The sequence below is a fragment of the Equus caballus genome, chromosome 5 (genome assembly GCF_041296265.1).
Source record: "Equus caballus isolate H_3958 breed thoroughbred chromosome 5, TB-T2T, whole genome shotgun sequence".
In the NCBI taxonomy this organism is placed as follows: Eukaryota; Metazoa; Chordata; class Mammalia; order Perissodactyla; family Equidae; genus Equus; species Equus caballus.
Genome location: NC_091688.1, coordinates 55,730,942 through 55,875,120, shown reverse-complemented (window position 1 = coordinate 55,875,120; position 144,179 = coordinate 55,730,942). Strand labels below are relative to the sequence as shown.

General features: G+C 42.0%; 1 protein-coding gene across 6 annotated transcripts; it reads right to left on the bottom strand.

The window, feature by feature from the left end:
* Positions 1 to 37,998: 37,998 nt before the first annotated feature.
* Positions 37,999 to 142,195, bottom strand: TBX15 (T-box transcription factor 15). Of its 6 annotated transcripts, none has more exons than XM_070268459.1 (9): positions 141,483 to 142,024; positions 84,827 to 85,040; positions 80,072 to 80,173; positions 78,221 to 78,392; positions 76,996 to 77,163; positions 66,867 to 66,931; positions 50,364 to 50,461; positions 41,604 to 41,628; positions 37,999 to 40,461 (listed from the first exon to the last, which is right to left on the bottom strand). In XM_070268459.1, the coding sequence occupies exons 1-9, from the start codon at positions 141,685 to 141,687 to the stop codon at positions 40,308 to 40,310; spliced, it is 1,203 nt and encodes a 400-aa protein (XP_070124560.1). In that variant the 5' UTR covers positions 141,688 to 142,024; the 3' UTR covers positions 37,999 to 40,307. The 6 variants fall into 6 exon arrangements, with proteins under 6 accessions (XP_070124560.1, XP_070124559.1, XP_001500963.1 ...); XM_070268458.1 differs by lacking the exons at positions 41,604 to 41,628; positions 141,483 to 142,024 and adding exons at positions 87,849 to 87,952; positions 96,631 to 96,853; XM_001500913.5 differs by lacking the exon at positions 41,604 to 41,628 and having other exon boundaries at positions 141,483 to 142,195.
* Between the last annotated feature and the right edge of the window lie 1,984 nt (positions 142,196 to 144,179).

Below are 144,179 nucleotides of genomic sequence, written 5' to 3'. Positions count from 1 at the left end.
GCCTCAGGCGGGAAAGAGGTAAAGCTAGAGGGAATAAATAAATATGTCATTCTCCAGGCTAGATTTTATGATTATGGATTCATTACTCCCAAGAAATGATGCAAGCTGAAACAATAAATAGCTAGAAAAATAAATGAGAGAGACTCATGGAAGATGGACCTATCTTAGAGTACATTAAAGGAAATTAGACCATTTGAGATGTAGTGGCAACAGTCAACAAGCATTTACTAAAGGCCCTCTGTGCCAGAATTGTGCTAAATGTGGATGGAGAAGGAAAGAAGTAAGCACAAGGGCCTACACCTGAAGGATCTTACAAAACAGGAGAGGTGAGGTGTACCCACAAATGGCTACAGGACAAATTAGAATCTGATCAGCAACAATGAAGTGCTACCAAAAATAAAAGGAGAGAGGGCTGTGGATCCCATTTGGAGGCTTCGAGGAAGAGGTAGCATTTGAGATGCACATTGAGGAAGGGGTGGATTTTGAGGCTTGGAAGTTAGTTAGAGGCAGGGCCAGTGAAAGAGGATGTAGGCCCCAGGGGAAGAGATTGAACTGAGGTTGATAATCAGTCTAATGGGGTCCAGCCTCTTTTCTACTGCTAGGCCCAACAATTCCTCCTCACCCACCCTACTTAGCAGGAGCAAGGGAGGGAAAGTAGTCGAAAAGTTAAGGCAAAGATTAAAAATGGTAAATGACAAGAAGGTTATGTATCTATCAAGTAATAGGGGAAGGGAGATTAAAGAAGATGACGTCTAAAATCTCCACCAGCTCCAAAAGTGCCTTAATTTATTTTTTATCTAACTTTTGCCTGAAAGGAGTTAACACCCTGCCCAACCCACCCCCCACCAACATGCTCACACAGTAAACTCGCATTTCTGAGGGGCTTAGTATGTGGTCCCAAAAATAGGAAGAAAATAAGTAACTAGCAAACTAGAGAAGGATAACCAACATTGTCAAGAGTATGGGACAGGATCAGGGGCTAAATGAGGACTGAACATTAAACAGATAAGTAGGCAAGTAAATATATACTTACAATCTATGACACATACTCCACAGAACAAGATGATGGTGCGGTGAGAGAGAGTGACTGACAGGTGACATGAGAAAGGCTGATAAGGGTTTCCAACCCTCTTCATGGGAAAGATCTAAATTTACCTCAAATGCCACATTTAGCTTCTCAAACAATTTCCCAGCACTGTCTCCGAACTCATTTTCTGTCTCTTACCATCTGAACACCACCTTCATATATATCACCTCTTTAAAGAATGTATAGAAGAATATATAGAATAATATATAGAAACACAGAAGAATAGTTTTAAAAACTATTGTTGTAAAACCTGAAACCAAGTTTTAAGCACAGGTGGTCATGCATCATCTAAGTATCCTCCCTTTAAATCCCTGAGGTGAAATCTGCATATGGGTCAAAACATTTTCCCCCAAAGTACCCAAGGAGATGAACTTTCCCAAGAACTCTCCCAAGGTGCACCATGTTTTTCATTCCAGGGAGAAGGCTGCTTATGAAAGAGTCCATGTTTGACCTGTTGGTAAAAGATGAATTTGTTTAGCAGTTATGTATGACACTCTGTCAATTCTTTTGGCATTGAGTAAGAAGGGCATAAAATCTTCTTGTATTTCCTTATGAAGCGACTGAGTTATTACCCATCAAATTCTTTCTCTGAAAATATGGGCAGCAAGTACTGAGTATCAGGATGAAGCAGCAGAGTTCAGGTCTAGTACAAAGAATTACCCATCTGCCGTGAAAGAATCAGCAATTCAAATGTAGAAGGAACTATGGGAAAGCCTGCAGTTAAAACAGGAAAGGTTTGACCACACCTTTCATATAGGTACACACCAAGAAACTGTATTTTATTCCTTGGTGGAAGGAGAAAAGAGGGTCCTTAAAGAGTAATTTCTTCAGATCTGCAATTTTCCTTTGCCCAGGCAGGCTCACCAACACAGTGGGTTGCCTAAGCATAGTATTAACCACTGGTGTCTTTCAGAATTAGAATTTAAACCTGTTCTTATTCTAAGGTAATTTCTGCTAGCATCTCAGGAACACAGAAGAGAATAGTAATCCTTCCTTCTGCTGGGCCTCTTGCTATAATACAGGTAGAGTGACTAACTGTCCTGGTCCTGGGACTGAGCCAGTTTTAGCACTTCAAATCCACATCCCACGAAACCCCTCAGTCCCAGACGCGAGGTTGATCACCCTGTCAGAGCACACCAAGTCAAGTCTGAGCCACCACTGAGCAGGGTTACCAGGATGGGGAGTGGTGTGGAATGGTAACTGGAACAACACACTAGACTGACTTCACCTCATTCATCATTTTGTAGGGGCCCAGGTCTTGACTGAAGAAAAGCTTTACCCATTTTTTATTTGGGACTTAAAGAGTATGAAAGTTATAAAATGTGAACAATATCCAAAATTTTCCTTTATCCTGGATTAATTAGGATACTCCTGGCCAGAAAATCTAAAATGAAGGCCTCATTCTTCGTTTTAGTTGTTTCAAATGGAAAACAATTAGCCTATGTCGTAAAATACTGGGGCTATTGAAAATGTCTTAGAGAAATCTTGTCTTTATGTTTCATGAGTAGCAGCAAGTAAAAATGCAATTCTTCAACTCTAAGGTGTACTTTGAATAAATGGAGAAATGTCAAAAGATAATCCAAACTGAATGCAGAAAGAAAAATTACCAATTCCTATTGAACTTCTATCTTACATTCAAGCAGAATGGCCTGAAAACTGGGAAGAATAGAGCAAGTGCCACTAAGAAGAAATTTATTCTCAGAAGGAGAGAAGACAATAAAAGATAACTCACATCACTCATTCCCAAATGTTGCTCCGTAGATTGGTGGGCTACATCAGAATCACTTGGAAAACTCGTTAAAGATACAAATATTTCCAGTCCCAATTAAAATAGACGCTGATTTAGTTCTGGATGGACCAGGCAATCTTACTTTAACAAGCTCTCTAGGTGACTCTGATGAGCAGCTAGTTTTGGAAACATTGACTTAGAAATTAAACTGGTTTAAATTGGCAAGTTCACAGGATTATTCCACAAACCTCTCATCAAGAGACAATAGAACTTGATGGTTAAGAGATAGGGTTCTCCCAAAACCACAGTGAGATACCACTTCATGCCTGTTAGAATGGCCATTATGAAAAAGACAAGAGATAGCAAATGCTGGCAAGGATGTGGAGAAAAGGGAACCCGGTGCACTGTTGGTGGGATTGTAAACTGTACAGCCACCATGGAAAACAGTATGGAGAATCCTGAAAAAATTAAAAGTAGACCTACCATATGATCTAGAAATTACACTTCTGGGAATATATCCTAAAGGAACAAAACACTAACTCGAAAAGATATCTGCACCCCTATGTTCCAAGATACGGAAACAACCTAAGCATCCATCGACAGATGAATGGTTAGAGAAGTTGTGGTATATATACATATATGTGTGTGTGTGTGTGTGTGTGTGTGTGTGTAATATTATTCAGCCATAAACAATGAGGAAATCCTACCATTCACAATATTATGGATGAACCTTGAGGGCATTATGTTAAGGAAAATAAGTCAGACAGAGAAAGACAAATACTATGTGATCTCACTTATATGTGGAATCTTAAAAAAAAAAAAAAAAGCACTTATAGAAAAAAGAGATCAGATTTGTGGTTACCAGAGGCAGGGGCTGAGGGGAAGGGGATTTGGAGGAAGGTGATCAAAAGGTGCCAACTTCCAGCAATAAGATAAATAAGAACTAGGGATGGAATGTGCATGATGCCTATAGCTAACGCTGCTGTATGGCATATATGAAAGTTGTTAAGAGAGTAGATCCTTCGTGTTCTCATCACAAGAAAAAAAACCATTTTCTTTTTTGCTTTTTTTAAAATTGTATCTATATGAGTTGATAGATGCTAACTAAATTTATTGTGGTAATCATTCCACAATATTTGCAGGTCAAACCATCATGCTGTACACCTTAAACTTAAACAGTGATGGGTGTCAATTATATCTCAATAAAACTCGGGGCAAAGAAGAGATTGGATTCTCTCAAGATATAACAGCTTTTAACATCCAGGATGTAATCCTGCCTCTGTAACTTGTTGGCTACATGAACTTGGAAAAGTAAATAAATTTTTCTGTTCTTCAGTTTCTCCATGTAAAATGGGGTTAATAATAGTAACCTGTTCTGAGGTTTAAATAAATAAATGCATGTCACTGTCTTAGAAAAGTGAATGCTACATAGTAAGTGCTCGGTACACGTGAGTAGTTCTTAATGCTGAAAGAACAGGTAGATGAGAGCCCAGGATTGCCATCAGTGATTTTATATGCACTCACAGTTTAAGAAAGATAGCAGAAGACTAAAGATGACTATACTAACCTTCAAAAAGAGCAAAACAATGCTTTCCAGAAACTTAAATGATTTCTAACAAAGCTCTAGGGCAGATGTGTGCACTAGATTGTTATGAGTACTCAAGGAAAAAAAATCACTAGAAGCCAGCTAGTATGTTCACTCACAACACGTAATGCATAAACTTCAATTCAAACATTTCAGTTGTCATGAACAGCTCTTCTTTTATTTCTATTTCAGGAAGGCTTTTCTAATGTCTGTATGGACATAATGAGTTGGAGCTCAGGAAAGAGGTATCTCAAGACAAACATGTTCAGAAGAGAATTCTTAATTCTCCCCTCTACCATCTAACTTAACTCTACCTCACTTCTCCCTCTCAGAAATGGTACCACCATCTGTGCAGAAACCTGGGAATCATCTTCATCTTTAATCCCCACACAGACACACATGCAGTTTATCAAATAAGTCCCATAAATTCGACCTCCAAAATGTATCTTGAACCTGTCCACCTGTCTTTATGCCCACTGCTACCACCATGGTGCATCTCACCATCCTCTCTCACCTAGCAGCTCACAACAGCCCCTAACTGGCCTGGTCCCAACAAGGCATTCTACATGCAGCCAGAATGGGCTTTTAAAAATGTATTCCATGTCACTCCCCTGCTTAACACTTTTCAGTGCCTTCCCATTGTACTTAGAATACTAAGTCTAAACTCCTTACCACGGTCTACGAGGCCCTGATATTCTGTCCCATCCCACCCTTGTCCCCAGTTATTTCTCTCACAGAGTTTCCTTTCACTCCCCCTTCCTCATACACACTGACCTTCTTTCAGCTCCTCAGCACGTAAAACTCATTCCAGAGCCTTTGGGCTTGCTCTTCCCTCAGTCTTCATGCTCTTCCTCATCTTTTCACCTGGCTGATCTCTTCTCATTCTTTGGGTCTCAGTTTAAGTGTCTCTTCACAGAGAAGCCTTCTCTGACCATCCTGAACACATCTAAAATGTGACCCTCCCATTATTCTACATAACTGCACCCTAGTGATTAGCTGCACATTGCCTATTGCAACTTGTAGTTACCTTTACCTTATTTGCTTGATTATCTTCTCAAGAAGACTGCAGGCAGCATGAGAGCAGAGACCATGTCTGTTTTACTAAGCCATACTTCCCCAGCACTGTATCTGGCTTATAGTAGATACTCAGATATATTTGATGAATAAGTACTTTAATGAAAGAGGTAAATTTATAGCCAAGTAAATAGCCATACCCAAAGACTTGACTAGTGGATATGCTTTTATTTTATAATGATGTAATAAATGTGGCAAGGGTTGCTATATAATAAAAATATTTTATCCTCATAGTACAATTTCAGGAAGCATTAGGGGCAGCAGATAATGAGATGTCCCTGAAATCTTGCCATAGTTGCCTTTTACTTATCCTGAAGCCAACCCTGTGAGTATTACTTAATTTGAATCTTCTTCCCACTCTGACCTTGCACAGTGCTTGGCCAGATCCACAAATGGGGTTAACAAAATTGGCTACTAGTGAAATGGATTGAAGTGAATAAAACAGCCACAGAGCAGAATGCCAATTAATGCAACCAACACTTAACAATCTGTGGCATCAGTGTAGGGAGTGTTGGGAGTGGGTGAGATTGAGGTGGGTCGCTCACCTGAATAAAATCCACGTATGCTAGGGATCCAGTACCTTGCCTCTAAGTTACTCCTCCCAACAAAACCTACAGAAGAGTTGTTGACTAGGAGCCAGATGGGTTGATGGGAGTTCCACACCCACTCACTCCTTCTCAAGCCCAGGTCTCTGGCTGAGGTGCTAATGAGCAGTAAAAAGGCCAGAAGGTGATGAGGAGGAGGGGGAAGAGAGCCTGGATTATCCATGACCTGTATAATCAGTTCCTGAAGATTTGGCTTAACTAGATTTGCAGAATCCCCTCTCCACTCAAGAGCATGTGAGAAATTCAGAGGAGATAGTAAAGTACCAGGAGCTGAGACATTGCCTCATTAAGAGCATGCAAACATTGACACAACTTCCATAAAAACTGCTTTGTAGGAGACCAAAGATGGATATTGACCGTCAATGGGAGCTCTCTAGCCATGGAATTTTTTATAGCTCATTCAGTCACAAAAGTTATTATGACATATTTGGGCAAAGGTTTCTGCAAGCGATTTCCCTTGACCACTTCCATGGCTTACGATTTTATTGTCTTCCTCTTCGGAGAAGTATTTTGGCAAAGTACAACACACAAAGTGGTAAAATCAGGTCTCCAAAGGGGACAAAAGCATTAGTTTGTAGAATTTTGCAGGTTTTCATGGTATATATACAGGATTTCAAAGTACCAGTATAATGTCACTGAAGGCAGAGCTGGGAAGAGGTGTGCAGAATCAATTGTCATGAACTGGCACCATCATACCACTGATACACACATGGGATTTAGGAGTCAAACAGAGTAAGCCTGAATGCCAGGTCTGCCCCTTACTAGCTGTGTGACCTTGGACAAGTTACTTAACCTCTCTGAGCCTCATATTCTTAATATTTTAAACAAGGAAAATGCAAATAAAACACTTATTAGTTAAAAATGTAGGTTTAAAGAAAATGGTGTTAAGCATATAATACACACATTAAATGGTAGAAGATGGTAGTATTACTGATGACGATTTGCTTCAGCTAAAAGATCCATATTATTGTAGAGAACCAATGAGTAGCCAAGAGTTCCTGTATTGGAAATACTCACATAAACTCCAACAAACTTAGCTGTTTAGGCACAAGTGTCACTAGACTGCAAGCATCTCTCTTGAGAAGGAATTGAAGAAAGAAGGAAAACTGTAACTCTTTACTGGAGATATAGCTTCAGTTTTTATGGAAAGAGTTTATTCATGTTTTAAATATATAGTTATTTTCATTTTTTAACTAAAGCTATGGAGAGAACATTTCAAAAGCAGCACTTTCATAGTAATAGAAATAAGAATTGAACTTAAAGATTGCCTGAAAGTTGAAAATTATATACAACTCATTTACTATGATCCTCTAATATGGGCCCAGATAAAATTCCTAGGGAAATCTTACTGGAGACGGTGGACTTGGACAGTGGGATACAGCAAAGATGTACGTTCAATAGAATACCTGGAGTAAATTTTTACTGATGAAGGGCATACATTCTAATGGAAATTATTTTTAAAAAATTAAAATAAAAGAGTAATGATCACAAAACAAAATGAAAACAAAATTCAGATTGAAAACTATGCATGGTAGAAAAAGTGTCAAAGTAGTGTTGAGTGAAATACGTTAACCTTCATAAAATCGCTGTTGACAGATATCCAGGTTTATGCAACAATAACTCACCAAGTTTGGAAAATGACTGTAGTGTTTAGGAATCAGGATGGTGAATTTTGGTGACTGAACAATGTGATTAGAACAGGTTTACATTTCCCTATTTCATTGGTCCAGGGATCTATGACAGACATTTCACAGTGGGGCAATCGGATCACCTACTCTCTTGTTTGTGAATCACTAACCTGGAGCCAGAAGTCGACTTCGTGTGTGATGAGTACCATGTGCACCCTCCATGGTGTCCTGGGATGGATCTGAATGCCACCACCACCTACCCCTTTCATAAAGTCCTGAGTTGCAGCTCCTCCGTTTGGATCAGGGCTGGAGGCAGTACCACCACTATGGCATTTGAACATTTTTTGGCTCACTTGCATTTTGGGAATAGTGACATCATTGTCCAAGACTCAGGTGGCTGTGCAGTCCCCAACACCTTGACCAGAAACTTGGACAGGAGGCTACAGCAGTAGAAACTCTTCGGACTTGGTCTGGTAAAGTACTTCAAAGCAGGGGTTCAATCACAAGGGAGGCTACAGGGAGGGATGGAAACGGACTCAGCCTGATCCAGGGTGCTGAAATGTGTCTACAGGTGTATGCTGGTGGGGCCACTTTAAGAAAAGCAAAGATATGGAAATCTAAATTGATTTAAAAGATAAATTATTATTATCCAATTAATCTTGTCACAAATGGAATCTTTCTCTATAAAACTATTCAGAATAGGATTTTTTATATATCCTATTCTCCATTACTGTTAAAATATGCTTGATTCACAAAGCTGCATCTTTCCACCTTTCATTTAACATACCTTTCGCATAAAATACAGAGTAGCTATATTTAAATGATTTTAAATAAATGAAATATGAGTTTGGTTAACATTCCATTTGGATAATATTTTGATTGAGGGGCTCAACAGTTTTTATAAATATGAAGGTCAGTTCTAGTTCAAATTCATTCATTGAGAGTGTTTTTTTATGTTACATTATTATAGAACATACACATATTTAAATTTTGAATGATAAGATTCACTAATACTTGAGATGTACACTTTAAATCTTCCCTCTCTCTAGTTAGAAGTCCATCAATGGCCACCTTATTCACTATTAAATAAGATGATTTCAAGACAGAGGACCCTGAAATATATCTGAAATGCTCATGATCTTTGGGAGGTGTTTAGGTCTGTGTTACTTTTATATCAAGTGTAAGGCTTGCCTTCAAGAGTTATTGTGTGTTAAAATCTGTTAAAAGACCCTGTGTGAACAGATAGCATAGCATATATGGGGAGAAACGTGATTTTTACTTTATTATAAATCTATTCTTCCTCATTCCATTATTCAAAAAATATTTATTGAGTCATTACTCTGAGCCAGGCACTTGTGTCTCAGGCTTTATTACAAATGTTTTCATATTCATTACCTGAAATGGTCCAGAGAATTATCCTGTGGTGTAGACAAAACAATTATTGTTGTTGTTGTTATATTATTATCATTATTATTATTTCTGTCATAATCCTAAGAACTGAGGGTCAGAGGGTTCAAAATGCCGTTCTCAATCTTGCATAGCTGAGAAGCAGTGCAGGCAACTAGGCAGAGGCTAAAAACACAGTCTGGAGTTCTACTGATTGGGATCAAATACTACCTCTCTGTAACCTTAGGCAAGTGATAATGTCTCTGTGCCTTGGTTTCCTCATTGCTAAATGGAGAAAATAATATTTCCTACTTCAGAAGGTGGTTAGTGAAAATTAAATCAAATATTGCAAATTAGACACTTAGAACAGTTCCTGGCAGCTGGTAAGGGCTTAATGAGCGTTTGCCATTATCATCAAACTCAGCCTTATGATGCCGACACCTCTATCTGCTGCCTCTGTCCTAACTACTGCCTGATTCTACTTGCTCAGGGTTTTTACTCTCTCAGATCAGAAGCATTTATATTTCAAACTCTCAGATTCCCCTGGAAATTCTAACTACGCTAATTAAAATCATTATGACAAAAGCCTTAGACTGATGACCATGAACCCATAGAGTCTAACAAGTTTTTCACTTTCCAAAGGAAAAAAAAGTTATATTTCCCAGGTCCATCTATCTTCCCTCATGGAATTTAAACTACCTGGGATTCTGGCAAGAGTGACATTCTTTTCACTGAAGCACTAATTCTTTTCTTTATATAGTAGAGGTAATTTGCCTCCAAGAACTGATGCATGCTTTAATACCCATAAAGACAAGGATCCCTTGAGAACTGAAAAATAATAGTAAAATTTAGTTTAGTTTGGTTGAAGAGAACTTCTGTGATTTCTTTTCACCTGTTAGCCAGCAGTCAGTGAGTCAGTACACATTTCCTGAGCGCTTATCTTATGCTGAGCCCTGCGACAAATACTGGAGATTCAAAGATAAGTAAGATGTGGTTCCTGACATCATGGCCACAGGGAAATTGGAGAGGCAGCTGCCCTTTAAATGGGTATCCACATATTCCTATGAGTTACTTTGTTTGAAGAAATCCGATTTGGAAGGAGCATTTGAAAATTGCATGCTGAGCTCACTTCCTCTGGTGCTTTAAGCAGGTTGAAGGTGCCAAGAAACTGATCAGTCTCATAGGTGCAATGACCTCTGTGGCAAACACAGAAAGTATTGGATCCATTCTGCCTATAAAGTCACAGAACTGGGGGGAAACCCTGCAGCCTTGTGTCCAAAGTGGGGAGATGCTTTAGTCAGGTGGGGAACCCCTTGAGGTTGGCAGAATGTCCTGCAGTAGGGTTCTCAGGCCCAAGATTCATGTGCTCTTGGCAAAATAGCAACTTCCTGCTTCAAAGTAAATAGGCTTAAAAGGCTTATGGATATGGTTCTGAAAGATGCTTGGCTATCCAAAAGTTCTTACAAAATGACATTTCGATAAGTTAAGTGTGAAAGAATCAGAAACAGATGGATTAAGTTTCCCACAGACTGTCCATGGCTTAACAATTAACCACAAAAAAAAAATGGAAAAAAAGTTTTAAAAAGAGAAGAAGGGAAACCATGTCTGACGATTGTCCAAGTCAGAACACTTGAAGAAAGATTTGGGGTGTTCTGCCAAACACCTAGTTCTGTCAGATCCTTTATTTTCGACCACACCACAACTATGGAGCCTTACATGAAGTTAAGCTTGTATGCTGCTGCTACAGCCTCTCCCAAATATGAACAATGAAAAATGCAGTCAGATGCCCCTGAGTTGTGTAGATTCATTTCCCAGTGTGCTGTTTCCACGAGATTCAAGCCCCCATGCCTTTGCTCATGCTAGCCTCTGTGCCCAGGAGGCCCTTCACTGCTGAATTAAATCCCTCATGTCTCTCAAGGCCCACCTCCAATGCCAACTTCTTGGAGACATTTTCTTTGACCCTCTTTCAACCAAGTCTCCCACATAGCTTGATAACTGCATTTCCTGTTGAGTGACTCCAGACAGCTGACACCAAAGAGAAATCCAAGTCATCCACAAACCAAAGAAAGAGCAAAGGCCAGTGAGCACCTCTGAGAACTAAGTCTGCACTCCAGTACTACCCCACTGCACAACTCCAGGGAGCACTGTTAACATTGTCTTTCATGAAAATGGCACCCGCTATAGCAAAATACAATGGGCATGATGCCTCCTGGGCAAAAAACGTTATCTCCACTATACTCATTCTTGTCCCTACCTCCTCACACTTAGCCATGTGTATTGATGGCCATGTTACTCAGGACACAGCAGGGACAGGAGCACACACTGCAGTTTGAAATAGAGAGAAAAGCAAGGCCTAGTAGTTTCCATGGGAAAAACCAAGATGTAGAATGGTCTCCACATTGGTCCAGTTTTAATGTAGGAGAATATTTCCCAAAATATGTTATGTGAGATGTTTAAGGTGTTATACAAACTAACATTCTCTGGTCAAATTAATTTGAGATTTTCTCGATGTCTTGGAGCATGTAACATGCTGTTTTGCATTGTGAATTTCCAAAATAGGAGGAGAGAGAGAATTGGGTATAGTGTTTCCCAAACTCATTTCATCAAGGAACCCATTTTTGTAAAGCATCATTGTGGTTTTCTGAGAAACACATAAAACAAGAAGATACGATTTCCTGCCTTTTCACAGTATCTCACCTCACTGACTCACTTCATCCCTATAATATTTACTCTGTACCAATTGTCTTTAATGTGAGGCCCATGAATGGATTACAGGAGATTTGTGAATGCACTGAAATTGCACGCAAAATTGTATTCATTTATGCATTCTTAGGAGAGGGATCCTTAGATTTGGGGCAGAGTTTAAGATTCCAAAGTAAGGCAAATTCTCTACCAAGCTCCTCTTCAATACCTTGGAACAATGCAATAGGGGTAGGTGTTCCTTTTACGCCCAGGTAAAGGAGGGTGCAGAAACAAATTCAAGAACATAAATGTGTATCTTAATATTATCATCCCTTGATCTGTAACAAGGTGAGTGATGTTCCTAATTTAGCCCAGAGTCCTTTTCTAGGAAGGATGTGGAGTTTCCACTTTGAAAGGCCTGGTTTGGCATTTAACCTCATGATAAGAATTCTGGTTTCCAAGGCCCTCATCTCACCCTCTTCTATTACACCGACAGGCTGGCTGGCAAGGGCATGGATGGCAAATCCATTGGAGGGGCCCCAGATGCCTTCAGGCATCACAGAAATGGGCCTCATTGTACAGGAAAAAGATCCAAGAAAAAACGAGGGAGTTCAAAAGATCAAGATGCATTTTCATTGATCTTGGACTTGTAAGAGCCACACCATCAATCACAGTCGTTTAAAAATTCCTATTAATGGCTCAGAGTGCTGGGGCTCCCATATGGTTTGTCTTTGTAACATTTGGTTTGGGCATCTCTTTGGAATCAATGTGAGAATCTGTCAGTGTCAGATTCAGACCTGTGCCTGCTGCCTTGCTCCCGGGCAGCAGTGTGAGGGAGGGAAGGAAGAACACGTGCTTAAATACGTGCTTCAGGACGATGGGTATTCGGGGCTCTGGGAAGGAGCCAGAAGATTGAGAATCCCTTGAACCTGGGAGAAAGCAGGAAGCTGAAGCGAGATTCAGCCAGGCCAAGGAGAAGGTCCTAGGACATGTCCTGGAACAATAGTGAGGAAGCAGCATGTCTGGAAAGGAATTCTGCCTTGTCCCATCTATCCCAGATGTGCTAGTAGTATGAGGAGCAGGGCTGGACCTGATGCTCCCTGGTAGAAAAGCAGTGGGTATTTGAGGGGCTTTGTGTTTAGGACAAATCAATAGGAACTGAGAAGGGACCAGAAGGCACAGAGCAAAGGGTGAAGGCCTTCCTTCTTGCTCCCTCCCTGCATTCACTGAAGCAGTACAGTGAACACCAACCTGACCCGGGGAGAGAAAAGCCAAGCACTGTGCTATCCAAAATGGAAGCCACTCATTATGCGTGACAGTTGGACTTGAAATGGCTGGTCTGAATTTGAGATGTGATGAACATGTAAAATAAACATCAAATTCAAAGACTTGATAGGAAACAAGATTGTAAAATATACCATTATGTGATTTTATTATTTTATTCTTATTCTTTATTATTTATATTTAAAATATAACTATATGTTAAATTTTTTCATTTTTTTACCTTATTTTTTAACAGCTTTATTGAGGTATCGTTGATAGAATAAAAATGCACATATTTAATGTATACAATTTGATGAGTTTGGACATATGCATATACTCATGAACCCATCACCATAATCAAGGTAATAAACATTTATGACCTCCAAAAGTTTCTTCATGCCTTGTTGTTTTGCTGTTCGTTTTCTTTGTGGTAAGAACACTTAACATGAGATCTACCCTCTTATCAGAAGTTTTAAGTGCACAATACAGTATTGTTAACTATAAGCACAGTGTTGCACAGCAGATCTCTACAACATAATCTTTTTGCATAACTGAAACTTTAGTTAAATAAAATAGATTATTGAAACTAATTTTTCCTTTTAATTTTTGTATGCAGCTACTAAAATATTCAAAATTACATATATGAGTCACTTTATATTTCTATTGGACAATGCTGTTCCAGAGCGTAACTATATTAGTTTCCTAGGGCTGCTGTTTGTGGTAACAAAGTACCACAAACTTTTTTAAGGTGGCTTAAAACAACAGAAACTTATTTTCTCACAGTGCTGGAGGCCAGAGGTGTAAGGTCAAGGTGTCAGCAAGGGTCGTTCCTTCTGGAGGACTCTGAGGGAGAGTCTGTTCCATGCCTCTCTCCTAGCTTTCAGTGGTTGTCGGTAATCTTGGCATTTCTTGATTTGTAGATGCGTTGCTCCAATCTCTGCCTCCACTGTCAAATGGCTTCTTTCTGGTGTGTCTTTTCTCTTCTTCTTATAAGGACACCAGTCATATTGGATTTAGGACCCACCATAGTCCAGTATAACCTCATCTTAACTAATTACATCGGCAAAGACTATTTCCAAACAAGTTCACATTCTAAGGTTCCAAGAAGGACATGAATTTGGGGGGACACTATTCAATCCAGTATATTGGCAAACTTGTCCTTTTAAGGAAACAGGAGTTCGCGCCTCCCCTCCATGGAGAACACACATTTCCTCATCATCAAGTGGTGAGTTATGCCTGCCATGTCCCCTTGCAAACTGACCACACATACCCTGAACCCTGAAAGAACTGCTGTCTGGTGAGGTGTTTGCTAAGATAAAACACACTCAGGACTGGAAATTAGGAGACTTGGGTGCCAACCATGGCTCTATCATCAACCACCACAGTGGCCATCAGCAGAAGAGCTAAACCACTCTGAGCCTCAGTTTCCCTATTTCTGCAATGGAAATACAAGCCCCTACACTTCCAAATTCACAAGATAGCTGTGAAGATCACATTAGATAGTTGTGAAAGTGCTTTTAAAAGTACTATTCTATATGCTAATGTAAACCTTTGTTACATGCCGCCCACACTGATCTTTCCTCTATAGCTTTGTGAGAAACAGGAGAATCACCCTGAATGCTGGAGGATCTGAGCTCTCTCAGCCTCCATCCAGCACAGTTGGAGATGGACTCCTACAAAATCCTCCCTGCTGAGCTCCCTGCTCCCAGAATTGTCTGTTTTAATCCAGTCTTCCCACTGCAGCCAGAAGGTTATTCATAAAGTTTTTAATCTAATCATGTCACTTACTCCCTGCTTAAAAGCTTTTACAAAAAAAAATATGTATTTAAATAATAAGTTAATGAATGACACAGAGCTTGCCTACTTCCGATCCAGGGAGAAAGGGAGGTTGGGATGGTATTCTGCTAGTCTTCCTCTGTTTGAGGACCTAGGATTGGAGTCAGGCAAAATAAACAGATCTTGGTTAACGAAAGATTTGAAAAATTGTCTGATGTAGGGAGGAAGAAATGGGCACTATGGCTACATGGAATACATGCAGCCATTCGAAGGAAACCCAAGACATCTAAGCCAACTGTCAACCAGGCCCAATCAGCTGGGCAAAGAGCAGCAACTTCGGCAAGAACAGGTTCCAATGACCCATCAGAGAAAGGAGGCCCAGAGGAAGCCTGAATTAGAAACACTTGCCGTTTCTCATTAGACCTAAGAAAGTTATTTATTTTGTTTTTCCCAGACTGTTTTATTTGGCAGATCCTGGGTGAAATGGCATCCTCTTTTCCCTGGGTCCTTGAAGCTGCTTGTTTGTTTTTGCAATTGGCTGTTTTACAAGCAGGGGTCACGGGCACTCACGTGGAGACCTGATGCCACTGGCGAGCACATTAATCCACTGAAATACTGGGCTTGGGTAGGGTCAGCTGAGTGGGAGGAAGGCCTGGCCCAAGGATGGAAATGCATTTCCCACCTACTTTACTGATGGCTACTGTTTGCAGCTCTGCCAAGGAGCCTTCCAAAGTCCTCTTCCCTCACTGTGCACTGGGAATCTCTAAGTCAACTGTGAATTTGTTATTGATGCCTCTTGCCTCCTCAGCAAAAGTCTGTGTCACTACCCCCTCCTCCCTAAAAATCTCAGTGCTGCAAAGCCATCCCATCAGCCTGTTTGGGGAGAAGCTAAGCCTATGCCTTCTATGGAGGGTGACCACATGTCTCCAGTTTACCTGGGACAGTCCTAGTTCATACTCGTGCAGATATAATAGTGCCCCCTTTTCTCTTGAAATTATCCTGGCTTGGATAATAAGGTATAAGGACACTCTATTACCAAACTATGTTTTCTAAAGAGGATTCTTTTGGATGATTGTACCAGAAGATGCTCAGGGCAATAAGTTTCCTCAGGCGATAAGTCTGGAAAACACCACCCATCTTGTTTTAGAGACTCACAGTTTATGTTAGAAATTAAGGGCTCCGGGAAGTCCCTGAGCAAGGATGTCTGTTTAACTTTGTTTAACCCAATGTTCCCAATATTGGTTAAACCACAGCCCTAACTTTTAATAAACACCTATTAATAGTTTATTGGAAAATGTGTCTCTGAAATGTTAGAGACTCAGTGTGCTGCCCTTCTCAGGTACCAAAGAGATATCTCAGATTTCAAACGAGATATCAAAGAGATCCCTCAGGGAGAGGCACATGATCAACTGAAGGATAGATGGTGCCCTTTGCAAATTATCCACGTTGGTCATAACCATATTTTTTGAACTACAAATCAGAAAATGTGGTCTGACATATAGTCTAAAAAATGACACAGGAGACTTGAAATCAAGACAGATCTAAACAAATTTTGAGTCTTCTATACACAGTCCTGCCTCCATGCTCCCTCATGGTCAGCCACGGGACAGATTTTCAGCCCCTCACCAGAAGTGTGTGTGACTGATGCCACCAATAGTGTTCCAGCTTATCTCGGAAATTCTCCCAGGAAAATATTGAGGTACTGTTGCTCCCTCCCATGTCTTACCTGCTATACTGGACAGAAATCAGCCTCGAAAAGGCCAAGTACTCAGCCACAAAGGGAGCTCACACATCCTTGCAGAGGCCTCCCTCCATAGGGTCACAGAAATCTCCTTTCTGGTTCATGGGGTAAAGAAATAAATGATAATGGCTAGATCTCTCCCACCCACCCTCTAATTGTTGCCGTGGAAACAAAACACTGACTGTTGTACTTTTGACAAGTCTGGGTGTCTGAAGGAGCTAAAACTTTATCCCCTTGTGTAGTGCCCAGCACATAGGAGACGTCTGCAAACATTACAGGCTGAAGACACTTACAGCATGGAGAACTGGCCACCCATGTTTTCTTAGTGATAAGTTTAGGACTTTTTTCTTCTTTTTTTCAGTCATATCTTTTATTTCTCCACTCAAACAATTTATGCTAATAAAATGTTTCTATCTTTGAATTTTTTTTCCCATTTGTGAAAGCCTTGGTCACAGTCTTAGAGATTATCTTTAATGTTCCTCTGAAATCTTAAACGATACTTAGGTGATGTGCCAGCATTGGCCTTTTATAAAATGACTTCCCATGACCCTCAGCAGAGAGTTAGATAGACTGGACTCTGAACATTTCCGGGTATAAGTGGTGGAGAATATAAGAACTGTAAACCAAAGGTGGGCCTCTGGCGATCCATAATCTATTATAACCTGTGGAATTATTGATCACGATTCATCTTATCCTGCATTTCAAGACATAGATCCCCTTTGATCTTTTGGGGAGATTTTTCCTCTCACCCAAACTGGACACTAAGTCACATACTACCCAGGAGAACTTTATAGAGCTGGACACTCTTTGCCCTATCTAGCTGTGTGAATGCATCCTGGCTGCCTGAATATCGAAGACTGAACTGGAAAAATGAACCCTGTTATCGGTACAACTCATTCCTATAGCAATTTCTAGAAAGAACATTATATGTAGCTGAATGGTTGAAAAATAAGGCCTGAACGACTTTTTTTAAAGAGACAAAGATGTTTCTCTGTGAAAGGAAAAGGCTAAGGATGATCTACAGTTTATGTGGAAATGATGTCTACATTTCCACTGAAGCCAGAATAAGAGTAAGTGGGACTAGAAAATGATTTGGTTCTGTGGAAGGATACTGAGGGAGACACTCTGGATACTGGATCATTCATTCATTCACTTCTTGTTCATCATGCACTTAATGAAAATTGACTGTGGTTTGGACACTGCAGTCCTCAAGCTTATGGAGACCAGAAAGAACAGTTCATTAGCTATTCACGGACTAGTTGGGACGAAAACACACAAATGAATAATGACAATATGTGAGTTAGTACTAAGAGAGGGGAATGAGAGCCCAGAGGATAGAACAAGCAATTGACATTTCTGAGCAACATCTTAAAAAAATAAGAATTCTTCACATGGACAAAGTAGACAGGGGCATTCCAGAATAATTAAGTGATCTCCACAGAGTAAACATGTGTAAAACAGAATGGCATTAGTTAGCACAAAGAACAAATATGGAAGAGGTGAGAGAGAAGCCTAGTGCTAGATTGCCCAAAGGCACAGGGGTGGATACCTGAGGTCCCCACTGTTCAGTGACTCTAAGATTCATGGCTATTTTCCTCCAGGCTGTCACCAGCTTTTATGCCATGAAATGATAGAGTAGCTCTTATTAACCATGTCAAAAGCTCAAAGTGGAAGGTTAAACCCAAGCAGGAATGAGGACAATGCTGATGGATTTCCCTGCCCAGTTTAAGAGGATCCGTATGCTCACTGGAAACTAACTGCACCACGGGCCAGAATAATGTGCATGTGTGCCTCGTACTGCCTTACAAAGAGACTCATGCAGGTTTTCCCAGACAAATGGATATTTGACCCAACCAAAGATGCCCCCAGTCACAGGAGAAATCATACTGGTGTTTTACCTGCCTTAAAATGTCATAAAACATACTATATCCAGGGACCCTTCATGCTTGAATCTAAAGCCTCCACAGAACCATGGTGCCACCCATCTGAAATGTGGGTGTGAGTTTCTACTAGGTCAAAATTAGGATTTGCCCCATACTTGAAGGAAGCAGCACTGCTCTCCAGAGAGCAGGCTTCCCCCAAAACTGAGCCCAGAACTAATTTAGCAGGCATGGCTTTATGAACATAACTCAATGGGGAAGGCAGCAGGGTCTGTGCTTTTCCATGAGTGAAGGCTTGGAGCAGAGGCCCCAGAATGTCTTCAGAAGAAGCCTAGGCATCCAACACCAGAAACACTGGAGATGGTAAGGAATCTCTATAGGCACATCCTACCCTCTGACCCATGCTTTCTCATAAACATTCAATCCCTTTGGTTCAGAAGTCTCTGCTTTTGTTTGAAATGTATGGTGACTACTAAAGATAGCCAGAGATTACTTCTGTGGTATTGAGAGTCCCAAGAAGCTAGGACTTTCTTTTCTACATTACCTCTCTGAACAATTAACTTTTTGATTTATTGTTCTATAAAATTTCCTACAAGCTCAATTTGATTGCCCCTATATTGACAGTTCTGCTGTTACCAGGGCTGGCTTCATGGATCCCACACTCAGATGGGCTCACATTTGGTTCAATGCTCTGCTATGCCATCTTGAAATTCTCAATAGATTTCGAACAAGGAGACACACATTTTCATTTTGCCCTGGGCCCTGCATATTATGTAGTGGTCCTGGCTGCAACCAACAGAAATAATTATCTCTGGCTTTGGAGTAACATCTTTTTACATTTTCAAGGTGCTTTCACATCTGTTTTCTCATTTGAGCCTCACAATTAAGCAGCTAGAAAAGGAAAGAAAGTAGTAGAAAAGATATAACCTTAAAGTCAGAGAGAACTGGGTTCAAAGCTATGCTCTGCAGTAATCTTGGGTTAGTGATTTAATTTCTCTGATCCTCAGCTTTCTCTTCCGTACAATAGCAGTACTACCTGCCACATTAAAGTTGATGTGATAATTATGTAAAGTAATGTGTGTGACAGTGCCTGGCACATGGTAGACACTGAATAAGTCTTTCCCTTTTTCTCTTCTAGCTCTTCTCTCTGTTCTCCAACTCTCCCAATTTGCAAAATATAAAAATTGAAACTGAGAAGTTCAAATGTTCTGCCAAGTATGTTATTCTGGGTCCTCTGAAAAGCAGAAGTCAGGCTGGGATTAAATGTGCAACGATTTTATTAGGGGAAATGCCTGTGTGAGTGAAATGGGAAGGGATCCAGAAAAAAGATGCAAGAGCCGTCAGACCAGGAAGTCCTCAGACCAGGAAGCAAGTCTGACTCTGAATGAAAGGGAGAGCGAGAAAAAGTTGGGTGGAAGTATCCTAGACTCTTGTGCCATCTGAGGAAGATTCAGTAAGGCAATTGTGGCACCCTTCAGGCAACCAGAATCAGCTGCCAGCCACATCCCACATCTTTCAGGAATGATCTGCCTTTGTACCCTAGCCGTGCTCAGTCATTAGCTGGAGCAGCTAACGGGAGGCATGGCCTCAGTGCAAATGAAGCTGTGGATTTCAGGGCAAAGCATTTAGGCCCTTGGCCCATTATTCTTTCTGTATTTGGAAGGCTGTGAGGTACATTTTCATGGCGACCACATCAACTTTAAATTGAGTTCATGCCGAAGTCATAGCCACCCTTGATTCTTACCTGCAAGGATTCAGTTAGCCCAGTATCTTCCTGGAATGGGAAGGAAGTTGTTCCTGAGGCACTGTTTTCTCAAACAGCAGGACAGCTTTTTGTTGGAATTGACAGTTCTGCCTGGCCCCGGACACAGAGGGTCTATCTGCTGAAGATGCCTTTGTTCTGTCTCCCTGAGAAAGTGAAACCTCTCTACAGAATGCTTCTCTCACTGCTCAACTCAACTCTGGGTTTTTAGAGCCCAGGAGAGGAAAACCATTCAGTCGTGGAGACATAACTCCTTTCATACATTAAGGATCATTCAGGGAAATTGTTAAAAAGTTAAGTATCTTTTGGCTGTAATGGCCCATGAAATAATTTTTAAAGAACAGAAAGAAAGTAGGAGATGGGAGTGAGGGAGGAGGAAAACAACATCAGGAAAGCAACTTCTTATTTACAGAGAATGTTCACGTGTATTACAAGTTGACCCATTACTCTGAGAAGTGGGTGAACATAGGTTGTATGATTTTATTACTCCCATTTTAAAGATGTGGAAATTGAGGTTCAGCAAGGTTAAAACACTTGCCCAGATTTCCATAGCTCATCAAAGGCAGATGTGGAACCCCAGCCCGTGCCTTCTGCCCTCCTCCAGTAAGACTGGGTCTACACAAAGCCAATAAAGTCCTTCAAATGAATCATAGAAAATGTTAGTCATTTCAGCAAATCATTATTCTGGCAGTTCAATGCCCTTCCCCAGCTCCAGACACTTCCTTTTAAGCTTTCTTAGGGCTCTAGGGTCCAGAATATATAATCACTGCCACTCATTCATGGGAGGGAGAAAGGAAGAGCACAAAAAAAGCACAAACAATTAATTGAGAGTAAGCAGCTGGTGGGCACAGGAGAAGAGGGAGGAAAGAGAGAATAAAAGATCTAGTCCTAGTTAGGCATGAATCCAAGTAAAGGAATGTCTTCAAAGTAAATTCAGTTTTACTTTGTTGTTTTCACCTAAGTGAGGTTTTAGTAGAAATTCTTCAAAGATTTGCCTTAAGGAACAAAAATTATTTATAATATATGTTTCTCATTCACGCAAATGTCCCTAATTCAGAGTTTTTAATGCATAGAACGGGGCCTGAAACTTAGTTTGCATTTCTAGTACATATTAAGAAAGATAGTCTAAACCAATTATTGGGGGAAAAAACAAGAATATGGGGGAATTTGCTATTAACCCATGTGAATGAAAAATAAAACCTATTTGCCCACTTAGAAGTATTGATTTATTTGCCAAAAAAGGAATACACCAATAATGTAGGCTTATTCACTAAAAACAGATATTTAAATGAGGTAAGATTTAATCAGGTTGGAAATAATAGAATAAAACCAAATTTCTTTTTTAAAATATTATTTTATTCATTCTTAATACCTAATTTAGACCAGCTTTCTTATACCCTACTTCCTCTTTACCACCACCCCCACTGTTTCACACATACACACCATGCTCAGTTAGTCTGAATTAAAGAAATTTTACTGTGTTTGCATGGTAAATTTGTAGAAGCCTGTTTCTGTCCGTGATACCAAGTGAGAAAGTGGAAGCCCATGACAAAAATTTAAAATAGGCATAGTGCCTTTTTTCCCCCCACAATATCGTAGAACCAAAGCTTCTCCCTAATGTGGGAGTCCCTTTAACAATGTCTTTCAAAGACACTCCTTCTGCCTCCATAGGAGCTTCCCAGGGACAAGGAGCTCTTAGTGATGCCAGGAATCACGGCTTTGTAGAATGACTCCAACTTCTAGAAAATCATTTCTTTTACTTCAAGTTCAAATCAACTCTTCGAGTATTTGAAGCTGTTTATCCTGGCACCTTGTCTTCTCCTTTCCAAGTCGTGTACATAAACAATTCTGTCAAACTCACATGACGTCTATAAAGAGGTTTGAAACATGTAACTTGTAATTATTCTTCTTTAAGTATAATACACAGGTGTGAGCTGTGCCACCACTGAATCTGTCTTTCCCTTCTTTAAAATGGGGTTAATAGTCATATCTATCTCATAGGTGTGTGTTGACTATTAAAAGAAATAATCCCAACTGTTACTGCTTACCAGAAGCTGTGTTCTGTTCACCCTCTTGGGCACGCAACTGGAGTACATGTTCCAGTCTCCCTTGCAGTTAGGGGAGGCCAGGCAATGGAAGGTGGGCAGAAGTGATACATACCACTTTCACATCTATTCTCTTCCCTCCCCAAATTTTCCTGTGTGTGTCTTCCTTCTCTTTTTCTGTCTGCCTGCTGAATGGAGATAATTCCAAGGACCTAGAGGAGGGCGGAGCCACATGATAGAAAGAGCTTGAGTCTCTGCAGGACTGTATCCCCTCACCCCCATCTCTCTCCTGACCCTCACTGGTGTGTAATGTAGGCAAGAATGAAATTTTATTATATTAAGTCGCTGATATTTTGGAGTTTTTTTCAGCCATTAACCTATACGGCTTTGTATGTTAGGCCAATTCATTCGTGTAAAAACACAGTGTCAGGTATAGAGAAAGGGCTCTATAAACATTAGCTCCCACTCCTACTACTGCAGTCACTCCTACAGCAGACACATACATTGACTGGAGTCAATGTATTACCTACTCAATCTAGTCACTTCAGCCTGAAATTGAACCTACTGTTTTAGGAGTCACAACATACTTTGGCTTATATTGAAATCCCAGTCAACAACTCCGAAAAGAAAAACAGGTCTTTTTCACACGTGCTTCTTTCAACATAGTTCTCTCCCTTTCAAGAACTAAAAATTTTGGAGAAAGACTAAAAAAATTAACAGTAAGAGTAAATATGCACCGCTGATACGTTTGCTGATTTTCATTATTGGCTCATTTTGAAGACTGGCAATGCATTTTTGAATCTTGATTCTCTCATTCAGTGTATTTTCTTCCCTCAGTTTTTCTGTGAGCTACAAATTTTTCTGACTGTAATCTATTTGTATCCAAATATCTCCTGAGGATGTTGATGAGGATAAGGTCAAGTAGAGAACCCTGTGCCATAGTCCTGGGGCCTTCCTCCAGGACTGAGTGTGGTCTACTCATTAACAGCATTTGAGTTCTACAGGCTTGGACTGTGTGGTCATCCAATCCAAGTCTTACCATCTTGTCCTCAAAATATCTTGATAGCTGTCAGATGTCACATTGATAGCGGGATGAGCTGGAGTGTTCTGCTAACCAGTTCATTTAGTAGTTTTGACAAAAAGTTAAAGTGGAATTTGCTTAGAATAACTTTTTTCTTAACAATCCTTGGCTGACTTCCACTAATCATTGCTTTCTTCTCTAAATGTTCTCAAACCATCTGCTTATTAATATATTCCAGAACTTTGCCAAGGTTTGACACCAAGGCTATAGTATTTAAATCTCTTCCTTCCAACTCCTCTCTCAAAATAATGACATCTGCCCGTCTCCAATTTTTCTAGGAACTCTCTCAATATCCTTGACTTCTTAACCATTACCAATGATAGTTTCCGCATCTCATCTATAAATTCTTCTGGTATCCAGGGTGTGATTCATCAGATCTACAGAATGAACTTAACTGACGTCTGAAGCCCCACTCTCTTAGTCACAGAAAGCACTTACAGCTACAAAATACTGTAACCATGACAACAAATAATCCCAGAGACAGGTCAGGAAACTTTATCTTATTTATGGAGCACCTCCAGGCTGGGAAACCTGCGTGTCCACTCGGCTATGTGCTGAGGGTCTGCTACATGCCAGGCATTTAACACACATACCTCATTTAATCCTAGCCACAAAAACTGAGGTTCAAAGAAGAAAGTTGACCAAGGTTACATAACTAGAGCCAGGCTGAGTAGGAGTCAAACCCAAGTCTTTCCAACTCCAAAACCTAGGTTCTGCCCACTGAACCATATCTACCTTGTTACTAGGACTCTCATTTTGTCTTCTCACTTATCGTGGCCTTCGATTCCCTTTTAATTATATCTGTTCTACACTTTACAATATTAAGAGACTTCTCCTTGGTGAAGAAAATGGGAACTTGTCAGAAACTGAGCTGCTTTGCTCCCTCTCATGTCTGTCATACCTTTTAAGCATTCACCAAATGACAGAGCATGTTCTAGCAAAAAGAGCGTTATCAGTTTTTCGCAAGCTTCAACTTATCTTATACGTTTATGTCAAGATACGTGAGTATGTGAGTATATGATATATGAGTAGATATATGAGTATGTGAGCTGAATAGTTTTAGGAAAATAATCTGGAAAGATACATACCAAATAATTAACAATATTATGCCACGAGAAATATCTTATTTTTATTGAATATTCTTTGGCATTTTGTTTTGTGGCAACAAGCAAAAAATGATATTCAACTTCACCCCCAATCTCTCACCTAAAATCCCCTTGATCGTGTTGGTGAGCCTTGGTTCCTCTGGGTCCTCAAGATGTGCATTCTGCTCTTTATCAGAATTCCATATGTCTTGTATCAACACTGTTATTTGAATCCCATCTTCCTAAACATCAGAGCTTTTCTCATGCCTTTCTTTCTGTGCAGTCCTCATTTTCAACTGGAAGATTCTTCTCAGTGCCCTTCCCACCCTCTCAGACCCATTCTGTACCTTTGTGGACTTATAAGCTAAAGACAGCAGTCAACTATCATTTGATATCAGCTCATGAACACTCCAAGTATCCCTTTACCTAGAGGCATTTTCATCTTTGGAAGGGATTGATGAAGTGAGGTATTATGATTCCAGGCACAACTTCTGGAGAGAGACTGCCTGGGTCCAAGTATTGACTTTACCACCTACAACCTCTGTGATCTTGAACAATTTACTTAACCTCTCTGGGCTTCAGTTTATTTACCTGTAGGATGGGGATCATAATTCTGCTAGGATAAATGTTGACTATTGCTTATCATCAAATGAATCTTACTGTTGGCATTTTTGCCCTCTGGGTAAATGAAAGAGGAAATATTTGAGTTGGGAGCCCTGAAGGTTGCCATTTAAGTTCATACTGTGTGAGTGGTTACCTCTTCTGCTTAGCAATAAGCAGCAACAGAATTTCTGAGTTGTAAATGTCATCACGTGCAACTCAGAGGCCAGAAGTTCCAGACTCAAATGCCAGAGAAGCAGACCAGATGAAGAAACTGGAGGGCTTGTGACCCTTCTGAAGAGGCTCATGACCTTACCCAGCACCCACCTGAAAGTGTGGCCTCAATGTTATCAAATCTTCCTTTGCTTTTTCCCCAAGAGATACCAGACTTTTATGTAAAATCATTCAGGTTTTAAATGTTGGCAAATTATTTTTTAAATATTTAGCATTTTACATGTTTACCAACAACATACCAGCAGTTTGCAACCTCTGGCCTAAAGCCTGAAGTTTGAAGCCCCACTCTCCTATTCGCAGAAAGGACTTGAAGCTGCCACATGCTGTAACCATGGCTACAAATAATCCCAGGGATAGGTCAGGAAATGTTATCTTATTTATGGAGCACCTCCAGGATGGGAAACCTGCGTGTCCACTCAGCTATGTGCTAGAGTCACCCTTGTTTTGCCACAGATATTACTTTACCACTAAACTGCTCTTCTTGGATCCCCCAGAATCTCCAGGTCAAATTCCTGGCCCATCCCAAAATTCCAGGCACTCACCGGTGATCTTATTTATGGTCTCAATTACTAATGGTGCTGAGATTAAGAACCTGGTGAAACAGATGCCAAGCAAGCTGTTGCTAAAATTGTCTATGTATGGTTAGTGGCAGGGAGAACCCTGCGCCTGCCCTGCGCATCTGTGGAAGTGAGGGGAGGTTAACGGAGCCAGCAGCCAATGTGTTCACAGTCAGGTCTACTGAAGCCCACAGGATGACCCATTTCGGGAAACTGGGGCTGGCAGCAGCTGTTGAGTAAGCCTTGATCATTTGAGGATTATGAGAGAGCTGAAGAAGCCTTGATAAGTTGCTAAGAGCCAAGTCTATCTTTGGAATACTACATGATTTTCCAGCACACACAACCCTTAAAGGCTAGAGCTAGGGTTAGATAACATTTAATGCCTGCAAGTGGCCAAACTATATATTTTAAAGCTCTATTTTGGCATTGTTTGTATTGGCAAAATAAATATATAAATAAATAAAATAGAAACAACCTAGATGTTTATCTGTAGAGAACTGGATAAAAGTCATAGTGCATCTGTACTAGGAAACAGTTACAACCAACTATGGGATAAATGAAATTAATTTTTAAAGCTATTTATAGAATTATACGTATGGTATTATCACTTTTTGGTTAAAAAAATAAAGAAAAGGAAATAAAGAAGAAAATAAAAACCTATGTGAATGTATATGTAAGTGTGAGCAGATATATATTTGTGAGCTGACTAGTTTTAGGAAAATAATCTGGAAAGATACATACCAAATAATTAACAGTATTATGCCAGGAGAAATATCTTATTTTTATTGAATATTCTTTGGCATTTTGTTTTGTGGCAACAAGCAAAAATAATATTATAAATTTAAAAAGTGAATAAAGAAAATATTTAATCCTTATCATATCAAGACAACTCATAATTAATTAGCACCTAGTGTGGCTTCAATATATACCATCAAGTATACATATACCAATATAGCATCAAGAATATAAAAGAAAAACTTCTTTTATCTTTGAGTATTATAATCAACTAGAAGAACCTATATATATGTATGGTTTATAAATACTACTCAAACTCAAGTAATTGAGTCCTTCCTCTTTCATAAGTGAAAGAGAGCTATCACTATTCCTATTCCACAGATGGTGGAAACTGAGGTTCAGAGTAGGTGAATGCCAGCATGTGAAGGAACTGGGTTCTGTCCTAAATCCGGGATCCTCACTACCGAATGCTTAAAGGTAAGTGTTTTCTTTGGGGTTTCATATTTCTTAAGTGTCATGGCAGTGAAGAAGAAAGGATATTTTAACAAAACCTAATTAAGAAGCACTTAGGAGTGCTTGGGCAGAGATGAGATACCCAAGTTTTCAAGTCTGACTTTTGACACAAGTGAGATTTGTAAGCTTATTGCTGATCTTTCTTTTCATTTATTTCTTTAAATAGAATCTATCATAAAGATTGACCAAAAATCATGGACAAGACCCAGCTATCTTTCATAGAGCTTCAGAGATGGCAGAGACCTTAGAAATCACCCCTTTTGACATCTCTATTTTAAAGACAGGAAGCTGAGGCCCAGAAAGGTCTGAAGACTGTCATATAGCTGACCAGTGGCAGGGCTGGGACTTGAATATGCTACCCTTTCAGCCCATCCATGCCATGATCATCCTCATGAATGACCCAGTGAGACACCAAACTAGCATTCCTAGGTGCTCCCATTTACCAGGCAGGTACTCCTAGCAATTGCAATCTGACCTAGGCCAAATTTTCACTGGTTCGAGGTTCCCCAGATCAGCTTTAATGGAGCAGGCAGTCATGCTATTCTAATCATGTCTTTTTGAAACAGCTTTTGCTAACATGTTCTTTTCTGTCAAGAAGACAGATAGGCAAACACCAGCACAACTAGCATTTATCAAGGGCTTATTATACAGCCCTCACTGAGAGTAGGGCTTTTGATTACACTATCTTTCAACAATCTAGGAGGTAGATTATGATCTCTATTTTACAGCTAATACATGATAAAATCAAAGGCTCAAATCCAGGCCTTTTTAGATATGTCTAGAGCATGTTTCCAGCACACTGCCTTCCATAGTGTAGCAGAAAAAGCACTGGATATGGCCCAAAGACTGTAGCTTCTTAAGAAGCAAAACATGCTAGTAAAATCTCTGCTTCCAGGGGGTAGTCAATGGAAATAAAATGAGTGCATTTCATTCTGTCATCTCTTGACCTATAAAAGTGAGTTGGAAGACTGGACTCCTAGAAAGTTGCTGCCTCCGGGCTCTATGAGAGTCTCTGCTCATTTCTCATTGTTCCAGATTTCCGGATCTTGTCTTCAGGCCAGCTTTCTGTTCTCTAATCACAGCAGCACTCCATTCTGTTCTTGGACAGTCTGTGAAATCTGCGCTCCCTTGGAACAGATGATAGGTGTCAGGCTTAAAAATCCTATAAACCTCACCCTCTGAGTTTCTTGAGATGAGCCTTCAGCAATGCTGAAGCTAAAATTAGATGCTTTTCATTTAAGTTTAAGGGTTGCTGTACCATCCTCCCACCTCCTTCTTAATGTCTAATAGTTCTGATCAGGTCTACAGCTTAATGCAGTGGGAGAAAAAGAATGGTTTTGTGTGCAGCAGCAGGTCCCGTTGGAGCTTGTGTTCCGCAGTACAACTCTTTGCAAAGCAGCATTTTCCCTGAGATAATGAGCTGGAATGAATATATCTCCTACTACTGGTTCTTCTTTAACTATTTTTCTAAACAGAAAGGACTATGTCATTGGAAGTCTAAAATGCACCTAAAAAAATATTCTTCAGTAAAGCCCAATAGAATCAAGGTGTGACATCTCCAAGACCGGCCAAGTCACAAAAGAGCTAGTCAAGCAGGAGGCCAAGTTAAATAACTCATAACTTTGGATCTCTGGGTCTTGCTAGAACTCTTGAGTGTGGGCTTGTGCAATGCCTGAACAGGCAAGACAGCCCGTGTTGAATCTTGCTTGACTTGGCCCTTGTATGGGTAACTCTTCTGTGATTTGGCTTTCCCTACACATCTCACACCTTCCCACAAGTGACCTTTTCACTCTGTGCTTGGCTTTTCTGTGGTGGGTTAACTGTCTGCACACATTTGCGTCATCAGGTTCCCGGTGTGAAGATGATGGGGCTGTACATAGTATTGCTCTCCAGATATGCAAGAGGGGTTAAAGTTCTGCTTGGGTTCCTGAAATCCTTTCTGGGGTGAAAAGGATATAGCAAGATGATGTATGCCCTACATATCTCCATGAAGCTGCTTCTTGTAGCTCCTTGAGCTGGCCAGTACTTTTTTATCAAGCTGAGCTACCTCGTATCTAATGGTGCCTAGTCCCTTGGACTCTAAATCTTATATCAAGTGTTGTTAATTTATAACATTCCAGAGTCATTTCCACTGATAGGAAATTTCCCAGAATTCCACAGCCATACTGTATCGTGTGTCAGTAGGCTTCTTCATTTCCTTGGAGCATTACTATAGACCACCCTGATTCTAATCACTGGTCCTCAGCTTATCCTATGTCTGTGTTAGGCAGTCTTGCTTTGAACCATCCACCATCACCTCCAGGAAGTCTTCTTTGAACTCTGGATTGACCCAACTGCTTCTCTTCTATGTTCCCATGGCATCCACATTTTTCTCTTTCATAGTACTTCCTCACTACAATAACTGTTTTTGTTTATGGTCTGTCTCTACACTAGATTGTGAGCTCCTAAATTGTATGGACTAGCTCTTATTTACCTATATATTACCAACACTTAGCAAGCACTATGTCCTGCACAAAATAGATTTTCAGTATATGTTGATGAACTATTGTTGAAGGTTTAGTTGTGTGAGTTTGGGTGAATATTATTTCCAGGCCTGAGAATTAATTCTATTCCAGAAACTCTTTTTGTTGCCAGTATTACTTTGCCATGAAATATTCAGTATGGGTTCTGTTGACACTCAAATAGAAGGACACACATCCAGCTGAAGTTGTCACCACAGAAAGACTAATTAATTAACACTCAAAGGGCAACTTTATTTACCAGGTCTTGTGGAGGGCCATGTTGAGGGGGATGACTAACTTCCCCCATGCTTTCACCTTGTAAGAGACTTTAGTAGAGAATTTAGCAGCCACTTTGGATTGGCCTTTAGCTTGGTCTGTGGCTCAATATCCTCTGGTGGTATCTTGCTTAAATCCTCCCAAAAGGCTCTGTGGGACTTCACAGACATCACAAACCAAACTGTCTGATAGGACATATGGACCCTTCTCCCTCTGTGTCAACTTTCCATCTGTACCCCCACCACACAAGCATCCTCCTGCCTTAGATAGAGTGGGGGCCCATAGATATTCCTTGCCAACCTTCAGTTTGCTTGAGCATAGCTCTGTTCAGCTACATAATAGAGGATGTCCCTGAGTGATTAACTCTCGAGGAGTTGCATCCTGGTGGCTGAGTGAAAAAACGAATCTTTCCAATTCTGAGTCCTCTGGCTTTTGCCCTGATTGTTTTACTAGGGCCTCAATCTTCTCTAATTCTGAACAGTTAGGGAAGCCCTTCCCTGGCTGCGTTTCAGGAGAATGAGCCCATATTAGGGTGAGACTTGGAGAGCTTTAATAAGAAGATGTTTGTAAGCCCATATTGCAAAGAAATGAAACAGCATTTAGGAAAAAGGCTCTATTGATGAAGCATGAAACCCTCCTCAGATCATCAGACTCTGGAAATGGAAAATGGAACCTGTGGCAGTTTGCCTACATGTTTCTGGGAACCATTTCTGGATGAAGGGATTGCTAAACTAATTCTCCTCTGAAAAGAGAATTAATTGCTGAAGGGACCCAAGATGGTTGTTGGCTTACTGTACTGAGTGCCTCACTCTGTGAGCTTCCTCCTCTGAGGAACATCACCAGCAACAATCTGAGGTCAAAAGTCCGGCCTCTGTCACAGAATTAGACAAAGCCTAGTTCCAGAAACCCAGTTTGGAAGCCATGTAGAAAGATTTTACTGGGTCTTCGGGGCTTGCACCGAACGTTACATGACAAGGCTTTCCCTGCTTCTACTTCGGGGTAGGAAGTGTCATCCGAAGACATGCAAAAACTACAGGCTGAATAGAATATGATCCTGACTCTAGAGATGGCTTCCATATCCATGTCTCTGTTGTGTGAGTCTCAGCCTATCGATAGAGAGCTATCTGCTAGGAATGGCTGGGGCAGTCACCTGGGTCCCTACTACTTGTGGCAGCCCCTACAGACATCTCCCTTCCCAGAGCCAATGTTGTGGCTGTACTGGACCTTGTGGTTCTCACTATGATTGCAAGATGCACCACAGTGCCAGCCATCAGGGAACTTTGAAAAAACAATGGTTTATCACAAGTCCTAGAGGGTACGTGGCATGCCCAGGGCCACACAACGAGATCATGGGTAGAGAGAGAGCATGGACCTGAAGTTCTGCCTAGGGGTTCACAGATTCAGTCTTTCAGGCAAATTGTAAAAAGTAAGAGCGGGAATTAAAGTGCGAGAAGAGAAAATCAAGTCACTCAAGTCGCAGTTATCTAGGCTACCCAGGCTTTCTAAAGGGGAACTTCCTGCATGGGGTGCCTTTCTCTAGTTGTGTACCTGGCAATGTGTTTATTCTACATGAATGTCTTTGAAATGGATGCTTTGGCAAGCAAATGCTTAATGTCAGGCACTTATAATCACAAAGCTAACTATCAGGCACTTATACTACAGTGTCATACTTGGGATCTTTCTGGCTGAAACACAAGAAGAGGCATTCCTTCTCTGCTATAAGCTTTCTTAGGGCAAGGAACATGACTGACTTACAGCATTCTCAGTGTTTTGTCCACGTAAGTAAATATAAAAACAAGCAAAAGACTGCTCCAATTAGCTGACTTATAATATATTAAATAATAGTGCAAGCTCTGAATGGGACTTCCTGGGTGTGGCCTTGGGCAAGATTCTTAACCATTATGTATTTTTTCTCTTACCTATTATATGGATATAATAATATCTGTCTCATAAGATTGTTGAGAATTATAAGATGACATATGTAAAGCACTCAGCTGGCATGTAATAAGCACTTGATAAATGTTTCTTCTTTTATAGTTATTACCACTTGAGAAAAGCTCATTCTTCATTTTATAAATCCTCAAGTTGTTTTAGAAGAATGAGAAGGAACTCCTACTGAAAGATATCTCACTGATGGACTGAACTCTAATAGGGTAAAGCCAACTCCTCCAGGTTATTTTACAGAACATTTAAGAAGCCGAGACTAGAAGCTAGCCTTATCCTTACCTGCTGGGTTTATAGGAAAAGCAGATCTTAGAAAGTAATAAGTCCAGATCAGCTTAGGGACTTGCAGAGACTCCCTAATGCCTAAGAAATCTGTTTCCTTTTCTTCTTAGGCACTCAACTAGACTATATTTCCCGGCTTCTCCTACAGTTATATGTGGCCATTGGAGTTCCAACCATAAACTGGGAGGAAGTCATGTAACCAATTCTAGGCCTGGCTTATAAATATTTCCCATGTTCGAGTTTCCATTCTTCCTCCATCGACTATCTGAATGGAGAGGTACCAAGCTATGTGTTGAATATAGTGGAGCCTGAAAAGAGCCTGGTTCTCCAAATCACTGCTTGGAGAAGAGCCACCTAACCAGGAAGCCCATGTTGAATTGTGAGATGGGTGAGAAATAAACATTAATAGGTTAATATTTGGGGGTTCATCTGTTACATCATCTAGAGACAGCTTAGGAGGGACTTTACTTGCCCATGGGTGGAGGAAGGATGTGCAGTATGGCAAGATGGAGAGAATTCCGAGAATCCTCTTCATGGAGTCCAGGAACTTCTAGTAAGAGAACAGCTGGAGGGTTGACTTCATGGTCCTTGGGTAGCCCCTTTGTCCACTTTGGCTTCACTGGATGAAAACACTAAAAAGGACTCAAACCTCTTCAGTTTTCTGTGCCTCTGCAGCGCCTGCAATAAAGTCTAATAAAAGCAGAAAGTGTGAGTAGGAAGCATCTGAAGTGGGAAATGCCATTAGGCTGGCCCATAAAGATGAGTGCTATGAGCAATAAAATGAGCTCAGAAGGAAAACATGATGAATGTTTTCTCGGCCTTAAGAAGCAAGGTCCCCTTTCACCATCCCACGTGGCACTGCATGCCTGGCTGGAGAAAGCAAGGAGCTCTGCGCAGAGCTTGACTCAGGGAGTGTGGCAGCTGAGCCTCTCCCTAGGGGCCCTGGCCAAGGGTGAGCAGGGAGGTGGGAGTGTTGGGAGGATGTAGCTTGACTCCACCATCACCTCCCAACACTGGCTGGTCCTTTCCAGAGTGAAGGTTCCCACTGAGACACTGGAAGGAATCCTGAATTGCCCGAGTTACAGAGCTAAGACATCTCACATTGAAAAAGGAAATCCAGAGTCATGGTACCAGGAACAGCAGGGAGAACATCTGATTTAAGAGGTTTGAGATTTGACTTGAGTGTGAGCATACTCTTCCTCAACCCCATCGCCATAACTCACTGTCCTATATAGAGAATACTTGTCTTTACTGTGCTGCTTCCAACCCTTACACTGAGACACCCTTCTTCCTCCTCAGTTTATGCAGGTTCCATGAGTTCTTCAAAGGACAATTCAAGCTCAACCTTCTTCATGAGCACTTCTCTCTTTATTATAGTGCCTATAAATCTCATTTTGGAGGAAAAACATGGTAGTGGAAAGGCCTGGGTTGAAGCCCTGTCTTGGTTACTTACAAGCTCTCTAATTTTATGCACATTACTAACCTCTGTGAGTTTCAGTTTTCCTATCTATAAAATAGGGATTGAAATACAAATCCTATAGGGTAGTTGCAAGGATTATAGGATAACCTTGCATAATGTGTAACATGTAATAAACACTCAATAAAAATTTGTTTCCTTCTAAAATTCTGCAGTATATATGGTCTTTACCACCAATTTAATACTTTTATTGTTCACGGTCTCATATGCATATATCTTGACTCCTCGACTAGGCTGAGATCTTCTTGAGGGTAGAAATTTTCTATATCTCCATATTACATAAAATAGTTCTGAGAAAATTTTAGAATACCAAGCCATATTTAGTATTTTTCTTATTAGTTATTGTTCATTATTAATCTGATTGCTAATAATTACTTGGCTGTTGGTCATTAGTTTTAACCTTTTAACAAAGGTGGATAGAAGGGATGGCTCTCATCCTCTTCCAAGGAAGTCATGAAAATAGGACTTTGTTGGGGCCATGTACAGGGTAGATTCAGATTTGAGGAATCCCCAAAAGCCCTCAGTCCCAGAAAGCCAGCAGCAAGGCTTCAGCAAGTAAGTATCAATGGTACAAAGCCCTGAGAAAGACAAAAGTACCTGGCCTTAGCAGATGCAACACTAGCAGAGGGCATCTTCCAGTGAGGATATTGCTGCCCTCAGCATAAGTTGGAGTGAGCAAATTCTAAGACAATACCTGCATTTGTACTAGCTCAAATGTCACCTCCTTAGAGCAGCCATCTTAGAAAACCCTATCTAAATGAGCCTTCATCCTCAGTCCCAAATCACTGTCTATTATTCTATTATTTTTAATTTCCTCAAAATTATTTTTGCCATCTGAAATTACATTGTTCATTTATTTGCTAGTGTATTCCATATGAGTCTCTCAGCAGACCATGAGCTCTTCGAAGGAATGTGTTTAATTGTTCATTTCTGTGTCCTCATGCCAAGGGCAGTGCTTCACACACAGTAGGCATTAAATAAATATTTATTGAATTGAACCAGATGAATGAATGAGGCTGGTCACACGCATGGCCCTCTCTGGAAATCGGATCTCCAATTGACAATCATAAGCAGAAAAGCTTTGTGAAAACTTATCTTTGTGGCTGAGCTTCCTTAGAAGGACAACTGTCCTTTAGCTTATTGAGTTGATACAGCAAATTGATACAACAGAGCTTCTCTGAAATCCTCAGAGTACTAAGCAATGAATCAAGCATGTTTGGCATCAGCCCAACAACTCTGCCCTTCCATCTCAGCCCTCAACACTCTCATTAATGATAAAGTATTTCAGAGAAGAGGATATTTGTGTGGAGGCTGCAAGAAGTTTCTGAAGGTCTCCAGTTTTATTAAATTACTAGGTTTGAAATGAGATACTATCCAGATTTTCCCTCCAAACCTTATTTATTTTATTGACTTTTAAAATGTTGTTTCATTCTTAAGCTGTCATTCTTTACTTCTATAAAAATTCCAAGCATCCTTCAAAGCTCAGGCAAGTTCTATCTCCCCAATGAAAACAATCCCAAACCTCACCTTCTTACACTGAGCATCTTCTCTGAAGTTTCAGAGCCTTTTATATCATTTGCCTCACATGTGCATGACTGTCTCAGAAGTGAACCCTTTCAAGAAAGAAACTATGACATGTATTTTTTAAACTCTCAATTATGTGTAATGGATGCTGGTAAGTTAGTATCTAAATTTACATTTAACTGTCACAGAATACTATATGAAGAAAAATAAATCTTTTTAAATTTGGGTCCCATTAATTTGGAGTGAATAATAATTCAGCCATGCAGCCATTTGCACTATCCTTGAAAGATGGGTTTGGTCAACAAGTTCAACAATACGAAAGATTGTGTATTGAGATTCTATAATAAGTAAGAACTTTCCTAGGCATTGAGGATGCGAATGTCACCCATACATATCCCTGGCACACTGACATGTATTCTTTTTTTTTTTTTTTTGAGGAAGATTAGCCCTAACATCTACTGCCATTCCTCCTCTTTTTGCTGGGGAAGATTGGCCCTGAGCTAACATCTGTGCCCATCTTCCTCTATTTTACATGTGGGATGCCTGTCACAGCATGGCTTGATAAGCAGTGCTTAGGTCCATGCCCGGGATCTGAACCCCAGGCCACCGAAGCAGAGCAAGTGGACTTAACCACTACACCACCAGCCTGGCCCCACGGACATGTATTCTTAATAAAGAAATTTAGCTTTGGGCCACAACCGACATGTTCATTTGAGATGTTTTTCAGCTATCCTTCAAAGAACCCATAACTGTAAACTGCCCTAAACCAGTTCTAGCCCGACCACAGGAGCAGGGCCTGTGCAGAAGGACCTGGAGTCACCCTAGAGTCACCCTTGCCTCGTGAGCATCTTAAGGTCCCTACAGTGGGGTGTGTGTTGGGGGATGTACCTTGTTAGGTACATTTGGTGCCATGCACAAAGGAGTCTGGAAGACTGAACATGCACCAAGTGTTCCTGGAAGTCTCCATCCCTTTCCCCGGAGCCCTGAGGATGCCACTACCCCCTCGCCCTTTAAAAGTTCCCCTTTTCCCAGTCTTTGGGGAGAAGGTGTCTTTAGAGCACGAGCTCTCCATTCTCCATTTCTTGATCAATGAATAAAATTTCTGCTCTGCTGTTCTGAACCCAGTCTCGTTCTATTGGCACAAGCGACTCTGGGCTAAAGGACCCACCTGCAGGTCACCGGTCCCTTAGGGCTCAGTAACACAAAGAGGAACAAGACAGCCTTTCCTCAAGAAACATGAGCAAAGGTGGAGCATCTTTCTAACAGCCCTTTGCGTGTAATCAATGTGCCAATTACAGTGAATTTTCACCATTTCATTAAAGAGAATTGGGTAGAACATATTCTTGACAACTCTTTATCCAGTTCATGTTAAAGTAAATATTATTACTTTCTCAGTTACAGATAGAAACATATGCTATAATTCAGATGTAACTGATTTGGATTGTTCTAATTAACCCAAATTACAGAAATTTTCTGTACTTGGTAGTCAAATGATTGAAATTATTCTTCCTGTTAAATGAAAATATGGATATTTCTATGTCAAGTTTGCTACTACTAATATCATAATTATCTATTACCTAAAACCTCAAACACTGTTAGACCAGTGAACAATATTTTGTATGTGGCTAAATCAGAAAGAAATAACCATAAGCTTCACATGTAGTTATTTTCAATCTACCATTATGAAGCCAAGGGTTGAATGCAAGATTTCCAAATAGGTGTCTTTTTAAAGGCTTGAGCCATGCCACACCCAGAGAGCCCACAATTCATGGAGGTACTCATCAGCTATTGTCCCAGCTATTTTGGCAATGGTTTGATGGTTAATGGAACTAACTGGCATGCCACTATTTGAAGTTATTCATAAAACCAAAGCAATAATTAATTAAGGTTTTGTCTCCCCCATACCACACTCCATTTCCAGTAAGTTTGGTGATCAGCAACCTGAGCCCCCCAAATCCAGCCCTGCTGAAATGGGTCAGTGGGCTCCCAGTGTGCTGGTCCACTGGGAAACAGTCCGGGGTAGGGGTAAGAGCAGGAGATTTCAAGTCTTAGCCCTGCTGCTTTCCAGCCACCTTCAAGTACAGGTAGGTCACAACCTTTCTAATACTAGTCTCCCCTTTACAAAACAATGCTTCCTGCCCTGTCCACCTCTCATGATTATCATGAGGCTCAAATGAGAGAATACATGAAAGTGTTTATAAATAGAATAGCCCTGGAAACTTTATTAGACTCTTAGAAGTCACCGTTTGGTGCATGACAACTGAAAATTACTCCTCCCATGCTGTGGTGGTGCATTCCAGATGGAAGGTATATTATTTACAATTAAACATACCAAGTAAGTCCAGCCTCAGAGGCACTCCAGCCTCAACCCTTTAGGATTTATCTTCTTTCCTGATTGTCCAAGGGCCTCATGGGACTGCTGGGACTCCAGCAGAACAACATAGTGCTAAGTGCACAGACCCTAAGGTCAAATTGCCAGCTCAGTCACTTGCTACCTGAGGGCCTTTGTCAAGTACTTAACCTTTTAAAGTGCGTTTCTAGATCTATGAATTGATGGTAAAAATAATATCTATCTCACTGAATTATGGAAGGACCAGATGAGATGTTCACATAAAATACATGGTCTAGTGTCTGGCAAACGTCAACAGGAGGATTGCTATTAGACTCACACAGGTTTCTGCAGCCGATACGAAAGTGAACATCCCACTAGAGTCAGATCTGGTTGCAAGTCCTAGTTTCCTCTCTGATGGGCTGTATGATCCTGGACAATTCACTTAATCTCTGGAGCTCAGTTACTAATCATAAAATGAGGATGGTAATATTTTCTGCATGGGTTTTATATAAAGATGTGAAGTAGTGTAGATGAGAGTGCTATGCTCATTGTAAAGCATAATGCATATGCGTAGGCTGCTATTTACTTTTTCCATTTGAACAAACACGCAGAAAACAATTGCAAAGATTTTATTTAGCGGCTTTCTGTGCTTGGCACTTAGAAACAGAGTTCCGTGCATAAGGGCAAATTTTTATACACCTTTTCTTCATACATATTTTACATACCCTTTTTATTGCCCCCTTTTTAATATTCATAATATTGGATTCCCCACTAGGCACATAAATACATTTATCTACAACACCTCAAAACCAAAAATCTTAATAATATCTGTATTATTTTACTTGGTATTATTTGCATTTCCACACCACTTAAAAAGTTTAGCTTGCACCAAACTTCACTTGTTTTCTTATCGTTAAAGGATTTCAAGGGGAAGATGAAGGAAAAAACCCAAAACTTCAAAATGCAATGAACTATTTGATAAAAATGGAGCTCTAAGGGCAGGTGGAAGGCTGTAGAAGGCCCATCTGCAATTCCCTGGGACATGATGGGATTTCCCTGCCACAGGGGCTAGGGGACAGGCAATCCAAATGGGTGTCTGGATCTGGCATGCGGAAGGCCAGGCCTCTATTTGTCACCTCTGCTCTTGCTATCTTCTGTTGGGATTATAAAACTCTTCCTTTCTCACACTCCTTCTATTTCCCTTCCCCTGCCAGGCTGCATGCGTGGGAATTGGCACTTCCTATGTGGTGCACCCCTCTTCTGGATCACAATGGTCAGAGCTGTGGGATCAAGATCCATTCCACGCTCCAGTCACTCTAACCAGTGCCCTGACCATGTGCAGTGTCCCAGAGAGGTTTACTCCTCAATAACGCCATGATTCTTTCTATAACCTGTAGGGTGAAGGAGGAGAAACAAACCAAAAACAAATTTCCGTGGTGAATTAAAACTCTCATCATTGCTCACACTTCCTCTCTCAGTCTTGCTCTCCATCTCTCTCTTGCTCTCTATTCTTTCTGCTTCTCTCTTGTTCAGCTGCTCTTTCTCTTTTCACAGGCACCACTGGGAACATCAATGATAGCACACCGAGTGAAGAGAGCCAAAGTTCAAAAGCGATCTTTTTCAGGAAGCCAAGTCCTGTTGTAGTGCTGATGTCTTTCCACCTTCATTGATGGGAAAGGGTTTCAGGATACACAGTTCATTCCAGAAACAGGGTAAGCTGCAGGGGATGAAGGTTGGCAGCCACTGCTGGCCCAGTCCGTCTAGTGTTGTACATAGACAAATTCTTGGTGAAAGCACCCATTCTGGGCCTCCCTCCACAGAGTTCACCCAGTTCCAAGTCAGTGTGCATGTATGTTTGTGTATGTATGAGTTTGTGTATGAATATATATGTGTGTGTATCATGCATGCACATGTGTATGTATAGGTAGGTCTGTATTTGTGTGTGGGCAAATTTCATGGCTGCTACACACTAGCATCTCCCTTAACTTTATTATAAAATGGTTATTCAGTTTCTTCAAAGTCCACTCTGGAGTAGACAATGCTTTGTAAAACTAAGTTTTGGGAAGGCAGGAGAATGGCCACTGAGTCAGAGACGATCCCACCGCAAGTATCCTTCAGTGTCTTAAATGTCTCTTGTTGATCTTGGGTATGTGCTTTCCTCCTCCAGAAAAGAAAATAAAAATAATACACAGTTCCTGTTTTTCAAAGGTGTTGGGCTCCCAAAAGGAGGATCTGCCCATGGAGATTCTGGGGCCTTGGCTGCTGTCCACTCCGTGGCATCTGGACTGGCCATTAAACCATGTGTACTGACATCTGAGAGGAGGAGCCTGGGACCGCCCCATACTGCCGGCCATCACAAGTGTTAGTCGCCTGCTGATTATTGGGTGAAGGGCTAATCATGTGCATGCTGTGCTCCATCCCCGTAGGCAGGTACTGCCTCTCTCCAAAGGCCCCATTGGAAGGAGAAGAACAGAGTAAAGTGCTTTGAGAGGTGCTCAGTTTTTCTGGGCTTGCAGCTAGCCTAGGGGAAGTGGGGAAATTGTATCCATACAGATTGTAAGGGTTGTGGAGAGAGAAGGCATTGTAGGAGCTCTGTTGCATGTGGCTGCCCCCGAACATGTGTGGTGATGAGGAGCTGGAGGCTGCATTGCCTGCCTGCATGACATACTGAAACTGGGAGGTGGGGAAGGACCCCAGCTGACCACCGTAGGCTTCCATCTTGCTATTGCTAGGCAATGAGGGAGGAGTTGGGATTCCTGAGATCAGGGATGGAGTCCTCTGAGGCATGAAGGTTTCAGAGGGCTGAGTGGCTGAAGTAGCGCCACTCTGGAGCCTGTTGTAGCCACTGTCACTCAGCCCTGGGTAGCTCTGCAAGGCAGCCATGTTGCTTCGGGCACAGGGTGGATAATCAGAGAGGTTTAGATTACACAGCTGACTCTCTCGACAGCCCACGTTGAAAGTGTTGGGGGCCAGATGAAATGTTGGAGGAGAACAGGATGGAGATAAAAGATGAGACGAAGCTGAAGGGGATGGTGTCCCAGTGCTGGAGGTGGTTGGGGAAGTGCCTGTGCTGCCCCCTGAAAAATAAAACATGAACACCATTGAGACAGAAGCCTTTTAAGATGAGTCCATCTAGGCCAGATGCAAGCCATGCAGGAGGTACCCTGGAACGTCCAAGATGGGCTGATGTTTACAGAACCATTGCTTTCTCTTAACTCAGCAGACTTACACTAAGTGATTCTATCTGTGCACATGCACAGAGGCGCACACACACACACACACACACATATACACTCCAAAGGAGAGGACAGAGAGGGTGGCAAAAAAGAACACTAAACTCTTTTGTTTCTCTCTGTAAAAGCCTTAATAAGTCTTTTTAAAAATAAATAAATAAACCTTCTAATATTCACTTTCTCGCCCTCAAATTCACTTTCTAGTAAGACCTCTGGTAATCAGCATTAAAATCCACTTGTGGGGCTGGCCCGGTGGCGCAATGGTTAAGTGTGCACGTTCCACTGTGGTGACCTGGATTTGCCAGTTCGGATCCTGGATGCAGACATGGCACCGCTTGGCAAGCCATGCTGTGGTAGGCATCCGACATATAAAGTAGAGGAAGATGGGCACGGATGTTGGCTCAGGGCCAGTCTTCCTCAGCAAAAAGTGGAGGATTGGCAGCAGATGTTAGCTCAGGGCTAATCTTCCTCAAAAAAAAAAAAAAATCCACTTGCTCAATTTTTCTTCTCAGTGGAAATACATTAAAGATGTATTTTAACCTGGACTGTTGCTTACTTCGCCATATTTAGTCTTCCAGCCAAAAATATAGGATAAGAATCTCAGGGCCTTAATCTCAGAGGAAACGGGGTACGGGGGCAGGGTGCCAAGTCAAAGCTGAGGTCTGAGAGGGCTGAGCAGTGGGAACTGGGGTGTGGGACTGAAGTTCTTTTATATGAAAGACATTATAAGCATAATTATAAGAGCTAGTTTAACATAAAACAATGCTAACCCAAACCTAAATCATTGTGATCCAGAGAGAGGTTCTGCTAATCTCCATTTATGAGAACCTGACCAGTCTCAGGCTGGAACAAAGCCTGTAAAGTCGTCTGGATTTTGGATATTTATGAGGACAAGAGGCCAAACAGGTCATAAAGTCAGGAAATCTGCATTCTACTCACAACTCTGCCTCACTAACCCCCCATCTGACCTTGAGCACATCACTTACCCTCTCTGGGTTTCAGTTTCCTTATCTGGAAGATGAGAAATTGAGTTAAATCAGTGGTTCTCAAGCTAGGAGAAGCTGTGAGCTAAAAACTGTTAAAGTTCCAGGATCCCACGTCAGACCAGCTAAATGAGAATTTCTGAGCCTGGTACCTCCGTATCCATACTGTTTCCAAAGCTCCCCAAACGATTCTCAACACAGCCAGGGTTGAGAACCAAGGATACAACCTAAATTCCTTATTTGAAAGTACCCAGCACAGTGATTCTTAAACTTGAGTGTGCATGAGAATCAGCCGGAGGGCTCATTAACACAGTGTGCTGACTCCACTCCCAGTTTCTGATTCTATAAGGTCTGGGACAGGGCCTGGGAATTTGCATTTCCAATAAGTTCTCAGGTGACACTGATACAGCTGGTCCAGGGCCCACACTTTGGGTTAGAGGACCTGCAGGTCCCTTTCATCTCCTAAAGTCCCTGAAGCTGGATTTGAAACAGTTGCTCTTATGACATATGGATATTGCAAGTGGATTGGTGGTTGATGCACCAACAGATGAAGGGCCAGTTCAACCCAACCTACTGCAAATGTATTCTCCGTTTAAGAAGGCCAAAAATGACCTTTCCCAGCCTCCCCTTTGCCAGGGCGAGGAAGCAGCAGTGCAGCATCCGCTTCCTGTCTACACCACTGGAAGGTAAAGACAGTGGTGAGTGCTGGGGCTGCTGAACCTTTCATTTGAATTCCAGAATGAATGGCTAATTTGTTGTCTTCCATAGGGAATCTCCCGTGACAGGATGGAATTCTTCCTTCAGGGCAAGGTGGGACTTTCCCAGAATTGTAAGATATGATCCCCCAAGAGGTATGGTACCCTTTAGGTCATCCACAACTCATGTAGGGACTCTTAGAACCATGAGATGCTATAAAAGGAGAAAGGACTTTCAAGTGGAAAGGAGCAGCGATAAGGTTTTTACCAGTGAGGAAAATGTCAAGAAAGCCAGCAAGATTCCAGAGATACTGGGATACAAAGAAACCAACCACAGTGTGCCAGGGATGAAGGTCCAGCTGTGAGAGTTGAGAGGCAGATGTCTCAAAGAGGAACCCAAAGTTAATTTTTAGCAGGAAAAAAACCCCTCAGCCTGCATCCACAGATACAATATTGGCTGCTAAGTAGAAAAGTTTCCTCTGTTAAGAGTTTTTTCAGAGTTAAATTTTACAAAGCCCAACTAATATCATCTCTTCCTCATTCAAAAAGATTTCATCAGTGAACTTCCAAAGCTGATTTGGATTTAGTTATAAATAGCTTCAGATTTTAGAGTCATTTCAGGAAATTCCCCTTCCTTGTTTTTTGATCATGCCTTGAACTCCTTTAAGAGAGGTAAAAGATTTTTACTCCACAAATTGAGATAAGGCTAATATTGTAAATACCGCTGGGAGAAGTAAGCCAGTAGCTTACCATGGTAGGAAGAGCACCAAGCCCGATTCTAGATCCATTGGCCTCAGCTCAGCACATGACCACAGGCAAGGCAGGCTGCCTATTAATTCTCATCATCTGTGAAGTGAGGGGCTCAAACTGATGGGCTTCAGTTTCTGTCCTTCTCAGAATTATATCTGTGTCTGAGGATTAAATTTATACTAAAATGTGAATGGCCCATAACAAGTACTTTCCTTGAAAATGGAAATGGAAATTTCCTTGGAAAATGATTCCAAGGAATCACTTTAATATAACGAAGGGGAAGCCTGAGAAGGATGAGGAAGAACATCTCATGCTCCTTGCTTTTGTATCTCTGAATGGTCTAGCCTGCAGGGCCTTACAGGAAGCTCAGAAATTATTTTCTGCAAATGTGTGGTTCCTCTTTGAGGCATCCTCCACATTTTCCTCCTCTTCCACCCTAAATGCCACGAACTTCAGTGAAATAAGTGCTGTGACACAAATGGAGAAACTTGACTCCAGCTGTAAAGAGATCTGTGTTTTACAGGATCTGTATCTGGTCTCCTCTTTTGGAAAGTCAGTCCTTGCTCTCCCAGATCTGGTGTTTATGTTGTCTCCAAGGACACCCCTCGTTTAGCACACTGAAGTGTTCTGTTATAAGTACACTCCTTCAGGCACCAGCCCTAGCCCTGCAGCAGGAAGTGCAAGATGGAGCAGATGATGTTTTACAACACTAAATGGTTTTCTCGGATGGCCCAAGATGGAACGAATGGTACTGATTTAAGGCCTCAATTGGTTTCACTGCAAAAAAATAAGAAGGGAACTATTAACAAGTTACAGGGATTTCTGCTGAGCAGATGAGAGGCACATGTCAAAAAGTTTGTAGTCAGCTTGCTTCGGCTTTTAAATGACACTCACTGGCAGTGAGACTTGGTGGCCTGCTGAGTTTCAGGGGTGGGAGCCCTCTATGAACTAGCGTTTGAAGGGAGAAAGCAAGCCTGTCTAAGAGAAGGTCACACAAAAGTATCCACAAAGTCCAGAATGCTCTGAGAGTCTCGATTTAAACTTTATTTAATGGATGAGCAGAGACTATAGAGTCAAACAAACCCGGTTCCAGTCCCAGATGTCTTACTGATTCTGAGACCTTAGCAAGTTAGCCTCTCCATATAAATGGAATTTTTAATATCTACCTTGTAGGGATGTTTTGAAAAGTAGATAAAATACTATATATTACAAAGTACACACAGGCATTAAATATTTGTTCTCTTCCTCTTCTATGCATGAAGGAGTGAAGGAAGGAGAAAGGAGTCTTGGGAATTTGGATTCTAATGGGGATGGCTCTCGGGTGTTGGCCTCTGTCCGTGGAGCTGAGCATTTCTGGCCTCTCCACACATGGGTGAGCATTCATATCACAGCTAGATGCCCAGACATAACAGCTAGAGGAGTCTCCATGGCTGTGAAATGGAGCACTGGGCACATGGCAGCTATGGGCCACCAGGCCCACATTCCCAAAGGCTAAACCACCTCTCTTTCCTCTCTGAATTGTCTTTCCCTCTCCCCTCACTCTCTGCCTGGGATGGAAACAAGACACCCCATGTCTCCATCTCTTCAGAATGGAACACAAGTAGGTAGACCACTATCCTCAGAGGTCTTGATTCATTTCTGAGAGGTGACTAAAATACAATGCCCTAAGTAACTGAAAACTGTCTGGCGTTCCAGGACCAATCCCCCATCCACCCCAGCTCCCTGCATCCTATGTTACCCATGGGCCAAAGTAAGGAGGTGCTCATTAAAATTCATATTCAACATTAAGATGCTCCAATATTCAATGCTAACAGCCAAAATAAGCAAAAAGAATACATGTTTAGCAGTGATTTCATACAGGGACAATAATCTAGGGTACAGTTTTGTACCAAGAAGACAAGTTAAATGTGACCATGAAAATCCAGAATACCAAACCTGCTGACTTTTGCATCTTTAAATTGATCACTTCTCAATTGTAAGATAGAGGCTTTCACATACAGTTTCCTTTTGGGTTTATTTTGTTGTGCCGTTTTTGCCCCAAAATTGAAAAACAGTAAAACAAAACCGCATCTGGGCTAATAAAGAATAAATTTCCATGTAATTACTTGGTTCCACGAGCCAGACTCTTCTGTCATATAACTTGATGGCATCTGTCCCTGAAGAGTGCTGATTCACTGTGTGTCCTTGAGTAGCCTTCTTTGAGGCTTTCAAACAGGTAAGAGGTAAAATGTCAGCACCCTAAGGACTGATTTCAGGGAATAAACCCAGAGGCCATAAAGTTAAATGATCACAGCCCTGTTCATCTCAACTAAGGAATTACCCTTAGTTGAAATGAGCATCCTTCTCAGAATGCAAATGTGAAACAGTATAGTGCTAATGGGAATTGTATGGTTTCAATCTTAAAAAGATTCCTAGTGCATCCTTCTCCATGAAGTTTAAAGATATGCATAGATCCAAACCTCTTCCCTTTAAAATAGCTTTTAATATATTCACCCAATTCTCATTTTTCACATTACTCCTCTGTGTTCTGAGATTCGCTGCTTCTTAGATGGCTCTGTTTTATACCCACCATATTCCCTAGGTGGACTGCCCCATTTTTTCACTTTCCATTAACTTGTTTGTTTTCTCTGCTACTTGTTTTACTGCCTCCCTTGCTGCAGTGTACATCTGTTATTATTGTCATTTAGAACTAATCTGCCTCTCTCCTGGCAACAGTACCCAGTTTTCCCACTCAGAAATACCCCCTCTCCCACTCTTACCCCTTCACCCCTATCCAGGGATGGAATGTGACTCATGCCTGGACAATTGAGACATCATATTTCCCACCCCTCCGCCACAGTACTTGCTCCAGAGGTGACCTAATTAGAGTCATTGAGACTCAGTGAGATTTTGCTAGAAACCTTAGGAGAGAGGCACATGACCATTTCCATCAGATTTAAACCTAAAAAGGTATGGGTCCAGTGCTGCTGGCAGCTACATTACCACCCTGGGGAGCCTGAGAATGAAGTCAGGTAGGAGATGATGACAGCTTGGTGTGGGGTATTGGCAAGGGAGATTAGAGATGTGAACGGATTCAAGAACTTGGTAACGGTTTGTTACGGTGGGTGGGGAAGGAGGCAAACATCCAGGATGACACGGGGTCGGTGGTGTCCTTCCCCCAGGAGAGGGCGCCAAGTCTGTGAAGCAAATGATGGACTCGGTATTAAATAGGTTGAGCATAAGGGACTCTGGGGACAAAATAGAATATGTAATCAAAAACTGTTTTAGTGGATTGAATTGAGATGTTTTCCAATCCCTGTCATGAGCTCTTCATGAGCATTATTCCTTATCTCAATGCTAACTGAAATCTGCATAAATTAGCTATCTTGGAAGCATTACAATGATCACACAGTAGTTCAAAGACTGCCGTCCATGGAACTGTTCTTTACCAATCTTTTACTCGTATGAATTTGCTCAGTATCTGATCCCTCTCACTGACCAAACTCTAATTAATACAAACCAAACTGATAGAAATCCCAACACCAACAGAGACCCTCGTAATCCTAATTTTTAACTGCCTGACAAACATTAAAAGTCTCAGTGGTGTTGAAGTCTGTCTAGCGATGTCTGCTACCAGTTGAGAAGGGAGGGCTTCTGTAAATGGCAGGTCTCCTCATTTCCACAGGAGACGTATTGCCAGCTTTGGTGTCACTTGTCCAGGATGGTTCCTTTTAACGCAACAGTTGTCAGATCTCTTGGAGATGCTGTTCACAAAAGCTCTCTCAGTTTTAGCCATCCGAATAGCTCCACTGTGTATATCATCAGAACAACATCATCAGAACAGCAGGACTGAACTTGGCTATAACTGACCTAGGCTCTTATTTATTTCTTCTTCTGTGTCTGTGTCGCCTCAGTCAACTTCCCCAAGCATAACTTACTTGGTTAGTTCATTTTGTCTCTGCCATTTGCAGTATTCAGGGAGATGCCATTCCTGAAATATAATTCCTATCTCCAGACTCTCCAAAGTATCAACTCTCTTGCTCATTCTAAATGAAGATGTCTGAAGATAAGATAATATGCTTGAATGAAATGTGGGCCTATTTAGAGTTAATGCTCAAGTTGTTGACAATAAACCATCAATTGGAGAAATAAACTAAATTTTTTGTGGAAAATTAAAGCTCTAGTAAACAAGAATGCAGAAAGATAATGTGGTCTTGGTAGAAAGGAAACTGCCCTGTCAAGTAGAAGATCCACTTTGGAATTCTCAACTCAGTTCTGCCACCACTTAACTGCAGATATGTTACTAGACTGCTCTATGCCTCAGTTTCTTTTCATGTAAAAGGAAGAGGATAATGAATCCTGTGCATTCTTCTCCATAAGAGAAAACAACCATATAGAACACCTGTTCAATACGTTTTTTAAAACAGAAAGATTTGTGTTTTTGCAAAACTGTGGCTAATTCACCTATGTACTTTCCCTGAAATTTTATCAACAGATGTGTCTTAATGAAAGAGAAATAAAAATGACAACAAGGACAGGATGAAAAAGGCATCCTTAACCTCCTCCAAGCAGAATGGTTGATCCAGCCTCCAGAAGCAGCAGCACAAAACTATCCTAGGGCTGTGTATTTGACATGGCAGATCTTCATGTGTTTGAAGCAATGAGGTACTATGGACAGCTGGTGAGTCAGTCGTTATTTGGACCTTAAGTTTGGTGCCAACACTGCCAATACTCTCTTCACCAAAAGGGAATTACTATAAAATCACTCTGCCACTGAAGTTTCCACCAGAAGTTCACCATTCTCTACTTCTCCTAAGATACAAGATAGTTCAACACAAATGGCTATGTCTCTTGTCTAAATTTTATGAATGATTCTGTCCAGAGTTACTGGAACTCTTAGTTCTTAGGGGAAGAGGGAATGGGTGTTGTTACTTTTACGTCCTTTGTTAACATCAAGAAACCAAGCTACATATTTTTTAATAATGAGAATCTGGATCAAGTTCAGTGCATATTTCAAAAAAAAATGTATTCCAATTAAACTATTTAATAGAGTCTTGGCTTTTCTTCTAGTCCCATCCCACTACCATATGTATTCAATAATTTCAAGCTCATTCCCTCCCCCACCAAGAAAAAAGGAAGTCACTGAATAAGCGTGACATTGTGCTTTGAAAGTTTAGTTTCTCTTAAACCATTGTTTTCCAAGTGTCAACAATGTCTCCATATCAATAAATTTTCAAGAGAAGCACCATGAAACCTGCTATGCTGCACACCTAAGCAACTCACTCAGGTTCCTCGTGCCTGCACCTGCCCAGTGGTCCCACATGCTGGTGAAATGCAAGTTGCCTTCCTCAGTCATCACTCCACATCCATATCCATACACATATTAGGTGGTTGTGCTCCCAGATATAATCTGACTGTGACATTGCCTGCCTGAGCCACAGTGCCACCATGTGACCTCATTCACTGCTCATTAGGCCCTGCGGTAGATCTTGAGGACACAGCAGTGAACACAATATCACCACCAATGCCTGCTCTGAGGACTGGCAATATCCCTGCCAACCTTCTCATACCAACCTCCATGATACAAATTTCTGCTTAGCTAGAACTTGGAAAGTCAACAAATAAAGCAAGGGCAGATAAGTAAGAAGCCATCTCAGAAATAAACAGAATCAAGTAAGCGTCTTTGCATGACATATTTTCATTATAAAGCATGTTTATATAAATGGCCTCACAAAAAGATTATCCCTCTTTGGTAGGTGAGGAAATGGACTCGGAGCGGAAGTAACTTGCCCAAGAGAGTTACTGGCAATCAAAGATAAAGGCCCAGATTTCTCAACTCCCATAAAATCTCTGGCTCTTAGGGACCACAAGGGACTCAAAGCACTAGTAAAACCCTGAATATGTATTGACCCCACTTCTATCACAGCATTATGAGGAGCAAGTCACTTCATATAAAGGGCTTCCATGTCTACTCCACTTATTAAAAAGAGATGGAAATTCTGGATGACCTGCCTCAGCAGATCCCTATAAAGATGAATGGTCTCACCATGTTTTGAATAATTAATCATCAGAAAGGCAGTATGTCTTAAATCTGATGCATCTTCCTCTTAGGTATCCATATACAGGGACATAAGGGGATGAAGATGATAATGACGATGATGGCAATGATAGCTAGTACCGTACTGAGTGCCTACTATGTTTTTAAATGTGTTATCTCATTTAATCCTCACAAGAATTCTATTATATTCTCCCATTTTGCAGATCAGAAAACCAAGTGTCAGAAAGGACAAAGGACTTTACCAAAGTCGCAAAGCCAGCAAGGAACAGTGTGAGAGCCTAAACCAAGTTGTCTGACTCCAGAACCTATGTTTTTAATCACTATCTTCATCTTAAAACTTCAGAGAGTAAGTAATTTAAGTTACAAAACCCAATTTAGTGTTCAAACTGCTAGACATTTCCTGAGAAAGGAATGTAATAGAATGTATTATCAAGTCCTAGAATGGCCTCCCATATCACAGAGCCACAAATTCAAAAATTAGGGCTCTGTTAATGGCAGCCATTTGATAGAACAGAATAAGCTCTCTCTACAATTTGATCAGCAGGAGGAGGTGGGAGAGGCAGACTCATAAAGCATCTGACACTTTGGGAAGCTTTCATCTAGGTATCCAGGTGAATGGGTGCTGCGCCTGAGAGAGCCACTGATTGGACTGAGAAAAGGAGTTGAAATCAGCCCACAAGACCTCTGTACACATGGCCACAGCTACAAGAGAAGAGAGATTAGAAACTGGATGAAAGGCACAAAGCAGTGGGAGGAAAGAGTCCACGTAAACCATCAACGTGAGAGGGCTGTTGTTCCACAGACGCAAAAAAGGAGAGAGCAAGAGTAGGAATCAGATGGGCTTGCAGCAGCCCCCTCCTCACTGTCAGACCTGAGCAATTTATTCCCACTGTCCAGAGCTAAGTTTTTACTCATCTACAAAACTAGAATAAGAAAACTGATAAGGCTGGTATGAGGAATAAATGAAGTTATGAAGATCTCTTCAAATACCAAAGACTATATGAATGCTTAGTGATAGAAATAATAATTTCACCACCATCATAATCATGAACATAACCTTGATTTTAGGAAGGGAGACAGGATTTTGGGTGCCAGGTGAAATGCTGCCTCTGGAACCAGCTTGTTTACACAAGTGGTGATGCTTTGGTTACTTACAGAGCTACCTAGTATGTACTCTTCATAACCCATGGCTTGGCTTGGGGCCATATGTGCTATATTCAGTTGAGCTCTCGCTCCTCCCTCAGTGCTATCACGAAGCAGAGACCTTGCCCAGGGCTTTACCTTGCTGCTTTTGCATGGTGGTAAAATCCTCAAAGGTGAGTGTGCGCACAGGGGGTCTCCAAAACGCATAAGTCTCCATGATGGCTTCCAGTCCAGTTCTGCAGAGAGAAAAGCCAGCAAAGGAAGCTGTAAATAATCCCAAGATATGCACTGACTTTTTAAAGGTACTGCGGTGGTTTGTCTGACAAGTGGTATATATATAGGCACCAAGAGATATCACCACCGAGGTAAATTAGTCTGGAAGAGCACAAGGTATAGATGACACTGGATTGCAGGAAGAAGAAATTAATCCAATTCAGATTATTTGCAAGCAAGTCATAACCATGATGGAATTTCACTCTGAGTTTTCTTCAGAGGAGATTTGGTCTGCATAAAAAAAAATGTCAAAGGTCTAGGTCATGAATATGAATAGAGTTGAGACGAGAGTAGCATTTACTGTTTCTCTAGCACAGGAAGACATCATCATCATTACCAGAGTGCATTGACACAGCCTGTCCCAGAGTTAACTCCACCACTGGGTATGTGGAGTCAGTGAAACTGTCAAGTTGCTATGGCTTTAAAGGCTTCTTAAATCAACAGAGACAAGCAGGGCAACAGAAATAAAAGTAGAGGTAAGCAATCAAATACACTTGAGTTTCTGTTGCAACAAGAAATACTTACCTGAAGTCAAAGAAAGGGTTTGATTCCAGAAATTATACGTTGAGCAAAAAGACCAATACATTTCTGCAAATATTTACCTGTATTTTGTAATCTAATAATCAAGCTACTCTTAGAGGGTCATTTACTTGGGACTGTCAGACTTCAGGAAACATCCAATATTTTACAAATATATTACTTTAAGCCTTCTGTTTCACTGGTATTAAAAATTCCATTAATTGAACTATGTGCACACTGTCTACTTTACCCTTCAATAAATTCTCTATCATATATATGAGGTGCCAATGGACATTGTTTTAACATAATTTTCCAGGTTATCTCAGACAGATTCTTGCTGATATTCCATATCCTCAAAACAGAGTATTGGTTGGGGCTTCATTTAAAGCTTGAACACAGCTTCTGATTATTGACTTTTCTTTAAAACTAACAGCTTCACTTCTACCTAAGTGGAAGGAGGCAAAGTTCAGGGACTATGGGGCAGGTAGGGGAAGGAGCATAGAGAAGAGTAGTGGCATAAGTTGTTTCATTGCAAAGTCACTGGAAAGTAACATGGTGCCCCTTCCTGGAGAAGACAAGCTTTCCCTCTTGAGATGAAACTTACGCTGCCTGTCCTTCTCCCTAGGTAATACATTTCCAGAGTTCTCTTCAGAAGAGTCTTACAGACCAAGAATAAAGTGAGAAGTTTTATTTTGAGTGAGAACAAATATCCTTCCCTTATAAATTACTCTAAGATCCCCTGAGGTTCTTCTCAGATGAGCTGCTGATACGCTGATTGGCTTTTTGTGTTGGAAGAGTTCCTCTCTGAACAGGCCTTACTTGCACAGTTAACTTTCCAAAGTCTTCCCTGGAATCTTGGAGGCTTTAAATACACCAACGTTGGCAAATCAAACTCTGTATTTTTAGAAGAGGTTGAGAAGAGAGGGTGTTGCATGGTGTTTATTAGCTGTTAATCTGTTAAAAGTAGGAATAGAAGACATCTCCACATAGTCACCCTACATTAATGCTGAATACAGTACATGAAACTATTTGTGGAGAGAGAGCCCAGGCAATTAGGGAGTTCAGAATAATAAGGGGATAGGCAGATAAAGCCATGCTGAGCCTTGATGAATATAAGAAATAGACAGGCCAGGCTTAGACCTTACTGCCTTGTTTTGGAATGTTGGCAGCCCACCAGAACATCTCAGGATTCCCTTCAATGGCACGGGAGGCTCACTGCAAATGGCAAGGTCTTTATTGTTCCACCTCCTATTCCATTCTTCCCAGGAACATGTACCAATGATGGGGACGAAATATTAGCTCAAGGACAAAAAGCAGTCCCTTCTCATTTCATAATAAAGTGATAGAAGACTAAGAAGTAGCAATAGCACACTGATAACCTGAAAATATTATATTTATTAAAAAAATAGAAAATGAAAGCCCAGAGTCAGTAGAAGGAGGGAAATAATAAAAATAAGAGCAGAAATAAACGATATTGAAACAAAAAAGACAATAGAAAGGATCAATGAAACAAAGAGTTGGTTCTTCGAAAAAATTAACAAAATCGACAAACCTTTAGCCAGACTCACCAAGAAAAGAAGAGAGAAATCGCAAATAAATAAAATTAGGAATGAGAGAGGAGAAATCACAACAGATACCAATGAAATACAAGAGATCATAAGAGAATACTATGAAAAACTATATGCCAACAAATTGAACAACCTGGAAGAAATGGACAACTTCCTAGACTCCTACAATCTCCCCAAACTGAATCAGGAAGAAATGGAGAATCTGAATAGGCCAATCACAAGTAAGGAAATAGAAACGGTAATCAAAAACCTCCCCAAAAATAAGAGTCCAGGACCAGACGGCTCCTCTGGAGAATTCTACCAAACATTCAAAGAAGAATTAATACCTATTCTTCTCAAACTGTTCCAGAAAATTGAGAAAGATGGAGTACTCCCTAACACATTCTATGAAGCCAACATCACTCTGATCACCAAACCTGACAAGGACAACACAAAGAAGGAGAACTACAGGCCGATATCACTGATGAACATAGATGCAAAATCCTCAACAAAATTTTGGCAAACCGAATACAGCAATACATCAAAAAGATTATACACCATGATCAAGTGGGATTTATACCAGGGACACAGGGATGGTTCAACATCCGCAAGTCAATCAACGTGATACACTACATCAACAAAATGAAAAACAAAAACCACATGATCATCTCAATAGATGCAGAGAAAGCATTCGACAAGATCCAACACCCATTTATGATAAAAACCTTCAAAAAAATGGGTATAGAAGGAAAGTACCTCAACATAATAAAGGCCATATATGACAGACCCACAGCCAACATCATACTCAATGGACAAAAACTGAAAGCCATCCCTCTGAGGACAGGAACAAGACAAGGGTGCCCACTTTCACCACTCCTATTCAACATAGTACTGGAGGAGTTGGCCAGAGCAATTCGGCAGGAAAAAGAAATAAAAGGAATCCAAATAGGTAACGAAGAAGTAAAACTCTCGCTGTTTGCAGACGACATGATCTTATATATAGAAAACCCCAAAGAATCCATAGAAAAACTATTAGAAATAATCGACAACTACAGCAAAGTAGCAGGGTATAAAATTAATGTACATAAATCAGTAGCATTTCTATACACTAACAATGAACTAACAGAAAAAGAACTCAAGAACTCAATCCCCTTCACAATCGCAACGAAAAGAATAAAATACCTTGGGATAAACTTAACCAAGGAAGTGAAGGATCTATACAATGAAAACTACAAGACTTTCTTGAAAGAAATTGACGACGACATAAAGAGATGGAAAGACATTCCATGCACATGGATTGGAAGAATAAACATAGTTAAAATGTCCATACTACCTAAAGCAATCTACAGATTCAATGCTATCCCAATCAGAATCCCAAGAACATTCTTCACAGAAATTGAACAAACAATCCTAAAATTCATATGGGGCAACAAAAGACCGCGAATTGCTAAAGCAATCCTGAGCAAGAAAAACAAAGCCGGCGGAATCACAATCCCCGATTTCAAAACATACTACAAAGCTACAGTGATCAAAACAGCATGGTACTGGTCCCAAAACAGGTCCACAGATCAATGGAACAGAACTGAAAGCCCAGAGATAAAACCACACATCTATGCACAGCTAATCTTCGACAAAGGAGCAGAGGGCCTACAATGGAGAAAAGAAAGTCTCTTCAACAAATGGTGCTGGGAAAACTGGACAGCCACATGCAAAAGATTGAAAATTGACCATTCTTTTTCACCACACACCAAAATAAATTCAAAATGGATCAAAGACCTAAAGATTAGGCCTGAAACAATAAGTCTTCTGGAAGAGAATATAGGCAGTACACTCTTTGACATCAGTTTCAAAAGAATCTTTTCGGACACTATAACTCCTCAGTTGAGGGAAACAATAGAAAGAATAAACAAATGGGACTTCATCAGACTAAAGAGCTTCTTCAAGGCAAGGGAAAACAGGATTGAAACAAAAAAACAGCTCACTAATTGGGAAAAAATATTTACAAGCCACTTATCCGACAAAGGGTTAATCTCCATAATATACAAAGAACTCACACTGCTTAACAACAAAAAAACAAACAACCTGATCAAAAAATGGGCAGAGGACATGAACAGACATTTCTCAAAAGAAGATATGAATATGGCCAATAGACACATGAAAAGATGTTCATCATCGCTAATCATCAGGGAAATGCAAATCAAAACTACACTAAGATATCACCTTACACCCGTTAGATTGGCAAAAACATCCAAAACCAAGAGCGACAAATGTTGGAGAGGTTGTGGAGAAAAAGGAACCCTCATACACTGTTGGTGGGAATGCAAACTGGTACAGCCACTATGGAAAACAGTATGGAGATTTCTCAAAAAGTTAAAAATAGAAATACCCTATGACCCAGCCATCCCATTACTGGGTATCTATCCTAAGAACCTGAAATCAGAAATCCCAAGACTCCCTTGCACCCCTATGTTCATCGCAGCATTATTTACAATAGCCAAGACGTGGAACCAACCTACATGCCCAGAAACTGATGATTGGATAAAGAAGATGTGGTATATATACACAATAGAATACTACTCAGCCATAAAAAAAGACAAAATTGGCCCATTCACAGCAACGTGGATGGACCTCGAGGGTATTATGTTAAGCGAAATAAGCCAGTCAGAGAAAGATGAACTCTATATGACTCCACTCATAGGTGGAAGTTAGTATATTGATAAGGAGATCAGATCGGTGGTTACCAGGGAAAAGGGGGGGTGGGGGGAGGGCACAAAGGGGGAAGTGGTGTACCCACAACATGACTAACAAAAATGTACAACTGAAATCTCACAAGGTTGTAATCTATCATAACATTAATAAAAAAAAATAGAAAATGAACTTTGATTTCATTTCCATAACAGCAAATTCATTTCATAATGGCAAATGTATTAATAATTTTATTTAAATAGTCAGCTCTTTATAGGATAGTGACCATTTATCCAAACATAAAATCCAACTGAAAGAGTGAGTTATAGAAGCAGATTGAAAAACTGGGAAGGGTCTTGGGTGTCATCTACTTCTTCTTCCTATGATGTCATCTTGGATGGTTATCCAGCCTCTGTTGGAGTACTTCACAACGAAAATATTTAGTTTTTTGGCAGATCTGTTAGTAAGTTCTTTCGGACCTTGAGCTGAAATCTCTGATGTAACTTTTACCCTCTGGTTCCATTACCAATGGGTAAATGGTGAGAGCGGCAGACATTTTCCACATCCTCGTTAGGAAGACCTTCCTTGGCTGTTAAGAATGTAATGTATGACATGCCATATATGGGCACACCCACGGTCCATCCAGTCCAGGATTCTGTCACAACAAGGGTCCTTTTGGTAGTGGAGTTGTGGGGGAGGGGTTACGACTACCAAAAAGTAATAGCTAAGCCCACACATTCCCAATCATGCTTTATTAATCCACTGTGGCTCCATCTCTTATAGATTTACCCTAGACCCTTACTGAATATGTTTATATATTCAGAGTTTATCTCTTTTTAGAAAAATTAATCCTATTTGTTTACTATATGCCACATCTTATTCGTCCTCAAACTCCATTAAGTTTCATTGGATAGATCTAATTCTTAGAAAGTACTAGTTCTATAGATCAGGATTTGGTGAAGTGTCATGGCAAGATAAGTATTAGATAATTCACCTCTCCCCACCGCTGGAATGTCTACTTTGAATCCCATGTTTTTCTTTGTCCCATCGCTTAGCGCAATGCCTGTTACATGGCAAGATCCCAATTTATATGCTTTGAATTAGAAAGTAAAGAAATGAATTTTCACCCTGTGTTTTATTACTGAGTCATTATTTTATGAACTCTAACCAGAACTCATTTTTCTAATCCTAAAACTTCGGAAAAAAACTTGATGTAAAATCAAGTCTCTGAAGACAAGAGGAATCCTCAAGTATAGACATGGGAATTATTTCCGTAGCTGTTTGTGCCTTCTTGACTCAGATCTCAGAGAGGTTTCAGTTTTCCTTTGGTTTTTTCCATTCTGGTGATAGAATTTCTGACCTTCAACAGAATCTGAGTCCCCAGCAGAGGCCAGTCATTTCTGCCCTCATTTCTCTTACAAGAGTCCTTGCCAACTCCCCATTGACATTTTCAGCCACTTGGATGTCTATTCAAAATGTATCCTGAGCAACACATTGTTTACTTATTCATCATCATTCTAGTTTAGTTTTGTAAAATTTTATCTCAAGGTTCTTAAAAGTGAATTCATCATCTAACATATTTAAAAAGCGCTCTTAGGTAACCACATGTCATTAACATCTTCCACATGGTGGGCCTCTAGGGTCTGTTGCACACCAGAGACCTGATGTCATCTTTGAGGTTTCCAGTTAGAGACGATCAAATTGGCAAGTGTCCCTCTCTTGCTTACTTTTCTCTGTTTGCTCCAGTGACAACAGAGGCCATATCCAAACCCCCTTTGTTCAATCCTTTGGCTGTAATCACTTCCCTGATTTCCAGGCCTCTTCTCTTTAGACTTTTCAGTCTGCTCACTGGCCAAACTAACAGAATGTGCTGAAGAGGAGGGAGAAAAGGAAGGAGAGAAAGCAAGCCAAAGAGCGCATTTGCAAATTGAAGATGCCTTGAGATCAACTGATTTGGAAAAGTAGCCAGACTGTAAAGAAAGTCTTCTCATTCAAAAAAAAAAAAAAATGATGGGACCATCCTTTTGAGGTTCAGCAAATATTTGAAAATTATAACAACAATTACAACTATATTTGGGAACCTATTAGGCAGCACACCAATGCATAGTTTCTGCTTTTTATTTGTCTAGAGATAGAGAATTGCTTTTTTTATCTTTCTTCCATTTATTTTTTTCTGTAGTTCTGACTTTTGACTCTTCCTCATACTATTTGTTGGTGATCAAGGTAACAAAGGGAGCATATGTCAGGGATCGATAAGGCCATTGGTCATGTCTCAATAGAAGATAGTCAAGGGCTAAAGGAAGTCTACTGAAATGGGGAGCTTGAAGTCATAAAGGAGTTACTCAACCAGGAAAACAATTAGGTGCTAGGTTCAGGAGACAGAAAGGCAAAAAACCCCACACAGTCTTTACCCTTTAGGAGTATCCTGTTTAACAAAAAGAGAACATGTAAATGAGTAATTTCTGATCTGTGTGATAAATGCTACACTGGAGATATGTTGAAGATGCCATGGAGCACTGAGAAAGAAGTATTTAATGCACCTGGAAAACTCAAGGAAGATTCCATAAGGCCAATTATTTAAGTTCAATATTAAAGGGTACCCAGCAGTTTTCCACACAAACCAAGAGGCAGGAAGAGCTTTCCTAGCAGAGTTAACAGTATATGCAAGACTTGGAGGTGTGGAAGAGAAGGCATGTTTTGGGAACTGAAAGCAGTTCAGGATGACTGGAGCTCTGGGTGCAAAATGAGGACACCATGGACAGCATGGATATTTATCTCACGTTAGGTTCTTGGATTTTATCCCATGGGTAGTACTGTGCCTCTGATCTCCTTTCTTTTCTCTTCCTTCCAGTATTTGAGAAAACACAAAAGCAGAATATACTGTTCTTTCAGATCTAACTTCCATATCTCAACTTTCTAATTCTTTTTCTTAGACTGTCCTTGGTCCACTAAGGTGAGATCACACCTTCCACACATCCTTCTCCTTCACTGGCTCTGAAATTAGCCGCTCCACCTAGATTCCTCAGCGTATTTGTTGTCTGTGGATATTCTAAAAGACCTCCCAACAGAGGTCTGCAAATTGGCAAAAAAAAAAAGCCATCACTCAAAACTGGGTTTAGATGGTACAATAAGTATATCTACATGATGAATTGGCTGTCATTGAGGTTTGGAAGAACTGGTGTCTATTGGACAGAAGCTGGGAGTTGAGTTGCAATTGTTCCTTACCCAGTGATTCCCAACTTGGGAACTCTGTCCCCACTTGGAGTCTGAACAGGTAGCAATAGCAGCCCATAAGGAATTTTCACTGCCGCAAAAAGTACAATAAAAGTCAAAAATAACACAAAGCAGGCTAACTAAAATATTATGTTTCTTTGCATCTGACTAAAATGGTCCAACTTTAATTTGGTAATACTAAATCACCTCATGGGCAGGTCAGCACAGTCGTTAAAAGCACAAAGTCTGGAGTCAGACTGCCTGGGTTCACATGGAACCCTGCTGCTCATGAGCGCACCTTGGCCAAGTTAGATACCTCTTCATGCCTAAGTCTCTCTATCTGTAAAATGGAGATAATGACACTAATCCATCCTGAGTGTTACTTAATAAATGCAGACTGATTAAAGACAAAATATATCAAAATGAGAGAAAATACAGTGAAAACTTGAGGACCACTGGTCTAACTCAAGCAAAAGAAATCCTGTCGTCTGCTCAGGTTGTGACCTGTAACAGGAGAAAACATTCTTGCTTCACTGGAATTCAAAGCTTTATCAGCCCTCTGGCTCTGGATTGAATGTGGAGGGACCTGTATGTTACCTAATTCCATTTCTCTTCCTCTCCTCGAAGAAGCAAAAACATATCCCGCAAACCTCTGTAGGCCTCATTATCTTGCAGATATTTCTGACTCCAATATGTTAGCCATTAAAAAGACGTCACTCTGTTAGATGACACCATCCCTGGGCAAGGGCCATAGATAATAAAACAACTGCCAACTCTCCCTGGCAAACCCACATGGACAAAAGGACAATGGTGGAAAAGGTTCATGACAGAGGATGGAGAACAAATAACAAGGCAGAGAAAAATGTTAAATACTGGCTGAAAGACCATAAACCAATGGACACGATAAACAGCTATGGCCTGGATGAATAGGAGGAGGCTGGCAGGATGCTGCTGCCAGAGTCCGGTAGAGGGCCAGCTACCGTGAACTATAGATGCAGCAGCGCCTGAGAGGGAGTGCAGCACTGATTACTTCCATAGGTCTGCTCAATGGCACCCATGCTAGGGATAAAAGAGTATGCAAAATCTACAGGGGCTAGTAAGATTGCCAGGAAAGAGCAAGATGAGATTGGCTGGAAAAATACAGCCAGCAGCTCTAGGGAGAACAAATGAAAATATAGAAAATGAAAGTAAGGGAGACACTTGGAAAGTCATGCTGGTTGAAAGAAGGCAAGTAAGTGGTCAGCTCATTAGTTCTAAGCTTCCTATGGGAGCCGTCAAGCGTGACAGGGAACTGGAGGTGGAGGAGGGCAAGATTGTCTGCTGACTGGCAAGCTGCGCCTAACAGAGGAGAGCGACATCATTCTCTGGATGCTGTCACTCGCTGGATTTGCAAATTCTGAATGCTAGTACCTCACTGTACTCAGTTTTACCATCAGTGAAATGGGAAACATGGCACCAATACCAATCAACTCAGAGGTAAAATATACCACTTGGACCACAGATACTATATGAAATGATTATTACTATCATTTACAGACTTACAATTTGAATGCCTAGAAACAAATATATAAAGTTGAACTGTATGAAATTGCTATTTTACCATCGTGACTTACAAATATAGTAATTTCATCTTTTTAGCTTAATAGATAGATAAGAGTGTAGAGAAGATTTGAGACACTTGGTTATAATAGAGAACTCTGACTTTCGCTGAGATCCACTTGCACCCTCCCTCCCCCGACTCCCAAATAAAAGTTGTTTCTTTCAGATCTAAGCAAAGAGGATCTGTCCTGGAGCTAAGTTCTGGCTGAGACTTTTCCTTTTCCCTCTGTTAACTTCAACTTCTCTAATTCCTTATGTCACAGTCCTCTTTCTGGCTGCACACTCATCCTTATTGGGAGGATGAGGCTGGGCCCTGACAGGGGTTCCTGTCTATGCCCAAGGAGATGGTTCTTCACTCTGTGAACATGACCTTGGGACAATAGCTGCTGAAGAGGTGTTTACAGGAAAATTCTTTACTTCCAAATATTTCCCCCGACACCAGTAGAGATGCCTTCCTTTGGGTTAAGTATTAGCATCATTAAGCATCCTCTTCCAGCAAGCAAATACATCCATTCCCATAATGCAGCTAATGGCTCCATTTTTAGATCACCATACCCTGAAATATTATGTAAAGGGACTCTAGGCACCAAGGACAGCCACCAGCCACATTCCCAGCAAGAGCAGTGTGAGCTGAAAACACTCTGAAAATTAGCTCAGACGCAGATTGCCTCCTATCCTTCATCCTGCAGGCCCTATTGTTTTTTCAACGAGGGGAAACCTATTAAAACTACTTACCCATGTGAGGCAACCTCCCCATGATACAGAGCCTGCCACGGGCTCCTTTCCCACAGTTCCTAAGTCATGGAATTTGAGTGTCCTGGTTCAAGCCACCAAGGGTAGACTCCAATAGAGAAAAAGATGCCCTCCTAAAAAGCTGCACCAACTCCCTGGACTACAGAAGGGCCACTCCACCTGGGGCCTTCATGAGACCAACAGCAGTGGTTTCTGGGACGCCCTGTCAGTTAGGAGTATCTGGAACAAACCATGTCACATAGGACAGTGCCCGTTGCAGTTGTCTTAGATGCACTAGAGGGTGGGAGGAAGGGTAAAGCCCAAGGTCAGACATAAGATGAAGGCTGCTGACATAGGAGAACCCAGAGTCATACACTCCATGGCACTTTTAAAAGAAGTTCATAGGATCTCTCACTCCCAAGACAGATCATAATTTTAACCCTCTCCTTTTTATGTACATGTTTGCTTTGGAAGAAGTCCCTGGGAATTATATAAAATTTCCCAAGCTGACGGGCTTTCTGTAAAATCTTGGCAGCCACTCTTAACAGGGACAAGGCTTTCACATTAGATGTGGGTTGAGAGACCCACAGAGTCCTCTTTCCTTCTGCTCCTCTGACTATCCCCTTTAAAGTGCAAGGTCTTTGCGGTGGTAATTCTCCCTCTAGCTGAGCACAGTGGGCTCTCCAGGCTTGTGGACAGATGTAACTCCCAAGGCTGTTTCCTGACCAGGAGACTTAGTGCAAAGACTCTTGCTTCTCTTCAACTTCATGACCATGTCTTCTCTTTGGAACTGGCTGCGCGCTGGGGTGGCCACAACCAAAGATATAATTTTGCTTCTCAGTTCGCTACTGAGCGATCTTTGTCAACCGAACCTCACTTCGCTTGGCCTCAGCCTCTGGGATGCCTTCTTTCCTGAGGCCCACAAACTCTGCAACTTGCTGGATGTCCTCCTTCTCCAGGGAGCCAGGCAGCACAGACATGCCCCACTGTCCAGAGCCAGCTCAGATGACCTGAAGGGTGTGTGTGTCTAATCTTTAACTAGGCTAAATCAGTGTCTTACAGTAGCAGGTCATCTCAGATTTGAATCAAAATTGCCCTCAGTCTCTCAGACTAAGCCTATTTATAAGATTCACTCTTTCTTCCCTTCTTAGTTGGTATCCAAAACTAGGTCCCCACTGTTGCTCTGCCTGACTCACTCTTGGATGGGGTAAGACTTCTTACTCCAGATTTCCTGGTTTTTAATTTCTTTACCACTTATCAACTCTATTTATGGTTTTGTAACTAAACAAACAATTATTATTTTACTCAGTATGGCACTAGAGGAAAAAAATCTAAGAATAGAAACCTGGAATAGGTCCAGCCGCAGTCTTCAAGGAGCTTACATTCTAGCAGGGGCAGAGCCCAGGAACACAGAGCGCAATACAAAAGGGCCTCTCAGCTGAGGGAAGCTATTTTCCCCCAGGACCAGGAAGGTGTTTCCTTTTTCCTCCTAGAAGGAGAAATCTTCCAGAAGTAACACTGCATATTGTGCCCTGGGGCTAGGCCTGATTAAAGGTAAACATATAGTGACCACCCCCACCTCCACCGACAAAGCCAGATTTCGGCCACATAATTTCTGAGAAATCTAGAAGGAGGAAAAATTTAGAAGTAAACATAATTTCCCTCCCTCAGGCATTGCAGAGAAAATGCCTGAAAGCAAAACTGTCAGTGTCTCCCCTCTGATAGGACCAGCTGTCTACTGCTCTTCCCTACAACACTCACACACACACTCTCACACCAACACAACACACACACACAACACACACACACACACACACACCCCCCTATACTTCAGTGTGGACTTCTAATCAGGGACAGAATACATGGGAATGAAAATTAGCAGCTCCATAAGCAAAGTCTGCAGGGTGGTGAGTGTGGAAGGCCGCTTCCTAAAGAAGCAGGGAGAACTATGATGGGCTCTGATGATGGCGACACCACAGGGCTGACGCTGTGGGCTCACTGGGGCTCCTGTTGCGGTTTTGGAAGGCCCAGTGAATATCATCTCTTGTCCTCATTTGAACTCAGAATAAATTCTGAGAAAGACCCAGGAGCCTGATGCAACAGAGACCAAAATACCAGTTTTATTATTGCTAAAGCTGTCTGGAGACTACGTCATAGGTGTGAAGGCTGAATGAGTGGACCAGAACACCCCTGAAAAAGCTGAATCCCCAGAACTGCAGGCTTCCTCTGCTGGGCTTATCACACAATGGAAAGAACCCAGAACGCACACCCCCTGGAGGCAAGGAGGTCCTGAAGAGCTCCTTCACCCAGACCTAACGATCAGATCAGTCACTCTGGTTCCCACTGAGGGGAAGGAGACAGTGATGGGGCTGGAAGCCAGGAGGACTTCTCCATGGATATCTCCTTACATTAAAATATGAAGACTGGGAAATAAGTATCCTCACTATAGCTCCCTCAAGTTCTTCTCTACACTCAGAGGATACTGCTGTCAGCACAGGCTGCACTCCCATGCACTGCAATGAGAGGCCTACAGGTGAGAGAGATGCACGAGAGGCATTTAAAGAGAGTGTAGTGGGTGGCTGTGTCCTCCTCATCGTTCCTCTCATACTCCTCCCTTCCTGAGCCTCTGGATCACACTGGGATGGATTGAGATCGACAAACCTGAACGTGTTTTGGTTTGAGGTTTGGCAAATTCTGCAACTCCAAAGTATCCCACAAATGTTTTGTGTTCTGCAAAGCCAAAAGACACTGGTCAAGCACTTTCCCCCTTAATTTTTAAGCCCATGTGTTTTTAAAGGAAATGTAATCCGTATGTTTTGGGTACATTTATATGCAACTCATCAAACCATGCTCATCATCAGTATGAGTCATCTGATGTCTAAAATGCATAGGGAAGATCATAGATTTATAAGAACTCAGCACAAGAAGGGAAATATGTGAAGCACTGGCTGGAAGGTGATGAACTGGATTCTGGTATTAGCTCAGAACCACCGGTTCCCAGAAGCTTTATAAATAGTCCTTTATATCCTCATCCATCAATCCTTCCCATCTGCAAAGTGGCATTAATAATTCTTGCCCTCATCAGATCCTGCAGGCAGCTACTAAGAATTAGTGTGATTATCAGGTAATTTTGAACTTTTTAAAGAGAAAATATAAGGGCCTCTGTACTTGCCCCAACAAGTTTGTGTTAATTTAGCTTCCCAGAGCACTGGAGGATGAAAATGGCTTCTACCTTTAGTAATTCATCCTTGCCCCACTGTGAGGCAGGTGACTTCAGTGTCATTATATCACAATTTCACCTCTAGGGAAGTTCATCCCGACTTCCTGTACTCTTCTAGGGTACCCCTTGTTTACAGGGGTATATAAAGTAGATGAAAAGGTCATGGGGAAGAGTCTACAAAGACAGGCAGAGAATAAACAGGTTGTTTTATTTGAAAAAAGAAGGTTCTGGGTACATGAGTAGTATCTTTAAGTAGATGAAGGATTTTTAGAGGAAGACTTTTATTCTCCATATCCACTGAAGATAAAATCAGTCAAGTTTAAACTGTTAGTATGATAGAGCGCAACGTGCACAGGCTTTGAAGTCAGGCTGACTTGGGTTTTAACCCCTGCTCCAGCTCTACTGTGTGACACTAGGAAAGCTGTGTAAGTTCTCTGAACCTCAGTTTCCTCATTTGTAAAATACAGGTTGTTTTGAAGCTTAAAAAGAATGTACGTAAAAGGTCTGGAACACAGATAACATCTTTAATTATTAATATTTACTTAAAATAGCTGCAGGTTTTAATGGGACATAATGAAGAATTTCCATGCTATCAGAAAAATAAATAAATAAAGAACTGAAATGGGCTAATGAGGATTCGCAGTTCTTCCTTCCTGCAGTCCTTACAAAGAAGAGCAGCCTACCAAGCAGGACAGACAAATAACTGTCTGTCCTGAGCAGTAAGACATTCATCAGCCTTAAAGCAGGCACATGCCAGGGCCAAAGGAGGTGTCAAGGTTTCATCACAACTTCCTAACCAGAGGCAAATGCTTCAAGATACATGGTCTTATTCTTAAGATTATAGTGTGGCTCCAATTCCCAGAGCATAGCTCTTGTGCTGGTCAACACAGCCTAGCTATCCCAATTTTCTGTTCTAGGTCATGCCTCTGAAAAACAAGGACGCCAATGGGAGAAAAAGGCAAAGAAAAAAAGAAAACAGTCTTTGGAGTGCCAAGAAGAAAATAAACATTACTAAATGACACTAGAGATAGAGAAAGAAAGAAAAAGAAAGTAATTGAATAATTAAATTTAGTAGGGTTGGCCCCTGGAGACAGATAGTTGGGTCTAGAGCAGAAATTCTTAACTTTTGGTACAGATCTTTTTGAAAATCTGAAGAAAGCTATTGACCTCTCCCCAGAAAAATGCACACCTGCTCACCCACACACGATTTTCCTTACAATATTTAGAAACTCACAGAACCCCTGAAATCCATCCATGGACTCCAAGCTAAAGATCTTAAGTACCCTAGAGGCTTCTTTATGAAAGGTCATCTTCTATTTTGAGCTCCTTATCACTAACCAGGTCTTCAGTAAGCCCAGAATGCAGAGCCCTGAAAAGGAGGCAACAGGAAACAGGTCACAGGCACTTTCTGTGACCCGGACACGGAATATAAACCGATTGGGAAGAAGAGGACAGTCTGTCTGAAATGGCAGGAATAGGTATTCATTCTTCACTGGCCAAATTTTGAACACTAAGGCCTTTGTCTTATATTGAACTAAGAATCATTGAACAGGAAAGCATTTGGCCTGGAATACCTATGCCTGCCTTTTAGTTGCTTGACTTCCATCATATTACTCAATTTCATCATCTTCAAACTAGAAGTTGCAGTGAATTTTACTTACTTTTAGATGTAACCTTAAAAATTCTAAGATAAAGCTTTATAGAAATCTAAATGTATTTTAAATATATAAGAGTTTCATAAAGAAGTGCTTTCATAAAATGTTTTGTAAAGTAAATAATCACTACAACTGATTTGTATCTTAAATTTGGGTTCCAGTATAATGTGCCACATAGTTCATGAAGTGATTCTAAATACAACACTAGATAGTTTATCAAAAAATTCTTACAGAGAAAATAGCAAAGATAACTCCTGACAATCTGTGTTATTCAGATTTAGAGAAATGCCCCCAAGTTAGGAAAATATCTGAATGCTAAAATAAATAGTTATTGCAAAGCCTACACACTTTATAAGGCACACATGTCACATTTACTGTTTCAGTATGGTTTATATAAAATGAAATTTTCTGATTGAATAACCTTAGCTATATCTGCTTTCCCCGGCAATTTCAGCTCTCTCCTAACTCTCCATAGATATTAATTTTATATAGGAAAGGTGAACTAGGAAGGATTAGGGAGAAGCAGAGAAAGTCCACAGTCTCTAAGGCTGTTTACAACAAGAGCAAATAGTCTTACACACTTCAGCGATTCCTAACAGTTTCACCATATAACAACCTAATCATTATGATGAAGTTGGGTCATCAAGAAACGTGGTGTTCTATACACTCTCTTTACTAAAGCAGGAAACATCTAATATATTTTGGAAATATTTCCTAGGAGAAAAATGGTTAATTTTTTAACAAAGTTTTAGCTCCTAAAGGTAATAATTTCCTGAAAAACTTTATTTTTCCACAATTGCTTGTTTCTTGATAATGAAAAATATAGAGCTATCACTGCAGGTCCTGTAGCCAGCTACAGATACTTACCAGAAACAGTAGCAATCTTTTGATAATAATAAATTACCATAAATTTTGTTTTAAGTGACTGAATTACCAAGTGTGATGTAGAGAAAAAATACCATGAGGGATTTGATCTGGTGATTTACAGTGTGCTAACAAAAAATCTAGATAATTCAACCTTTTGGGGGTAGCTTTTTGATTCTTGGATCAGCTATCCATTTCTCCTTGCCTGTCAGCACAATGGCATAAAATGCCAATGTTCTCAAAAAGCAGGAGCCAAAGGCACCAATGAGGCATGGGGGGAATAATGTCACATAGAAAAGAAATGTCAGTGAGTCTCTTCCCCAATTATTCTCACCTGTTTCTTCCAGAATCTCTAAATCCTTTAGCAAAAGGGTTTCGGTCAATTTTTAATCTGGTGATCTGTAAAAAAAAAAAAACAAAAAAGCATGAATTGTATTTACAATAACTGACTTCTTTTTTGGTTGCTCCTAGAAAATTAACAAAAATTGCTCTGTTAGTAACAGCTGTTGTTTTTATTTAGTTTCCTTTTAATCTGAGATTTAAATTGAAGTTGATATAAGACTTGGCCTGGCACACAGATGTCTGACCCACTTGACCCACTTCTCCCTAAAAACCAAGGTTTTCCCAGTATGTGACTCTGTAAACTCTCTTCTGCTCACCTTTCTTGCCCCCAAATGGTGATAAATCACTTGCGTAGACAAAGGCATTGAAATGGAAAACTGGGCAATGGTCAGATCCATGGTACCTGACATACATCAGGCACTTGAAAAGTGCTTGTTGAATGAATGAGTAAATAAATGAGTGAGCAAGTGAGTGAGTGAATAATGAATGAATGGATTCAGTCAATCCAATCAGGTGGAATCAGACCACCAGACAGCCTGAAAGAACCAAATAGCTGACTGCGTTTCCCATTTCACTTAAGTTGTGCTTTTCCTGCCACTGGAGATTGTTCATTTAATGACCTAAGGTAGTCTTATAAAAGACAAAAAAAGTAGCTAGACTTTTGTCACGGTTGCACACAAAGGAAAATCTACAAACATGGGACTGGATGGGGCAGGATACAGTGCATCTCATCCAGTCTCCAAGACTTACAAGCAAATCAGGAGAAACAAAGAGGCAGCTTCAGCTTCAGAAGGCTAAGGAAATCCAGCACAAACAATTGTGGGACCCATGCTGGATGGGTCCTGAGGAGCCATAGCATTCAACCTCTATTCAGTGCACATGTGTCTCTCTAGTGCATCCTATCGTAGTGGCCTCAAACTCTGGAATGGCTGTATATATTACCCTCATGCCTCCAGACTAGAACAAGCCTGACGAACAAATTCCATATGTGCTCTTGTGTTTCTGCTTTCAGCCTTGGTCATGGGAGGCATTTTGATACCTTCGTGACTGAACCAGATGTTAATAACTCACTACGTTCAGCAATAGAGACTTCGGAGTGGTGGCTAGGGAGCTCAGGAAAGGAGGGAAACCACTTTCAATGGAAGGTAATTCTAGAAATAAGGGAATCTCATTATTTAAGACCATCTTCTCATTTCTGAACATTGCAGAACTTATCACTAGGACAGCTAAAGTTGTATCCTATGTTGCAAATCTTTGGGTCTCGCTTCGTCAGAATGGAATTTCCCAAAGCCACCGTCTTTCAAGGTCTTTAAAATGCAACGTGAGACTCAGACAAACAGACCCTGACTTGAAAGTACCAAAGTCATATTTTTTCCCTAAGTATTGCTTGCCTCTAGAATGACACACTAATAACGTAGCCCTAATAATGTAGCAAAGGCAATTTAACATCTATTTTATAGACCAGAGCAGGAATCTGAAGCTTTGGCTTTCTAAAGTCTAGTGTCTGCCCTGTGAATATTGTATTGAGTTTAAAGACTGTCACTGCTTTTCTGTTTTTGACTTAAAATCAGTTCTTTCTTCCTCCATAATCCATAGCAATAAACCACACACCATATTTTCTTTTCAAGTTGGGGTTATAATATTTTATTTTCTCTTTCAAGTTGGCTTATCCTATCTGACTCATTTATGATAGGGGTTTCTGATACATGATTGTGCTGCCATATTTGGGGGCCTCCACAGACCCCTGTAACTATAACGACATTCTGTTTCAGGAGCCTGTGAGAAAATGGTTGAAAACCTGTTTCCCACAGCTCACTGGAGCTCAGGCCACGGGGTCTGCATGGAGATTTAATAGACAAATGCCACCAAATGTTAGGAAAAACAACACCTCTATACTTGTTTCAAAGCTTTTAATGTGAGATTTGGAAAGCTTTATGAAGAGTGTGGTTGTGCTACTTATTAGTTATTTATTATCAAGTGCCTTTTGTATGCAAAGCAATGTGACAGGTAGCACAGGTGATGGAGTGGTGTACAGTGAGTGTATGGCTGTTATTGTCCATCTCCCACCCCCAAGAAGCTGATAATCTAGAATAAAAAAGCATACATATACACGAATAATTACAATATAAAACACAGAGTGATACAGTTTGCAAAAAGGCAAAGCGCCATGAGAGCTTAGAGGAAGTAGCGATTATTCCAAGTTGAAGGGCTCCAAGGTTTTGCCTTTGAGGTAGCATGTGAGCCACGCCTTGAAGGATGTGAAGGATTTTAATGAAAGAATGCAAGAAAGGAACAAGGGAAGCATTTCACAAGAAAGGTCCTTTGTAAGCCAGAGCATCAAAGTGGGAAAGAATGGAGCATATGCAAGAAACATGGAGGAGTCCAATTTGACCAGAGCACAGGGTATGAAGAAGAGAAGCAGTGAGTGAGCAGGCTAGAGCGAATGGCTTGAAAGTCTTTATGACCCTGCTTAGGCATTTAGATACCATATAGGTGGAAGAGAGCAATTTTAGCCTTATAAACAAAATTATGACCCCAGTTAGTGCTTGTGCAGACAACTTTGGCTATGTCTACAAATACCAAGGGTAACAAGGATGATATTTTGGTGGAGTAAACCAATATCTTCTCAACTTCAATAATCCTTAGTTTCTAATAGTTCCATGGTACCAAAGCCAGCCTGGTAGATTCAGATCCTATGAGAATCACCCAGAGCAACCATGATGAGGGCTCATAAACCCTACCACTTCCACCCCTGCACACACACCAGACATCTAGGGGCTATCAGGAGTAACAGGGGAGGGAAAGGAAATCTGGGGGCAAAACCCAAAAACTAAGCATTTACCCAAAATAAATAAATCAAATTACATGAAGGGATATTTAACCCAAAACAGAATTGGAAAGTTTACATTTCCCCCTAACCTGCCCCAATAGAGAGGTCAAAGCTGTTTAGGAAAATAAGCTACAGAAAATTATACACATAATATATATGTTATCTATAATATGTATATATATGTTATATATAATGCTATATATATAATATATATTAGGCATATATGACACGCATATATATGAGATATATAAATATATATCTCTCACACTTGAGTAGTTAATTTTCAATTCTACTCCACAATTATGTTTATCAATTAGACCAAAATATGGCTGTCCATCTCCACCCTCCCACCGTAGACCAGGTCACCAGCATCTTTTGACTAAACTACTCTAAATTACCTTCAGGCTGACCTCCATTCTTCCACTCTTGTCCCTGTCCAATCTCCTCCACACAGTAACCAAAGTGAAGTTTGTTAACACATACTGGATCATGTTGTTCTCTTCAGTGGCTAACCACTGTATTAAAAATTCAATTCTAGCTCCTTGCCTGGTCTTGCAAGGCCAGTGTGCCCTGGCTGCTGCCTACCTCTCCATCCTCCTGCACTCCTCTGCCCCTGGTCCACAGGCTCCAGCCACACTGAGCTGCTCTCAGTGCTGGAATATGCCAAGCTGCACCCTGCTCAGGCCCCTCTCACTCACTCTACCCACAAACAAAAATATTCTTTTCTCTACTCTTCCCATAGCTGATTCCTCGAGACCTAAGTCTCAGTCTAAATGTTATCTCCTGAGAGATTTTCTTTGATCATCCCTCCAAAATAGGATACTCTGCTACTCTCCTAAATTGCACCCTCTTTAATTCCATCTTTGCTCTTAACCCAGTTTGTAATTATACATTTATTTTGTTGTTTATATATTTACTATCTGTCTCTCCCCTTGGAATACAGGTAGGAACCATGTCTATTTTATATACCATTTTATTAAGTAGAACCTAATACACTATGCACGCTAAAGGAATATTTGTTCAATGAATGAATAAGTGAATGAATGAATAAATGAATGATCATGTGAGAAACAGGGATCACCAATCCCAAAGCCATAACAAGCCTCAGAGAATACAGACCAAACAAATCCCTCAATCCTATTTGCTTTCACTGCAGACATTACAGACAAAAGTCTTAAATGTCCTTCCGGTCAGAACAAGGTCTGTTAGTAACCCTTCCCGTGTAGCCAAAACTATTCCACAGCAGTCATGTTCAAACTTGGTCCAATGATAATGAGGAGAAATGGAAAATTCAGAGGTTGTGGGAGCATTTTTCTTCACTGATTTTATTTCCATAACCTTTTACTGGTTTGTGTAGTCTGAGGTATTGAAGACTGTGGCACATGAAGGGGTGCTTGTTGGCTTGCCACCGCTCACTTTAATCATTTTCACTGACTCTTTTGCTTAGTAATATAGAGGCAGTTAATAAATGAGGTATACCTCACAATGCACAGTGCAGACATAAATAGCACAACTTACAAAGAAAATGAAATTTGAATGTCATGAGTATGATTTTACATTACCAAGGCTGAACGGGCCTTCCCTTATTAACACTCTCTTAGTTATTCTTATTTTTTTACCATATTGCTTGAAAGGTGTTCCATTGGGATTTAAAAAAAAACCTAGCCCCTATGAAAAAGCAAATTCTGCACTGATTTGATTGGAAAGTTAGAGCAAAACTGGCTCAATACTTTAGGATATAATGAGCGGCTCAGAAAGCCTATTGGATTTGCTTACACAAATCTGGCTGTGGTTTCAGACTTCCTATCTGGTGCATGTAGCCAAATCTCATCAAGAAATAAGACTGTGTTACCTGAGGAGAACAGGGCTGTGTCTTTTGAAATTTAGTTTCCTGTTCAGAAAAAAATTTAGGTTCAGCAGTCTTTTTCCCTTAGAGAAGACAAAGACTCTGCAATGGAAATTTCCTGCTAATTCCATGAGGACACGTTGGCCTCAGCCTCTTCCAAGAAAAAGCATAAAGTGTAGAGTCACCTTTATTCCCACCTCTACCACCTTATTCTTGAGATGAGATTCTGGGCATAGTGTACCTTCCTCTCTGCCACAGGCCTGCCAAGTTGGCACTCTGAGAGCAAATAATAGTAATAATAACTTCAGTATGCTAGCAGCCCTGGGAGTCTATGGGTCAGTCAGCAACGGTGGGAGGAAGGAATGGGAAAAGGGAAAGAAAAGCATAGACTATTTCTTGAAAATAGAAACTCTTTCTTCACACTTGTCTACTACTTATATCCAAAGAAGCAGAACCACAGACATATAGGGAAACAGAAAGTAGAGATGTGTTGGCTAATCATGCAGTCAATTTCCCAGCATATATTCAGTGCTGCACCCTATGGGACAGACACAAACATCTTAGAATTGTGGAGGTGGAAGAGTCCTTCTTCTTAATTAGTGGTCTCTGGGCTTTAAAATTTCATTTTGTTGTTAGTCCCATCCAGCACATTCTGAATCCTGGTACCTAGTGTACAGTGTGCAGCAGGACTAGGTACGGTCTACTAGGACCTAGTCCTAGAGTACAGCAGAGCAGAACTCTGCCTGGTCTTTTTGCGCCATCCTCTCACCTTCCAGCACTATATCAGATAATGCTCTGCTACCATTCGTAAGGTTTTTATGGACAATTTTTCGGCAGTGAGTGGCCAGGTCCTTCTTCCTCGTCTGTCTTAGTCTGGAAGCTCCACTGAAACCTATCCACCATGGGTGACCCAAATACTGGTAGCATAGCTTTCAGTATCACAGCAATATGTAGCCACCACAGTACGACAACCAACAGATGGGTGGTGTGGTTCCCTGACCAGGAAATGAACCCAGGCCGTTGCGGAACTAAATCTTAACCACTAGCTCGCAAGGGCTGGCTTCGAAATTTCATAGGCCAATTCTAATTCCCCCCTTCCAACATTTGAGGGATCAATGTTGATATTCTGATTTCTTATTCTACCAAATGAAGAGAGTTAACATCTATCTACTATCTCATGCCATCATTTCATAAAATAAATCACATTTTATTATCAAAAAAGTAAAAGGATCAAAATAAAAATGTACACTAATAAAATGAATGTTTACATGTATAAAAAGTCCCTATACTGTCTTTATTTTTCTCATCTTTCAGTGGACCATAAAAACCTTCTCTGTAGACTGTTGACTGAGAAGCACCAATTCAGATCAAACTATCAATTTGCAAATGAGAATACTGAGGTGGAGTGATTTGTCAAAGGCGGTACAGTCTGTCAGCTGCAGATCTGGGTCTCAAACTCAAGTCTCTTAACTCTCAACCTGGTGTTTTCTACCATATCGCGCTGGTTTTTGTAGAGGTGCAACTTTTGTTCTCAAAAAGCTCAAAATATTGAGAGAAAGATTGGATACATACACAGGTTAGAATGTGATAAGGGTCAGAGAGAGGCACAATGCACTAACAGGTCAATGAGGGGAGGCTCATTTGCAGCTGAAAAATGTAAGGAAAGCTGCTGGGGGATGGTATTTGCACTGCCCTTGAAGAATAGAAGGAATCTAGATGATGAAGATGAAGGGAAAAGGCATTCATGGAAAGACAACAGCATGGACAAAAGCAAGGCAGATACAAGGCACCAACAACAGTGAAACTCTAATTAGATTGCTGAACTCCTGTGGGTGCATGAGGATTCACTGGGAATGAGCCTAGAAATGCAGTTGATAATCAGCCACAGAAGACCTTAACTGAAAGACCTGGGATCCTGGACTTTACTCCCTAGGCACTGAGGAGTCATTGACAACTTTTGACAAGAAATGATGCAGAGCCATGCTTAAGAAAGATCCTTCTAGAAATGAATATATGTGATGGCTCATGAGACATTAAGCTTGCAGTCCAGGTGATTCAGCTGGTAGCTATCACAACAGCCCAAGGCGGGGGTAAGGCAGGTCCAGGATAAGGGCAAAAGCAATGAGATTAGAAAGAAGAAAATATTCCATCAGTAGAAACAACAGAGTTTAGTGGCAGATTGGATGTGGGACGAGTCAGGTGTCCAGCCTGGGTGATAAGATAGAAGTCAAAGGAAACATAGGCTTTAACAGCGGAGAGAAGTGGGAGGAGTCACAAATGAATAGTATAGTTTGGAATCTTTTGTTTACCAGCAACAAAATGTCATGTTCCCATCTCTCAAGGGTGAACTTGCCAAAACTGTATTAATCTACAATATTGTAAGGGTTAAAAATAAGTTTACAGACACACTCTAATAATTTTCAATACTTGAAAATCATTGCCTCTGTTTGACAACAACAAATTGTCCCCAACCCTCATTAAAAAGCATACAGAGAAAAAGGAAGGAGAAATTATAAAGTCAGAGCTAAAAGAGACCTTCGAAAGCATAGGCCAACTGCTCATTTTCTTGAAGAAGAAATTGAAGCCCAGAAAGACAAAATAACTTTCTTAGAGTGACATAGGTAGCTAGCAGAAAATTTAGGACTAAAACCCAAGGCTATAAGTGTCTAGCACATTGCTATCTGTGGAACAGGACACTGCCTTTCCTTATGAAGACTGGGCAACATTTCATTTCAATTCCATTGCCTCTATTGTCCTTCCTTCATTGTGTTCCTCTAAACAAGTTCCTAAGAACAATGAGGACCTACCACTGACTTTTTTTCTCTTTGCTCTCTCATAGGCCTCCCAACCACTCCCTTAAAAAGAAATATATGAAGTAAACAATTTTGCCATAAAGCATTAATTTTTTTCATTCTGGAATGTTGAGGGAAATAAAAACATGGCAATAGGTGAAATATCTCACAAAAGAGAACAGTTTGTGCTACCTGGCATTGTCATGAGAAGTCTGAAAATTATTGTTAGGTAACAGCTCTGACTTACAGGATGCAGACTTCAGGATTCCTGGGGGAAAGACCTGAGATTTGTTTGCTTTATTAGACGGCACTGTATTATATTAAATCATATCTATACAGCCAAAGGGAATGTTAGTAATCATGCTTGCTGATTTAGCCAGGGACTGGAGATCTGTTAAATAGGCGAAAGCTGTTATCCCGATTTCAAAATGGGCAGAATTGAGTATGACTCATCTATTTTGAATGTCAGCACATCATGAATTCACTCACATGATAGGAGGGCAGAGAGATCAAAATAGTTACCTATTGATTACAATCCCTTTGAGAGCTAATACAGCTCCTCCAATTTCCAACAATCCACTTTCTCCTTAATGAGCAATTTATTCTTGAAAATTGCCTCTACACCCCCTCTCCTTCATGCCTGTGCAGACCCAGCCATTTAGCCATGTAGGCTGACTACTATTAATTGGACGCAAGTTTGTGTCAGTGACTCTATGCGTGTTCCCTCATCTAGTCCTCATAACTCTATGAGGCCGGGACATCTTCAGACCAGAAAACACAAGTTGAAAAGAGTTAAGAAACTTGTTCAAAGTCACACAGTTCATTAGTGGAAGGCCCAGAAACCAAACCAGGTATGTCTGCTGCCAAACGCCATGATCTTAATCATGGTATTCCACCTCCACCAAACCACCACTGCCACCACCCTAGTCCAGATGTAGACAAAATATTGATTCGAGTAGAATGTACTCAGACACAGGAACACTGCCTATGAGAGAAGGTAGAGGAAGCGAAAGAGATTTCGGGTACCCCTGTTTGGTCTTCTGTTGTCACAGGGCTAGTTGTAGCTTTCTAGTTTCAACTTGGGTTACAATATCAGCATTCCTGGCCTCTAGAACTGATCTCAGTAGAATGTTCATTCTTCAGTGTTTGCTCTACAAACCAAATTCTAAAGTTGGAATATTTGTTGCCACACCTCTGCCTTCATGAGAAACTGGTGACTAAACAGTAGCTGGGGTAGTCTTGGAAAAGCCCAATGGATTGTCCAAAGAACTTCAACTTCTTATTCCCCCTCTTCAGAACCAAAGTTAATCCCAAGGTTCCAGTTGCTCAAAAAGCCATGTCTATATTGCTGCTACATCTTGTATCAGAGCTTGAAAATCTTGATTATTCAAGTTTTCTGTAGGGATCTTCCATGGCCTCTGCAATTTTACTATCTAAGGAGTTTGAGAAGATTTAATAATTTTTAAATAATGCCCCAAAGCAAACTAAAGCTCTCTTTCTACTTTAGATCAAATGTGGCATCCACAAGGAATATCTGAAGTTGAAAACACTTTCCAGCTGCTGAGAAAGCCCAGCAACCATAGTACTTAACATTTACAAGACTAAGGGGTTGTTATATGTCAAATTCCTCTGAAAGTAAAGAACATCTAAGGAATCTTCTCCAGATACACTATGAAAGATAGAAATACCCTTTATATATGAACCAAAGGTTAGACAACTCAGCTTCTCCTCCCTGGCCCATAGTAAGCACTCAATAAATATTTAGTAAATGAATATTTTTCCTCTCTTGCTTTCATCGTCAGAGCACTAAGCATGGTATCCAATACAAAAGAAAATGAGTATTATAACACAAGTTCATTTTGCTCCAAGCAGGCCCCAAACTTTTGCAGACTTTCTAGCAAAATAAACAAACAAAAATCCTTTGTTTAAGAAAAGGACTGGTTTTCTGAAACACCTTGTCCACATCTGTGATTAAGTTATTCCATTGTATTATCAATATGTATTTACGTGTATTTTACTCAACTAAAACTCTCCTTTGCTTGAGAGAGAAATAAGTCTTAATCAGGTCTGTTTTTCTACTAATCTTGGAACACTAAGTTTTCAATAAATATTCACAGGATGGATGAATATATTACAGATGTAAAAACATACAGATCTTAGGGTGTGGCTGGTGATCTCAGGGAGGTAAATTTAGTCTGAAAGTGTAAATGGAAGCGGTGGATCTTAAACACAGTTTGAGAGGCTTGATGACTTTCATGTAGCCTGGCGGAGGGATACACGGAAAATCGCAGATAAGAGGGAAGGAATAAATCAAACCTCAGCACTAGCAAAGGAATTGCAAATGATGAGGAACATTCTCCAGGATGTAGCAGAGATCATGCACATGGGTACAAGTACAGACAAACATGAAAATGACTTAGGAGGTTTAGCCCTCTTGGTCAAAGATCTTGTCTGATCTAAATCTAGACTATGCCAGCTGCTACTAGACATTACTGTGTTGTCATGATCAATGCTTTGTGTGCACTGCAAACCGGACGTCTCTCATTTCGGCTTTTCAGTGCCAGGTGGAGGGACTAAGCATTTCTTTCCAAAAACAAGACTCAACTCCTTTACAAGCAGATGCAGCAGGAGACTCTCAAGGGCAGCCCCTTACCTGCTGGTTCTGATAGGCTGTGACCGTGGTAAACACGGTCTCTGGAAAGTTGAATGTTTTCACTCCATCCCCAACAGGGACAGGCTTGGTGGGTGAAAGGTCGCTGCTGAAATCCTTGCGAATCACGTGAACTCGAGGCTGGTATTTGTGCATAGAGTGCAGAATGATCTGAAAAGAAAAGGGGAAACATTATGCCAGAGTTGCCTCTAAGGTCCCTACATCTTTTCGAGCTCTCATTCAAAATAAATCATAGGATAGACGCATTGTAGGAAGAGCACAAATTGGGGGTGGGAAGTACAGGAAACTGGAAATCAGTGTACTTGCCCACACTGTAAATGATTGGATAGCATTACATGGAACAATAATGCAGGGTATCCTAATAACGGGTGGCAGATGTAATATGCTTATGTTAATTGGATAAATACTGAATGACTGTTTTAGTACCAGTGGACAACACTCCACTAAAAGGTCTCAGAACCTCTGCCATGTGACAATTGTTACTTCCTGCTTCAGATTTGCAGCATGGGCTCATACTGACTTTAAATTCTATATGCTATTGTTTGTACTTTGTTTTTGAATTTATGGACATTCTCACATGTCATGTTTGAGTGAATGGTCTATGTATGTTTTCCCTTCCTCAGAAAATTGTCATTTCCTTAAAGATAGGCAACATGGTTTTAGCTTCTTCCATCTTCCCATAACACCCACTACGGATCCTGGCATTCAGAGAAAATGCAGTATATGTTTTGCTGCCAAAGATAAATTAATAACATCAAGGCTCCAATTATACCCAGAAAGCCTTAAGACCTATTCTTTTCTTATAAGTTCATAAATTTCTTGAGAGATCAGCCAGAACTGTCGCTTCAGCTGTTTCCCTGAGTTTATTGCCCGTGAGTTATTCTAGTGAATGTTGTGATTTCTCTCACGATTGTTTAATTTGTCCTTTGTTTCCATCTTGCCCCATGACTAGACCATGAGTCCCTAGGGCACAAGAACTCTGTCTGATAAACACAACCTGATGCATAGCAGACATTTGCTAAATGTTAGCTTTGTAAAAAATGAAATTTCACAGGAGGGAAAAAAACTTTTATGCTTACTTACTTAAAATGACTTTGAGTGGCCTAGAGATTCTTATTTTACATGTTCAAAAAAAGGCTGGGGCTAGTCAGTTCTAGAGCAAAAAGAGGAAGAGGGAGGGAGAGAGAGATGGGGTTCTTTGACTCACATGTCCTTGATCATCCAATTCATTGTTGGTCAGCTTGAGTTTGTCGAAACTGACCACCTGTCTCATCCAAGTGTCTCCAGAAGCTAGAGAATCAGGGTGTATATAAACTCTTGGGGGTACAGGGGAATCAGCATTGCCAGCCACCATCCACTTGGAGCTATGATACACATATCTGAGATAAAGAGGGAGAGAGGAGAATTCAGAGACAGATGCAAAGAGGCAATAGAGGCCCAGGAAACAAGTGGGGACAGGAGAGAGGAGAGACAAGAGATGACAAGAATGGAGAAGTAGTAGGGATTAAACAGAGAATACAAAAAAGAATAAGAGAGGGTAGATAACCAGGGAAAATGAAATGGAAATGGAGAAGGAGATGGGGTGGGGGAGGGCAGAGAAGTGTTGTGGTTAATGATCAAAGCTGCAGCTCTCACAAGGAAAACATTCTTCCAGTCCTTTCCTTTCTTCTCCTTCTCCTTGCCTTGCACCCCTGTGTGCACACAGGCATCCTGAACCCACATGTCTAGCTATGGAAAAGGTATTTTACTGCAACCTTTCACCTTTCAAATGCAAACCATATAATCTGTTGGCCACTTGTTCAGGATTTGGTTCCTTATTAGAAACATCTTCCATATTGTCCTATAAAACACAGCCATGTGCAGAGACCCTCCAAGCCTCTCACTTGTTAACCATTTCCTTGCTAACAATCTGAATTTTAAGGCATTTCTATGACAATGGAGGGCCTTTGCCTTTGGGCAACCCTTCCCAGAAACACCACCAAGTCTTCCCAGTTAGTGTTTTCTTTGATGAACCCAGTTTTGAACGTCATCATCCTCCACATTATTTTCCCACAAAGCCACTGGAAATGAGATGTTGTTGGCAGCAAAGGAGGTCAATTTTCCAGACTTTGCCAGTTGCCCTGTAGTTCTGAAGAGTGTTCTCCATGGATCTGACACTTCCCTGCTTCTCACTTCTAAAGGACCATGTGAAAGCTGGACCCTTAGAGACACTTAGTCCAAATCACAACTCTCAAGATCCTCTAAAATAGATTTGAAGCATCTCTCCTTCTAAATCCTGCATCAGGACTGCTTCTCTCTTAGCTAGCTCTTTTCCCCATCATACTAGTCCTGGTCTTCCCCATTCATCTCTCACCTCCAAATTCATGGGCTTAAGGCCAAGTTTTCAGATATTTCAAAAGTGAGCCATGATTCACTGATATGATTAAGCCACAACTTGTTTCAGAGAAGAATTACATTTAAACCATCCAAGGGACATAGAGACTGTGCTGTCTTTTAATGACTTTGAAGAAAAGTGATTTAACAAACTCACTCAAAACCCATAGTAATGAACAAGAATTCTCTGTAACTAGATGTTCTTCTTGGGATCTTATCCAGTTCTCCTATTCTTCCCCTCCATCATCTGCAGGGTAATACATCAGATATATAATTGAATGCACTGGTCCACTTCTTCCCCTCTCCAAAATAAATTATCTCAACTCACTTAGCATTTCATAAATCAAATCATTCAATATGTTAATCACCTTCAATGTCAACTGAATTAATTTTAGACTTTAGATCCATTTGATTTTTGTTATCCTGGCAGACACTATACAATCCCACTCTCTTCAGAGATATAGGGAGTATTCCTGACCAAACCATTACTGAGTCCTGATTTCCTATCTCTAGTGACTACTTCCTGCTTGGTGCTCTGTCACAAGCCATTGGCATATCCTTCATCCTTGTTCCCTGAATGGTGCATTGTACAGTGCACTGTTAATATGCTTCAGCTAATGAGTTTAAAAAACTGTCCTGGAACGTTAGTGATGCCCAGAATTCCACATCCCAGAGTCATCATTACCTGTATCTTTTATTGTCCACAGGCACAATGTCCATTGCTATGTAATACTGCTGGTGTGGATCCAGGCCAGTGATTTTCACTCTCATGGCAGGAAACATCCTCCTGTAGAGGGGAATAAGGTAGTAAGCTCAGAAATCAGAGGGGAAGAAGTAGCAGGAGTAAAAACTTGGAGAATCTCTTCTGATTAGGAACTCTAAGCACACCAAAGTCCAATGTCCTCTAATTCTCAAAGTTGGTTGATTTTTTTTTCACTTTGGAAATTATCACTATAAAATATGCTGAGGACTTATATTTCTGAAATAACTTAATATTGCTCTTCTTAGCTTAAATTGACCTATTTAATAATTCATACACTCAAAGGGCTTGTACCATACCCTGGTTTATATTGTTAATCTTTAATGTGATAGATAGATAGTGTGTGTAAATATCTACACATACATTTCCTATTAGGTCATAACATTCTTGAATATACTTATACTCTGGTACTTAACATACTTGAACAATTTATACTATTCTTCTTACCCAATTAGCTTATCACAGTTGATTGTAGGTGATTATGAAATATTTTTCGATTGATTGAGTCTATTTGAAAATGAACATTCTAAAACTAATCTCTCAAGAAAAGAAGAAAGGAAGGTGCCACCGCTTCCCAAACAAAGGGCCATCAAAGTTTGTTTGCTTTTTTTCCTAACACATAAAACTGTAGAAAAATTTCTGCAAGTTCTCAGGCTGTCAACGTGTGTGTCAGAGGAAGGACCCTGCGGAATAGGGAGCAAATACCAAATGAATTCTAGTGGCCTCTGGGCAATACCTTGTTTCTACCACAATGGCTTGTTAAACTTGCCAAAGCAAGTGAGGTCAGGATATGGCACTTTACAACTATTCTCGTAATTGAAGAGGAGGAGAGGGAGCAGCCCAAAAGAGGTATTGCGTTTCAAGGACTAAAATAAAATTCACCATTCTTCTTTAACCATAAGAAAGAAGAAAAATATCAAGCTTTTTTGTATGTCATTTATTTAGGAGCCAGACATAAAAAGTGCTCAGTTTAAAAATTTGGATTGCCCTGAATATGCTCTAGGGTACTTGTACACAAAATGCTGCATTAAACTTAACCATCTGGGGCCAGTTAGTCGAGCTGGGCAGAGCACGGTGCTAATGAGGTCAAGGTCACAGGCTTGATCCACATACGGCCTAATTGGCTTTGCTCCATTTCACGGCCATAGACCATACCCTGACCCCAGACAGCCATCTTGCAAATGTACCCTGAATTTTTACATGAGGAGCTTTCTGTGATATTCACACACTCCTCTACTCACCAAAAGCAACTCAATAGGTAAATGTCTTCTGGTAGTAGGTCAGTGATATAATAATCATATTTGGGGGAAAGCACAAGAGGGACTATAGCCCTTTAATAGGGATGATGGCTAATTCTTAAATGTTTGCAAAGAATAATATATAACCATTCCTTCTTTCCCACTTTATAACTTTTCATAAGCTTCTATTGGTATATCATTTTAGATTGTCTCTCTCTACCCTCATAAGTTTAATTAAAAAGCCTTATATTTTAGTCTTATGGTGGGCTAATGAGATGTGATGGTGGGCTACTCATAATGACTAAATCTAAGATTCACCATAAGTAAGGCACTTTGATCCACATTACTTCTTTCCAAAAATTGGGAAAACTTGGTCTATACATTTAAATATATATCAGTAATTCCCTTCTTAATAACAATGACTTATGATTGCCCTGTATATATAAATGGAGTGCATCTTGCTAGGGATGGAGAGAAGGTCCTCTCACTTGCTACCTGGGATGGGAAAATATGGTTCCCCTCAGCCATCTACAGAGACTCTGGTACTTTGAAAGAGACAGATTTCTTTTCCTGATGACTTCAAGAAAAGGGATTAGATGTTTTTAAATTCATTATCTGTTTTGTCTGGTACACATATTTGACCTTGAGTGGAGAAGCTACCAGTCTCTTATCAGTACCCAAGTTCTAAAATGAGTGAGCTGCGTGACTTTAGTTAAGCCATTTAACCCCATTACCAATAAAACAAAGGAAAAGCACTAGATAATCTCCAAGGTGCCCTCATGTTTTAAAATTCTATGACTATATTTGAATTCTCTTCTTAAAAACTTACCAAAAGTTACTTTTTTTGGTCAACATATTAGCACAGAATATCAAGTGAATTCATAAAACCCTAGAGAAAAATTAATCTTTCATATTCACAAAATGAGATGTGTTTGGTTTTAATTTTATAGCTAAATTTAGGCTGATTCTTGCGTCTTCTAAATCTATTAATTCCTACAAGTACCTCTGTCCATGGTGCTGATTGTACAAATTATGTTGGTATATTCAGAAGTTGAGGAGTGCAGTAGTTCTGAATCAATAGGATTACAGTTTAGGGTGTGAGAAGAAGTAGATGCTGACTAAGATCTTCTGAGGGGGGAAAAAGAAGAGAGAGTCAAACATAACTAATGTGACTAAGAAAATGGAAATTGGAATTAAAATTGTAAACGACATACATAGGAAGAAAAATGAAGTGAAATGGAAGAAATAGACTGGGGGAATGGGGAGGGGTGGAGAAAATTCACAGAAGAGAAAAGCTTCTTTGTTTGTTTCTGAGTTGTTCCAGAATTACTTGAGCAGAGCGTCTTGTAGCAACAGCAACAGCTGAAGCAATCCAGTACAGAAGCAATGAATATAGTTTCTAAACCTGAACAAAAGGATTTCTTTAGTCATAACTAAAGAACAAACTGTATGTCTGTGCTGGAAATATCTGGGGTTATTCAGGTATCAAGTGAATTTATGAAGACAGATGTGGAAAAGAAAACACTGCAGAAGAAATCATGAAATGAGATCACAGGAGAGTTGTCAAGTTGGTGCTCAGGTGAACTGAATTCACTGAAGTGCAGGGAATGACGGAGTGGTATCAGGGACAAAAATGACTGGAATACACAGCCCCAATAGTAGTAAGTGAAACCCCAAGAGTAGTAGTAAGTGAAAACTCAAAATAAAAACTGGAAAATCTTAGAGACAAAAAAAGTGGTATTTTCCCTTCTCTCCAAACCAACTCCCTTGCCAAAAACTAAGAAAAAGAATAAAAAGTTTTTCCTTGAATTGCTCTGTTCCCTTCCAAGCCATAACATCTCAAAACGTAGAACAGGAGTAGACTGAAGCCCAAGCAACAAAAAAGACATGGTATTGAAAGTAATTCCCTTTCAAAGTTGCTCTTTCTAAGAAGCCTTTTAATGGTTTTATTTACTACTAAAACATAGAGAAGGAAGAGTGTTCCAGAAGAGAAAGAAAATGAACAAGATGTCAGATTCATTTTAAACCCATATTTTTGTTATGCCTTATTTTATTGGGAGGTTTCTCTATATGCACTCAAGTGAACTGAACCCAATCAAAATATTCTTCTATTTTAACTGTCCATGTTCATGGAGACAGCTTATGATCAGTGAGGTGGGTCTTTTTGGTCTCCATGACATGAGACTATGTAGATTGGCTTTGAAAATATGAAAGCAGCATACTTGTTTTAATTTTAATTAACTATTCCCATACACTCAAAAGCTTAGTGCAAATTTATTTTTATTTGAATAATATTTTTCCCTTGAGGAAGATTAGCCCTGAGCTAAAATCTGTTGCCAATCTTCCTCTTTTTTTGCTTGAGGAAGATTAGACCTGAGCTAACATCCATGCCAGTCATCCTCCACTTTATATGTGGGTCACTGCCTCTGCATGGCTGACCAGTGCCATAGGTCCATGCCCAGGATCTGAACCTGTGAAGCTGGGCTGCTGAAGTGGAGTGTGCGGAATTCAACCACCACGCCATGTGGTCAGCCCCTAAATAATTTTCATTTTGAATCCAAAGGGCGAAAACTACAACCACTTCTTTACAGTGCAGAGTTATAAATAGTTAGGACTGTTGTTTTAGAGCCAGACAGATTTGTGTAGAATTCTGGAGCTGTCCTTTACTACCCATGTGACCTTAGTCAGGTTAATTAACCTCTTTCAGCCTTTGTGTCTTGATCCATATATGGGAGTATCATATGCTACCTCACAGGATTCCTATGAACTTTAAATGATGTTATATATATGTTGAGTATCCAGCATATGGGAAATTTACCAATAAAGGAATAGCTTAATTAAAAGTGTTTATTTCAAGAAAACTGTGTTTTTAAAACTTTTATCATCATATGTAAACAATTTTGCAGGAGTTTCCACCAGGTCACCATTAAAATTTTGTGATAATTTCAAGCCAACAATAAAACACAATGGATCAATAAGAAGGGCTCAGAAGATGCACCAAGCCCAATTCTTACCAAAAATAAAATTCTTACAAAAAGTGTGGCTGCTTTAAATGCCTTAGAAGATGCAAGCTGTTGTTTAGGGAGCAATTTTTTTCTCCTGAAAACATTGCATGGTGAAGTAACACTTGCTTTGCAAATCTACCATTTGGCTGTTAAGTACCATGGATCTCCAGTATTAGCTGAAATACATTCGTAGGCGGAAAATGTTTGTGAGGGTAGAGGTGATTTAGGTTTGAGTAGCCCTTGGAGGAAAATAGCAAAGTCACAGTAAACACAACAAGATCATTTTACCGAGACGTACAGATATAGAAAAGTGAGTGCAAGTTGCTTCAGCTTCATCAATGCTACCTACCACAAGTAGCTGAAAAGAAAAAATGTAGCAGCTCCTACTTTTGTTTTCCATTCTTTGAATCTGGCCATTCAAAGGAACTTGTCCTTACCTGCCTGCTTTGGTGATGATCATCTCGGTTCCAATGTCATGGAACCTCTTCCAGAGGTCAGCACACTGCAGCTCCACCTGAATCTCCTCCATGGAAGACAGGGCAGCAGGCACAGGGCCTGCAGCACCAGGGCCCAGGTCAGTGTGAGTGTCAAAGGAGCAGGAAGTCCGCTCAGTGAGCACCTCGGAGTCTGAACCAGTGCTCTGCTCAGAATCTGCAGAATAAACCATCAAGCCTTAGGTGAAAAACTGCTGGGCTCCCCCACACCCCTGGCCCTAAAAGATGGAAGGCGGAGTGCGGGACATGGTGAAGTGGGGAAAGGGGTGAACAAAAGGAGACTTAAAGCTGGGAAGCTCGAGAGCACAGCACTCAGGGTATTTTTTCTGTGTGTTTTATGGTTTGTTTTTGTGATTTATGACCTTCTTTCAGGTTTCGTGTTTCCAACATGACATCTGGCATTTTAGTAAGTTTACCAACAGCTGAAGAAAATTGGTCCACAATAGGCAATATAAAGAGTACTAATGTCACCATGTTGACAGGAATAAAGCCAAACTGGGGTGACAAAATAAATAAATGCCAAATGTAAAAAATAATAATGATAATTACAGGTTATAGCTCCTAATCAAGATGAGCCTATTTCACTTGTGGTGGGGGGATTCAATGCTAACAACAACATGTTCTTTTATTCCATGCCACTCAGCATCACTGCCCATCAGTTATTTTTAAACACAGCAATTTTTCCTCCATTTCTATATCCTGGTCATCAAAAGTAATGAAAGTTGTTTGGGATCTTTAGAAGCATTTTGTCATATATTCGAGTAAATGGCTTTTCCTAAGAGTCCAATCAGGCCATTTTAGACGAAAAAAAAAAACTTTTGTGAGGTAAGGATGTAAGCATATGGAAAAAGTTACCGAAGAAGGCGGTTGAAACAAAGGGAATAAACGAGTTCAGGAGACACCTTGATTGGTTTCTGAAGTATGGGCAAAGGGGAGGGGTGATCCAGACAGGAAGGTAGGATTGAGAGCAACCAAATAAAAAGCTGGCATGCTGAGCCAGATGGTCCTTTCCTCCTGTGTCTTCTGCACTCACAAAAGGGGAGGCGGAGCATGTACACTGATGGAGAAGGCTAGAGTCAGATTTACCAGAGAATTTTCTGTAATTTAAATTTTTTTTTACTTTTAGGGGCCTGATGCCAAGAATTGTATCTCCTAAGATTATCCAAATTCAGATTTGCTAGTACAATCTTCTTAACTCAAATGATCCCACAAGCCAAGCCTAAGAACCTATTTCTCTAACCCACTCTAGCATCTAGGATTCTGATTGCTTCCTCTGTATATAAATACATACATAAATAAAGGATGGAAACAGCAGTGTCCTACTGTGACAACTGACTTTTCAATGCTGTCAAAAGTCAGGGCCCCTTGGGCATCAGTCCTTGACAATAGCAGGACAGAAGAAAGATGGGACAGAATGCCAGATCACCCTGCTGCCATCCTCACTTACCACAGAGCAGGTATCTAGGCCTGTAAACAACCCAGCCCATGATACCTTAAATTTTTTTCCTTCTAGCCCTGACACATTCCTCTCAAACCCAGGCAGCATTTCTGACAAGCATCTCCCACAACTTTGCCAAAGCCCACAGAGAGCAAAGTGCCACTTCTCTCCATCCTCCCCATTCCTCACCCTTCACTTCTGAAGACATTCAGGGTACTGCAGAACTGAACCAAACTTAGGTAGAAGTCTCTGCCCAAAATCTTTAGGTTATCTACAATCACTAGTCCAGTTACCATCTTCACTAACAAAAAGGGGAAGGAGGGGAGGTGAATATAACTAGGCTTTACATGTCTAAGCATATGATTTTATACCCTGGACTAAACAGGAACTAAGTTTGGTCTCCTTCAAGCACAGAAAAACAGAGCTACTTCTCTAAGATGAGAGCTGCTGTTGAGTGACAAATCTCCCTCCCAGCCTGATTCTATATGCCTTTCAGTAGCAGAGCCATTACATCATCACACACTCAGCCAAACACAGTAATTCTGATCCCCTGAGACATGGATTCCCAAATCCCATTTTGTTTCTGTGATATGCCAAGAGCTCCTCACTTATCACAAAAATTTTTCAAAAACTTCTCAAAGCAAGATTTTTAAAACATAGTCTTGCCCTACCTCTGGGAGCAAAGTGTTATGAAATCTCCTTACCATAGAGTGCTACAATTATGAAAAAGTTGGAAATGGGCATGCTAAGCAGGGCCCTGCAGAAATTTCGGACATATCTGATTTCTCCAATGTGTGTTTAGGAAGGGGGAGGGGAAGGAAGGATATCACTTCACAGAGTGATAAATCTTTAATGGTAGCCAAATTGAGGTTGGTATTGGATGGGGACCATGGCTGGAGAATTAGAAAATAAGAGACTCTACTTTTAACTCACTGTGTCATCAGGAATAAAATAGGTACTCAAAATGTAACATTAAATGGATTAATGAATAACCTTGGACAAGCCACGTAACAAGGACTTATTTCCTCATTGTGCAATTAGAAGGACTGAACTGAAAACCTTTATAATCTCTTCCACCTCTAATGACTTGAAGAATGTAAGAATCCTTTCTAATGCAACTTTCCATGATAACCCAGGCAACCTCAATTAGAAGCATCAAATCTAAAACTGTTTTGGCAAAACAAGTTAAATGAGGACTGGGGGCTCAGATTCACATTATCATAGGAGTTAAAGACTTGAGTGTGTGTTCTGTTTATAGTTTCAATCAAATCAATCAATAAGCACCTATCAGCATGTGGCCCTATATGAGGTACCATGTGGATAATTTGAAACAGAATCCCAGACCTCAAGAAGTTTCCCAGTTGGTGTTGATTAATTATGTGTTTATTGAGTGCTTACTATGTGCCCAGTACTGTGCTAGATTCTGAGAAATACCAAAGTACACAATGGGGCTCCTCTTAAAGCTATTAACAGTACAAGCGGAAACTGAAGCATTCACAAATAATCAGAGACCGAGACAAATACTACCATGCAGTTTCCCACACGTTACATATTGTCCTGTATGTCTCACAGGAATCCAGAAAAGAAAGGGATCTGGCAGGGCTGGAACAGTCCTGGGGACCCGAGGGTTACTAGAAAAGAAATAGACAGGACATGGAGGCAGAGGTAGGATTTGCCCATGAAGAGGATTTTCAGAAACAGTTATTTGTTTCCCTGGAAATACTCTGTTCTCCTAGATTCTCACTCCCTCACAAAATAAAGCCCAAGTGATTTATACATAGAGAACACAGGTACCAGACCACATTTTCAATAACATGAATGCGCCACGTAATTTTCCATTTGCAGTTGTTTCTTAGATGGCATAAGTTGGAAATAATATATATTTTATATAGTTTGTTTAAAAAATTCCTAGAGTAGTTAGAGCTGCCTGTGATGCAAGCTATCTTACAATATTCTTAAAATAGTCATCTCAGAGTCAAGATCAACAGCCAAGGTGAAAATAAAGTTTAATCCTTTGTAAAATACATTTCTAAATCATAGTTATATAAAATATTTAGGCTAACCAGATCAATTATCTCAGCTATTAATCAGAATGTATAATTAAGTTACCTAAGTCATGAATGTAAGAAATGCATAGCAGCATATTTCAATCAAATCTGGTCATCCATTCAGAAATATAACCAGAGCTGAGAAGATCAGAAAACACCTCTATGTTTTCAAGTTCTTTTATTCTTGGCAATTTGTGACTTCCTGCCTTCAAAAGTTAACCATTAGGAACTCATTTGAATGACCTGGAAAAATTTCTTGGCTATTAGATATCTCTTGTGAACAGTATTTTAACAAGGGAAGTTTTAGTAAATCAGGAACATAAATGATAATGTTACACATAACTAAGGAACTTAAAGGAGAAAACTTTAGGAACCTGTACTGAGCCAGCTACGAGTCCCTGCAGAACAGCATGGGACTCAGGGTCAAACCAACATAGCTATTACCATCCTTAAAAAAATCCCTAAAGGGGCTGGCCCCATGGCCGAGTGGTTAAGTTCGCGCGCTCCGCTGCAGGCGGCCCAGTGTTTCGTCGGTTCGAATCCTGGGCGCGGACATGGCACTGCTCGTCAGACCACGCTGAGGCAGCGTCCCACATGCCACAACTAGAGGAACCCACAACGAAGAATACACAACTATGTACCGGGGGGCTTTGGGGAGAAAAAGGAAAAAATAAAATCTTTAAAAAAAAAAAATCCCTAGAAAAGAGATTCTAAGCATCAGTTCATAGTGTCACTCATTCTCTATCTCTGACCTATTTCATATGACGAAACGGATACTATACCACTAAGTTCCCACAGAAAGTTGAGTTTAGCTTACAGTGAGTTCAATTCTCAATTCATGCAAAATAGTAGCAATGATAAAATAGTTTCTTAATTTATGTTATACACATTATCTAATATATCCTTCCATTTGATGAGGTAGACATGGCATATATTTTTATGTCCATTTTGTGGATGAGGACATTGAGAATAAGAAAAATTGAAAGAAGCAAGGCCTAGAATGTAGGTCTTCTCTATTTTGATCCAATGATCAGATCTCCCTAAGCTCATACTAGGTTCATACGAGCAGCCAGCAATTCTGTAACAACCCTCAACTATTTTGACCATCCTTACAGCTGAAAGGGCTTAACATGTTTGATCTTGGCCAAGCCGCATAACTGTTCTGGTCCCTATTTTCCTTAATCTTTATAGCACAGCACATGCACATTTAATTAGGGGTGCTATAAAGTCCCTCTTAAGTCTAACGTTTAATGGATGGATTAGTAGTGCAGCTTAAAGACCACCAAGTCTAACAACAGCCCAACCGCAATAAGTTTATATGGTTGATATGTATAGAAAATGCCTGAATTATGTGTTCTTTCACTTAATATCAAAATTAGACATTATTCAAACATATTTCAGTCTTTCAAGTGATTTTCATCTCCACTTAACTAATAAGTTTGAGGAATCATTCATTACTACAATGAACAAAGCACGTTTTTCCTGGGGCTCTGCTCCTCACCAGGAGTGGGGTCTGGAAAAGTCACTTAATTTCACAGAGGCTCTGTTTCATTACATTTACTATTAGGGGCTGGGGGAAGATATCCTCCTGATGAAAAAATTATATTTATATCTTTATGATAAAAAGAGAATCTAATGATTCTGTTGTTAACAATGTTATTGACTTTGGACAGTGAGATGAATATGAGCTTACAAGAACCATCCCAAACAAAAAGTTAATGGTCAACAGCCATTGAGTGCTTATGAGGCATCTGGCACTCTGCTAAGACTTTACATGCATAACACCATTTAACAGAACAAATCTCAGAGTTATTACTATTTCCATTTTATACATTATTGACACCAAAATCCAGGCATTTGAGGCATCAAATACAGGCATTCAAAACTATATTTAATTCCATTTTTATTTCATCAAACATTTTTGCTTTGTATAGACCAGGTTATATATTAATGGACCAACACAGATAAAACAGGCTTTTGCTCTGAAGGAGCTCACAATCTGGTAGGAAGGACACACACACTGTTAAAGAAGACTGACTGTGATAGGTGCTCCCACAGATGAAGGATCAAAGTGTTAAGGAGCTTTGAAGAGCAAGCAAGTCAATGACGAGAGATCAAAATGATTTTACAAGGTGACATTTGAGAATGGACTTGAAATAAAAGTTCAATATGAGCAAGCAAAGAAATTATGGGGACAGAATTTAAGGTAATAGGAATAGCATGAGTAAGGACTTGTCATTTTTAGAGAATTACATACTGATATGGCAGAGTTTAAAACACACAAGGGAAGAGGGGAGGGAGGATAAGAGGCAGAGGTGGAGAGTCAAGTTCAACTCAACTAAACGACTGTTCAACATTGACGATGTGCCAGTCACTCTTCCAGATTCTCGGGGCATCATCAGGGAAAAAAGAAAACACCCTGGCCAAATGAAGTTTATATTCTGGGAGGAACTTGGGTGTCATAATATGGAGTGTAGATTTTATTTTATTTATACCAAAGTTTTCTTTTAAATGCAGGTGATAGTTTTGTCTTCCCTTCCAGAATATGAATTCCATAAGCTGAGTTTAATGCCTTGCCACATATCCTAAACGAATGATGTACAATAGCCTGGTTTCAATGCAGAGTCAGATAAGAGATGTGGAATTTCCTGAGATTAGATGCACAGTACTACTTCCATAAAACTTGACCTTAGCTGTCATATTTTACTCCCCAAAATAAAATAGCTTGAAACAATTAAAGGAGAAAGACCCAACCCAGATGATAATCAAACAATAGTTTTTTTTCCTCCCAATAACTGGGACAGGACTATAGTGAGTGGTACTTCCTATCTAATATTGGTAGGGCAGCCACTGCTTGGTCTAAGTCCCAAAATCTCTGAAACCAAGACTCTCACAGCCATCACAGGGCTCCCATTCACCCCAAGGCACCCATCAGAAACCTATAACCCAGGGCAGCACTCTCTGTACCAGGCTCAAGTAAACTCCTATTCCCAGAGGACCTCTGCAGTGGAAATTGGTTCTGGGATGTCAGATTTTATCAGGTAGCTTCGCGAAACCTGGTGATGAAACTTCTCATTGAGTAATTCTAAATATGGCAGAAGCAGAGCATTTGGCACTGACCTGAGTACAGACTGGGCCCAAATTTGATACCCAGCCCAGAGCTTCAAGGGAGTGTACTATAACCCAGGCTGGATTAAACTAAAATTATGATAGCAAACACTCAGATGAGCCTGTTAGATGACTTTAGTAATGGAATGAAGTCTCTGAGTTCTCCATGCCCTCTGAGTTCTATTTGGGAAAAGGGGAGGTAACCTGAAGCCTGCAATTTCCATGCCAATAATCCAATTAAGGAGACTAAGAGCACATATCTCTCAGCTGCTTAAAGCACTCTCCACCTGACAACCAGCGCCTCTCTCAGTTATACACAGAGGCAAGGACCCAAAGTCATCGCTGAGATCTAAGCCTTTTAAACAGGCTTTGCAAAGAAGTGACAGCAATATTTTTTATGTCTATTTCTTGTTGATCAGACAAAGGCTCAATGTCATTAAATGTTCAGCCTCCTGTGCGCCAACATGCTTTGAAGGTGGAAGCAAAAACGGGAAGAGAAGTAACAGGCACTACACCAGATAGCTTATATACATTATCTCGTGCCGTTCTCACAGAAAACCCTCTGAAGTAGGCATTATCGTTACCATTGTACAAATGAGCAAACTGAGGCTTGGCAAGATTAAGAGGCTTTTCTCACATTATGTAACTAGGAGGTTTCAGAGCGGGATCTGAGTTAGTCTGACACTAAAGTTGATGCTCTTTCCGCTACATGCTGTTGCCCAGTTTTCAGATCTAGACCTGCAGAGCTGTGTGCTTCTACTCTGAACTTGGAAATGCAGAGCTAATGTTCAGGCTGTTCAGCTCCATGGAACTAAAAGATCAGCAGTTCTTTTGGGAGAGGAGAAAATTCAAACCAAGGTCAGAAGAGAATTTTTCTTCCTCGGTGGCAGGGCAGTTATATTAGGAATATTTTAGGTCTCTTCACGAACTTAACATTATTCAACAAGTACAAATGTAAAAGCCCCTCTTTTGTCGTATTTCACTTCCTGTCCCCAGTCCCCCCTGGGTAAAACATCCAAATGTGACAGATAGGTCACTGAAGATCACTGTCAATGTCAAATCACTCTTTGCTTTAGCCTAGACCATAAGCAAAACAACCTTAGAAGGTACTTGGAAGATGTTTGGACTTTGAGAAATGTATGACAGCTTTGAAAGACAAGAAAAGGCAGCTGAAGTCATTCCTACTTGTGCAGAATTTCATTTATTTAGGCTTAACCTGGGTCATAGTTCAGAGCACAGAAGTTTTTGATAGTCCTAAATGGATATCTATGCTAGAGGAGAATTCATCTGTTAATAATGTATGTGAAAACACTTTATAAACATTGAAGTATCAAATTAACATAGAAGATTGTATGCCAATGATTAAGTTAATCAGGGAGACCAGGAAAAAATAAGGACAAATACGGGTCCTAGTTTTCTAGAACAGTCCTAATTTCAAATATTTTATTTCATTTTCCCCATAAAATTAAAATTCTGGAGACCAAGTTTTGGTTCAGAAAATATTCCTTATGAAAGCACAGAAAATGCATAAATGGAATAATCAAAAGTTGGTCACCAGCCACATGGTTATATTCGATCTAAATACCTCTTGCACCAGAGCGCCTCCAAAAATTGATCATGATTGACTGGGTGGTCTTCAAGATTTACCAGTCAATTTTAGGCTAGCAGCTGTCAACAAGGCCTCTCCCTGAGGCTCTTGGCATTTTTTTCTGGGTGAAGTGACACAGTGCTCATCTCCAAGCCATTGCTCAATTGCTCTTTGCAACCACAACTACTTGCAACCTCCCAACACCCTCCCCCACTACCACAGGCATAGGACCACCAGACATCTGCCATGGTGGTCTTTTAATTTCCATGACATGAAAAGGAGGGCTTCTCTCAAAGGCCCTAGAAGAGCTGGTCCTATACTTTGTTGGAATATTCTCACTGAGCACCAATAAACAAACAAATTCATGTGAATGCACTAAAGAGGAAGAACTATGTAGCCAATTTCCAAGCAACAAGTGTAATTTAACTACGACTTCTGGAGACAGTGCCCTTGGAGGTAGCAATTTCAAACACGAAGGAGGTTAGACTTTTGAGGACAGCCAGGAACACACAACGTAATGCCCTTCAAATTGTACTCAGGACACCACCAGCTACACTAAGTTTAAAATCCACTAAACCTATCAAGCCAAACATAGAGAATTATCTTGTTTAATGAATATAAGAGCAACTATATAACAACCCCTCTAGTAATCTTCTGAATTCAGCCATTCAATCAATCATTTATTTATTCAGCAAATACTTATTGATTACCTAGCCTGTGCCTGGCGATGTGCTGGGTACTGTGAGGGCCACAAAATTGAATAAGATATGATCCATGTCCTCAGGATCTTACAAAATCACTTAGGAGACAGGAGAGGTCAATAAATAATTTAATAAAAGTAGCATAGTCAAAATCCAGTGTGGCACATAGCCTGCTGAGGATTGGAATTCAAAAGACCAAGTTTTAAAGTTCACTTCCTTTTTTTCCAACTGTCTATTCTTGAACAAGTCACTTAACCTCTTTAAGGTTTAGTTTTATCATTTGTAAAATGAGGAAATCATTAGCACCAACTTTGTGAAATTTTTATGAATCACTAACAAAGTATGTGTCTGTATACCTATGTAAATACTTTGTCCATAGTGAAACGAATATATGAATGCTAATTTTCATGTATTATTATCTAAGAAGAGTATCAACAAAATGCTATGAGTTTAGGTGTGAGAAGAACCTCTTCCAGCCCAGGGGTCTTTTCTGGACCTAATGAAGAGATGTTTGCGAGATAAAAAGGCAGGGATGGGGAAAATAGGAGAAAGATCTTCAGGAAAAGGGAATTTTATAGCAAGCCATGGCAGTAAAGTCTACGGAACAGCAAGTAACTCAGACCACATCTGTATTCTTCCTCTTGTATCCTCAGCACCTGGAACAGTGTCTGGCACCTATTATACACTCAATAAAATGTTGTTTTTCTTGAATGAATGAATGAATGAAATGCTGAATGTTTAGCAAAACAAGAGAAGAGATGTGGCTGGAGAAGACCTAGGAAGGTAAGCTGGAGCCAGATAAAGAATCTTAAATACTATTCTTCTGATCTTCTTCAGAAGACCAATATATCCCTAGCAATGAGGCGTGTTAATTGAATGCATGTTCTGAACGAAATCCAAAGAGGGTTACCTCCACCCAAAGTCTTAACCATTGGAACCCCACTAGCTTTTCCTTCCACGACTGTGAGTTGTGTTAAAACTGTTTGGCAAGGTCTGACCTGAAATCTTTCAGAGGTATCAAATGAGTTCAGTGAATTCAGTCACTTCTGTGAGTAGCAGTCATGATCATCTAGAAAATTCTCAAATACTAACTGTTCTCCACATGAACCCAAGAAGAGAAGATACATGCAGTCATGAAGATAAAATGGGGAAAGGAACAAGCCCTTCTACAAGTGCTGGGGCTGATGATGCTAGGAGGGTGGAGGGGAGGACAGCAGAGATGCCCTCTCCTTCAGGAACAGGATGACTCCACAGACAGCTCCTGCACCCTTCAGACTCCCACACAGCTAGTGTCCCTGCCTCTCCACAGTGAAGTAAGGTTTCCAGAAAAGCTGCCAGGAAGGGGAAAGAGCACAGTCCTCCTTGAGAATCACACAGACCCAGCTGTATGACTGTGGGCAAACAATTCAACCTGTCTGAGCCGGTTTCCTCATCTAAAACAACAGACATACTGATGGCTCTCAGTAAAGTTCCTGGCACACAGTGTTAAATGTTAGTTCCTTCCATCATTTGGAAGGGGAGCTGACCAGAAGGGTGAGATCTTTTCCCAATCACTTCCCCATCCATATCTGAGAGGGAGAAAGAAACTTTGTGTTCTTTCAAATGGAGAAAAGCAAACCCTAATAAAGAAAATTTAAAATGTAGAATAGGAAATGGTCACATGGTGAAGAAAATAATTCAGGGCCTAGAGCAAAAACTATCAAAATTTAATGGTGTTAGAAGGAGAAATGATGGAAAGGCAGAAGGAGGGAAAGCAAAGAAATAGCAAAAGTGGCAGCTAGTAAAGTCTGTTTGTGGGTGGGTTTACTTAAGTGATGCTCTCCTGGTCCATGATGGCTGCCACACTATTTGAGAAGGAAAATGACTAAAATCTGAAAGAAGAGAAAACAGGGCAGACCTTGGGAAAAGTTGTATGTTGGATCTTCAGTCAGGAAGTGGGGCCAGGGAAGCAAACTCTAGCCTTGAACAGAGAAGCAGAGAGCTCAGCCTTGACTGAAGAAGCAGCCCAAGGGCACTACTCCACAAGAGGTGGAGAAGACAGGAAAGCTGTGGGAAACTGCAGGGTCCCCTGACTCCGTATTGACAGCATTTTCAAGAGCATTCACCCTCTGACTCAGGATGAGGCAAAGACACACTGAGGAGGCAGAAAAGATCTAGAGCCTAAGGGAGCATCCCAGGAAGGAGGAGTGTAAGGTCTGAGAGTTGGGCATTAGAACCCTACTTGATGAGTGAGATCCTTGAGATTCAGCCAAGGTGCCCAGTGCCACCCTCCCAGAAGCTTCAGAGAAAAGAAAAGGACCCGGATCTCTCTTACTCCAAAGCTTGAACTCATCCACCATCCTACACCTTCAGAAACCCTAAAATCAATGCTTTGACAACAGAAAGGAACCCACTTTTGGGGTACAGAGCAAGCGCTGAGAGTTAAATGAATACCCTGGATTAATTTATAGCAGTGTCTTTACATTTACAACTCACCAACCTCAGCTTGAGATGCTTGCAAAACTTAGAATCCTACCCTCACAGCTCAAGTCCCCAGACCCCTCTAGGAAAAGCCCAGCTCCCGAATCTCTTTTGTCTTCTTTTTTTCTTCTAAAGCCCTCTCCATAAGAGAATGAGTTCCAAAGGATGCTAACCCCAGGATGGATTTTTGGTGATGGCCAAGAAGAAGAAGGTGGGGAAAAGTAAGGAATTGCCTAACACTGTCTTCTGTGTAAAGGCTGATTTGGGAATCCAAGAGTCAACATGTTATTCTGAACTCCATTCCTGACTCCTTGAGTCATCTTGCCCAGGTCACTTAATTCCATTCATTCCTTGGCTAACACCTTGGCTAAGGCATGCCTCTGTTTTTCCCCAGGCCTACCTACCTTGAAGGGTCAGAATGACCCTTGAAGAGACAGTGTCCTCCAAGTGTGTCAGCATTTCAGAAACTGACAGCTTCTAAAATAGCTGTGTGTTGTTGGGTGTCTGTTGCCTTCTGAAGGAGAGGTGGTGTCACCGAGGCAGCAGGATTTCCTTGCCAAAGTTGCTCCCACCCTCCTCCCTATAAGGCTCTGCACTGCCTTTCCCTGTCCTGGCCCAGGAAGACTCGAGCCCAGGAGCCGTGGCATTTAAGCACTGTCAGAGTTCCCACTTCAATCCTGGTAGTGGTGCCAGTTCAGCATCTGTCATGGTGACCCAGCCTGAACTGTATTTAGAAGCTTCGGACATGGCACTGTGTCCCAGCCCATCTCAGAGTGACAGGAGATTTCCTGAGCACCTGGGCTTGTGATTCAAGTGCTCCTCCTCCCAGGGAACGGGGGTCAAAATGACTTTCCTAATGATCTGTTTCCTTCTCAGGAGGGTACCCATCTGTTGGAGGCCTCTCTCAGAGACTGAGTCTCCATCAGCGCTATTATATAATGCTATTTTAAAAATCCATACGTCTTATAAAGCTTGCAAGACATGGCAGAGGAAAGAGAGAATAGCAGGGAATTTAACCAGAAAATACGGTTTAGTGTTCAGTTCACAGATTATTCTTAAAAGTTAAATTTTCCTGGAATTACATCCTGGGAGTGCTCAGAATCTACCAGATATTGCCAGTGAATAGAGAGAGCCTGCCTATGACTCTTGACTTCTAGAGGGACAGTGCATAATTCACTTCATCTTCTAGGCAGCCTCTATGCCAATCTTAAAAGTAGCCTACTAGACTCTAAAAAAAATTATAAGTTATTCCTGGTTAGTGGTAACAAAATAAAACCTCATTTATTTACACTTTAATATAATCTCCCCTGGAGAGGTAGACTGATAATCGTGTAACACTAATCAGGTGGGCTGTCAGTTTTGAGGGTTACTGCACAGAGACGGGGTCTAGGACATCAACTCTGCTAGACCACAGGAGAAAGAAAGGCTTTTTCCCAACTGACCCTCAACTTTCTGCCCCAGTGTCCCTGACCAGAGGCCTATGGAGACACCCTGTCATTTAAAAGGCATCAGTGTTTGGCCTCTCCCCATTTCTGGGCAGGGACCCAACACTCAGAGAATGTGGTTTTAGGATCATGGCATCTAATCCATTCAAGGATTATTTTCCCCCCTACTGCTCAGATGGGTGTGTTAATCATCACCTCCCTTTGTTCTGTAATAAATTCAGCCCCAGCTAATTCCAAGCCTCTATGCATCACTGGAGTTTAAAGATGGCGTTTTGACAGGTCAGATATTTAGAATCAATAGACCACCAACCAGTCAAAAATCTTAAGTAGTTTTAGGAACATGTGGAAGTAATTTTTTACAAGAATTCACAAGTCTGGAGGATGAGATCTTATCGATGGCGTGTGGGCTGTTGTATATATTAAAGTATTACTTTATACACCATATTCTTTATATACGATGTAATCAAAATGGATTTAACAGTAAAGGTAGATTTTCCTTATTATTACCAAATATTGCACATGCTATCACATACAAATTACAATGCAGTATACACCATATAGCACCTTTAAAAGAACCAATAAAAGACTAAGATAAAACTACGAGTGAATGTGCAATGACCACATATTTAAAATACAAATGTTATAGGCTAGGGAATTTCATAGAAATCATAATATTTTGTACTGGCTCTATAACTACATTTTAATTACAATCATGTCAACTGCATGCAGTGAATCTTTTTATAAAGGAAAAATTATTCCACAAAACATTAATTTCTAATGTTTTAAATGAAGAGGTTATTGATCTAAAGTCAATGGATGGGCTTTGGGGGTTTATAAGTAACCTAAAACTATAAGTCAAATTTGTAAGAACTTGCATTTTTCTGGGAAGAGAATGTGTGGTATTTATGGGGAAACTGTGACTTTAAAAGGACAAGGACTACTGGTTTGATATGTTTGCTTCAAGTGGGAAAAACACCGATTTTCCAAGTTCCGTTCTGCTGTAATGTAAAGTATTTCCCCTTAGCCAGATATTTCCAATGGGAGAAATATTCAAAAGGATAAGACACAGAATACTAGTGGTGCACCTTAATAAAAATGCATTCTTTGTCTCCCTTACGAAGACAAAGTGGTTGTGTTTCTCTGTGAATGTTAAACGGTCACATGGGAACACCCAACTTTCTCTGTATGGTTCCTTATGTCCTATTTATCTTCATTTTAACCCCATATACATGTATGTATAAACGGTTGGGTTTTTAAAAACTATAATCCATATCAAATCATTTTTGGAAGTGGGGGATTATAAATTATCTTTAAGTGAATGAAAATGGGGCTTTTCTTTTGGCCTTGCTACTTTTGCTCTTTCTTACTGTCTTGCTCTCCCTCACGCTGGCTCTCAGAAAAACCTCAGTGGCACAAGATCCCCAGGCTTACCAGGCTGTTCCTCCTTATGTGTGTCAAAAACACAGCAAGTTTGCTATTGCAGGACACACAGTCCAGTCCCCTCACCAGAGATGTGCTGTCGGTCGGTGGTCCCCATACCTCAGAAGAAATCCTCCTGCCACCCCCACACCCTCCCCCGCCCCATGTCCTCTAGGGCAGTGCCTGTTATCTGGGAAAGCTGGACACAGCGAGTAGGTGATGCTGCCCGCGGCAGGGCTGCCAAGGCTTTCCTAAAGGCCACGGCACCTGAGCCGGCCTGCGAGAACATTTTGGTGAGCTCAGTTTGTTTGCTCCCGAGAACCTCCCTGCCCTCACAGTCTATTTTTACCACACCATGACGCTGAAGACTCTGCTGTCACTAAAGTGGGTGATAAATAGAGTAAACTCTCCATTATCTATCATTCTATGGTGAAAGGAACCCTGGATTCAGAATCAGAAGGCAGGAGTTTGAGCCCTGGTTCTGACTTTGACATGACCTTGAGGAAGCCCTTTAACCCTGCTGAGTTTCAGTTGAGGCATCTGGGGAAAGTGGACAAAGAATCCGACTACTCGCACAACTCAGAGTCCTCAGCAGGGTACAATAATGCAGATGAAAGCACTTTGCAGACTACAAAGTGCCTTAGAAATTAACTTATCAGCACTCCCTTTAACCATTTAACCCACAGAGATTTCTCCCTGTGCTCTAAACACTGTGGTAAATCCATACTGATTTTACAGCGCCGATAAAGAGAGGAAACTGAGACTCCGAAACCAAGTGGCAAAGTAAGAAACCTGCTTGCTGGGAGCCTGAGTCATCTCCTCACTCATCCACACCTCCCCCATCGTGCACGCTTAATTTACTCTTGCTGGGCAACCACCGCCTCATCTTTAAAATGGAGATGATAATCCCTGGCTCCTGTGAGGAAAAAAGATCTAGAAAAAATGACCTCCTCAGCAGCTTGTTCCATGACCTATGATTCCGCTAGATGTGACCAAGGTCACAGAGCACCTAATGGTGGAGTGGGGACTCACACTCAGGTTGGCTGACCAATGAACCCCATCATATCATTGCTGCCATCGCCTATGAACCACAGCACCTGCCCATCTCTCCAGTAACGACCCTGTGATACGACAAGATCCTGAATTATTCTTGAGAAATCACAGTACGATTAGTCTTTCCCAAGCTAAGTGCAGTTTACCATATTCTGGTTCTCTGGTGATCAAAGTATACAGCATCTTTTCACCGACCAAGCAAAATGGCTCATCCCCCTAATGAGGCAGGCAGATTCCCTCTTAAATGATCAGACTTCAGTCCACTCCAGAAGATCTGTTCTATCACATACTCCTCTACATGGAGATCACAAGGCTGTAGGATAGTAATGCTAGGCAAACTGCTTTGATCTTACCAGTGACAGGAGACTTTGGTCAATCCAATGGCAAAATGTTTTGTGCATAAGCCCATGGGATTCCCAGACCTGCAGAAGAGCTGGCCTTCTGCTCCCTTAGTGTGAAATGAAGGCCACTCCCAGTGAAATCTCAGGTTTTCCATAAAGTTACTCAGCTTCTCCAGCGTCAAACATTCCTGTCTCTTTTCTCCCTGGGCCTCAGTGTAGCTCTTCTCTCAAAGTCTACCTCACTCCTTTGGCCCCCAGAGTGGCTGTTGTGGCAGGACTCAACAGTGTTTACAACTTTCTTTAAAAGCTACAAGGAACGCCTAATGAAGGATGCTGCCATTGCTTCTCATTTCTTAAAAGGAACTTCTGGAGCACGCTGCTTGTTACCTCAGAGGAAGTGACTTCCCTTCCCTCCAGAAAGACCCTACCATGGTTTAGGTTGCAATTACACATCTGGATTCAGCTCTCACAAAACTATTTATCCCTGGAGATGAATGTTCTGCTAACTCAGTCCTTAGAAGAAAGAATGTGACATGTTTCTGATCATGCTCCTAACCTAAACTACCTGTGACAGATTTCCTTCTTTTTATTATTTACAATTTAATAGTGAGCCAATATCGTCCATGATAAAATACATCCTCTTAGGCAAGGGGGGGCAAATGAGTTTAAACATATGTCAACACTGGTCATTAGACTATGGCAGTTGAGAGGACAAAATTGGGGAGTATGAGGCCCAATCTAGGCTTAGAGGGAAGAGTACCAGATCAATTAGTGATGTCTGCCATGGGCAAAGGAGTAGGGGATAGCAGCCTGCATCTTACCTGTTAGCTATCATTTTCTTTACAAGGTATCTACTGAAATGCCACCATGCATGAATCACCATGTTGTCCCTCTTACCTGCTTTAAGGGAATAAAAGATATCATGTCATTGTTCATATTTTATGTCATTCTTTCCAAGTAGACCAGGTTTTCTGGAGGCCGTAGCTAGGCCACTAATCTCTCTTCTCTAGCAATAAGGTCATCATGTTAGCAAACTTCCTCTGCTCTGACACAGTTGTGGTTTTAATAGAGAATTAATGTCTTCATCAGTATCTGTGCTATTTCACACTTCATTTCCTTCCCCAACTCTTGGACGAAAACCATCTGGTCCTGGTGATTTACTTTGTGGGAGTTTCTTTCAAGTTAGTTCTCTTCTCTAGGGATGCCACGCAAGCATTTTCAGGGTTCCAGCTGGGGAGCACCCAGCCTTGAAACATCAGTGGGTGATCAAGTTATTCAAGAAAGCCAAAGGCCTTGGCAGGGACCTGACAGTGAAGCCCTAAGCCGAGGCCTTTGAGTCTGAGGGTAACAGGAGCAGCTGCTACGTTTTCTGCCTCTCAGTCAGCACTGGTTCAGTGGCTCAAGGTGGTCTCCATCACCAGGACCCTGAGAACTGGCAACAGATGAGAGGAAAGCACAGACGCTTTGAAACCATGATCCACAATTCAGGCTGGCTCCAGATCTCTCAGTAAGTTTCACAAAGTCTCCAAAGAACCTCAAGGCAGCAATGGTCTTAAACTTCTATGTGTCCTATAGTTGTAGCAACACCCAACCCAGATTCTCTAAGACTGTCCTAATTTCAAATAGTCCATTCTGTGGTCCTTGAAATACATTTGCATTTAAAATATATAGATAGGAGATAATAGCCTAATTTCTGGCTTGAAAAACCATCCCTTATCATAAGCACACACTAAAATACTTCACTTTTTAATTTGGCACATTCTAGCCACATGGCACAACCGGAAGGAATGAATAGGGAGGGTGAAGGAAGAAGTGTCATGACTTCAAAAGAATTTTAAAGGACTGCTCTTAGAGGACAGAAACAGAAAGTACCCCTCCACAGTCACTGTCACACAGCCTGGGGGTCTGGGCACCTGTGGCTTGTGAAGGAGAGATTCTTTTACTGATTTGAGGCCTGTGGCCTGATCAAGACAGGCCCATGTCTGACTTGTTCTCCACTGGAAGGGGATAAAGAAAGGATTGAGGATGAAGGACTCAAGATGAAGTTGGTTAATGCAGAGCAAAGACCTACCGGCATAAAGTGGACCTCTCTCTTCATGCATCCTTCGAGCAGAAGCCCATACGATGTGGTCTCATTTTTTACCGTAAACATAGTTTAAATGAGGACCGGAGTCATGTTGAACCATTGAAGTATCTGCCAATGGCAGCAGAAGAAAATATATAAGCACTTTCCCTCAGAGCAAATTCCAAACAGAGAGAGCCACACTGAGGCCTTCCAGAGAAGCTTGTTCAAGTGGCACTGGCCTGAGCTGCAGGACCTCTGATGTGGTTTTGCTGTTACTGTTTTGTTTTTTAAAAATGAATATCTGATACTCATACCTTGCTAACCATAGGCCTGCCCCTCACCATTTTCCAACAGGTAAGCTTTAATCAGAATACTGGACAGAGTTCAAATACCATTACTAAGAAAAATAAGAAAAAGAACACCTTTAATTTCTCAAAGCTTGCTGGTATGAAAGCACAACGTGCTTCATACTTCTCATTGGAGGAGCAGGTGGATCAGTCTCAACATCAGCATGTGACTTTGGTTCTTTGCCAAATGAGGCAGTAAAAACAGGAAAGCCCAGCATGTCAGCGTAGTACTCTGAATAGGCGCTGATCTTTATGGCCCCAAAAAGCAACACACATGAGCAATTTTCATACTGCAACAAATTTAAACTGTTAGGAACAGATAGGATCATTGTACTATTCAGATGCTGTCTAGCTATATAGAATAAGAACAGACTACTCCAGAAAACAAATGACTAGGGAAAAAGCTACATCAGTAATGTCACAAAACACCTAGTTGGGAATAAATTTCCTTGATAGCAGATAAAAGATTCTCCTTAATGAAAGCCTAGAAATGTCCAAAGTCCAGCTGTCAGAAGAATAACAAAAGAATGGGGAAGAGGTTTATCGTCCCCAACTGGCTTGGTATCCTAAATTCTTACTAGAGTCCTCCGCTGAGTTCTGTGGAGTTCTACACACAGGCAACTGGTAACACGCAGTTCCCTAGAATAAGAAGCAGGCATGTCATCTCTGGTAAGGAATAGGAGTAACCTGTGTCACTCTTACTTCTCCCAGCTGGAGAAAGGCCACTGGAGGGGTTTTGAGTAACAATAATAACAGTCGTTGGCTCTGAGCCCAGGGCAGGAGATCTGTGGAATCCCAGGCCCTGGTCCTCCCCCTCTGGCTGGCAGGGTCTCCAAATGGCTCTCAAGCTCTCCTTGGCAGTCGTTAAAGTTCACCTGCTGCAACCACAGGTGCCATTTTCTGCTCAGCCTCATGGCCTTGGTTGCAACACCCCATTGTTCCAAATCCTGGGTGGTAAAACCTAAAGGTCACCATCGAGCTGGGCCAAAATTGCTTCCTGCTCCCATCCCTGCCAATTTGCACCACATACTCCGAAGGTCACCAACTTGATGTCAGTGCCCCCTGTCTCTACATGGGCCTCACTGCTCCTCCAGACCTACAGCCCCTACAACATTCTCTCTCTTCCCTGTGCCATCTCTGCTGCAAGTATGAGAGGACCCTGTCCCCAGCAGTGGTGGAAATCTGAATGTGACTCTAGCAATGCCTTCAGCTCACAGGAATATAAGACCAGAGTAGAAGATGACACAAGTATACAAAAAGGAGTGCAATTTTTCTAAAAAATGGTTTTCTGGGGGCCGGCCCCGTGGCCGAGTGTTTATGTTCACATGCTCCCCTTTGGCGGCCTGGGATTTCACTGGTTTGGATCCTGGGGGCAGACATGGCCCTGCTCATAAGGCCATCCTGATAACGCATCCCACACAGCACAACCAGAAGGATCTACAACTAGAACATACGAATATGTATTGGGGATCTTTGGGGAGAAGAAGAAGAAAAAAAAAGTGGTTTTCTGTGCTTAAGACCAACCACGTCTTCAGATTGAAACCAAGATTCTCAATTTTCAATTATAAGTGTGAGTTCTCTTCTCACCTAGGGCCCTCACTGAGAGGCAACAATCTTAGGCCCACTCTTTTTATAAGACTTTTTACAATCCTGGAGCCAACCATCAGTTCCAGGTGTTTAATCCCTCTGTCTCCTGGGCAGCCTACCTTAACATAGCCTTAAACACCCACGTGGGGCTGGCCTGGTGGCCCAGCGGTTAAGTTCGCATGTTCTGCTTCTCGGCGGCCCGGGGTTCGCCAGTTCGGATCTCGGGTGTGGACATGGTACTGCTTGGCACACCATGCTGTGGTAGGCGTCCCACGTATAAAGTAGAGAAAGATGGGAACGGATGTTAGCTCAGGGCCAGGCTTCCTCAACAAAAAGAGGAGGATAGGCAGCAGTTAGCTCAGGGCTAATCTTCCTACAAAAACAAAACAAAACAAAGCAAAAAAACACCCACAAATGCCTAGACTGGGCCCCTAAGTGAAGCAGGGCTGAACATCCTAAGGGGGCTAGCCATAGGAGGCTCGTCAAATAGAATCATAGCTGCTCAGGCTCCAGAAAGGCTGACAAGGACTTTTTCTTTGGCCAAGAACCCGCACTAGAGCCCCCAAAAGACAGAAATCAAGTACTCCTTTTATTTGAAATTCAGCTGTCTCAGAAAACAAAGTGTAGCAAACCAAAAGGAAAAGGTCTTTAGCACTTGAAGGATTGGTGGGTCCCATATTTAGACCTACCCTCAGCTCAGGCCTCTTAAGGCAGTATAGAAATCGAGAAAGCAGCCACAAAAGGAGGCTGGAGAAAAGGGAGGCTTTTCATGTTTTAAAAAATATATCAACCCAATCCTGACATTTTTCCACATTGTAAGGACTAGTTTCTGGCCTGTGGCCAGCTGAGAGTATTCTCTTTAAGACTTGATTTTGTGACAAAATTCATTAAGGCCGTTATTCTAATTATAAAACACATTTTAAAATCCAGTTTCATTATTTCACAGTTCACACAATAAGATTTCAGATGGGAATGGAAGACACGCAAGAAAGGCCGTGTGCCTAAAATATGCATAATGTTACACAAATGGGAATTATCTGAAACCCATGTCTTTGTAACCCAGCACTAATATTTTACACACAGGGTTGTTTCGAGTTTCTTTCTTTCTTTTTTTTGTTTATTAACCTCCATGCTCAAGAAAGTCAACAATTCTCCTCTTCACTACATGAAATTTATTTTTAATGTTTTTTTTTTTTTAAGGAAGATTAGCCCTGAGCTAACTACTGCCAGTCCTCCTCTTTTTCGCTGAGGAAGCCTGGCCCTGAGCTAACATCGTGCCCATCTTCCTCTACTTTATATGTGGGACACCTACCACAGCATGGTGTGCCAAGCAGTACCATGTCCACACCCGGGATCCGAACTGGCGAACCCCAGACCCCTGAGAAGTGGAACGTGCAAACTTAAACGCTGTGCCACTGGGCCGGCCCTACATGAAATTTTTAATGAATATTAGCGATTGTTTTCTCACCCCTTACAAAAGTAGACATCATTTCAGCTGATCTGGGTTTCTTCTAAATAAACATTCTAAAATTAACAGGGCCAAGGAATTGTCTTTATTTGGAGTGACAGTAGACTGAACCTGAATATCATAAGCTGTCTACAGTGACCATTGCCCACCTTCTAAGTTCTATAACCAGGAAGACCAAATAAAGCCCAATGTTCTATACCTCAAGAATTGTCACATTACAGCCAGGTAGTGACTGGGAAGAACACTAATCTTCATGTAGACACTTGGGAGACCATCAGTCTGATCAGCTACTTTTCAGTAGACTGTCAAAGCCTTCTTTTTCTCCAATTTGCAATCAAATCAAACTGTAACTTGAACACTAAATGTCACAAATCAACAAAGTCAGATGAATCTTTGGGGACCAAAGCAAGCTAAGGAGTTCCCCTACTTGGCTTGCCAAAGTAAGGATCAAAGAAAGTTTGGAATGGGTGCAGTATCACAACCCTGGAACAGAGGTCAGGTATTTGGCCTTTTCCGGGCTTCCAATGATATTGAATACAACAGATAAATTAAGATCAAGGCACATGGCAGTTCTAAAAGCACCAGCCAGTCCCCAGGAGATCCCAGGGGAGAGCCATCATCCACCACGGGCCAGATCTTGTCCTCACTTGGAGGAATGCCTGTTAACATGGGGGTGGATTACATACAACAATGTCTAATCAAAAGCTCTACAACATGACCAAAAAAGGGGGCAAACTCATCAAGAGTGTTCACTTGATCGAGGAAGAGTTCCTAACGTAGCCCAGAACAAAGTTGACAAAACTCACTATGCTCCAGCTTCTGATTAAGCATATGTGTGTAAGAAGGTGATTACCCAAAATAGCAAGAGAGCTCAAGTGCTTAGGGGAAAACCTGACCCTTTAACTCAAGGCAAGCCTGGCCTACCAGCAAATCTCAAAGACAGGAAATATTTTTGGGCTTAATAACTCAAGCTGATATTCATTTCAGGTTGAGGGGTTCCCTTAATCCAACTATTGGTCTCCACAATTGATGTACACAGGCATCCCAGCTGGAAGTACTGCATCATTTGATAGGTCTTTATTCACTATAGCCTTCAAGTTCTACCAGAACCCACTCCTACCATTAAGAGAGCAAAATCTCAAGCACCTCCTTGGCTGGAAGAATTACAAGACACCAAGCTTCAGGCTTCATCAGGCCCTAGATTAAGGCCAAAGAAGGGAGTATGAAGAATGCAAGCCATCTTCCAAGAAGCTATCTTCATGGACAGTATAGAAGTCACTTCCATGGTGTCATTTTAGGGTTTCCAGGAAGGCCTCCCTTGCCCTAAGTTTGCCTACAACTCAACATTGGAGATCATCTAGGTCATGGTTTTATTTTTACTTAAAAGAGACTTTTCAAAGGCCATCTGCTTTTTAAATAAGGAATAATGTAGTTTAGAAAAAAAAATGATGTTTAGGAAAAGTAAGGTCTGGAACTGCTATAGTGATCTTGCGTCTACCAGGAAAAATCTAGAGCCACTCAAGGGCCATGAGGTTAAGCTAACACAGCAAAATCTGTATATTTACCTGAGACAACAAATCTCATCACTATATCTCCCATCTCACACATCCCAAAGCAATCAGAGTTGTTTCAGAAAAATAATCAATCGATGAATAATTACTAAGCACATACAATGAGGGATGCCAACAAGTATAATGCAGAGCCCTGCCCCAAGGCATTTATAACATATAGAGTGTAGACAGTTGGAAATATAAAATGTTAGATCAGAAAAAAACCTGGCATGGTGTCTGCTAGGTGATACTCTTTCTGTGAGAGTCTGGAAACACAGCTCACAAGCAACTTTACAGAGTATGAGCTCTCTGCTCTAGGACAATCAGGGAATGAAAAAAGGCAGAGAACCACACAAGGTCATGCTCTCCTGCTTCAACTCCATGACCCTATTCTAGGCTCCAAGAAATGCTTGTGTATGGAAACACTGAGATTTACAGCCCAGGTGTAAAAGGTCATCGATAAAACAGTTCATCTTTCCAGGCGAGGTAAATGCACATAGAGTTCATTCTAGGTCTGCAAAGATCTCCTGTCCTGATGGTTTTGAGCTATGGGGTCTTTCCTGCCTTCTCCGACCTCATCCATAACCTCCTCCTCACAACTAGTACAGACTTACTGTTGACACTCATATAATGCTGTGGTGACAATTTACATTCTTTCATGTCTATTTGTCATGGCTTCTTGAATGCTCTTCTTTTCTTCCCTACTTGATTATAAACTTCTTGGGAGCAGCGACCATATTTTATGCTTTAAAGAATCAATAAGGGCTAAGCACAGAACCAACCATCACTAGACAGAATAATATCAAGTTAACCGAGGGGTTTATTGCAGTTCTTAACAAACATACCCAGATAAATCAATTACCTAAATCAAAATGATACATCAGTGCATCTTTGTGAATCACATGCTGGATTTAAATGCCAAACCAAAGGAGAACAATGGATTCAGATAAGACTAACTGATGACACCTTTTCACAGGAAATGCTAATGACTTTACACAGACAATATGCTGCATAGTATGTGAAAACAACAAATAACATCCAGACAGTTGACTTTCCACAAGGAATCCAAACTCTACCCTCAGGGAGAATAACCTCCTCCCAAAATAAAATAGCTAATGAATTAAAATTTAATCATATTGTTCTAAGGCTGGGGCAGGAAAAGTACAAGACAAGCCTGGAACATCTTATTATATCAGAAAGTAAGAAAGTACTCAGAGAATAAAAGGAACATGTCAAAGCACAGAGGAGCTAATTTGAAAAGACTTTCACTGTACAAACCAGGAGTGATTTGAGTATCAAAATAAATAATGATAAGAACAGATTAGTATCCATTAAATAAAATAGGAACCCATGAGTCCATGAGTCCATTTGAATAAATATTTTTAAATTAATTAATAAAAAAGCAAAGCTCTTCCATACAATAGAAGGTCAACTAATAAATACAGAAGAAATGATGGAGATAAAAATACCATCATCAACGGACTTCCAGTTTCTGGTCCAGCATGTAAGGAGCTTAGAAGTTGTCACTCCATTGTAAGAAGTAAAAACCTAAACAAACTGAAAAACCAGCAACTCTTCTTAGATATGTCAGAGAAATGAGGTCACAAGACAAACCACTCCCCACAAAATTGGAGAGACAGGTAGATATTGAGAATCACAGCTTACCCAAGCAGAAACCCATGGGCACAAACCTCTGCAGGAATGAGTGCCAGGGTAGGAAAACCTAAACTGTAACTGACAAATTACTAGAGGCTTAGTGGACAAGTCTGAAAGAGAAAAACTCCAGGAAAACCAAGTCAGAGGGGGGCCCCCCATGCTTTTGTGAGCTTTACCTCCAGGAGCTCTTCATAGCGAATATTAGAGAAAAGTCCCCTCATGCTTCCAGTAGGGGGAGGGGATAAAAGAACAATTTTGAAATGTTCCAGAACATTCTCTTCTCAACAAGGCCTGCCCTCAGAAGAAACTATTTACTAGAGCCTAACCTACCTTGGGAAGGGACATACCCAACTTCAGCACCCTCTAGCCACCTAAATGGGAGGGAAGAGAAAACTGAAGAGCACTGGTACAGTTTACAGTCCAGAAGCACCAGCTCACCTGTGCCCTAATCATAAGACTATAGAACACTTCCTCTCCCTCCATACCTTACCATCACATCACCAGAAGCCTATTTACTACAGTTCCTTTCCTTAGAACACCATGTTCAGATTTTAACAGAAAATTACAAGGCATATTAAAGGCAAAAAAAAAAACAGTTTGAAGAGACTGAACAAGCATCAGAACCAGAATCAGATATGACAAGAATATTAGAATTATCAGACCAGAAATTTAAAACAACTATGATTAATACACTAAGGGCTCTAATGGAAAAAGTGGACAACATGAAAGAAAAGATGGATAATGTATGCAGAGAGATAAGCACTCTAATAAAGAATCAAAAAGAAATGCTAGAGATCAAACATCCTGTAACAAAAATAGGGAATGCTTTTGATGGGCTCATTAGTAGACTGGACGAGGCTCAGGAAAGAATCTCAGAACTTGAGGATGTGACAACAGGAACTTCTAAAACAAACTCAAAGAGAGAAAAGACTGAAAAAAAACAGAACAGAATATCCAAGAAAAGCAGGACAACTACAAAAGATGTAACACACACCATAATAGGAATACAAGAAGGAGAAAAGAGGAATATAAGCAATGTTTGAAGCCATACTGACTGAGAATTTCCCCCAAATTAAGGTCAGACACCAAACTATGGATCCAGGAAACAGAGAACACTAAGGAGGATAAATGGCAAAACAAACAAACAAACAAACAAATCTATTCTTGGACACATCATACTCAAACTTCTGAAAATCAAAGATAAAGAAAAAATCTTGAAAGAAGCCAGAAGAAAAAAAATCTTACCTATAGAGGAGCAAAACTAATAATTACTTCTGATTTTTCTTCAGAAACCATGCAAGCAAGAAGAGAACGAGTGAAATATTTAAACTGTTGAGAGGAAAAAACAACCAACCTAGAATTTTGTACCCTACAAAATTATCCCTCAAAAGTGAAGGAAAAATAGTTTATCTGATAAAAAAAAAATTGAGGGAATTTGTTGCCAGTACACCTGCTTTGTAAAAAAAGTTCTTCAGAGGGAAAGAAAATGATATAGGTCAGAAACTCAGATCTGCATAAAAAAAGGAAAAGCACTGGAAGTGAACATAAAATAAAAAGTTTTATTTTTCTTATTAATTCATCTAACAGATAATAGTTTATTGAAGATAATAGCAACAATGTATTTGATTATGTATGCTTATATATTTATGTATGCTTATATGTGTATATATGCAGATTCATAAATATATATATAAGCATACACACAAGCATATATATATATGTTATACCAATTAAAAGATAGAGATTGTCAGAGTGAATGAAAAAAATAGACCCAACTATATGTTGTCTATAAGAAACCCACTTAACATAAAGACACATATAGATTAAAAGTAAATAGATGGGAAAAAATATACCATTCTAACAACAGTCAAAAGAAAGCAGGAGTAGCTATGTTAATTTCAAACTTGGCAGATTTCAGAACAAGGAAAGTTATCAGGGATTAAGAGGGTAATTACATAATGACAAAGGGGTCAATACTTCAAGAAGATATAACAGTCCTTAATGTGTATGTGCTTAACAGCAGAGCGTCAAAATACGTAAGGCAAAATTTGATAGAACTACAAGGAGAAATAGATGAATCCACTATCATAGTTGGTGAGTTCAGCACCCCTCTATCAGAAAGGGACAGATCCAGCAGGCAAAAAATCAGTAAGGACATAATTAAACTCAACAACACCATTGATCAACTGGATATATTAATATCTATAGACTACTTCATCCAACAACAGCAGAAAACACATTCTTCTCAAGTTCACATGGAACATTCACCAAGATAGAACACATTCTGGGTCATAAAACACATCTTAACAAGTTTAAGAGAACAAAAGTCATACAATGTCTGCTCTCAGACCACAGTGGAATTAAACTGGAAAGCAACAGAAAGATAACTGGAAAATCCCAAAATACTTTGAAAGTAAACAACACACTTCAAATAACATATAGATCAAAGAAGAAATCTCAAGAGAAATTTTAAAATATTTCAAACTACATAAAAATGAAAAGAAAATCATCAGTGGATGCTAAAACAAGTGAGTGAAAGTTTGATTAGCAACAACAGACATTCTCCAAATATCTCTCCATCAATTATTGATTAACTTCAAAGTAGAACAAATTAACTTTACATTGGAGAGAATTGGTTGACACTACCATAACCAAGTGATCAAAGTTAACATCACCAAGGTAGATGCATTAACTACCTTATCATGGTAATCATTTCACAATATATACATACATCGAATCATCATGTTGTATACCTTAAACTTACATGATGTTAAATGTCAATTGTATCTCAACAAAACTGAGAACAAAAAGACAGGGGAGCAAAGCGCAGCTGGGTGATATCTACTCAAAAAGAAAGTTCGCATCACCAAAATTCCAATAAACCATTACCATGTGCTTTTGCTATGGTGCACTGAAGAAGGACACATCACTTCTGTGGTATTCCTAACAAAAATTAATAACCTGAATCTAAACATAAGGGAACATTTGACAAACTCAAATTTAGAGACAGTCTACAAAATAACTGGCTGTGCACATCAAAAAATAACAAGGTCAAGAAAGACAAAGAAAGGCTGAGAAACTGTTCCAGATTAGAGGAGATTAAAGGAGCTTGACAACCAAATGGAATACATGATCTTGGATTAGATTTTGGATCAGGAAGAAAGAATATCTGTAACAAACCTTAGGACAGTTGGTGAAATTTCAATATGGACTGTGGATTATATAACAGATTGTATCAATGCATGTGGTCTCCAATTCACTAACAAATCGTACAGAAAAACAACTATATATGTACCCATATATGTATATCTATGTGTATACATATGTGTGTACACAAATGAAAAGCAAATGAAGCAAAATATAAACAATTAGTGAAGCTGAGTAAAGGGTATACAGACAGAAGTTTCTTATACTGTTCCTGTAACTTTTCTGTAAATTTGATATTATATAAAAAACAAAGTTAAGGGCTGGCCTGTGGCGCAGCAGTTAAGTGCGCAGGTTCTGCTTTGGCGGCCCGGGGTTCACCAGTTCAGATGCCGGGTGCGGACATGGCACCGCTTGGCAAGCCATGCTGTGGTAGGCATTCCACATATAAAATAGAGGAAGATGGGCAAGGATGTTAGCTCAGGGCCAGGCTTCCTCAGGAAAAAAAGGAGGATTGGCAGCAGATGTTAGCTCAGGGCTAATCTTCCTCAAAAATAAATAAATAAATAAAGTCTATTCTAAAAAAAAAAACAAAGTTAAAAAGTGTTTAATTTGGGGAAAACATCAAAAATATTTTGAAAAAAATCACCACTTTATCAGAAAGCTGAAGAGACATTCAGTCTTTAAAATTAGATTAAATCTGCTCATATGCCAAAATTGCAAAAGTCACAACACATGTTCACCTAACAAAGCCAAAGATTCAGAATGAGTTCTCTGGTTTCTGCTCACATCCATTCATATGAGAAATTTAGGAAATTAGATGTGATTATTGGATGAAATGCAAAGTACTGTGGAACAATGAAAATAATTAAGAATTGAAAATGCAAACATACACTTGACAATAATCAAGGGGAAAAAGGAAATGAAGAAGTTGGTCAGCATTGGACCAATCCAGTGAGTGGTCAGACCTTGACCTTTGAACTTAGGGTGATGCCTTGGCCCAATGCCCCCACCCCAGATCCAGGAGTTGAGGCTTCCCTAGGCCTGGGCCAGGACTAGGATGAGGTGAGTAAGGCACCGACCTGCAGTGCAAAATTTAAGGAGGCACCAAAGAATTCAGTAATCAAAATAAATAATATTTTAATGCTATGTTTTTAAAAATCAAAATTAATACAAAAATCAGGGATGACCAAAATATCAAAATATTAAATAAAGGCAGTATTATGGACTGAATGTTTGTGTCCCCCCCCAAAATTTGTATGTTAAACCTCTACCCCCCAATGTGAGGGTATTTGGGAGGTAATTAGGGTTAGATGAGGTCATGAGGATGGGGCCCTCATGATGGGATCAGTGCCCTTATAAGAAGAGACACCAGAGAGGGCGCTCTTGCTCTCTCTTCTCTCTCTCTTCCTCCCCCCCCCCCCCCCAATACCCCTGCAACCACGTGAGAACACAGGGAGAAGGCAACCGTCTACAAGTTTGGAAGAGAGCTCTCACCAGAAACCTACTCTGCTGGACCTTGATCTTGGACTTCCCAGCCTCCAGAACTGGGAGAAATAAATTTCTGTTGTTTAAGCCCCCCAGTCTATGGTATTTTGTTATGGCAGCCCAAGCAGACAAGATCAGTAATACAGATAAGATCAGTATTACTAACTTTTCGTTTTGCCTCAGGCTCCAATACCACTCCAATATTTTGATATTTAGTTCACCATGGATTTTTTTCACATTAACTTTGATTTTTTTAAAAATATTGCACTAAAATATTATTTATCTTGAATAGTGAGGTAAGTTTTGTCTCACTCTAGTCCTAGCCCTGCCCTAACAAATAGTCTAGGGCTTAACTCTGCTCCCACCACAATATCCTCTCATATGGACACCAGCCGACCCTCCCACAGCAAAGTAGCCAAATCTCTATAGCTTCTGGCCTGCGTTTAACCAATGTCTTGCCTTGTGAGGCAATGCTGAGGTGCTCACCAACTCCCTACCAACTCCTTGTCGCCAGCCCTGCCTCTTCTGCTTTCCAATGGCGTGGTTCCAAAGAAGGAAAATATTAAACAGATGCCTCATTGTAGGAGAGGCAAAAATAGAGGTTGGAATAGTAAGTGAAACAGCAAATTGATAAAGGATGGGTAGAAGACCATGATTAGTGTTCCAGTATACAAATACTACTTAACAGAGAGTCGACTCCGGAGAGCAGATGCCTTACCAATCATCAGAGTATAACATTTTCCAGTGTATATATATAGAGAGATATTTATATATAATGGGAAATTAAACCACGTTCTGCTAACTTTCCTTGAGAGAGAAGGTAGGAATAAGGAAGAAAAGGGGGTGGACTAGAAGGAAGGTCGACAATTAAGTGCCTGCTCTGCACCAGGATCTGTGCTAGGTGCTTCCCACATTACCTCACTGAATCCTCCCCACTCCAAATGCTGGGCTGTGGAGGCTGCACTCTGCCCCTATGCCAGAAAGCCTTCAGGCAAATAAAAGTATGTATTTATAGACATCTGTGAGAAAGACCCTCAGCTCTCCCTGTTGGAAGGCAGAAAACTGTGGTCTGCCAGGTGTGCAAGTCCTCTGCATCCAAACATGAAACGCACGTGACATCTTGGGCTGAAGCCTAGGAGATGATGGTCCCTGATATTTCCAGTACCTGACCTCTGTCAGCAGTGCAGGGGCTCCAGTCTCTGTAGGTGGAGAAAACACACCATCCCTGTCAAGCTGAGCTGAGCCCTCCCTGGAGTTAGCGTGGCTACAGCACCTGTTTCATTACAGTTAAGTTTTACCTGTCTCCTAAAATCGCCTTTACACTCTGAGCACTAGCAAAACATAGAGCTTTGTCCTCCAGAACAGTGTCAGTCCTACTCCAGACTCCTAATTCATCATTATTAAATAGAGAATGAACTCAGGTCAGTGTGCAGTGAGGGCTACTTATAGACCGAATGAGAAAGAGATAAAAGCTGACTTCAAAACCAGAATAAGAACAAATATCTGCAATAAATTCAACAGATTCAAAGACACTCTGATTAAAACTTGAGTTAGGAGCCAATTTCTCCTCCTTGAATAGATGCCTGGAACACATGGCCTTAGGGTGGAGCAGAGAGGCATGCTTCCCATGGCTTCCCAGAGCAGAGAAGCCCTTGGGGCGACCAGCTTCTCTGCATCTCTCCTGAGCTCCAAGAAAAGGCCAAGCAACTCAGGGGTTGGAAGACAACTGCAGCCCTGTAGACTAGCTGAAGAGTCCCCAGAGCAAAACAAAGCTTGGAGAGAGAAAGAAAAACAAAGAAGAGAAAGAGGGAAGGCAGAGCAACAGAGAGGAATGTCTGGCAGGAGCTGGTGGGTTTGAGTGAGGCCGGATGGGGGACCCCTCCGCTATTTTTGCCTCTGCTTTTGGCAGCCTCTCCATCTTGCTGTGTTTATGGGCCTGACGTGACTTTCCACCCAAGTACACTCACTAGGTTTGCCCTGGAAAACCTGCCACCTTCCACACAGTTCAGGTTTCATCTGATTCACACCAGGAAGCTCCGGTTTCAAGAGCTCAATGCATTTTTGCAACTGGATGGAAACAACCATGCAAATGGACCTAAGGGAAGACCTGCAGCTCTCCACTGCACTGCTACCTTCATCCTCGCCACCAGCTCCCCAATCTAAGCTTTGAGGTGACCAGATTCAATGACTGAGCTTCTCCAGGCTTTGGTGTCCACAGCTGCCGGCTTCCCAAGATCCCAGAAGAGGGAGCCAGTCCCCAAAAGTACCAAAGTTTGCCCAACAAGGTAGGGTGACCAGGAGGCCAAATTGGAGGATGAAGGGAAGGGCTGCAAGAGTGTGCGTCAGGGCAGGAGGCACAGGGCTGTAATTTATAGGGCATGACACAGCCTCCCGAGCAGGCTAATCTGTGAGCCAGCAGTTCCCCTCAGGATCAGGCCTTCATGTTCTGTAGCTGAGCGGGTAGGAAAAAATAGGGACAAGTGGCCACTCTGACTCAATCATACCACATATTTGCTACTCATTGCGTTGAAGGGAGGAGGGAGGGGAGGAACAGAGGTCTGGTCAACTAGCAGTGGCTCAAAGTGCAATTTAATCATCCCCAGTTGGCTCAACCCATCCTCTTGGTGTGAGGGAGGAACGATTTGTTACTGCTGCTGTCAACAATTTGTTATTATTGCTGTGGACACTGGGCAGCCATAACCAGAGACCTGCAAGCAGTGGTAGCAGGAAAGGCTGGGAGCAGAAAAAGGGCATTGGCAATGGTACTGGGCTGTGGGGGCAGCAGGAGAGGCAGGGCCCCACAGGGACTGGGAATTCATGCAAGGCCTACCCGGCTTCCGAGAAACCTAGTGGAAATCAGGAGACTAAAAATGACTTCCTGGCTCCTTCCCAAGCCAAGCTGGGTCAGGTGTCCGTGCTCTGTGTCCCGCAGACTCTGTACATTCTCCGTCAGAGCACTCATCATCCTGTATTACATTTATCTGATTACATATCTGTCCTCGTGAGAGCAGGGACTGTGTTTATTCATCTTTCTGCCTCCCAGCACCTAGTAGCCTGTCTGACTAGATTAATGCTTGTTGAATGAGTAAATGAACTACTGCTGTGATAAAAGTGTGATTTATTCCCTCCACTGAAGCTGAGAGGGTGCTGCTATGTGGTAGAGCAATCTCTAGGTTTGCACAGCACTGCTTGGGACAGGCAGCCATCTCTACTAGGACAAAGGAGCATTACTCAGGGTATGTTCGTCACTGCCGTGTGGCCTAACCTGTCCTGACTAAACTCTGCTTTCCTCATTCGCATCTTTCCCTATGCCACACTGGAACATCCTATTTACTACTGTCACGTGAATCTTCCTGAGACACGGCCCTGATTACAAAACACCTACTAACATTAATTGATCACTAACTGTAGATGACTTTATGTAATTCTTCTGAGACATCTTTATAGATAAGGAAACTGAAGTCGAGAGAAATTAAGCAAACTGCCCAAGTTTTCAGAGTCATTAAGGGGCAAACTCACAATTCAAGGCCAGTCTAAGCTCATAACCACTATTCTCCCCAAAATCTGGCAGGAGTTGCAAACACTGACTCATTGATCCTTTGTGCCCAGATCTTAAAGTCCTTAGGACAGGGATTATTCCTTACTTATCTCCATTCTGTAAGCGTTCAAGAAATAGTTGGTGAATTTTACTCAATGGACTATTTGTCTTAGGCCTGTTGTAAAAACAACCTGAAGAACTTGTGCGTGGGTCAAAGAAGGCAGAAGCACCAAGATCGAGTAAGCAACATGACTCATAACTGCTTGCAGCCATTCTTTGGGAAAGGTGGGAACAGTCATGTAGGAATCATACTCTGGGTCCTTCTCTGGGCTTTTCCAGTGCTTCAAATTCTTTCCTACTACAGGAAGGGATAAACACCCTTCCTATATTTCCTATCACCCCCAAATGCAAGGAAAACAGTAACACTAATTAGTTGTAACAGGGTGTCCATTTCACACAGTTCTCAGCAGGCTACCCTGCTGTTCTTTAAAATGGTCTGGAAATGGCCTTGGTTTTAAACATCTGAAGATAATTGAACCAAAGTTGCACCCAGAAACCCTGAGTGACATGCTTTTTATTCTCTCCCTCACTAACAAGAAATGTTTGCTGCCATTTCTTATTTACTCAACACATTGAAAGCCTCCAGCACTGATGACTTCACCCCAGGATCCTAAAAGGATAAGTTAAAGTAATGATTGGTAATAAATGGAGGAGCAGAGAAGTCTAGAGATTAAACAAAACCCTCTGCCCATTTAAAGGGAAGAAGGAATTGCCCACAGACCTGTAAACTTAAGTTCTGTTCCTGGAAAAAACAGGGAAGTGGGGAGGAGAGCTGAAAAGAACTAATGACAAGATCAATTGGCAAACATTTTTCAAAAACAACGATATTACTTAGCAAAGATGGAAACATTGTCTAATATATATTGTTGGCAAGTGGGTGGGAAAACAGGTTGTCGTAACCTCTTGGTGGAAGTGTAAGTTGAACAACCATATTTGGGGTTTTTTTGTTTTTGGGGTTTTTGGTGAGGAAGATTGGCCCTAAGCGAACGTCTGTTACCAATCTTCCTCATTTTGCTGAGGAAGAGTGCTGCCGAGCTGGCATCTGTGCCAGTCTTCCTCTATTTCGTATGTGGGATGCTGTCACAGCATGGCTGATGAGCGGTGTCTAAGGCCACGCCTGGGATCCAAACCTGTGAACCCTGGGCTGCTGAAGCAGAATGTGCAAACTTGACCACTACACCACTGGGCCAGCCCTGAACAACCCTTCTTGTAGGGGAATTTGGAACACCCATCAAAATTTTAAATGACATAACTTCAACTATACAACTCTACTCCTGGAATTTATGCTATAGATGTTATCACAAGAGTGTGCAAAAGTAATCATGGAGCTTTATTTATAGAAGCAAATGATTGAAAACAACCTAAAGGTCTATTGAAATAAGTTTGATAAAAATTATGATAGATCCACACAATGGAATACTTTGTGCTTTTAAAACACAGGCAAGGAGGGAACCTGTAAATATGTCTCTTCAACAATGTCCAGTATTAACAGTTTGGAACTAAAGTCATGAAGTCCAAAATACTGTGTGTATTATGCCCCAATTTGTGTTTTAGCTTTAAAGTTTATATATAAACATATGTTTGTAAGTGTACATAATGATTCATATACTTCATTCATATAATGACTCACATACATCATACAAATATCTTGAATGATACGAAAGAAACTGGTAATAGTGGTTGTTCCTGGAATGATAAACTAGGAGACCAGGGACGGGAGATTCCTTTTCACTTTATGCTTTTCAGTGATTATTTTTTGTGCTGTTTGAATTGTTTAATATGTATACAAATTATCTGCATCTTGCAAAAATTTGTAAGTAAAAAAGGAAAGTACATAATAATTGTCACAGCCTATTAGAGAATGGAATCTTGCAGGTCAAGGTGATTGTCCAAGACACAGAGGTGGGCCCACTACTTTAAGAGGAAACAAAGAATAGCACCTATCTTGCGATGCTGAGGCTTTTATTCAGTCTTAGAGGGGAAACCTATGGACAGAAGCAGACAGCGATTTAAGAGGTGTAGAGGCAATCAGAGGCCCATCTCCAGAAGGAGGTACCTAATGATCACTGTCACTCAGCAGGAATTTAACAAACAGTGAAGAACAGGTGCTCCCGGGCCTGCTGGGAAGCAGCTGAGGAAACAGACAGGTAGATATTCTGGGCCCAGAAACACTGGCTCCTCAAAAAGAGGGAAGGGAACCTTCCACATCACTACCATCTGCCTATAGGCCCAGCCCTCAGCCAGACCTCTGTAGAACTAGAGTAAAACCCAGGGCACATTCAGAGGGCCTCAGATTGTGCAAAACAGTGTTCTGCCTGCTTCCAGCACATCCTCTAACCTCCCAGCCCATTGGTCAGAGCAAGGGAGGTAGGGTGTACTGAGGTGAGGGGCGGGGGGCTGTTAATGAGAAATCAGCAGGTCTGTCCCAGAGCTCAGCTCACAACTGGCTGTGATCTTGGACAATTTGTCTTCATTTGTTTTCCCACTTCTAAAATAAGATGACTAGTGGCTCCATTTTGTGGTTTTGAGAAAATCAAATGAGATTATCCACATGATTTCCCATCCCAGGACAGACAATACTCTGAGAAAATAAACTGCTATACAAATGTAAAATATTAATAGTATTACACAAGTGATCTTTTCAGTGAAAAGCCAGCATTTTGACTAAATCATCTAGTCAGCAGTTCAGTCAAAACGGTCAATGTGATAGCCCAGCACAAACATAACCCAAAGCTATAAGTAATTCGTAAATTGCCACACACATTGATTGAGCACTTATTGCAAATCAGGGGTGGTGTGAGGACCAGAGAGGCAGAGATAGAGAAGATAGACTCCTGGGGCAGGCCCCATGTCCAAGAGGTTGGGTTCGTGTACGCCACTTCAGCGACCCAGGGTTTCACCTGTTCGGATCCTGGGATCAGACCTAGCAGCACTCATCAAGCCATGCTGAGGCAGCATCCCACATAGCAGAACTAGAAGAACCTACAACTAGAATATACAACTATGTACTGGGGGCCTTTGGGGAGAAGAAGAAGAAGAAAAAAGAAGATTGGCAACAGATGTTAGCTCAGGTGCCAATCTTTAGAAAAAAAAAAAGAAGACAGACCCCTGACCTATAGGAAATGCCAGGTCCAGTCAAGGGAACACATGAACAAATAATTGTACCCCAGTATCATCATGACAGTATTCTATGAGAGATACAAGTAAAGTACCACAGGAGAAAAACAAAATGGCTGGCCCTGTGATACCTACTGTATCAATCTGCAAATACAGACTCACCAAATACCAAAGCATACACACGCATAACAATTGCTCACTAAACTGCACATTTATTTGTTAAGGAATCTGCAAGTGATTAGTAGTAATTTTTTGTAACAAGATATTAATCAACATATTTGTTTAGTATTGTTTTGAGTTAGTCAAGCCTCTCATTGATAACTTCAAAACTAAAGGACCAAAAATGACCCCATAATTGGTGGTCATTTCAGATTTCACAGTGGTAGGAACATTGGTAAAAATTATAGAAATGACTTGTAAGTAGCAACATTATTAGGCAATATTTCAATCAAGGTGACTTAAAATAATATGTTCACCATCATCAAGCTCAGGCCTTATGTTCTCCATGTATCTGACAAACACAGCTATATTTCCTCAAAACAGCAGCTCATCTGCCAATTCAGTGGATCACATCCAGCAATTAAGTGAAGGAGAGGGACAAGTAGAAGGTGAAGTAGTGCAGTTGTCTAGAGCCAGGGAGACGAAAGGAAAGGTTAACCAAATGTTTCATTTTTAAACTTGTGTTTTATTCAACTTGATGTTTCATTCAGGTCTACATATCATTCTAAGAGTTGCAAATGTTGGGCAGAGCTCCCTGAGTTAACCTGCATAAAATTAAATTTAATTCTAATTTAATTCACTTCCAGAATGGTATTCTGTTGCCAATGGTAAAACCCTGAAGGGGTTTCGTTTTCCATGACCTCTGTAAAATAGCAAGTTGTATTTGCCACAACCAGAAAAACATCCTGAGCCTCATTTGCCTAGGGAGCCTGGAATCAGATATTACTTACTGCCCCGCGTTATTTCAATAGTCACATGTCATTCCTATTAAAACAAAAAGTAATTTTCTGACTTTGCTACAATAATGAATGTTCTCAGTTATGACATGTATCTGGGTACTGGTAGAACTGTTACAATAGTTTTAAAAATACAGGTTCCAGAACACTCATCATGTTCCAAACATGCACTAACCAGGCCCTTGTCTCTTAGGCAGCCCTGAGGAAAAGACAGTGCTATAGAACAGTGTTTTTCAAACCTGGTTGGCCATCAAAATCATCTAAGGATTTTCTAAAACACAGACTTCACCCCCTCCTCCCTGTCCAGACCTCTTGAAAAGAGTCTCTGGATTGGGGCCCCAGAATCTATCCTGGTAATGTGCCCTTCAGGTACATTGGCCAGTCAGTCTAGTATAGAACCTTGTTTGGTGTGTGTTAAAAGAACCAGGTAGGCAAATCAGATGAGAAAAGTTGGTGGCAAGGAGGCCTTAACGTTTCTGAACAAATCAAGGAAATTTGAGTATAGGTTCACTACGATGATATCAAGGAATTAATATTAATGATGTTATGGGTGATGATGGCATTGTATTTAGGTCAGAAAATGACCCTTTTTTGAGGTCTACTTAAGTGCTCAAGTACTTAGAGGTGAAATGACATAAAGCCTGAGGTTCGCTTTAAAATGCTCCAGCAATAAAGAGAAAAGAGAGATGGGGGACAAGTGCAGCAAAAATATTGATGGCACCAAAGGTGGATGGTGGGTTCACGAGGCTTCATGATAACTGTCATGTTGAGAAATTCATAACACGATTTTTTTAATTGTCTGAAAAAGAACAATAATAATAACCAAAGCCCATCTCTGTCATACAAGGCTATTTTCCACTACCTCTGAAAGACAGCTGCCTGGCAGGCTGCCTTCTACCCCATTCACACGAAGTAAGGATGCAGAGAGGGTAAATGATTTACCTCTATTGCCAGTCATCTGCTACTAGTAGGTACATGACATTTTTCCCTTGTAGGAAACTTTCTGTTCAATATTACACTCTGAAAGTGGAATTAGGGTCCTTTCCCTAGCCACAACTTAAGCAACGTTTTAGAAGTTGACCTTTGTAAAGTATTTTGAATTTTTCTTTAAGACATTTTCTGAAACCAGACACTTTTATTTTCAATTAAAAATACACTTGAATCTGTGAGCTTGGCAACACAGGAGGTGAAATCCAAGTCAACAAGTACACAAAATGGTCCATTTTCAAGCTCCAACAACAATACAGAATCTGTTACAGAAAGATATGACTTACTTTTTGCAAATTTGGTATACGAAAATCTGGCATTACCAAGGGAATAGGAATTTGTCTTCATTTTACCAATGGTTTTCTTTTTTGTCCTGCATAGCATTTCACTCTAGAACACCAAAAGACAATGAATACCCTTGGTACATTGAAAAGTTGGTTTATCATCCACAAATTCTATGTACACAATTAGTGAGAATTCATATACTTCAAAAAGTGAGGTGTAGCAGCACCTAACTATAAGTCCCACTGGTTAAAACTAAGTATAAATTTATTTACAGAGACTATTCAGATATTATAAGAGTTGGTACTGATAATATTTTTCACTTGTAGGTAAACAGGCTGTTTTGTTGATGCTACCAGATGAAAAAGGAAAGACTCAGAAGCTCTTAGCATGGAAACTAGTTTGAGGAGCTGATGGTTTTGGGTTGGGTTTCTGAAAAAGGGTGTTGGTGCCACACTCCCCATCTAAAGAGAAACATGTGACATGCATGTTGGATTAAAATCTGCAGTGAACACAGCCCCTGAGCCAGCTTCCCTGTTTGCCCAGACCCACTTCTAGATAAAGACATCAGGCCTCAAACTCAATTTTGAATACCAGATCCCTCAAGGTTTTTTGAAAAATATAAAATGTGAGTGGGATCAGAATGTCAGTTTTGGGTATCCCTAAGACAGAATGGCCCAAATGTCATAATCACTACATCACCTAGCAGGAGCTGTTAACAAGATCTGGGTTCAAGAGAAGTTATCTTGCGAGTCACGAAAAGCAACTGGCACAGTAGTTGGAACATGTCTTTCCCCAGAGTATCTGCACCAAGTTCCTTAGCATCAGGGACAAATTTACTTACTCCCTGTACCAGTACAGCTCAAAGGAGAGGGCTCTCCCAGTATCCTGTAGCTCAAGATCCTTCCGTCTTCTCCTTCACCCAATAGGGCCCACATCTTTGTGAAACCGAAAAGAAGGGAGCTCAATCTGTGTGATTATTATAGGGGTCACAAGGCAATGACCTTCTGGGGTTACTGTCTGCAGTCATTGATCCTGACTTTCTGGACCATGAGAGATCTTAAGGGAAGCCTATCATTTAGTTAAGGATCAGGATGCCGATAAATGAATAAGGCATTTTGAAACCTCATAAGGGCAATACGTACTCTTCAGGATGCACTTCAGCATCTGAAGAATATAGTTGTCCTCAGAGGAGTGCAAATAAGATACTTCATGACCTACAACCAGATCTTGGTGAGCTGTCATGTGCCCCCTCCCAGGTTTGAGTTCCCGGGTCACATTCCCTTTCTAAAGAGGATTCAGAATAAGCACTGTGTTGGAATAGTGGACTCCCAAAAGACACCAGGACAGTGAACAATTCCTAGAGTATGTTGGCTATTAAAATTTAGGGGCCCATGAACTCATCTTGAAGAAGTATCCTCATGATTCAGGATAAAGATATTCAACCAGAGAAAGACAGACTCAGAGACATCCTGCTTGTTATATATAAAGTGCAGAGAATCTTTCTTTTCCCACAACCTGGAGCTCAAGGCATCAACTCGTCCCAGGTCTGTCAGCTCTGTGTAAGTTTGTCTCCATTCTGCTGTATTTAGAATTTAATGGTGGCTAGGAAGCCACCAGCCCTGCAGAACCCATAATGACACTGGGTCGGTCCCAGCAATCAGCCTCCACTGTGGTGCTGGTAGCTGAAAACCCAAACCAAGACAATTTTGGAGAATCTTTTCCTCTAATGCAAGTCATAAGACATAAGACAAAAGGAAACAGCAAAGTGAAGCTGTTTTTCTCCTTGATGATCTGTGTCAGACCCAGGACAGTACTAAATATTTTATATGTAATTTGACAGGTACCAAAGTCCCTGGCACTTTTTGTATCTCCGTCTCTGACTCTTTATGACTATGCTGGTTCTGAAATGCATGCTCACATCCCTCAGCCCTCCATCTTGCTCAAAGATTGCCTTGTGGTTCAGAGGGTTTTCCCCTTTTTCTCCAGACAACTTGCCTTCACCCCCATGATGGGGCTGAGCCCTGAGCTGGGACCTCCTGTCAGTTCACTTACATATTTCCACTGCTCATGAGAAGGAACAGCCAGAAGAATTTCATCATTCTGCTTCAGCTTAACCCAACTCCACTCTACTTTCTCAAGCAAACTCATGCAATCTGTCTTTCATTTAGATATTTTTGCACTTCTTTTCAACACTGGGGATTTTCAGATTGCCTTTTATTCTCTTTCTTTTTCTCCCTTGCTGAGCATAAAACAGAGGCTGCCATGGACATAAGGCTCAAAACAAATAGGGTAAGATGGGGTAGAATTACTCCCACAAACTAATGGTGCTTCTGGATGCTAATGCCTCATCAGGAGACAGCTCTGAAATAGACTCCATGCAGAGAGCATTCAGCAATTTCTAGTTAGAAAAATGCCTTGTTAGTAGTACAGTTAGATATCCTTTCCTTCTAACTGAAATCCAATTGTCTTATCTCCAGTAGAGACAGAGACTCTGCAGCATAGAGATATCAATTGACACATCCAAGATCACACCTAGAGGCAACTGACAAACACCTCACACTGGGCCTCCAGGACCATCTTGAAGCCAAACCATCTGTAAAGTGGCTCTAGTGGTTACGAAACCCATCACTAAAGTTTGACAACTACCAAGTCAGTTTAACAAATGTTCACGGAGAGCTAACACGGGTTCAAAGATGAGTAAGACACAGTGCTCTCTAGGGTTTTCCAGTCTAGTTGGCTTATAAAAAATATGCCCTCCAAAAACTTATTATTCAAGGCAAAATGCGTTGTGTTATAAGAAAGGTACAAAGTACTAATTTTTACAGGCTTCTGCCTTATCCTTTCTTCTGTGACCAATTTTAAAACGTAGAAAAGATCAATCAAAAGCACTGTGTGAGTTTGTGTATGTGTGTACACATGCACAAAGATGGCCATGGAACAAAGAGAGACAGTCAAAGTCATGTCTCCTTGCCTACAGGCATCCATTTGCCCAAGAGTCTAAAGGTTAATGCCAACCTAATGGGACAAAAAGAAGATAACTGGTGTATATCCTACCAAGGAAAGAAAGGACTAACGTCAAATTACTGGCCTACTGGTAATGCAAAGCCTGCAGGGAGTCTATGAAGCCAAAGGCAGGACAGGAGCCTTGCTCAGAAATGCTCTAATCAGATTACTTGGGGAAGACCTCCTCTCAAGATGAGCTTTCTGAGGATGGTGGCCACTGGAGGACCCCTGTATTTTTACCATCTTGGCTACACCTTTGAGAGTTGCAGATTATCTAGCTGAGTCTCCCCGTGACTACAAAAATCACAGAAACCCACTGGTACCATTTTGAGAGGGAACCATAGAGAGATCCCTAAAAGAGATGCTCCTTCTAGCACACTCCAAGTGAAGATAAAGTTGGAGGCATCCAAGAACCTTCTCCAATATGGCAATACCCAAGCTGTGTGTGAGCTCTTCATGGACATATGCAGTTTTCTTTTGAAGTCATCACAGGTTTGAATCTGTACCTCATGTCAATTAACATTTCTATCAAATTGCCCTTTTTCATCCTGGAATAATTCTGTCATATTAAGTGCTTAAGATGGGTCTTGAAAGTAGGATAAACTTTCTTCAGAAAGAATTTTAGGGAAGAGAAGGAGGAAAGTGGTCCAGACAGAAGGCTGAGCAGGAGAAGCTGCATGGAGAACGATTTTACAAGTCTGCTTGCATGCAAGGAAATGAAAACAGGATCTCGAAAAGATATCTGTACTCCCATGTTCATTGCAGCATTATTCACAATAGCCAAGATATGAAAACAACCTAAGCATCTGTCAACAGATGGATGGGTAAAGAAGGAATATTATTCAGGCATGAAGGAAGGAAGGAAAGAAATCCTACCATTTGCCACAACATGCATGGATCTTGAGGGCATCATACTAATAAAATAAGTCAGACAGAGAAAGACAAATACTGTTATGATCTCACTTACATGTGGAATATAAAAAAGCCAAACTCACAGAAATAGGGGAGAACGGCAGTTACCAGGGGCTGGTGAGTAGGGGAACTGGGGAGATAGTGGTCAAAGGGTACAAATTCGCAGTGAGAAGATGAATAAGTCCTGGAGATCTAATGCACAACATTGTGCTTATAGTCAACAATACTGTATTATACACTTTGAAGTTGCTAAGAGATTAGATCTTAAATGTTCTCATCACAAAAGGTGGTGATCATATTACAATACATAAATGTATCAAATCAACACATTATACACCTTAAATTTACACAGTTTATATGTCAAGTAAAAAAAAAATCAGCCTGTGTGAAGGCATGTGCTGTGAATAGGGCAGCAGTGGAGATAAGCTAAGAAGGGTAGTTTGGGACGATCCTGTGTCTGATACTCACCAAAAGGTTTCTCATAAGAACACTGAAGAGTTTCGAAATTTTCTCATTTTTCCAAAAGTATAATTATGAGCAAGTTAGGCAGATGACAGTATTGAGCACTTTCTACATGTCTGGCATGTGCCAAGCACTTTGCATTTGTTATTTCACTTAATTCTTACAACAGCCCTGCACCAAGTATTATTACCCTCATTTTAAATGTACGCGACTGATGCACAGAGCTAAGTCACTTGCCCAAGGTCACACAGCCAGAACCATGTGCTTGGGTCAGGTCTTCCTGACCCAGACTCCACACTCTTCTCCGTTGTACAATGCTGCCTCCTTGGCCTCCAAATGTTGTCTTCATTTCCCCCACCAGCCAGCTTCTTCTGCTTCAAAGGGTATGAAAGACTCTCTGCTTTCTACATTTCATACTCATTCCCCAACAGAGACCATCCAATGCAATACAGGGTTGGTACTCAGCTGACAAGATGACAGACAATAAATCCCTCAAAACTCAGGAAAGGTACTGGGTGAAAACCTTTCAAAAGTCTACCTGTATACATGCCCAAAAATTGCCCTTGCAACAAAGCCAGATCTGTCCTTCTCAACACTCACCAGCAGTGAACCACACAGCTGTAGAGGCCTAACAATTTAGGCAGGAAAACAGACAGGCAAAGAAAAAGAAGAATGTAGTCAAGCCCCAAGGAAAAAATGTTAACATCCGGAACCAATTCACCCACGCAGGAACCGTTACACCCAGCTCTCCGCAACACTGCTCAGCACCCCCTAGCCCTCCCCTCCACACACACACACACACACACACATGCTTCGTTTACTATTTGCTCACCCCTACAGCAGTCAAACTGTCCTGTGTCTGTAGGAAGCACCTTCCGCAGTACCTACCACCCAGTCAGAATATCACAGAGATGCCTTAAATCTCTGTGCTGTCACAGTCTAATCTGGGTAATGCACAGTTGCACCAGATGCGATCTAACATTCCCAGGATTAATGCTGGTCATGCAACTAGTGCTCTGATCGCTGGAGGAAAAATGAAATGGCCAAGGTCTGGCTGGTTTCATATCTTGCAGAATCTACATTTCTAATTGGACAGATCTCATGGGTAAGATCCAGTAAATCACCCAAGATTGCAGCATTCATCTCATCCTCTGCCACACTCTATATTTCAAGAGTTTGGCTCCACATGGGTTCCTTGGGAAAGGAAATGGGCCCAGAGAATCATATGCTTCTGTTGCTCCAAGAGCATATCAAATCCCAGCAGTCGCTGCCTGCACAGAGTAGGGTTGGCAATAAGAGAAAGCAAAGCTTTAAAACAGAGATGGACTTTACATCTTTCTCTTTTTAGCTTCTAAAAGCCACTTTTCTACCACTGGGCACAGCAGACAGGAATATGATAGACCTTACGGTTAAACAGCCAAGAAACACATTAATGCTGAAGTCCACAGGCTAAAATCGGGGGGTATAGTTTTCTCCAAATCCCTGTTGGAGACATCAGACTTCCTAACAGGGGAAGGTTACTCGAAGTGGGAGGAAAAGTGATGGCAAGACAGTGAACAGGTGGACCCCAAAACCCTGAAACCCGTTGCTAAGTTCCCTGAAACGCACTGCTGGGATTGCATCCACTTAAAGCGTGTTAGAAGAGTTAAGGAGCACAGGATCTAAGTGTTTATTGGGATGAGAGATTTCTGCAAATAACTTATCCCATACCAAACAAGGCTGCTCTAAATAGAGCTGTTACAAAGCAAATGAATCCTAGCAGTCACTCAGAGGTTAAAGTTAAAGCCGGGACTCTGAGAGCGGGTGTACTTGCTGTGGGTCCTCAAGGCAGTTTCCTAATCCTGGGGCATTAAAAAGAAGCCACTGTGGAAATCAGAATCTCTTCCTTTGTAAATTCAATCCATGGCAAAGGGATTTCAGCTGTGATTGCTGAGTTTGAAAAAATCAACAGTACTTAGAAATGCACGAATTGCTCGTCACTGCAACTGATACGTTTCTAAGCTGTTCCATTTTGAATCAATTACCAATAAGATTCCATCCATCCCATTGTGAATGGAGAAGGGAATGGGTAAAACAGAGCAGTTAAAGTTTCCCCTGAATTTCACTGCATGAGGGGATTTAGGATGAGGAGGTTTTAGATCAAATTCAATATGTAGCCACCACATTTCAGACACTGAGATTTCTGTGCATTAAAGTCAAAGAAAAGCAAGCCATGTTGGGAAGGCTCCACTGTGCCATTCCAAAGACCATGGCTTGGAAACTCAACCCCGTATCACCCTTGCACAGAGGCTTCTACCAGCAGGTATGGAGAACGCACTTCAGGACTAGAGGGACTAACAACAAGAAGGGAAGACAGACAGCCAGAAACTATAAACGAACTCTCTCGCGTTTATGATTTAATAATTTCTATTTTGAGGGGCTTGTTGCCATCTACAAAAGCTCAAAGTTCTCCCCAGAGCAGTATAAGAGTCACCTACAGGGGGAGACAATACGGTCTAGTGGTTAAGGACATTGACTGTGGAGCCACACAGGAGGTCACTTAAAGTGGACTGGAGCTGTGTGACCGTGGACCAGTTATTTAATCTGAGCCTCAATTTCCTCATCTGTAAAATGGGGAAACAATTACCTCCCTTCAAGGGCTGTTGGGTGGATGCAATGAGAGAATGCGAATAAAATCATCAGCAAGGTGCCTGGTACAAGGTGCACCCTCAGTCCATGAAAGCTCTCATTGGTCAGTGTTGTGTGCACTCTGAGATATGACGATGTTTGTAAGATTGGGGAAGTATAGAAACATCTGTCTTGGAGATAAAATATGGGGCAGAGAGTCTACTTGGAACACTGAGGCCTGAATTCGAGCCAGAGCACAGCAGCTCCCTCCTCCTCTGGATGGTCAGGCAGGGCCTGAGTGCTGCTGATGAAGGGCGCTGGGTTCCTGGGTTCCGTGAAGGAGGCCTTGGGAGGCACCCTTTCTTCTTCTCTTCCCCTGGGAATGCACCTTCTCCCTCTGCTGCCAGGAATCAATATAAACAACGTCTGGAATATAACTAGTTTTCTTTAAAAAAAAAAATTAGTAAATGATCAAATCCAGGCTCCTGTTTCCTGAAAGGAAGAAAACTATACAAAATCCTGCAGCCAGATGTGAGTTCTAACACAATGGCTGGAGCTTCTGCTGTCTCCCTAAAAAAGACTTCCCAGTTTTTTCTTCCCTAACAGTCAGCTTACTTATAGGTTTTCCTTTAATTTAGTCCCTTTAGTCTTTTTTTTTTAACTCAACCAAGCAACACCTACAAATTCTTTACTGCAGGCTTAACTAATTGATGCATCTGGCCCATTTTGCCCAAAAAACTTTGGGAGCCATCAGAATACAGGCTTTACAAAGACCATATGAAAATGAATCTTCCTTATTTCCTATATGATAAAAACTGACCTTTTGGGGATTTCTGGGCTCCAGGTAGAAATATCAGAAACTAACCAAAGAGAAACATGCTTATGTTAGTCCATTTCCCTGCATCCAGAAAAGCCCTGTCCTCTGCCAGAGCTGAGTTCCTGGGAAGTTGGTAGAGCTGAGGCTCCCCAGCCCCACCCTCTGCGCACTCCTCTTACTAGTGCATGCCAGCCCGCTGATCCTCACCGGGAAGACCTCTCCCCCTCCCTCAGATGCTCACCCAGGTGCTAGCTTTTTGCCTCAGTGGAACCCTGAATAGCAACAGCTATCAAAGCTCTATTTGACTTGATTAGCTTACTCAGATTATGGCCTGTGTCTCTAACCATGGACTATACTGCAAGTGTGGCTATCACTCCAAGTCCCAAACAACACATGTGAAAAACAAAAGACTGGGGGCGGGGGGGGCTGCTATAGATTACAATTTGCAGCAACTTTTCATCCAAGCTGGTCATGGAGGTAAGTAATCCTTATCAGTTCAATTGATCAGAATAATAGGCACTGTGCCAAATCCTTTGTTCCTCCATGTGCACTATCTCATTTAATCCTCAGGACCACCTTTTGATGACCACATTATTATTACAAGTTCAAAGATCCAGAAACTGGGGTTGCAAGAGATGAAGTAACTTGCCCAAAGTCATACAACTAGCAAGTGTTAGAACCAGGGCTCAGAAACAAGCAGTCTAACCCCAAGAACCTTAGCTTTTAACCACTATGCTATAACATTCATTCAGTCATTGCACCAAATAGAAATAACAATAAGAGCAACTATCTCATAACAGTGTTTTGGAATATACATACATGTATAAAATTGTTATATATTATTTTCTGGGATACACACACACACACACACAGTTAGCAAAGGGGCTGGCATATAGTGTATAATAAAGGTTATTTGCTATCACTGTTCTTCCTGTGTTATCATTATCATTATATTTTTTATTATTTATTAAGTGCTCTGTGCCAGCCACTTGTGCTAGGCTCTGGAGATACCAAAGCAAATGAAGACAAGTTCCCCGCCCTACAACAGTTTATAGGGTAGCAATGAGAGAGGATGACCAGTAAATCGCCAAGCTCCTTGATGACAGAAGTCTGCACAGGGGCTGGGGCTGCAGAGAATGTGGACATCAAACGAGATTGGGGAGCTGTCACTGAGTTTGAAGCCCAGCTGTAGAAATCTGTAAGGAAATAAAGTCCCACAAGATAGAAACATGAGAAACCCTCCTAGGTGTGTGCTGGGCCCAGTTTTTTATCTGACCCTGCCCTCAAGTTCAGCAGCTATGAATAGAGGTCTTGAACGCTAAGCTGTCTTCTGATCTATCTTGTTGACAAGGGTTTTGCCTGTTACTAAGTCATCCTTTTAGCATTCTCACATCTCTGCCAGATCAAGATCTCGGCTTAGCAGACTAGACATGGAAAATAGTTACTAGTGCTTTCCATTAGGCTCAAATAGTAATGAGGGGCAACTGATGGGGGGGGGGGGTGGGGGCGGGCATCCACCAATTCAATTTACTGGTGAAGAAGTTGCTTTGCTCAGTGTTCATTTTTCAAATCCATATAGCTTTTCCAGCTATTTCTGGGAATGACAGAAAAAATGTTCAAAGCATAAACAACTTACATTTCCTTTAAATTCACTAATGCCATAGAATTCTTTTGGCAAGAGGGTCCTGGGCGTTCACACAAGCAACAACAGGTTACATCAAATACAAAGGACGAGAAATCACTGATCCAGGATTTCTGAACATGTGATATTAATCTAAAAACTTTTCAAGAGCCTTATGGAAGCTCTTAATACTAGCGGTAAAAATCTTTTTTTTTGGGGGGGGGGCTTGTGTTGCTATTACCGTTACTTTCTAAAACTCAAGTAAAATTCCCCTCGTTCCAACAGAGAAAAGGATGATCAAGTGACAGCCAGGGTGCATTAGGAGAAAATGTTAATATTAAAAAAAAGTTAAGAGGATCACAGAATCTTATAGCGAAAGGGACCTCAGGTATCATTTGAGCCTCTCTCCCTCATTTCACAAACCGGGAACTGAGGCCTCATCAGTGGAAATGAAACAACTTTAAAACATTTATTTCAACAGTTATATGTCTGCCTTTACAACTAGTATCTCTGGTTCTAGCATTGATGACAAAGGTAGTGCAAGAACCTAGGTCCAATTTAAGCTGGTCTAGCCCTCTTGCTACCGTGGTACATGGGTACAATCTCCACTGTGAGGGCCTGTGGTGAGAGCTTCGCAGTACAGGGAAGACACACATATCTCCACAAGCAATGGAGGTTTCTGAAATGTTTTACCATTCAGGATTCCTCTGCAAGCTTCTTATATGATTAATTTTCTAACTAAACCCTTTTTTCCTAAATAGTGCATAGGTATATAGCCTTCCCCAGATAAAAAAAATAAAGAAATCAAATTAGGCTTCGGAATTGAGGAAGCTGTGTCAAACCCAGGGAAAGCAGTGCCATATTCACAATCATTTATTGGCACAAATGGTTGCCCCTCCCCGCTATGTAAGTCAGTTATTTATTTTTCAGGAGCAAGAATACAAGCCCTGAACCACCCAAGTCACCTAACCCCTAGGTTATAATTCTGGGCCCTGGGCCTGGTGTGACTGACGCTTTGGAAAGACAGGATTTTCCTCTCAGCTGACGCTGAGCTCTCGAAGGGAAGCTATTCCCGCCGCTTCTTACAGAACATAGTCTCTCCTTAATGACTAATACTGTAGTAATTTCCCAATCTACTATGTAAACTTGGGCGGTTTCTTTTTCCATTTTATTTTTAAGAAAAGAATTACTGCATTGTTTTTAATCTCCAAGAACAGTGTGGAGGACAATTGTCGTTTGCTGTTCCTTTGTCTCCATGGGTGATGCCCGGCTGGGGTGAGGGGCATCTCTGCCAGGCCACAGAGGCACCCGGGGATCTTCTGCGTCTCGAACCCACAGAATGACTTTCCTTTTCCCAGGCTGGCTATGATATTTACTGACCCTAGAATTACCCATTTGGAAATGGTTAGGGATTAAAAGTTCTTCAGGCCGAAGGATTCTTGGTTTCTAATTGCTAATGTTTGAAGTCAGTTTGATTCCTCTGAAATCTGTTCAGCCTGATGAAAGCAAAAGCTCTAACTCCCCTTGGGGCGCGAGGTGTAAGATGCTTGGGTTCCGTTTGTTTGGGTTTGTTTGGGGTTTTTTCCTGATTTCTTTTTGGGGAGGAGGGGGTCTTTGCCAAGGCCTTCCCGATTACCCCCGAGTCCCCGCGCGGCTCCAGGATGAAACTGTTGCCGAGAAGGGCCCGACCACCCCTCAGGACTCCGGCCTCCCTGGCTTCAAAGGCCTCGCGGCAGCCGGGACACACGCGGCCGCGCGGCCCGCCGACCCGGCCCGAGCCCCGGGCGCGAAAGCGGGAGCCCAGGCCCGCGCACCGAGGCCGCGCCGCGTCTGCCCGGCCGCCGCTCCCGCCGCGCGGCGCGGCCGAGGCCGGGTCGGGCCGAAAGCCGGCAGACGCGGCCGGCCCGCACCGCCGACTTGAGAAGGTGCCCCGAGGGGCCCTGTGTACCCCGGGCTGGTTCCACCGATGAGATGCAATCCCCATTCCTTCCTCGGGGGAAACGTCATCAGAGATTTTTTGGGGAAGGGAAAAAATGGGCGTTTTCAACGTGTGTGTAGGGGATTGGGGGAGGGGAACAGGATGTCGGGGGGAGGGGGAGCGAGGGGCGGGGGCGAGGGAGGGGGGTTGACTGCTTTCCGAGCCCCTGTCTGGGGCTTTGACAATGCACTGTGGGCTGAGGGACAGTAAAGAGAAGACAACGGGCGTTGGGAGGGAGAATTTCGGTTCACTCTGTTGAGAAGCAGGCGCTAGAATTCCAAGGCTCCCGCCTAGGAATCTAATAATGACCTCCAATGATCCCTCTCGAGGGAACTCGACTGTTATCTGTAGTAGTTTGGTTTTTAAAGTAAGGCTATATTAGGATATTATTTGTGCAATTCATACTTAGGCGTTCTTTTTATTTCTTTAAAGTAGATGGCAATCTGGAAACAGCTCATTTGAGCCTGGGCAACTATGTTGCAGAAAATATAAGTATAAATAGGGAGAAGATTTTTGCATATATTTCCTATGTTCTCAAGTAATTTTCCCAAAATCTCAATGTTTCTCTTGTTATTTCTATTAACCATTATTTTTATCCAGATTTTTCTCGGTGATTTCGTTAGCTCCCCATGGAAGAACATGAAATGACCCTTCAGAATATAAAGCAGCATTCTGCCCATCCAAAATGAAGATGGTGTTATCCACCAAATTAAACGCCAAATTTAGTTAGAAAAATTTCCACTCTCCCTGTTCTCTTAAATTACATCTGTACAGTCTCACTTTCTGGTGTTTGTTCATGTTAGACTTTGGTCAAAATTTCAATTAATTTGTGACGTAAATGAGAATGCCAATACCCAGAAGTTTCAAATCTGGAGTTCTCCTGAATTGTCAAATGATCCCTAGAGATAACAAAATTCTGGCCCCCCCAATTTTAGGGGTTCCCGATTTGTTAAACTGGCTCCACAAAAAAAAAAGAGCAGTTTATTTTCTCTGTCCCATTTAGAACTGTAGTGTTCACACATAAATTTGTGTATAAACACATACATGTGTGTATATACTTTTTAATACAATTATGCATAAAGGGCAAAGCCAAACACTGACTGATAGAGTACAGAATGGAAAGTATCGATTGCAAGGCCTATTTTCACTTCTGCTATCAAAATCTCACCATCAGTTTGTAGTCAACAAGATGTCCTGCCTCAAAGTCAAGCCATTAATGACACTGAATAAATGCTGATTTGTCGTCACCAGTAACGGGTTCCCCACCTCTTCCCATTACACCTCTGGTCCTCCCTACTGAGTCTCATTTTCCAACCTGACACTTAGAGCAAGGGCCTCACTTAAATTAACTAATGATTATCCTTGCCCAAAGTAGTGTAAACAGACCCTAATTTATAAATTTGCTAATTGCTGTTGCCAATGCCAGCCCCTGAGTTCTCAGATATGGGCATATAAAATACAAAGCTCACTGGAAAGCAGAAAAAGCAAAGCAAAAATAAACCACACAGATGAGAGAAAGAAGGGGGAAAGATTCCACATTCCATCAGTTTCCTACTTTTAAAGTACCCCAAAAGGTGAAAACTAGAAAACCACTTAAATATTCTCTCCTGCTGAAATACTTTATCTTTTGGGAGTCAGAAAGCAATAACCAGCTAAATCTCCAGAATAATCCTTGGATGGACTTCTGCATTTCCAGAAAGGAAAGTGAAATGCCAATCTGCTCTTTCTCCCTGTGGAATTTGTACAGTTCAGCCTCCTCCACCCCTTTTTTTAAAAATCCGTAGTCACCTAGAGAAGGAACTTACAGGTTTAAGAAGTAATCATTTTTCTCCTAGGTATGAGAAATAAATTTCTACCAGAGCCCATAATCAGGATCTCAAAAAAATGCCTCATCTTATTAATATTATATTTTTGGCAACAGAGAGAATGATTGTGACCGACCTGAAATATTTCATTCTTTAATACTAGCAATGCCCTTGGAGAAGCTTGGATGAACAAAATACTTCGGTATTCTAGGTCAAAATGTATTTGTCTCTCTCTCTCCTTGTGGCCCAGTATGAAGGATCAGTAAGGGACTTGCTTCAATTAAACTCATGTCCACGCACGCAAAGGAAATGATACAAATAAATAGGGGAACGCAAACCACCGATACCCAATCATTTTAGTTTTGGCTCCCAGATTAAGCATTTCGTATCATTCTTCACTCGCTCCTCACCTGCCAGGTGTATTAATTACAGATTTTAAACTAGTTTTCTTTAATAATTAGAAGATGTTCATGATAGCGTTTGAAGTAATTGGTATGGGAGTGGGGTGGGGCGGAGAGATACAGGAAAATGGCGGCGGGTATGTGTCAATATAATTTCGGTCCGAACTCCAGTGTTAAAAGTGTAATTCCCCCTTCTCCCTGCATTAACGTCCTCCCGTGAATTCTTCCTTCTGGGGGTTTTACCCATACAATCAAGAAACCCAAAGTGGCCAGCTCTGAGCCCAAATAAAGTGTTCAATAAGAAATAGAGTTGGGTGGGTCGTGGAAGATGCGAATTCAGAGTCGCTGCGCCCCTAGGCTGTGAGCGAATCCGTCTAGGCAAGCCTTCGCCGCCCGTTAGGCTTGTGCTCCTGGGACTGGTCTCCGAGGGGCAGAGACGGGCGGCGGAGCCGGGCGCGGGGCTGCCTGCACCGTACACTCCCGAAGCGAAAGACGGCTCCCCGCACGCTTGTCACCGCCGTGCCTTCCACACGCCTCACACTGGCTACTGAAGCGCGCGGGCGGGGTCTGGGGGGACCTGCGGAGGGTGAACCACAGCACACTCCACCTTCCTTCCATTACAGTCTAAACTCTGGGCCTTAGAGTTTTCCCCATTCCCTGTCCTCCCCACTGCCCTCCAGCAGTTTGCTCCATCTACGTGATGAAATGGGTTAGAATTATTTCCTTCTCCCTAGTGGCTTCTATTGGCCCACTGCGCCAGGGCCGGAGTTTCAGACAGAACGGCTCCCCAACCCTCACCACCGCCCCGGAGCCAGTGCTGTGCGCTCCCAGCCCCGCGCATCCAGAAGGCGTCTGATTTAGCCACCGTCCGACCAGCGCGAGGAAAGGGCATTTGGCAGCCATCCCCGAGCGAACAACTATCCTCACCAGCCCAGAGCGAATTCAGATCTTGCCTACCCCCTCACTCGCCTTCACACACAGTCACTCACCAAAGGGGCAGCCACCGCGGAAGGCCATTTTGACCCGGCAGGCGAGAGCCTTGCGCACATCCAGCAGTCCCCACACTTGGCTTGTCCGCGGGGCCAGGCTCCGCACCCTGGAGGCCTGCGCTGGGGTCGGGGCGCACGCACCGCCGAGGAACCTGAGCTCCTTGCCCGGGGCTCTACTCCAGGCAGACACTTTGGCGTCTCGCCCAGCGCGCCGCACATTTGCTCTGCGGCCCAAGACCCGGCCTGCGCCCTGGCTGGTGCTTGCCACACACAAGTACATTCTCCCCACTGGCTTCAAACTCATCACTTTTTCTACGTTGCTTAAACGTCAATGAAGAGTCACTTCCTCCATTTTGACCCTGTGTTTCCCTATTGGGGATTAGGGGTGGGTAGAGGGGTGATGTGAGGATTAAAATCTTAAAGTTTTACTCTGAGCAAACAAGGCATAAATTGGCAGATTAATTCGCGTGACCAGTTCATCTCAAAAATTCGAAAGAAGAAACTGCCCAGGCGCACTGCGCAGGCTTTTCCTCTCTCAGGGCTTGCGCAGAAGGCTGCACCCTGCACCGGAGATGCGAGGGCCTGAGTGTGTGCACGTGTGCGCGCAGTGCCGAGCTGCCCGCGTGTTTTGGAGTGTGCCTGCTTTGTGTGCCCACCCGCGTGCGCCGCCACCTCCTTAGGCCCCCGAAGCGCCAAGGCTGCACCGCTCAGGCCCGCGGGCTGTGGAGGGGGAAATCCCTCCTCAGAAGGTTTGAATTATTTCGCTCTGCGGGAGACCCGGCCTCGGCAGCGCTCGCCTGCGGATTTGGGCGGGAAAGGCCCAAACCGGAGTAGGAGAAGCCGGGAGGAGCCGGGGCCAGGGTACGAACGCAGATGGCGCCGCCGCGTGCCTGAAATATACTTCCAGGGCCGCAGCCCCTGCAGCTGTTCTGGGCGATCCTGGCTCGAAAGTTTCCTGTGTTGCTGCTTGGTGAGAGGCGGAGGGAGCAGGCCCGAGAGCCAGGCTTCTCGCAGACGGATTTGGAGCCCCTCCCCAGGCCGCGGCGGCTGAGTTCTGGCGGCTTCTCTGAAAGACGCGGAGTGCCGGCCGGGTGTAATAACAAGGGCACCTCACAGGGTCTTCTCCAAGGCCTTTCGAGCTCAGGTTTTTCGGGACCACCAGGCTCGGTGGAAAATGGTGAAATACATACTGTGTGTCTTCAGATGTGTGAGGGCCTACAGCGCGCAGGCCAGGCGGGTCCCCCGCTGCCGCATGTCGGCGCCCCAGGTTGCGGGCGCTCGGCGCCAACTAAAGTCAGCTCTATCCGGACGCGGAAAGAAAAACGGGCTGTGAAAGAGCAAAAGGCCACGTCTTTTAATAAAAGTTAAACATTAAAATCTGACCCCGGGGTTGTCTGAGGATCCCGGGATTTTGAGGCTCGGACAGGGAGGGTTGAAAAGGGTGGTATCGATCAGAGAGAGGGGATGATGAGAGTGATAAACACAGTCGCTCCAGGCGGGTGTCCTGTGTGTGCGCGCGTTTGTGTTTAATCCTGTCCCAGCCCCGTGGCAGTTTTGTTTTTGTTGTTTTTTTCCTGTACCTGACTTCTTATCGGCCTAGGGCGGGCGAGCCACGCAGCGGACCCAGCGTCCTCTCGGTCTGAAGCCGGAGAAAAGAGTTTGAGCAGAACTGTGAGGCCCAGCAGGGCAGAAACATTGCCCTGGACACAATGGCGTCACCTGCGCCCCTTTTGCCACCTCCACCACCATACACACACCTTTAAATGTGGCCCTGTGCGTGTTTGTTAGGGCTCTGTAAAATACGAAAAATGAAAGGAAAGCCTGCAGGGGACCCCAAGGCCTCGCCGTGCCTTCTGCTACCATCCGGTCCCGGAGCCCGCAGCTCCGCCCTCTCTGTCCCCGGGACTGCAAGACGGCCGGCTGAGTCTCCAGGCCACCGTGCCCTTTTCCTGAAAAATATTTTCTCATTCTACGTCTGGTTCATAAGAAAGCCTTGGCCACTGCGGGGGCTCCAACTTGGAGATGCCCTCGGCCCACGACATGGCCAGGCCCCGGCTGGTAGCCCCGCTCCACAGAATGCCTGCTAGCGCTCTCGGCTTCCGGCTTCTTCCTCCTCCCGGACCTTTGCCCCACAAACATATTTCGTTTTCTCTAACCCAGACGCCCATCCTTTTCTTTAAAAAAAAAAAAGTGATAGAGGTAATGGGAATGGGTCAACTGAACTCTCTGTTCCGTCAAGCTCTATGTTAGGTCCTCAATAGCCCCATCGCCGGGGGAGGGGGGGGCGAGGAACAGCATTCTGGACACTAGGTCCTCGTGTGTGTCCCTAGACTGGTAGCTCCTTGTCCCAACCCTTCTCTTTTCTCTCCTCGCTTATCGCTGAGAAAAACGGCGGACAGAGAAAACTGCAAGCTGAGTCTCTGATTATGACCCCGCGTGTTGGTCCTTTTGAACATGCGACCCTAGACCGGCTCCGGGCGACCGGGCCCTCCTCCCTAGAGAAAAGTACCCGCGGACAGGGCGTCTGCCACACGCAGTTAAATAACTTCTGCCTTTTCCATCGTCGGGAAAATAAAATAAACTATACTCCCAAATCGTGAGTTGTCACAGGCTTGAAAGAACTTCCACTACGCTGTGTGAAGGCCCAAGCGAGATTCTGACAACAAATATATGCGGTGAGGGAACAGGGTCTGGCCAGAGATGGGAAACACACATTAGCCATGCGTTCTTTTTTGGATTGCCCACACAGGGGTCCGCGTGGACAGGCACCCGCAACCAAACACAGGGAAAGACTTGAGCGGATGAAATAAATCTCCTTTTAATTTTCTTTTCATCGACTAATAAAAATAATTCCCCAGCACTAACCCCAAATACCGTAACGGGCCACAAGAACACGGAGAATTCATAAAACTCTGTCTCTGCAGGTCACCCGCTAATCGCGTTATTATTAGCCTCAAGAGCATGGAAATTGAACTGTCACTGCCTAAAGAGAAAATGTAAGCGACAGCTGTCCCTCCTTGGGTCGGCCAGCTTTCCAGCCACCAAGCTCCTGGGCCCCAAGCACGGTCCCTAAGCGCCTGCGCCCGCGGCCGCCCCCATCCCTTTGAGGGCGGCGCGTTGACCCGGGTCTACTCCCCAACCCTAGCTCGTCAGCAGGAACACCTCCAGAATGGTTTTACAAGTCCTGGCTGGAAAGTTTCTGAAGCCGCTAAACCAAGCTGAGAGTAGTGTGTGTCCGTGAATGTGTGTGCGCGCGCGCGCCTGTGTGTGTGTGTGTGTATGTGTGTGTGCGCGCGGGCGCGCAAGATTCTTCTGACAACAGCTGTTCCGCGGGGCTGTTTTGCACAGTTGAAATCTTGGCACTTAATGCAAAACATTAAGTTGTTCCCCCAACCTCCTAGAGTTCTGTTAAAATACACACATCGACATCCGCCCTGTGTTTTACGTGTTGTGTCGGTATAATACGCATAGACTCGTCTCCAGACAAATTAATCGCACCTCTCGCTCCAAATACACAGAAATATGGGCCCTCGAAAGTAACCTAGGGCGCAGGGTAAGAGGTCTAACATACACTCCTCTTTCCATAAACACCAATGAAGTAGAAATATAATTATGCTCCCTCGCCTCTGGGAATAGGGAAAACACAACAACTTGAATGCCAGAAATGTTGGTGGGAGAAGGTCGAGGACCAGAGTTGACAGCTAAAAGGGACAAACGGGGCATTACCCGAGACCGGGGTGTCATGTCTGAGAACTCCCTGCCGGTCCTCCGGAGCTCTCAGAAGCCAGTTGCAGCCCCTCTCCGCTCCGGCCATTGCCTTCGATCCGCGCCCCTCCTAACCCCAGGGGCCTGCAGCGGCTCAGCTGCCGGCACCACGGAAACTACGCTCTGTTCCCAGAAGAGAAGGGGATGCGAGCAAGGAAGGATCCCCGCCTAAGGTTGGCGACGAAAATGCAAGCTCAGGCCAGTTCCCCCAAATTGGTTGCGGCGAATTTCGGGAAAGCTCAAGGCATTTGCAGGAAGAAAAAGAAACCCTCGTTGGAGCAAGGCAGAGCGTCAGCGGCCAGGGCCTCCCTCCGCAACACTCTGCCCGCCTGCTGGCCGCCCGGCCTCCCCTCTGCTCCCGCCTCCCTCGGTCTGGCCCTACGCACTCACCGGGGTGAGGCTCCAGGCCGTGTGCGGCCGCGTCCTCGGTGTCTCCGAGTGGGCCCGCGGGGCTCAGCGCCTCCATGGACAGGTCCAGCCCCTTCTCCTCCCAGTCTCGCAGTTTCCGCTTTTTATTTGAGCCGATCAAGGCTTCAACGGAGAAAGCATGTGCTCGAGAGCTCAGGGCGACTGCAGATCTTCTCCTTTCACTCATCTTAGCCGCCCGCACCCTAGCCCCGGCTCGCGCCCGCTACTGAGGGAGCAGCCCGCGCCCTCACGCTCAGAGCGCCCGCCGGGCCGAGCCCGGGAGAGGCGGCGGCGCGGTGGCCGAGACTAAGGCGGCGGCTCCGCGGGTCCTCGGCACCCTCCCCCTGCGCCCTCCCCCGCCCTCTGCCGCAGCTCCGACCGGCGCCCCTAGCTGCCCCAGCCGCTAGGAACGAGCGCCCGGAGCGCCGCCCGCTCGCTGCATGAGCGCCGGAGTCCTGCTTCCCACCCACCGGGGCAGGCGCTCACAGACTGTGCAGACTGGACTTCATCTTTTTTTTATTCTCTCTCTCCTCCCTCTCCCTTTCTCTCCTCCCTCTCCCTCTTCCTCTCTTGGTCGTCCTGTCCTTCCTCTGATCCAAACTTCTGGGAAACTTTTTTTCTAAATTCCTCCCTTTCCAAGGAGCTGGGGGCAGGCGGTGCGCTCCTGTCCGAGGGGCGAGGGAGAGGGAGGGGGGAGGAAGAGAAAGACTGAGGGGAAAAAAAAGCCAGCCCCTGACCAATGGCGAGGAGGGAACAGGAGAAACCCTGAGAGCGCGAGCCAATGAGAGGAGGGGAGAGACTGAGGCTCGGGCCAAAGTTCCGCGCCGTTTGTCCCCGAGATGCTCCTGGGCCAACTTTAACCCCTGACTTCCCGGCCCCCCTGGGCTCCTCATGGGAGGAGAGAGGGGAGCTGAAAGTCAAGGTCTGATCTGTGCCATTACAAACTCCTGCAAGTCCCAAATCCATACCTTTTCCTCCCAAATCTGCTAGAACTCATAGACGCTGCAAGTCCGGAGTCATTTTAATTACAGATCTGGAATTTGGGGGCTCTGATAAAATGCCAATCTGTCCAAAATGGCAGAAAACGACTCTGATAATCTCGCGCCTGCACCCAGATGCTTTTAGATCTGCTGGTTCCGCCTGGATTTCGCCACGCAGGTTATTTTTCTGTTGAACGATTTCTAAGCAACTTGGGTTGCAGGCAAAACGAAAGAAACAAACAGAAAAGCCCCGTTACTATCCAGGGTCTTGTAATTGAAAACCCAAAGATAACTTCCTCCTTCCAGGTCTACCTGGTAGAGAAGGAGACCTAGGCGCCCTCAAAGCCGGAGGCCCGCGGTGGGGCGCCGGCCGCAGGGCGCGCTGCGCAGGCGGATCCCAACTGGGCCGGGACGCAGGAAATGCTCGCCTTCTCTCAGGCGATGGATGCTGAGCCGAGCTTCGCCTGCTTGGGGCGCTTGTTTTGGAGAACCCATAGAGAGGGGTTGGACGAGGGCAGCCAGAAAACTTTGACAGCGGAGAAGGATCTTTTGCAAAATTCCTTTCAAATCCGATCGCCTCGGGAGCCCGGCTTTCCCCGCCCCGCTGATCTTGCCTCCACTCAAAAAAAAATCTTTCAGGACAGTGCAGTCGTCCTGGGTTTCCAAGGAACCTAAAATCCAACACTTCTGGCCATTCTGATTTCCCACACCCCTTCCCAGGTTATGCTGCTGGTCGCGGGTAGTAGGAGACTCCAAATGCAGCGCAGAGCGAGTTTAGAGAGGCTGAGAAGTTGATCCTGTCAAGCTGGGAAAAGATCTCAGATTTCGCGGACGACGGCCTAGCCACAGCCTGATCTTCCCGTCCCAACGCCCCCCGGTCTAGACGAGTCTATCCCCGCTTCCCCGCTGGAAGAGGCAGGAAAGAGTCAACTCCCAGGTCTGAGCAACAGACCGAGAGGCCCAGCAGACGTCTCACCGACAGCCAGGTCCTGAGCAGGGTCTGAACCTGCAAACTTAGGGCAGAGGGGCCCAGGGCGTGTCATAGGACCCCCAAGAACTAGCGCCCATCGGTCCTCCCACCTTGGGGCGAGAAGGGAGGGCCTGTCGGGCCTCTGAAAGGACACATTCCCCTCCCGACCGCCAAGGGGCCCGAGGAAATTTAGTCCTTGCTGTTACAGTTGGAAGTGCTCTGGTGCTGGAGGCGAGGACCCAGCGTCCTGAATGTACCTTGGGAGGACAGCAAAAAAGGCCACTTTTGGAGGCCCTTCAAATCGGGCTCCAGTCTGGCCTAGAGGAAGCTAGCGGCGCAGCAAATGCAGAATGATGAAAAAGTAAACGGAGGAGTGTGATTCAGCCAGGCTTGGCCTGCAGGGCCTTCCAGGAGCCTGTGCCTCAGGCTGGGGGATCCCGAGCCGCACTCCAAGAAGCCTGGGATCTAGAAGCCCTGCACTGAGCCCCTCGGCATCTTCCGCCGCGCTGCCAGGCAAACTCAGCTAGCCAGGGTCACAAGGCGCAGGGTCTCTCATCTCAGTCACCACTTGGCATTGCTTCCAGGAGCCGTCACCAAAAGTGACCACGCATTCACCACTAGCGGGCTTCAGCAAAGGAGTTGGCGACAAGGCTGGCCAAGGGCGCGCAGTCACCTTCCCGGCGGCTCCTGATTCTGGTGTCACCGCCTGCGGCTGGAGGTAGCAACGCC

Bases quoted from the DNA above. Each gene is read 5' to 3' on its own strand.
- TBX15 (XM_023641328.2), bottom strand. From the start codon at position 137,607: ATGTACTTGTGTGTGGCAAGCACCAGCCAGGGCGCAGGCCGGGTCTTG. The intron at 78,393-80,071 runs GTAATGATGACT...TCTTTATCTCAG, and splicing joins GTGGACAATAAAAGATACAG to ATATGTGTATCATAGCTCCA. The intron at 66,932-76,995 runs GTAAGGGGCTGC...TTTTTTTTACAG, and splicing joins CAGCCTATCAGAACCAGCAG to ATCACCAGATTAAAAATTGA.